This window comes from Molothrus aeneus, chromosome 10, assembly GCF_037042795.1.
Source record: "Molothrus aeneus isolate 106 chromosome 10, BPBGC_Maene_1.0, whole genome shotgun sequence".
In the NCBI taxonomy this organism is placed as follows: Eukaryota; Metazoa; Chordata; class Aves; order Passeriformes; family Icteridae; genus Molothrus; species Molothrus aeneus.
Window position 1 is genome coordinate 4,185,110 of NC_089655.1, and position 108,173 is coordinate 4,293,282.

Genomic DNA, 108,173 nt, shown 5'->3' on the forward strand with positions numbered 1-108,173 from the left:
TATTACTGTTCCTTTTCTTATCTCATTGCTTTTTCCAGTAAATTCTTCTTATAATATTTTGTGTTTCCAGTTCTCCTTCCCATCCTGATGCAGAAAAGAGGGAGAGAGGAAGAGGGAGCAAGTGGTGGGCAGCCTGGTTTGGAGTTTCAGTGAGAGTTTTCAGTTTGGAGTTTCCTAAGCCAGGACAGCCTTAATTCAGCCCCAGTGTGGGGCACAGAGTGAGATAACCACAGATCTGCCCAGAACAGGCTGGAATCAGGTTTGATCCAAGCATTTTCTGTATTGGAGAAGTCACAATATTGCTTGGTCTGTTCAGTGGGTGTGATGCCTAACTCTGTGTATTTTGCCATAGATGCTCCTCATGGGGGGTTTTCAGGGCAGGGAGAGCAATCAGGATTTGATTTTTGCTTTGTTGCTGTACTGTGGGATGCCCCTTTATGACATGATAACTTTGAGGACAATGAGGGTCACTTGATGATCAGTGTTGCCCTGCAGGGAGAACAGGGAAGGATGATTTTCCCCAGCTTTTCACCCCTTTTTCCTCCCTCCAGCCTGTTACAAGAGCTTTTGAGAGTTTTGAATTCCCTTTGTATGTTAAGGAAAGCATGTTCTTGTTGCTAGGTCTGCCAGGTCTACTCAGTGGGCCCCAAACCATGTTGAGAGTCAGGACAGAGATTTCTAGGGAGGTCATTCAGAGATCTGCCCCCAAGGATGAATAGACATGCATAGCATGGGAGAAAATGGGCCAGGATTTGGGGAAATTCTCTGCTCCAGTGGCTTGGAAGTTCACCCCTAAAGAAGTACAGAATACACTGCTAAAGTGACAGAATATTTGCAAGGAGAATGCTGTGGCAACCCCAGAGAGGAGAAACCTCTTGCAGTGTGCTGAGCCCTGGCTTTTATTTCCTGGAGCCTGCTCATCACTAGAGAGCACCTCTGGGGAGAGGGAGGAAAGCAGAGCAGCAGCCACCATGGCTGTCTTTAGACTCTCTCCCTTTCTTTGCTCCTTCCTTTTGGGATCCTGCAAGCTCCCAGCTTTTTCCTTGTATTGCATCCATACTTTTGGGATAGCATTTTGTAGGTTCCACTTGTCCTGGTTAGAGTGATGGTGGCTTGTATGCTCAAATGTTCCCTTTTCTGAGGAGAGTAGTTCAAGTTCACTCCCTAGCCATCATGGCTCTTCAGCAAAGAATGAGGAAAAAGATCATTCAGAGCCTGTGATGTGCCCTTTTCAGGTGGTTTGGAATATTAGGATGGCTGGGCTGGAGATCAAATTCTGACACTGCTTGCTCCCAGGCTTTCCATTAGTGTGACTCCTGTGGATGAATCAGTCACACCCCTGTCTTCATACACACTCTAATGACCTCAGAGTAAGCTGCTGAGGAGAAAGCTCTCCTGTGATGTGAGTGGAAGGGAATGTTTGGCATTCATTAACAAGTGCTACCAATCCCAACTATATTCAGAAGGTATTTAGTAGGAAATCCACTCAGGACTGAAAAAAAATGAAAGTTCAGATTCATGGGTTGTAACTTCAATGTCAGTTGAGTCCTTTGCTGTTTCTGTCTCAATGGACAGCATGGGTGCAGAGAAGTGCCTTTTCCAGGCAGCTCTCCTGCTCCACACTGACAAATACTCCACTTGCCTGGATCTTTCTGACTATTTGGACAGGGCTGAGCACAGCTCCTGTGTCTGTTTTGTTACCTCTCTGCGCTGCTCTTGCTGGTTTATCTGGCTTCTGGGCCTTGGAGAAGGATTTCTATCAGCATTTTGCTAGCTTGTTACACACATTTAGTGGTTACAGAGAAAGAAAGTGAACAAAATATCCATAAATTTGTTTCCTGTCATCTGAGTAAAGAAAAATGAAAAATGTAACTTTTCCTGCCTTTCTCAAGACACTTTGTAGTAGATCCTGAAATGCTGCATGCTTTAGGGAAGTGTCTGAACTAGAGAGGACAAATGAGGTGGTAATTGCTCAGAATGTGCAAGAATATAATCCATAAAGGCTTTGGGAAGAGTTGAAACCATTGCTTGGAAGGACATTGTACTGGAATTCAGTGCAAAGGACTCCATGGAATTATGTGCTCTTCCCTATTTGCTGTTTTCTCTCAATGCTGTGTATGGAATAGAGCTCAAAGAGCTTAACACAGGGCACCTGCTGTCAGAGAAAGCCAGAAAGAAATGCTTAAAGGATTCCTGCAGTGCAAGAAAGCTGTGATTAAAACACTTCATAACTCAGCTTGCCATAGAGATTTTCCCACAGCCCACGATTCCCAAGGGCAATTTCTCAGGAGAGATAACAGTTTGATGAGCAGCTTGTTGTCCTGAAGCCCTGTTCCTGCCATGTCTGCCACCAGAGATGCTGAACAAGGCTCTGGGCTGCTGTTCCTTTGGACAGCCCCAAAGGTATGTGGCTGGCACTGCAGGTCAGTTTACCTGTGAAGCTGGGGTTGTCCCTGTGCTGGAGCAAGCCTTGGTGTGTAGTTGTTTCCTAAAAAATCCCTTCATAATCCAAAAAATGGGAGGTGCTGTCACCTGCTTGTGTGTCCTTTTATATGAAGACTTGAAAGGTGCTGGCCCCAGGCTGTGTCACAGTGCCCATGTGCAGTGAAGTTACATTTGATGTCATTACAGGTCAAGCCCAGAAACTGGGAATGGAGTATGAGGAGGAAAAGCTTTGTCTGAGGAGGGGTGTGATGGCCAGACACCCTGCCAGTGCAGCCCAGACATGATGGGATCACCTGGGCCTGGCTCACAGCCACAGCAGGGTGTGCCCAAGTTTCAGGTGCCTTGTGGAGTTTCTGCAGCATTTAGCAAGGCAAGATCTGATGTAGCTGTGTGTTTGCAAGTTCAGTTTCGGTGCTTGAAATGCAGAAGGCAAATGAATTTCACTCCCACCCACAGGAATGAGAGCCTGTCAGTCCAGCAAGGCAGAGGAGGTGTCCAGCTACCTCAGAGAGAGAACAACACACTTTGGGGGAGCTCCCCTGGTGAGGGCAGCCCCAGCCCTGCAGCCATCCTGCCTGGCTTTATGGAGCAGTCCCACACAGCAAGCAGTGCAGCACTTACTGCTGATCTCCTAGGTAGGAAAAGAATGAGGAGCTCTGCTCTCTCTCTCTCTCTCTCTCTCTCTCAAGCCTGCTTTTGAAGGCTCCCAAGCCTTTGAAACCTGCTGTAAACAGCTCTGTAGAACTGATGGAGCTGGCTGGTTTTGCTCTATCCCAGCCCTCCCTGGCTCTCAGCCTTGCACATCTCATGTGTGGTGATGGAAATGGTGTCAGGTGTAAGGCTTTGTTCCAAGGCTACCTCAGAGAGAGAACAACACACTTGTGGGGAGCTACCCCAAAAGGGTGAGGGCAGCCCCAGCCCTGCAGCCATCCTGCCTGGCTTTATGGAGCAGTCCCACACAGAAAGCAGTGCAGCACTTGGTGCTGTAGGAAACACTGAACTCCCAGGCAGGAAAAGAATGAGGAGCTCTGCTCTCTCCCAAGCCTGGGGCTTATCCTGCTCCCTTTGAAACCTGCAATAAACAGTTCTGTAGAACTGATGGAGCTGGTTGGTTTTGCTCTGTCCCAGCCCTCCCTGGCTCTCAACTTTGCACATCTCATCTGTGGTGAGGGAAATGGTGTCAGGTTTAAGGCTTTGTTCCAAGAGTGATCCACGTTGCCAGATAGAAATTTCTGTTCAGCCCTGTAAGTCACATGCAGGAAGATAGGACAAAAAGTCAGGGAGATCTGAGTTATAAGATGTGCCTTCCATTAGCAGCTTCATCATGTTGAGGCATCATGCTCAAAGTGCTTCAGCCTGGCTATCCCCCTGGTTTTTATTGACAAGCAATTTGAAGCTGGTGGGGCAATGAAGAATTGCCTCATTTTTAAAAGCAGAAGCCAAAAATTCATGGGGAGAAACCCATGTAGGAAGCATAGGAGCTCACAAGTGTCGTGAAGGTAACTCAGTGTATTCTATAAAATAGGTAAATATACACACCCATGAGAGCTAATGCAAAACACTCATTAAACCAGATCCTGTGCTGCCTCAGTAGCATATTTATTAAAAAAAGAAAAAAAAAGGCACTGACAATAAAAGGCTTTGTTCAGTACATGCTCACTCCTGTGCCTTGCAATGTCCAATCCCCCTGTTGTTCTAAAGTTTTTGATTTATTTTTACTTTTAAGAAGCTTTTCCATAAAGTAGAGCCCAAAACCTAGGCTCAGCTCTTCCTGTAGTGGTACTTGCTCTGAGTTCAGAGCTTCTTCCCTGCAGAGAACAAGCAATTGGGCTCTCCAGGAATATTTCAGTCTCTTTGAAAGTTTGCGCCCAGCACAAGAAAACTGGTTTGAATCTTCCTTTCCTGCCAGCAAATAGTCTCAGGCAGCTTTGAAACATGGAAACAGCGTGGAGAGGTGGCTGTCCATGTGTCTGACAGCTGGGCTCAGCTCAGGGGCTGTGTCAGGGCAGCAGTGGGACTGCTGTGCTCTGTGTCCTGGCAAAAACAGCTGGAACAGCCCTTGGCTTGAGGCAGAGTGGGCAATCCACCAGTTTGGGTTGAGGCAGAGTGGGCAATCCACTAGTTTGGGTTGAGGGCAGAGTGGGCAATCCACCAGTTTGTTTTGCCAGCAATCTGTGTTTGGCTGCCTCGTTTCTGAAAGAACTTAATGCAGCAGAGTTGATGTTACTGACAGCCTCAGCTGTGGTTTATCTGGCAGTAAAATAATTGCCAAGCTTATCCATGTCTAGTGTTTGGAGAGCCTAAATTTATCCTTTTATTCAAACTTTCCTGTGCATGAAATAGAACTATTCTTTTTCTCTTTTATATTTAACTGGGCATTTGTGCATTTGTTGATTTGTTGACTAAAGTTGATTGGTATGTGAAGATGAGGTGATCTTTCTTGTCAGAATTTCAGATTGTGAGGGAGCAGTGGTTTCTGTCTGGGGATGTCTTGTTCCCCACTCCCCAAACACACACACAGACATTTTTCATGTAGATCTTTGAGGCATTGTACAAGGCATGACTGACTTGAACCCTTGTGCAACTTCTCTGAGGTAACAAAACCTAGGCTGATTTGATGGGCAGGGAAATGAGATGAACCTCAATGGGATTTTAAAAATAATAAAAAAAAATAAAAGGCAGGGTGAGCTTTTTGGGAGGTGGTGTTCAGGCATTGCTGCTTCATACATGCTTGGTTGCCCTCACTGTGCAGACATTTTTAAGTGTGAGAGAGGAATAAATCAATATAATTGCTGAAAAGACTATTTGATAGCAGCTTAACGTTCAGGCAGTTACAGTCACAGAACTAACATCTATCAAAAAACCTTTGGACTCAATTTAAAGCAAATTTAGAGGAATTCTGGGCCCATTTGTGCTTTTGTGCAGTAAGATTGGTGCACCACGTGGGGGCAATAGGGGATTGTCTGTGTCTCAGCTGTTACCTGTGGATAAGAACACAGCAGACACAGTTGTCAGATTTTTCCCTGGACTTTTATTCCGGTGTTGTGGCTCAGCAGCTCTGTTTTATTGCAGTTTGCAGGTTGTCTGTGCTCTTTATTTTTATGCTGTGGCTTCTGAACTGCTGCTGGCTACAGACTGTACCTTCTGGGCAGGGAGGACGTGCTTGGACAAGTTCACCAGTCAGACTGAGAGAAGCTGCTGAGTGAGTGTGTCTGTGTGTGTGCAGGTAGGAACATATGCTGTGCTTAATTTACTTGTTCTAATTGCCACCTTCACCATGAGAGCCAAGTTAAAATAGAGATATAATTATGAAAGTCAAAGTAGGTGATTGCAAAAAGGGATTGCAGCCTCTTGGGGTTTTTCTGTTAGCAGAAGTTTTTCCTGTACATAACTACCAGGCCTGTTCTAAAGAATTGGTGAATAGTGAGGGTTTAATTCCAGGTCATGGTCTAAGGCTGGTGGACTTTGTGCTTTATAAAGGCCAATGTAATTAAAAGTTGCAGTGTGTATAGAAGGGCTCTTGAAAAATACTCCAAAGGGAGCAATCTGAGAAGCTCAAAGATTTCCTTCTGGGAGAAGTGCTAGATACATGATTGTAGGGGGCAGAATTATTTAGTATTGGAAGTGTAAAATCCCAACCACAGAGTCCACAAGTATCTGTAGCATGGGAATCAGTTGGTTTAGCAAGGCACTGCTGCTGCTGAGTGCCTTTGCCATTCCATCCCTGCCAGTAGAAGGAGGTGCATTCTGACCATTTTTGAAGCATCTTCATTGATTGCTGCTGAACAACAATACCCCCCCTATGCTTTCAGTAAGTTTTAACAGTAAGTGAGCCTGGAGTGAGAGAGTAATTCTGGTTAGTGGCATGTACAGGTATGGCTGTGTTGTTCAATCTCTGTGCTCATTGTGTGGATCATATCTCTGCTTATCCAGCAATTCCTGTTCACCTTGACTTGAGTCTTTTGTCATCTGCTAATGAGAGTTAGTGGATTGGTCAGATTTTATGATTTCACTCTTTTCAGTTTTTCTACCATCTGGGGTACTGGTAGGCTGTTAGTACAGAACACCACTGATTCAAATTGCTGAAATTGGCTTGATTTTGCTATTTAAGAAACAAATTTATGCTCATTGTGACTGTTGGGTAGAGAACTTGTTAATCTGCAATGAGGCAGGTTGAGGAGTGACTTGTTGGTCCTGCAGACTGGTCCCTGCTGAGATGTCTAAGGTGATGTGGGAGGCAATCCAGAGGATGGGTCAGTAAGACAAGGCAAGTGCTCTCTGTCAGGTTCTGCTGCACAGGCCACTACAGGCTGAACCCTTCAGGGCTGAAACACTTCCAGACCAGAGCCATGGCCAGGGTGGTCACTAATTGTCATGACTTTTCATCTAACATGTAAACACAGTTCTGGAAAAGTGAGTTTTTCCCCTGGTGGAGTTCTGAGGTGCTCTACAGGTGGTTCACCATGTCCTCAAAAGTGATTCTCTTGTGGAGAAAGCTCTCAGCCCTTCCAGTTAGTCCTAAGTGACACTTAGGCTTAGGTTAATGATGCCTACAGCAAATTGTTGAATATCTCCAGGTAGTAACAGATGGAAGGATTGTCATACAAGGCTCTGACTTGAACTAAAGCAGGTCATGGCAGTGAACTGTGGCAGTCAAAGGTCTGTGAACTGCCCCAAAAGGGATTCTGGTGCTTTCAGTGACCCACCTGCAGTGAAACCCATATCAATCCATCTTCCTCTCCATCCTGGTGTGCCCATGTGTGTTGTCATTGTAGAGTGCCCAACACAACACACTGGAGAGGTGAACTGGTAACATGTGGCCCAGTTAGTTTGGTGCACATGGTATAAAATGCTAGCTTAAATGGTTGTAAATATTTTTGCTCTCAGCTGTGCCAACTTGCTGCTGTAGACAGCAGGGAAGACACAATGTAAGCATTTGAAACTGCTTGCCTTGTTCTTATGAGATGGAGACCTCTGAGAGACAGAGCTTTGTAGTGTGAATTTGGAAAATATCTGCTGACAAAATCATAATTTTCAGTCTGCAGAGTTTCTCTTTGTCATGGTGAAGGATCTGAACAAAAAGAAGCTTTCCCAGCTATTATCTTGGTTGGATAAGAAGTCTGCTTTGAAGGACTTCCTCAAACCTCATCCAGAAGGTGATTAAAGAAAAAGATGATATTATAGTGTAGTGAAAGGGTAATTCTAATTGTCCTGCTCAGGCCAAGAGGAGAATGTGGTGCAGATTACCTGTTGTATTACTTGAGTGAGAGAGTTACACCTTGTTATCAGTTTTTATCTCAAAAGGAGAAAGCTGTGCTTTGTCCTGACACTGCATCCTTCCAACAGCAACAGCTGGCTTTCATGTGTAATGACATTCTTCTTCTGGTTTTGGTCTCTAAACTTCTTCCTCCTCCTGTAAAGGCTTCAAACACTGCTTGGATGGCTGAAAAGTTTGATTTCATGGCTGTTCCAGAAACTTAAAAGTCTTTGTGGGCAGCTGTGAAGAACATACTGCTGAGTCTGGTAGGGATAACCAATCCACTCCCTCTTTTAGTTTTCAAACTCACCAAACACCACATCTCAAGCATGTTTTTTGTTACAGTTGCTGAGGATTTAATAAATGATTGAGTGTATAGAACAGAAGTTCAAACTGATATGGCCCTTCTTAATTGTACCCTGTGGCTGCTCCATCTCTGGAAGTGTCCAAGGCCAGGTTGGATGGGGCTTGGAGCAACCTGGGATAGTGGAAGGTGTCCCTGCCCATGGCAGCTGAGTTGAAACTGGATGATTTTTAAGGTCCTTTCCATCCCAAACTATTCTGGAATTCTCTGATATGATGGAAATGATTTTGGTTTTGTTTTGTTTGTGTGAGTAGACAGGTCAGAAATGAGCTGCATGTGGAAACAGAGGTGTTCAGGATGAGGACAATTAAACACTGAACCTTTGTGCCTTTTCCTAACTGCATTGTTTCAGTTCAGCCATTTACCTGTGTTTGTGGTAAGCAACAAAGTCAGGACTCTTGAGTGAAGCACAAAGAGCAGCCAGGAGGGTGTTGATGTTTCTAAAGGCTCTGCCACATCTGTAATTTTTACTTCCTCTCCTGAGTGTGGTGGTATGTGGCTTTAGAGTGATCACATCAGATTTGTTCTCTGACTTAGTGGCAGCTGCTTTTTTGGACAAGAAAACTTTAGTGCTCTTTTTAGATGTTAAAGAAAGTGATTGAAATGAAGATGACTCTGAAGTGTCTGCACTTTGAAGGATGTGAAACTGTATTAGCAGTTAAGTTGCAAATAAAAAGCCATGCAAATAAGATACTGAAACAGCCTATCAGTAATGAAAGCACTTCACCTGACTGAAATCACCATTGCTCTTATAAATGGAGTTGTCTAAAATGTTGTGTCCACTTTTACAACTTTCCTATTTATGGTTTTTTTTTTCTGTATCCATGAGATTCTTCAGCTCCACATCACTTTTTAAGGAGAACAAATCATGGGGTGTATTTCTTAAAACCTTGTGTCTTTTGTTCTTTTGAAGAGATGAGAATGCTGTTAGTCAGGAATTACTCACTAAATTTGCAAGCTGCCTTTTCGTGAGTGAGAGTAATGAAGCTGCTTCTGTTTGAAAGTGCTGTTCTGCATAATTTATGTGCTTTTTATTACCAAAACTCATATGCTATGCCAGTATTTTGTTTTTCATATTGCTGTGAAAAGTTCAAGTTCTCAGAAATAAGATGGCTCCTTGCATTTCTCATGCTATTGGCCAAACAATCCATATCTAGAGAAACCCAAGGTTTTCTCTCATGCCTGTTGCTTCTTGTCTTGAAGAGCAGACTGTAGTGAGCTATGGGTGACTCAGGGCTTGTGAAAGGTGGCCCTTTTCAGGAAGAGCTCTTTTCCTGGCTATCCTGTTATCTGCCAGCCTTGGCCTCAGCTTTAGAGCTGATGAAATCCAGACAGTGCAAAGATCTGTTTGTCCTGTGCTGAATTTCCTACAGTGTTTTGTTCTTGTTTGTGTCAGTGAGGGCTTGCTGGTTGGGGAGGGAGGAGGAGGATGCTGATTTTGTGGTCTTCATCTTCTTTGGCCAGCAACACTGCCTGATGCCCCTGTGCAGCACCCACCTTTTCTCCTGTTCTGTAGTGCTGAGTCTGTTTCTATCCCCACTTAAAATTCATATGTAAAAAATTTAACCTAGTCAAGACCTAAAATTTTCACTACTTGGCCTGGGGCTGGTTACTGGCATGGTGTTGTCCCCCAGGGTGGTGTTCCCCTGAGCAAATGAGACCTGTGGGGTGCGCCTGATGGATGTCTGGGGTGGCATTGGGGGATTTCATGTGCCTCTTTTTAGGGTGCAGACCTTGGGCAGCAGTCTGTGAGCTGGCTGTCCTTCAGCTTCGCATGGAAATATTGTTTTAAAGCCTTCCTCGTGCTGCAAAACCCACTTTGGGTTTCGCTTCGGTATAAAACAATCCTCTGATCCCGGTGGGGCGGCGGGAGGGCTCGGTGTGTGTCTGTAGTCTGTATTCCGTATCTCGCTGCAGCTCCGTGCGCGGAGCGAGCCGCGGGCCCTGCCCCGGGCCCCGTTACCCGCCCGCAGGGTGGGGCCGGTCCCGCCCCGGTCCCGCTGCCCACTGCCGGGCGGGGCGGGGCGGGGCAGCTCGGGGCCGGTGTGAGCGCGGGCGGCGGCGGAGCGGGCCCGGCCTGGAGGTGAGCGCGGGGCGGCGGCTCCGGGCCGCGAACCGACCGGACCCGACCCGAACCGGGGCTGGAGCGCGGGGAGCGGGCGCGGGGCGGGAGCTGAGGGGGCCGGGGCTGAGGGGGCCGGAGCGGCGCTGCCGGCGAGCGGCGCCCCAGGCCGGTGGCTCGGCCCCGCCTGCGCGGCCGCGCTTCCGCCGCTGCCGGCGGTGCGGCCCCGGCCCGCGGCGCTCGTGTGGGAGCCGGGCCGGGAAACGGAACGCGGGGTCTGCGGGCCGCGCTCTGCCAGCCCCGGGACGAGCCTCCGGCTCGGGGGCTGCCGGGGCCTGGGGAGCGGCTTCGCAGGGGCTGCCGCAGGTCCGGCCTGGGCGGCTTCGCCCCTGCCCTGCCGGGCTGCGAGTGTGAGGGCAGCCGCGGCCCGGCACGGCCCGTGCCCTGACCGCCTCCGTGCGGGACCCGGGCCGGGAGCGTCCTGCCTGGCCCGGCTGCTCGGTCCCAGAGGCGCTGCTGAAGCGCCGCTCACCTGGCGGGGACCGGCCGCGGACATTCCCCGCTGTCCCCGCCCATGCTGCTCCGTCCCGGCCGGCGTGTGGAGCGGAGAGCCATGGAACCCTTCGGGGCCGTGAGCAGGGACGGGGTCCTAGGGGAGCCTGAGGTGCGGCTCAGGGGGGGACACATCGCTCCTCTCATCATTGAGCACTCGGAATCTTCATCCATCTTCACTGAGATGGGGGATTCCTGGTGCATCATTTGTGTCAGCTCAGTGTAGCAGTGCTAACGGGTGTCGGTGGCTTTAAGAGTTAAGACAGGAAAGTTTGCTCTTTTGTACTTCCTTGCTGCTCCGTGTGTAGCGATGCCTTCCCATGGAAGGCAGGGACCACCCTGCTCACACTTCTGGGAAACTGGCCTCCCTTCAGGTCTGCCTCCTGCATGGATGAGGGATGGAGCATGGACCCTGCCACGGACCAAAAAACACCGGGCTCAGAGGAGCTCCTTGGAAAGCCCTTGGTGTCCCCCAAGTGTGCAAAGCCAGATTGAATGGGACTTGAAGCAAGCTGGTTTAGTGGAAGGTGTCCCTGCCATGGCAAGGGGTGTGAACTTTAAGGTCCCTTTCAACCCAAGCCATTCTATATTTCTGTGACCTTGCATATCCTTAGATATAAGCTGCCTTTCCAGATTTGCTGGTAGCTGAAAACGCTGTCTTGCTTCTGAAAAATTAATTTATTCCATCCAAGTAGAAACTCATTGTGACTTAAAAGGTATTTCAAAAAGTACCTGGTACAAAAAGTAAAAAAAAGAAAAAAAAATATATATGTACCTACTGCTACCTAAATTTTGTTTTGTTTACTCCTTCATTTAGGGCTGAGAGCAACACTCATTCAGTCACTGTGCTTCAGGGAGCAGATTTAGCTTGAGTGCCTGGGTCCCAATTTGTAGGAAATGATCAGGATAAACACTAGGTGCAAGCGAGTTCAGGGAGAGGCAATGCAAGGAAGATTGTTTTTAATCCCAGAACATCAGCATTGTGATAATGTTATATTTTAGTTTTGCAGTGCTGAGACCTTGTTGTGGCTCACCCGTGGCAGGAGGCTCTTGGTGGGTTGTTCTGCTTTGCTCTGCCTGTAGAAATTCTGTTCTTGGAGCTTGCAGCCTGTCTCTAGCTCATTTTCCTCCTCTTTTCATGTAGTCAGCCCCTTGAACTGAAGTGTTTGCTGAGCCATGACACTGTGGTTTTTGTCCAGAAATGTCATATGTAGTCAGAGGACTTAAAACACCATCTGTAACTCTGGTGGTGAAACTGGAGCTAGTGCTTGGCTTGGCTAGCACTCCTCACACACTGGGTGCTGGAGGCAGAGGGAGCAGGCTGGGCTAGCTGGGGATTGTCAGCAGTTGTGGTGGCACCAGTGGGTGCCTTGGAAGGGAGCAGCCTGTGGCACAGGGGGATGCTCCCCCATGCCACTGCTCTTCTGGGCATCATGCTTCTGCACATCGTGTCTCCTGCCCAGTGCTTGTTTGGCCTTTAAAATCTGAGTATTGGAGATATTTTTAGGAACGTGTCATCAGTAGGACATGAGATCAAGCCCCACTGAGTTCACTTTCCCTGTTACCACCTGTGGGAAGGACTTTGGCACGTGCAATTCCTGTTTGATGCGACTTTGGTCTCTCCTGGCTGGTGACCAAAGCTAGAGAGTGCCCAGGAGCTCCTCCTGAGCCTGCCCTTGGGTGGCCTGCCTGCCTTCCTTGGGGAAGCAGCTGCCTCCAGCTGGAGGGGAGGCTGCTGAGGGCTCTGCAGGGCTGTTCCTTCTGCTGCCTCGGCTCTTGCTTGCATTTTTTTCCTTTTGAGTAACTGCAGAGTGTGTCTCTTCCAGGAGCTGTTTATTCAGAAGGGAATGAGTGCTCCTGGAGCACTAATTTTAAGAGTGGCTGGCTAATAAAGAGCCCTGTGAGGAGTGTGACTGATCCTGGGCAGCTCCAGTTGATCACAGGCTCCTGAATGCCAACAGCAAAAATTTACCATGGGATTTCCTGATAAGGGCCACGATATCAAGGGGATACAGATGACCAGATCAAGCTCTGGTTTCTCTTCAGATTAGCAGTTAGCAGAAAGAGATACCCAGTTTACACATCTGAATTTTGTTGTTAGGGTGCTTTTAAAATTTATGACCTAAAAGTTTTTCTCCTTGCCTATGTGGCCGCACAAACCAAGAAGTTCAGCCACAGAATACACACAAAACAGCCCAAGAAAGAAACTTTCTGATTATTTGTCACCCAAAGCTGGGAAGTTGGGCACAGTGCAGTGTGTGCCCACTTTAAGGTTAAGCTCATCCTTCATGCTGGGTTTGGTTTTAGGTTCATGTCCAGAGAAGGGCAGTGGAGCTGGGGAGGGGTCTGGAGAGCAAATCAGGTGAGGCACAGCTGGGAGAGCTCAGCCTGGAGAGCAGGAGGCTCAGGGGGAGCCTTCTTGCTCTCTGTAACTCCCTGACAGGAGGGTGCAGCAAGTGGGGTCAGGCTCTGCCCCCAGGGAACAAGGGGCAGGACGAGAGGAAATGGCCTCAAGCTGTGTCAGAGGACATTTAGATTCAATATCAGGGACAATTTATTCACTGAAATGTTTGTCAGGCATTGGAACAGGCTTCTTATGGCTGTGGTGGAGTCTCCATCCCTGGAAGTGTTCAAACAAGTGTGGATGGGGCACCTGGGGACGTGGTTTAGTGGTGGTGTTGGCAGTGCTGGCTTAGGGGTTGGACTTGATGATGTCAGAGACTTTTTCCAGTCATAATTATTCTGTGATTGTCACACTTTCTTGTTGCATGGGAGGCTGGTGGCTTCTCTGGGTGGTCTCTGCTGTGCTGCTTGGACAGGGCTCTGCAGGGGCTCTGAGGCCACACAAGTCTTGTGGTGGGTGTGATTAGGTGGGGAGGCATCTCTCTGCCCTTCTGGAGTCAGTTTATCTCTACAGAGATCTACAAGTATAAAAATAAAACCCCCAAAATGTTAAAATGCACTGGGCTGCAAGCTAGGATGTCGTTTGACCAGTCTTGATGTGTGTGAGAATGGAAACAAAAACCACCCCCAAGTAATTTGTGAGGACATCTAGGGCTGGCTTCATTCAAATCCTTGGGGTAGGCTGCCTACCTACTCTGAGCACAGAGAGACTAAGGAGTGTTGTCATCAGCTGCTTCTCTTCTTTTCTGACAAAACACGTTTTTTACAAAACAATAACCTGTCACTCCTTTGGAGTGAAGGCTGTCCCACTGCAGTACCCACTCACTCTGGGCTGTTGGCCCACACTGTGGTGTTTGGATAACTCACCCAAAAGGCTCAGGGAGCCTCCCTGTGTGCTTTGCACCTGGCTGCCAAATGTTCAGTGCCAGAGGTGGGCATGGGGCAGGGGCTGTGCTGCATTCTGAGCACACAGGCCTCACCTTCGTGTAGACCCCACTGTGGTTCCCCATGCAAATATCACCACTGCCCTGGTGGCTTGGGAGAGCTGGGGACAGCCTCATGGGGCATTTTCCCCATGTCAAATTAAAGATTGGCTCTGCACAGCTGTCACTAAGCCATGACAGCAAGACTCATGTGTAGGAGTCAGCCTACACTCACCAGTGTCAGTCTCTGTAACTGAGATTTTTGCCCACTGATTTAATCTGGGTATTTGCAAGTGAGGTGAGGAGCTGTTACCTTGTAGCAGTGCCTGATGAAGGCTCTGAGCTGCCAGCAGTTAGGGTTTTGCCTGAGTCATCATTTTGGGGCTGCAGGAAGTTAATAGTTCTTGTTATCATGGTGTGCAGGCAGTGGGATGGTTGGGTACCCATGAGAGGCACCTGCCTCACCCTTCTCTGTCCCCAGTGCTCATGCTGCTGGTGGGAGGAGGCTCATCAGCAGAAAAACCTTGGCAAAAACAAAAATGTTCATGTTGACAGGGCAGAAGGCACAAGTTTGACTATCCCATTTCTTAACCATGCTTCAGAATGGTTTTTCTTCCCAGCTGTTGCATTTTAGTCATTATAGCATGGTTTGGGTTGGAAGGGACCCTAAAGCTCATCTTGTTCCAACCTCTCCCATGGGCAGGGGCACCTTCCCCTAGACCAGGTTGCTCCAAGCCCTGTCCAGAGCTTCATTAACCTCATTACTGATTTTGCTAGTGGGATAAAGAGTGTTAAATAAGGATTTTGTGATAGTGCTTCACTGGGTGGAATTTTCATCCACAATGTCAGTGTAAAATCTTTACGGCTGTAACCCTAAGCCTCTATTTCCTTCCATGTTTCTACAGACTCTGCTTGCTGTTGGAAGATGGGAGAGATAGAAGGAACCTACAGAGTTCTGCAGACGCCTGGCTCTCGTTTGGGTGCCCAGAAGAGCTCAGGAGTGAGTACCTTGGAGCCAGGGCAGAACCTCCTGACTGCCATGGCATCATCGCCCGCCAAGGCGCACGAGCGCGACCTCCCCGTCAAAATCAAGATGTTGGACAACACAGTGGAAGTTCTTGACATTGAGGTAAGAGAGATTTAAACCTGATTTCAAGTACACTGAACCTCTGATAATTTAAAGCTCACAAGGATGTGCCTCTATAGAGAGCTGGGACATTTTGAGCCATTAAGATTCCTGTTGGGATTTACCTGCTTGCAAGTAGTCATAGCAGTTGCATGGCTTGTTTTTTAAAATCTTTCAAGTAGAACAGATGTTTTGTGTTTTTAACAGACTTTAAATACAAGCACATACTGCAAGGAGAGTCTTTATTTGTTGTTTGCTTTGGGGGAGCACCAACTGTGTCCTGCCAAAATGTTCTTGCTTCCTGAGCCACATGCAGCTTTGTCAGTTTGGCAGCTGGGAGAGCAGAAGAGCTGTGTCTTAGTTACTGCTTTATATTAATTATTTTAATGCTTTGTATCCTCTCCAAGTAAACTTGCTCCTATTTGAAAGTTTTTGATTGCTAGCACACTTTAGGAGGGATGCACCAAAGCAGTGTCAGTTCAGTGTTTCTGAAAATGTTTATTTAAAAGTATGCTTGGGGAAATCTGCCATAAGACACAGAAGCAATGCACAGATTAGGGAGATTCTGCTTTGAAACAATTTTTTTTTTCTTCCAATTCTTGTTACATTTTCAGCATTAACCTTCTAGTTTGCCTGAGATCTGCTGTTAGAAAACAAGAGTGTTGTAGTGAAGATACTCAGCTATCAGATATTCTACATTAGTATCAAACTGTAATGAGTAATTTATAATTACCACTTGGAGCCTTAGTTTGTTGCATAGATTCAGAAAGGATTTTCAAATAAAGTGAAAAAGATTTCTGTGGAACTCTGAAGAAATACTGGATCTGGGGATGTGTTCCACAGATTCTGTCCAGCTGTTCAAGTCTCAGATGTGAAATCTGTTTGGTTTTTTTTTTGTTTTTGTTTGGTTTTTTTTTAAGAGTGAGGCTGTGCCTGTATCCTTGCACTTGAGCACAGAGTGTCTGGTACTGCAAACCCACCCATCCCTCATGTACCACATAGAACACAAAAGCCTCTTTTTCCCCTTTACATTATGTTAGAATATTTTTTTAGAAAATCCGCTGACTTTGGTTCTTTTGCTGGATAATTTTATTTATTCTTCCACATTGATGTAGATGGTGCTTTTGTGTTTTGATTCAAAAAAGAAAAAAAAAAAAACTCCAAGCAACACCCTCAGCTCTGTAATTTTGAAAGTCAGTGCAAGGCCAGGTTTATGGGGCTTTCAGCTGTTGTGTTGTATGTGTTAACCATAATTAGAAGCTATCTTAGTTTTCTTTACCTGGAAAGCTCTCTCTGATTATGGCACCCACAGAAACACCCAAATTCAGGCACTAGCATGCTGAGGCCATAATTAATATTGTGCTGCTTTTCTTTATGAGATTAGTTGGAACTGAAAAACTTAGAAACTTCATGCCTGATGCTGTGAGTGATGAGGAAGAGGGGTCAGCCTTGGGTCAGCTTCAGAGCACTGAGCACAAAAAGGTCCAGAGTCAGCAGCTGTGGCATTACAGTCCAGCTAACACTGCCTCCATGGCCTTTCAGTTTTGGCTAAATAAGGTAGCAAATGATAGGAAACAGGCATGAGGTATTAAACTGTGACCATCTGCCTGATTTCTTTGGTGAGCTGTTGGGATAGCAGGAGCTGCTGACTGCTGTTTGTCATGGAAAATGGGAATTTTTCACTTGGGATTGAGGGCAGGAATTAGGAAAAGACATTGCTGAATAGGTGGTGTGTGCTAGCACAGTCATTTTTCAAAAAGCAATGAGAGAAACTGGTGGCCAAGCAGCTGTCCTAGAGATTGCAGGTCCAGATTGCCACTTGCCCACTTCTCTTTGCTTTTGTAATTTTTCTCACTGGCTGTGAAAACAAGATGTGGTGAGGTGGGGTTTGTGTTTGATTCAGGTCAGTGGTGGTTTGTCAGTGCAGTGGCACAGGCCTTTCCCATGGGGTTTTGGCACTGCCTGCTTGGGGCGATGGGGGTCATCCCAAAAGCTGGTTTGGGGCTTTTTTTCCCAAATGATTTTGGGGAAAATAATTTTTCTGTCTGTAAGAGCTATGGCAAGTGACTTTTTATTGGGAAAACTGGTGTGTCAATGGAAGGACAGACAGACTGAGTGTAGGATCAGCTCCTGCAGAGACCCTTCCCTGTGCAGTGTGGTGAGGAACCTGCTGCAGTAGCCCTGTTTGTTGCCTCCCTGCCTAAAATGAGCCACAGTAGCAGCATTTTTAACCATATGGGATGAACAGAGTAACCACAGGAACAAGGGAATCCATGCAGCTTTACCTTGCCATCCCTTCCTTTCTCCAGGATGTGGTTAAAACAGTTGCTTCTCTCCTGGTGGGTTTGGTAACCCACTTGACTTCTTAACTTGCCAAAGAGCAAGGAGAGAGACTGCCAGAGTGATGTAATGGATGGAGAGAGAACAAAATGGGAAAGAGCAGTTTTATTTCTTTGTGTTTTTGGTGTATCTGGAACAGTTTGCTGGAAGTTCCACATAGCTACATCCAACCACCTTTGAAGTCTACTGGCTCTGTCAATTTTCCCCATCTGTTTCATAAGGTTTGATTTCTAAGTAGGAATTTTATTAATTACTAAGAGGGAATTATTCTTTAAAGTATGTTGGGCAGAAACTTTCTCCAGTGAATCTGATTTGAATGTTAGGGGATGGAGAAATACTCAATGTTTTCTGGAGTTTGAAAAACTGAAAATGGGCTATTTATGGGTTCTCCTTTCCCTTCCAAAACAGAAGAGAGAATGAAACACATCCATTCAGAGCTAGGCTGCAATATTCATTATTTCCATGAGTTGTTTTTTTCCCTTTTTACAGCCAGCTTGTTTAGTCAGCTCAAATCTTGCATGTGCCATTTCATGGGTTACCTGGCCTCTTCTCTCCAAACTAAGTCTGTCCAAAGGGTGGTTTTGCACACTATGAGTTGAATGATTGGCAAATTCAATTTAGTTCACACTTCAAAGTAATCGGGGTTTTACAGTAGAAGTTCTGCCAGCTTTCCAGATTTTCTGAAGAGATTAAACTTGGAGGCTTTTGATCAACACAAAAATGTGGCAGACTCTTTAAGTAAAAGGGTCTGGGCTGGGTTGAATTCACTAAAATGATATTTAATGGAATTGCTGCCAGCAGATGCTGTTTAATATTTGGCCTGTGTGATATGTGTCATTTAGGAAATTCTTTTACATGAACTATTCTCTATGCTATGAGGAAGTGCCCCAGAAAAAGTAGTTTATATTATTGTGCTTCAAGTTTACTGAATTGTTGGGGGAGAACTTTGTGCTTCTTCAATGGCATGTACTTCCTCTTCTCCTTCTGCTCGGATGTCAAATGGAATTTGGGAGTCAAAAATATTTGTACATTTTATTATAGGATCTGCCTGCCTGCTCCATTCTAAGGAAGAATTTAAACTGGAATTTTTTTCTTTTGTGCTAATCTTTGTGGGGTTGTTTTGAGAATAGAAGTCTGTTCTTTTCAATTATTTTTAATGCAATGAAGTAATGATGTTCTGCATCCCAGCCATGCTGTCTGAGATGTCCCTTTCCCTCTGACAGGGGTGGACTCCTAGCAGGGAGATGCTCCACTCCACTGCCCTTCTTGGGAACAGCTGCTTAGATAAGATTACATTGTAATTTCCCTTTATTTTCTTGTGAATTAGTGTCCTCTCACTGCTCTTGTCTGCTTTGGTGTTCATTGACATAGCCTGCAAAACTATTAATTACTGCAGAACCAAAGTGGCTTATTCTGTACTAAACTGAACATGTGTACTTGATGATTACTCTGACAGTGATAATGCCTTTGCTGGGCACTTCCTTGGCTTATTGGAATTTATAAATTGCATTAATAAAAGTGCAAAGCTACTCTCAATCCTTGTGTTCAGCATGGAGTAGAATAACTCAGGTTATTCTGGTTTCTGTGCAGTCTGCAGTTATCTGTGATTGAAAAGGTGCCATGAAAGTGGCTTCCCCTGGGATGCCCATTGTTTTTGAGCAACCATTGGAGGCCCTGAAATCGGGAGCTGGGCTGGGGCTGCAGGAAGTTTTTGGGATGGCAGAGGAAGCAATCTGACTGCAATATCCTTCCCATGACTTGGGGAGTGTTTTCCACTCTGCACATGGCAAATGCTGCTCTCAGTAGCAGCTTTTTGGTGGCTGTAGTGTCCCCAAGAACTTGCATGGGGATGGTGCAGAAATGATGCAACTTTTAACTGCTGTTATTGAGTAATTTGAAGTAAGAAATATGTATATGTTAAACACTGGGATGATGCTGTGGGCCCTGAAAAGCACTTGCTGTGTGCCATGGGGAGCCCTGGGCATGCTGCTGGTGGCACAGGCAGCACAGTCCTGGCTCTGGCACTTGTGCCCTCCTGCCTCTGCCTTGCTCTCCCTGTGCCTGCTTAGACCTTCCTTTGCTGAAGCTTTCCCCCTCTGTGCTGTGAAAGTATTAACAGCTTAAATATGTGAGGAGTCAAGGAATAGTCTGCTGCTGAATCCTATTAAGTGCTGTGCTGGAGGAATCGAGGTGCTGTTGGTCAGCTCACAGTGTTTTTCTTCCCTAGCCAGGAAGAAATAGTCAAAATTCCAGAAAGAATCATAGCCAGATGTTTGTCATTGCTTCAGTTTGAGTCTCCTAAATATGGCAAATAAGCTGCCTTAGGACTTATTTTTATCTGACCTCAGAAGAGAAAGTTAGTAATTCACTCTTTTAAATTTGCAATTATTACAGGGTTTAAGAAGAAGGTAACTAAAGCTTTGCATTTTGTGTGCTGTTTGCTTCCTCCATATATTTTTTAGGCCTGTTATTTTGTGTTTGGAAGCTGGACTTTTTTGATGCTATGTAGGAATGTGGTATGGGGTGGGGAAAGGTGAAACCACAGCCATTTTATTGACAGACATTTAGAGTGTGTTTTGTTCATTCAAGTGTTTTTTGATTTTTTGTTTTTTGGGTTTTTTTTGAAAAATATGAACTTGAATTGTATAAGCCAAAATTATTATTTTACAATTCTCTTGACCTTAGGTGTCATATTATATATATATATTATATGTAAAGAAAATTGTGTTGTACTGCAATAAAGAAAAACCAGTCTGAATAGCCCTGTACAAAAAGTTGATTATATGCATGCATCTTAAAACACAGAAACCATTTAGGAAAGTGGTGATCAAGTATTATTACAGTCCTTGAAATAATAATTTTTAATAGTAGTGAATTGAATTCCTAACAGTTTGTGTGGCTAGGCAGGTGTTTGTTTCTGTTTTCATAATCTACTGATGTAGGATAATGAAAATCAGCTGAAGTCAGTCCTATGCCACTCGACCAAAATGGCATAGGAAATGCTGTATTCTACAAAAACCCCAAAAATAAGAAGTCCACTGGAAACCTTTTAAACCTTTTTTGGGTGTGGGTGGCATTCAAGGTGGGGCCCACAGATGGGTAATTCTGTAAAATATAGGGAGCCTGAAAGGGAAGAAAACCCAAGAGCAAACCAAGAATCAGCCCACAGGCAGCTAAACACAGCTACAGAAGTTCACTGTGCTGAGAGGCACATCAGAGAAATTTTAAGTTTGTGATTACTGGAAAAAGGGATTTGGAGCTGAGCAAGGATTGTGTGTCATGGTACCCTAAAGGTTCAGAGCACACAGACTTGGGGATGTGCATTTAGCTAAACACACCTGTGTGTCAGCCCTTTCTCCTTGCAACCAAATTCCTGTTTGGAAAGGGCAGTGCTGCCTGCTTGGGTAAAAGAGAGGCCATATATGTAGAATATTTAAAAAGCTGTGCTATGGTGGCAATGCCTGGCATGAGAGATTTACTGTTCAAGGCTGGAGTGTTGGATATGGGAGGGGGGTGGGCCCCTCTCTCTGACTGAGCAGTCTTTCATTAATAAAAACAAGAATTAGAGAAGGGAAAAAACCCCAAAGCTTTGTAGAGACTCTATTAGAGCTGTCTGACACGTCTTCAACCGAAATCATGAAGGAAAAGTGTTGCTGTGCCCTCAGCCCACTTGTCAGGCAGGCAGCCCGAAGGCAGTGCTGTAGGAAACCCCTGCTGGCAAAGGGGAAGTTAGAAAAGCTTGGCCTTATCTAATCTGGCTTGTAGGTATTTATTAACCCATCACCACCTCTGCTCAAAGTACAGTGGGGAGTGATGTTAGGACAGCTGGTACCATTTCAGTTTTGCACAAAACAAAAGGGAGTTTTGGCCTTTTCTATAAAAATACCCAATTTGTATTTGCCTTTTGTCCAAAGAGTCTGTCATAGCTGTCTTCTAGATGTTTAAATGATTTCCTTTGGGCAGATTTCCTCAAAGAAGTGTCAGCCTGGATTAGCCTTGCAGGGGAAGTACAGTCCCTGGGTGCTGGAACACCTCTCCTAGGAGAGAAGGCTGGGAGAATTGGGATTGTGCAGCCTGGAGAAGGAAAATCTCTGTGGAGACCTTTCTGAGGTCTTTGAGCACCTGTAGGGGCTCCAGGAGAGCTGGAGAGGGGCTTGGGAAAAGGTTCTGGAGTGGCAGGACACAGGGAATGGCTTCCCACTGCAGAGGGCAGGGTAAGAGGGGATATTGGGAAGGAATTGTTCCCTGTGAGGGTGCTGAGGCCCTGGCACAGGGTGCCCAGAGCAGCTGTGGCTGCCCCTGCATCCCTGGCAGTGTCCAAGGCCCGGCTGGACAGGGCTTGGAGCAGCCTGGGACGGTGGAGGGTGACCCTGCCCATGGCAGGAGTTGGAATGAGATGGGCTTTAAGGTCCCTTCCAACCTGAACTATTCTGTAACTGTATGAAAGGCCAGATCAAATCTGGTGAATGTGGGCATGGATGATGGTTTTGAGGCAAAAGCATAATTAATGGAGAAAGACTTGCAATTTTAGTGAGGTGGTGTTTTCTTTCTTTGTTTGTTTGTTTGTTTTTATGAACAGAGGAAAACAGAGTATTTTCTTTGTTTAAAATGATGCAAGGTCCCAGGAGCAGCAGCACTCTGAGTGTGTGGGGTGGCCAGGCCTGAGGGAATGGCTGTAGGAAAGTTCAGGGTTTGTGCAAAGAACAAAGCTCAAGGGGGGAAAATTGAGATCAATCCCTTGACTTCTCATTCCTTCTCTTTGTGAGCTTGTGTGAACAAAGGAGGTGCTCAGACTTTCTGGTATGAGCCTGCATTTGGGATCAGCTACCCCAAAGCTGCTCCTCTCTGTGGTACTGTCACTGCTGTCACCTGGATGTTTAATTTTAACAAGCAGGAGCTCTGGTGCCAAATCATCCAGCAGTATCTGTGAAGCTCTGTCCAAGGATGTGGCCCCTGGTGTTAATTAATGTGACTTTCTTCTTCCCTAAGTAGTCTACAGCAGTTTTATTCCAAGTACTCCAGGTATTTCAGCACAGCACCATTTCTAAAACTCAGGGCCATTTTCTCTATGTGCTCTCTACCTAAGTATACATTTCCCAGTCTCATTCATGTAATTCCCTCCCTTTTGGGAATGTCTTCCCATGTCAACCAGTTGTTGTTTTCCTACTTTCAGGCATCCAGCAAGTCTAACCACTCTGGAAAAGCTTGTTTGTTGGGTAGAGCTGGTTCAGTGCTTTGACATTGCCTTAAATTACCCTTTAAATGATCATAATTTTAAAGCTAGCCTTAATTAAATGAGCCAGAGGCTTCCATTTCTAGAATAATTTGTCTGGCTGTGGATTCTGCTTTTAAAAACCCTGACAAAACCACATCAAAACCAACCACTGACATCCTAGGAGAAAAAAAAAATTGGGAGAGAGTCTTAGAATTTTATTTTTTTTCCTAAACAAAAAAATGCCCAGTATGGAGTGTAATAATGGAACTTAAAATAGCTCCAAGATTTTTATTTGGTTTTTCAGCTTCCATACTTGAGTAAATGATACTTCAGTGTTGTGTAGAAATACTGTAACACAATAATTCTTCTTTCTGTAACATAATATCTTTTTCTGTAACATAATCTTTTATAAAGAAGAACTTTCAAGATGAAAGTGCACTCTGTCTCATTTTGTGATAATGAAGCTGCATCCTGTGCTCTGTAAGCTGTTAAAAGCCCTCCAGAATATTCTTGATGTAGTCTTAGTAAAGTAACCTGCAGCTGGGACCTGTCAGTATAGAAGGGTGGATAAAATAAGTGTATTTAAAATACCCTTTTCTTCACAAAGAGTTAAAAGAAAAATTGAAAGACTTGAAGCTTAAAGTTATTGTTAAATGTTCAGATGATGAAAATAAAATGGTATTTAAGCAATTTGGCTCAGCAGATGAAAACAGTGTTTGACAGACTTGTTACCTGGTGCTTGTTTTTGTGGGGAATCAGGGAGTATTTTCATTGGAGTCACTAGTTCCAATCAGAATTGAGAAAACTTATAAAGTACTGAAAAGGAAGGCAGTTGTTTCTTGCTTTTCCAGTCTGCAGATTGAATATGAGACATGGAGCTGTAAGGTCATCTTGTTTCAGCCATGGAAGCACAAATTGATGGCTGGTACTCCTTGCCACATGAGATTATTTCCTTCTTTCTACTAAAGATTCTGATGTCCATCCTGTATTCAGAAATGCAGTTTTGTTTACATGTGGCATTAATGGTGATTATTAGCAGGGAGTTTTGAGGGTGGTTTTTCTGTCTCACGCTTCATTTGGACAGAGATCTAACAGATTACAGAAGAGTTGGAGATAAACAGAGCTATAAACTCACCAAAATGTTTGCATATTTCTGATTAAGAAAGGAAATAACAAATCTATGTTTAGTTGCAAATTGTCTATTTTTTTTTTTTAATTTGCCATAAAGTGAAAAATCACTTTTTCATTAGGAAAACTTTTAAAATGCCCCAAAGAAGAAAAAACAATAAAAATCCATGTTGAATTGGCCTTTATTTCAATCAGTTTAGTTTGCCTTGGCCATTCACAGGGTGCTCTGTGTTGGCTGCTTGTGAGTGATGATGTCAAGCCTGAACTTGTGCCTCTCATGCACATCCACTGTTACACCAGAGGAATTGGTGTCCTGACAGATGCTGATTTCTGATTTCTGTGACACAAAAATCCAAGGTGTTTGCTGGTGCTAGGGTCCAGTGGCTCTGGTTGCACAAGACTTTCCATTCTATACCTCAGCTTTATAACACTTTTTTTTTCCCAAACTCTTGACTTTTGGACTGATTTTCCCTTCCAGCTTATCTGCTGCCAAAAGTGGATTTCTTTTTTGGAAAGTTGGAACAAGGACAGCTTGCCAGTTTTGGAAGATGAGAGTACTAGTCCTTATGAAAATATGGGGGTTTTTGGTTTTTAAATTAAAATATGTGGAAACAGAAAGTTAAGATGTCTGGAAGACAAGTTTGGGAGGTGGAGAGGAAGCCTGATTTGGAGCTATGATATTGAGCTATGGTCTACTGAAAATCCTAGGCTATGAGTTTGTTTTCTCTCTTCCTAAGCTCAGACTTCATGGCAGAGGGGGAATCTGCCATGTAGCAGTGATATTTGAGAAAATAGCAAATTACACTTGGCTTGATTGTCCCCCTCTGCTCTGCTCTGCTCTGGTGAGACCCCATCAGGAGGACATGGAGCCAGTCTGGAGGAGGCCACAGAGATGCTCCAAGTGCTGGAGCCCCTCTGCTCTGCAGCCAGGCTGGCACAGCTGGGGGTGCTCACCTGGAGAGGAGAAGGCTCCAGGGAGACCTCAGGGCCCTTTCCAGTGCCTAAAGGGGCTCCAGGAGAGCTGGAGAGGGACTGGGGACAAAGCCTGGAGTGACAGGACACAGGGAATGGCTCCCACTGCCAGAGGGCAGGGATGGATGGGATATTGGGAAGGAATTGTTCCCTGGGAGGGTGCTGAGGCCCTGGCACAACTGCCCAGAGAAGCTGTGGCTGCCCCTGGATCCCTGGAAGTGTCCAAGGCCAGGATGGGGACAGGGCTTGGAGCAGCCTGGGAGAGTGGAAAATAGAACATTCCTGCTCTCAGATATTTTAATTTGCATTGTATTGAATTATTCTAATTCTATCACTAATTTGGTTTTAAAATGAAGAAGGGAGATTTAGATGAAATGTTGAGAAGGAATTCTTCCCTGTGAGGGTGCTGAGGCCCTGGCACAGGGTGTCCAGAGCAGCTGTGGCTGTCTCTGGATCCCTGGCAGTGTCCAAGGCCAGGCTGGACAGGGCTTGGAGCAAACTGGGACAGTGGGAGGTGTCCCTGCCCATGGCAAGGGTGGAATGAGATGGGCTTTAAGGTCCCTTCCTACCCAAACCATCCTGTGATTATATTGTTCTATAAAACAAAAATAACTGCTGTTACTACTTTAAAAAAATATTTATATTTTATACCTCTGTCCTAAGCACTCCTAACATTAAATATGTTTATTCTTATAAAGTAAAAAATAAAGATATCTCCTTGAGGCAAGAACCTTCAGCTGGGAATGGCTGCTCCTGTTTGATGCTGTCTTGGCACTGGGAGGGTTTTGGGGTTTGGTTTGGGGTTCCTCTTGCCACACAGGGCTCTCTGTGCCATGACTGGCTGCCAGGGCACCTCCTGGCACTGTGCAGCTCTGAGGGAACTTTTAAAGTTTGATTTCACTATCAAAATCAATTTGAAATAAATCTATTCTACTTATCGGTCTTTTAATGGTGACTCATTAAAACTATCCACAGTACAGTTAGAGCAGGGTCACCAAGGAAAGCTGTTGTTAGCTGCCTATTTAGGTTTTTTTGCCCAATTTTTTCTTCTTTTTTTAATGTGAAATAATTCAGCAATATCAGTAGTCATTGTCTTGGCAGAAAATAAAGAGTAATTGAGAGGTTTGGAATGGAAAGTATGCCGTGTTGTGAATTTGTATTGAAAGCAGGACCTTTATGAAATGCATTCATGCAGCTACTTGCCTTGCTGTCAAAATTACAGTAATTAAGAAATTACGTCAAATATTTTGCTTTGTGCTGCTTTTATGCAAATTAAACAATGACATGGAGCTGCCCACTATGTTACTTTCATTTCTGTCTACTTCAAAATGTTCAGCTCTTTGGAAAGCATGGCTATAAATGCAATAAACAACTTGAGGAATCAAATACTTCTAGGAGGAGTTTTCCCAAAGAATTTGAATCAAAATAATAAAAGACTGTTCTGGCTCAAGCTTTTGAACTCCATTTTTATTCTAAAATAAAATTAATACTGTTCTTTCAAAATGTGACATTTATCCTTTGAAAGATGCAAAACAATACTGAGCTTAAACTGAGGTTTTTCTTAGCTTTTCATTGAAAATGACACCCAAAATTACGGTTGGTAACCCAAGCAAAATTATTTTACACTTTTAACATTTGGATGGCACCTTTATAATTTAATTGGTTGTCAAGTGCTTCCAGCTCCAACCATCTAAATTTCTTCATCTCCAGTTTATCTTGAAGGAGTGTGGACTTGACACAGTGGAAGGGGAGAAGTGCCAGGGATCTGTGCCATAAAGCCTCTTTTTTGGGAGAGGTGAAGGCAGCTGGATTGTCTTCAGGCACAGACCTGGATGGAGCCAGGAGCTGTGGCTGAGTGGGACAGGAAGAAAGCTGTGTATTAAAATCCAGTTGGGATCATTTTAATGCCTGGATGGAAGTAGCCCTGCACACAGATCCCTTGATCAGTGCAGCACAGTTTGGCTGTAAAACTTGTCTGATTGTCAGCAGGCATCTTTCAGGAGTTAATCCAACTGTGTCAGCTCTAACAAAAGGTGATGTTGGAACCAGAACTGGGTTTTGTTTAATGACTGAGAAATCAGAGACCTGGGGCACAGGACATGTCCTGTTCAGAGGCTTCTGAAGGTTTGTACCATGCAAAGGCAAGGTGCACGTCCCATTTTCTGCACATGAGGTTGCTCAGGGTATTGCTGCCTCCCCACAGACATTGCTGCCTGAAAAGTGTTCCCTTCTGTGGGGCCTGGGAAAAGGAGGTGCACAATTACAGATGTGTGGGTATGGACCTTAAAAAACAAGGGTCCTGCTATATTTGAGGATATTTTCTTCTGTTCCTATTTTAGGATTTATGCACAAGTCCATAGCATAGTACATGGAGGAGTGACTGAGGGAACTTGAGGAACAACTGAGGGAGCTGAGGGTGCTCAGCCTGTAGAAAAGGAGACTCAGAGGTGACCCCATCACTCTCTACAACTCCCTGAAAGGTGCCTGTGCTCAGGCTGGGGTTGTTTGTCAGTGTTGCCTTTCTCCAGGCAGCACTGACACAACCAGAGCACACAGCCTCAAGCTGTGCCAAGGGAAATTCAGGTTGGATGTTAGGAAAGAGTTTTTTACAGAAAGGGTGATAAAGTTCTGGAATGGCTGCCCAGGGAGGAGGTGGAGTCCCCATCCCTGGGTGTGTTTAACAAAGCCTGGATGTGGCACTGGGTGCCAGGGTTTAGTTGAGCTGTTGGGGCTGGCTTGGACTCCATGGTCTTTAAGGTCTCTTCCAACCTGCTCATTCTGTGAATAGCAAGAAATGTGTTTCAGTTAAAAAATTTAAAAAACCCCCTTGATTTCCAAAATTCACTTCTCCAGGCATAAATGTCTCTTGTTGCAGAGTCTGTAACCTGCATGGGAAATGTTCAGGAGACAGCAGAGAAATAATGTAATTTACTGGAGATGTGGCTTGCCATTACCTGTATCATTCCTTATTTCATTGTCACCATTTAAAAACCAAAGCCCATACCCACAGAGTCCTCTGGAAGCACAGATTTTGGCTAAAACAGTGCAGCTGTATTCTTACCAAGAAAATGCCTTTTTAGACATCACAGAACCCGTTCAGAAAAAGATATGAGTACTCAAATTCATGTACCGTGTCAGCACTCAGCCTGGCATCTCTGTCCCATCTGCAGTCACTGAGAATTGCATCATTTCTCCTGACTTGCAGTTTTATTTAGGGGTTTCAGCATCAGTGGCCTGAGCCAGTGTGATACCAAGCAACTTTTTGAATGATTTGTGTTTGCACCAGATGAATTCACCTGAGTGAAGCTGTGGTTGCTCTTACAGGTACCATGGCTGCTGAAAGCCTGAGTGAGAGCTACAGACCCACCTTGTGTCCTGCTTCTCTGTTTTTCTCTGAGGCTGGATTCAATGAGCTTTGCTTACACCACTGCAGATGCCAAAGCTATTTCAGATTTGCAGCACTGCAGGCTTTCAGACTTTTTCTCTATGAAATTTTAGGGGTTTTTAAAGAGTCATAGAGGCATTTGCACTGCTCTAAAAACTTTGACAGTTTATATCTTTTTCCTGTAAGAGGTGATTACTTTTGAATTTTTTATGCACCTCAATCATGTGAAACTGTTTTCCCAATGTCACCCCTTGTTTTTTATCTTTTAAACCTAAAATAACACATTCTTGCTTTCAGATATTTTAATTTGCATTGTATTAAATTATTCTAATTCTATCACTAATTTGGCTTTGAAATGAAGAAGGGTAGATTTAGATGAAATGTTGAGAAGAAATTCTTCCCTGTGAAATTCTTTCCTGATGTGAGAGTAGTGAAGTCCTGGCACATGTGGCCCAGAGAAGGCCCTGGATCCCTGGCAGTGTCCAAGGCCAGGCTGGACAGGGCTTGGAGCACCTTGGGACAGTGGAAGGTGTCCCTGCCCATGGCAGGGGTGGAACTGGATGAGTTTAAAGGTCCCTTCCTCCCCAAATCATCCTGTGACTCTGTGATAATTCATTATAATGCCTAATACTTTTAAAGCAGGTACTATTCTGGGTGTGTAGAGTCATTACAGAACTCTGTGCCTGCTTTGATGGGAAAGTCATAGAGTCTTCCATCACTGGGCTTTTCCAAATGAGCAAACCCACAGTGGCATCAAGGCTGTCAGTGCATTCTGCTGGGTAACCCAGTCATCCATCCAGAATGGTGCCACACCCTGTCCCCACAGCTGGGCCACTGCTTTGTGGCCCAAGGTGGAGCTTGGTGGCCACGCTAGGTTTTGTGTGTTGCTGAGATGGGCTGTGACAGCCCTTTGGATTCTTTGCAGAGTGATGCAGATGGGCTGATGTGTGGGCTCACAGATGCTGCTTTTCTCCTGGTGCCTGCTGCAGTGAGAGGTGCTGAGAGCAGACGGGGTGACTGAGCCAGCAGCCCCAAGTGTCACTGCTTTGGGTGTGCTGTGCCATTATCCTGCTCTCTCCTGTAGCTGATTTCTGCTGATGTTTGTGGCTTTGCCCCTAACTTGGCTCTCAGAAAGGGTTTGTGAGTGAGGGAGTTTCTTGAGGGAGAGATTCATTGACGGGATTGCCCAGGCAGCGCGGTGTGAGAGGAGGTTTGGTTGGGTTCCCGCTGTCCGCAGGCATTTCTAGCCTGGGGGTGGCCCTGGGGTCCCTGCCGTGGGAAGGAGTGAGTGAGGGTCTGTGTGGAGCAGGGCTTTGGCAGCTCCTGCTCCAGGCCACAGCACTCAGCTACACAAACAAACGTGTGGGTTTCTTGAGGGAGCTGCAAATAGCCCGCAGCTGCTGTCCTCAGCTCTCTGCTGACCCTGCTGGCAGCAGGAGGCTGGGGGTAGGTGACCTCCAGTGGCCCCTGTCAACTTCAGTTCCTCTGCTTCTGTGAAGGATTTTTGTATGGAGTCTTGTATATCGGCTATTTGTGTGTTACAGTGACAAGAACGCCATGAATGATCTTTGTAGTAATAGTAGCGTCTTCGAGCCAGGTCTCCTTATCGCTTGGAGGTCTAGTACTCACCCAAGATAGCTCAGCTACCTTTGGAGACATGAAATCAGCAGGATGGCTTCTGTTGCAGTGTTGGAAACAAAAAGGTTTAATAAAAGGTAAAATAACAAACAGAGAAAAATCGAGCCAGGTGCAGGAGGTCCTCCTGCCCCTGGTAAAACACCTTACAAAAGTGATTAGTTTCTTTGTTAACTTCTTTTTCTGGTAAATTGTTTAGGCAGGCCTTTTTGGCTTCTGTCCAATTGGCTTTCCTTAAGTTTGAGGTGAAGTCCTCAAAGTCTTATGAGGCAGCTTTTTCACCTAATCGAGGAGAGAAACCTCTGGGCTTCTTTCCTTTTTGAGGGGACAAAGGATAGTTTTGTCACTCCATCAACAAAAGGCACATTCCTATACTTTGTGATGTTTTTCTCCAGTTTATAAAGCTGCCATTTGGTTTTGCTGTAAACTTATTCTTGTTTTTTCTTATTAATCTCACTGTAGCTTTTTTTTTTATTATTTCCTTAGTCAAAATGTTACGGCCAGACATTATTGACAGAAGTTTACAAGCATCTGAATTTGATTGAATCAGACTACTTTGGAATTGAGTTCCAGAATATCCAGTCATATTGGGTGAGTTCAGTTCCCTGACAAATCTGGTATAATAAAAAGGTTGGGTGAATGCAGTTCCTTGAGTGACAAAAATTTCTCAGTCTACTGCAGTTTCCTGTAGTCTCCTGTGGGATTATCTCTTGGATTCTTGTAAATCTGTTCTACTCACCAGAATGACAAGAGCTATTGAGGAAGAAGGGAGGAATCAGATCCTGCTTCTTGTTAAGTCTCAGAAATTGTATAAAGTTAAATAGCTGCTGATGTTCCCACTTGCAGGGACAGAAATAAAATCCTCCTTTCCTCTGAAAGGAGAAACATGAACTCAAAGTGTACTCTGCAGAGCACTTACCAAATCAAATTGTGGTGTGTAATTTTGGTAGTGTTCATATTTATCTTCAGTTAATTCAGTCTTCAATTAATTTTCCTGAAGACCCATTACAAACCTCTTTCTAATCAACAAAAACCTCAGCAGGCACAAAGGCCTGCAAGCTTTTTAAATCATTGATTTAGATCAATGCTGACACCTTTAAGCCTCCTAGTCACTTATCCTGAACCTTGCAAAGAGGACAGTGTGACTTCTAAACTAGAAAATGTTCCCCAAACTTTCCTTTCATTTTGATTTGTTTTGGTTTTTTCAACTTTTTTTTTAATTACTTTTTTTTTAGTTTTAGGTCTCACATGCAGAGAATGTGATTGAGAATATAGGGAGTGCTAAAGGCATTATCCATGCTGCTCTTGAGCTGAGGAAATACACTAAAGCTTGTTTAGTTTCTGTTGCTTGTGCATGGTGTGCAAACTGTTCATGCAGCTAATAATGTTCTTAAAATCCTCAGCTGTCTCACAAACAGAGCAGTAACTAGTAAGGACCAAACATATTTGTCTTGTAACAATTTTTTCTTTGGAAGAGTGGGGAAAATAAAAGGTTGAGCTTGCAGAATATTTTGCATTGCTTTTTTGGATTCTCCTTTTACTAGAACAAAAGTGATTCTTGTAAAACATGCTTGTCAAAAGGGAAAACATGGTGGGAAGTTAATATTGAGTAAAAAGCTTTAAGTAGGTAGGGAAGAGTGACAGAAATAGCACAGAAGGGAAAAAAACCATTGGAGCTTTTCATGTTCTGCAGATTTTCTGTAATTCTGCAGCCTGGCTCCTGTCAGACTGTGGGTTTTGGCATGACTCCTGCCCTCTTGGCACTGGGGCTCTGCTTTTGCTGACCTGGCTCTTCTGTCCAGATGAGCTTTAAGCACAGATCAGTGGCTTTTGTATTGATGCATGAGAAATGTCAATTCAAACAGATAAGTACACTTTTTGTAAAGCAAAGGAATTACTGCATTGAGGAAGAAATGCTACTCATAAATTACTGCTTAATTTGAATTTCCTTTTGATGTTTTCATATTCTGTTAAATAAGAATGTAAGTTTGTATTTTTTTTCTCTTCAATTTCAGATTTGGCTGGAACCTATGAAACCTGTTATTAAACAAGTACGGAGTAAGTAGTTTTAAAAAAGGAAGTTTTCCTTAATTTGCATCTTCTTTATGTGGGTTGCTTTCACAATTATTACTTGATTTACTGGTTATGCTTCCCTGTAAAACACACATGGCAGGGGTGAGAGTGGTTCCTGCTGGGGCATGCTAACCTGACATTTTAATAGGCACAGTGTGGTGGGTGGAATGGAAACTTCCTGCGGGTAGGGTTCTTTCTCTGATAAATATCTGGATAGCTTGGCTCAGCTGCTGCTGTACTGAAGTGAAATATAACACTTGCTGTGTTAGCTTTTGGAAGTTGTGTTGTCATACCGTGGGAAGAAAAAGGAACATTTTGGCTGATTCCCATGGCAGCTCTTTCCACATGCTCAGGAGCAGCTGCCCTGGAGGAGCAGACGTGGGGATGTCCCACCTGGGTGGTGGCTGCAGTGTCAGAGCCTCTGCCTTGGCCCTGAAATATGGTCTTTATACCACCTCAAAAGTGTGAATGTGACAGGCAATTTAAAGGCCCAAAACAGCTGAAGAATGCAGGTTGCTGGTTGGTTCTTCAGATGTTGAAAGATTAGATCCAGCTTTTTGTTTTTTTCTCTGTAGAACACAGTTAAGCAATTTGTTTGTTTTGTGGTTCTGATTGTAGAGGCTTTGTGGAGGAACAAGATCAGGAGGGTGTGGTGGATTCCTACTCCTTTGCAAATCTTGATTGAAATATGTTGAAAATGAGTACTGGGAAGTAGCTTTTAGCTACTCTTCTGTCTAAAATTGATTGCCAGAAAATATGAAATCATCAATTCTAGCTCATTTTCTAACTTTAAGGTCATTATTTTTGACTTTTGTCAACACTATTTTTTAAGCAGAAGAACCAAATAATCTATAAAATAGGGCTCCCTTGGGAGAGTACAGAATATTTTCACTCTATTTTCCCTGCCAAAAAGATGTTGGGAGTGCTGTCTCTTTACATGCTTGTGGCTAGAAGGAATTCTGTCCCAGTCACAAGATCTGATGGATCACAGGTCTGCAGTGCTGCTTGGTTACTCCTTCTGTATCCTCTGCTATATAAATTGTGGAAACTTGACCTTAGACCACAGACAGTGTTCCCTGATGATACAAATACTGTTCTAAAATGGTCTAAAATCATGGGGATGTACTGAGATTTATGGCTACTTTACAGTCTGCCACCCATGTTGTGTTGCCAGTGAAACAGAAAGATTTATTTAATTTTTATTGATTTAATTTTTTTGTTAATATTATTCTGTAAGAGATACCAGTCAGTTGTCTGGCAAATGTTCATGTTCTGAAATCAATTTTAAATTGACTGAAATGTCCTATTTTCTATATACTGGGGGTTTTGTTTGCTTGGATTTTTTTTCCCTTTTTCTGTAGAATGTAATGATTTTGCAGTTAAACTTCTAACATTTAGTCCAGCTGCAGGGGAACACAGACGCTATGGGCTTTAAGGTGATCTTGCTCAAGGTTGTGGTTGATGTTGCTGGTGATTGCTGTGTACCTGCACATAGACACTTCTCTAAAAACACAAGTTCTTGGTTTACTCCCAGGTAGTTTTGGCTTTGTCACACCCATTGAACTTTGTCTTGTGTGATGAGGTTTGGAGTTTTTAAATTAATTTCAAATGAATGCAGTCAGTTTTTCTAGTGAATCACTCCATGTGGGAAGGAGTTTGGATCCAAATTTTCAGCCTCCTGCCAGACACACAGTATCAGGTTGACATTTGGGTACCTTCTCTGTGGTGCTGCTATTTTATATAATACACAGTTGTATTCACCATTCCTGCCTGGGTAATTTTTCCTCACATCCTTTTTGTTTCTTTCTTTTGCTCAGATTTGGCTTCTTAAAATAAATTCTGAATATTGGTTAAGGCTGGGCAAGTGTTTCTTTTCCTGATTTGAGAGGAACTGATTCATAAAGGAAAGGCAAGGGTGGCTAAACAAAAAGAGGAGGGTTGTGCTACAGAAGCTAATATGCAGTATTATGTTTTTAACTTTTTTATATTTATTATCATTTGATGTAATTGATGCTTGAAACACTTCCAAAATTGCTCCCACATTAATACTTCCACTTGATTGGCATCAGGAATGTGCAGGACTGTTCTTAACCTTGTGAAGGTCTTCCAGAGGCTCACAGTATTTTCAGAAATTTGATGTAAAGTTTTGCTCTTTTAACTGGAATCATTAAAACTATTTATTTCCCTCACTTGGTCTATGTCTAGAACTGTAGAATCTTTAGTCTCTGCCAAATGTGGGCTTTCTGTATCATTATAGGGTGTTATTTCCAGCCTCCTTTCATTTCTAGATACTACACTGTAATTAGGATGTGGATTTTAGGGGTTTTTTGTGGGTTTTTGTTGTTGTTGTTGACCAAAGCTTTGGTAATTCTGGAATTGGAGGCTGGGAGCTGCTCTTGTCACAGCTGTGATAGTCTGTGAGCTCTCCCAGCTACTTGTCAAAAAGCAAAGTTTGATATTCTCTCATTAGCAAACAAGAGGATGGGTGAAGGAATGTTTGGCCTGTGGGAATCAGATATTCCAGACAGAAAAAAATCAGTGTATTTTGGGGCTGATGGGGTTAAACTGGACTTTGTTAAGCTTTGAGAGATCCTGGTGCTTAAAATAAATTCAAAAGCAGGCTGCTTGTGCTCCAACAAGTTAGATTTATTTTTAATTTGGCTGAGTTTACTTTGAAACAGCAGCAGCACAGGGAGTCCCTGGGGACACTGCCTGGCCCTGGCCCAGGGGTGCCTGTGCACATCAGGTGGATGCTCAGCAGGCTCCTGGAAGCACAGCCTGCCCAGTGCTTTGCCTGCCTCTGGAATACTTGGCCTCATTTGCTTTCAGGCAGGAAAAACAATAGGAAAATGGTGGTGCCCAGTCCTGGCATGGTGAGAAATTGTTGTACTCTGTAGTAATTCCTTCAGAAATCCGGGTGAAACTGGGATTGTGGCTCCACAGGCTGAGTTGTGGTGCTGGAACTGAAAATTTACAGCATTATGGACTGTTCCCAATAGTGACCAAGGGTTCTCTATAATTTTGAAAATGAAATTAATTTTCTGGAAATGGGAGGAAATGTGTATTACCAGGCATGCTGGGAGCAGGCTGCAAACACCCTTTTATCTGCATCAGTCCTGATGGTGAGGTGGCTGTTGGGAGCCTGTGGGATGTGTCTCCCTTCTGGAACCTTCTCCCTGGGTCACCTCTGAGGGTCTTTGATGCAGCCAGGCAGCTGCTTTGGGGTATTACAGATTTCACAGTGCATGAAACTGTTTTTGTGCATTCACCTTGTCAGTGGTATCCAAGTTCCTCTGGAAACAGCTGCTTTATCTCACTGGACATGAACAATCAACACCAGAGCCTGCTGTGATTAGCTGGGGTTTGAAACTGGCCAGAATTTCTCTCTGTTGTTTCTCTGCCTGTTGGCAAACAAAATATGCAAGTTTTTCTGAAGAGCAGGGGGCGTTTTTGTGAAATGACCAACTTTTCTTCCAGGACCAAAGACTACAATGCTTCGTCTGGCTGTAAAGTTTTTCCCTCCTGACCCTGGTCAGCTGCAAGAGGAATATACTAGGTAAAGTGTTTTTAGAACTATTGGACATGCTTTGTATACTGAATTAATAGAGTAGGAAGGCAGCACAGCTGCTTCCAAGCAAAACTGAGGTGGAAGATGAGTAAAAGAGTACTTACAGTGAATGTTAGAGTTTCAGCAGACATGTGTTGGCAGTTGAATGTTATCAGAAAAAATCCTTTTCAAAACAGAAAACAGCACAGGTTAGGGCTTTCCAGCATCCTGGTGCCAAGGGAGTCAGAGTATGCAGAAAATACTAATGTTTATAAACAGTGTCTATAAAAATAAATATAAAATAACCAGTACATGTTTTAATAAGTGATTTAAACTTCCAAACACACTTTACTGTTCACAGTTTAAACTGTCCTCACCATGGGTTATTTTTGGGGATTGCTGATGGATCTGTGGTCAGTTAAGCAGCCCTGTCCACCTGCTGGCACCTGGGGACCTGGTTTGAAGTCTGCCTCTCACAAGGACATTACCCAGATGTTGGTGTTTAAAGAGCTCATTTTGTGCTTTTCACAGTTTCACTACTTTTAATTGGAATTCCTCTCAGAGGTTGCTTATTATCCTTCAGATATATTTAAGAACAAACCAGCATGACAACTGTTGTGATTGTCTCTTGTAAGGAGAAAAACTATTTAAATATTTCCTTTGCACCAGGTTTTCTTCTATTAACTGCTGCTTCATATAGGGAATTCATTAGGAATACAGCTTTATAGAGCAGGAACTGTATTTTGCCTATTTATTGAGTATTTATGGTCTGCACTTAGAGCATCTGGGTAATTAATGATGCTGTTAATGATACTGTATTCTTTATTATGAGTGTACTGAAGAAACTGAGAGCTCATCAGACATACAGAAAGCAGAGCATACTTTTTGAGAAGCCTTTAATACATTACTTAAAAATTTAAAAAAAACCTATTATTCAAAATGTATAACTTTTAATATATTTTACATCAGGAATAAAATTTTAAAATAAATTCTTCTTTTAAAAAAATCTTATTACCATCTCTTAGGGTATAATTCAGTAAAGAAAAAGAATCAGTCTGTCAGTTTGAAGGTTTATAGCAGTGAGTTGTTGCCTGTTTACTGGAGTCCTTACTGTATCTCCTTCCAAGTAAAAGGAACAGCTTACAAAACTGTTAAACAGAAATTATTGCTCTTTAACAACTGAATGGGAAATATTTTAGTTGAACTAATATAGCAGTATAAGAAAAGTAAATTGAACTTCTTACTGTCTTTGTAGGCTGCTAATATAGTTCTGGAAAATACAACTGCTGAGTAGATTAGTTGAGTGCTAACAGAAAAGCTTATCAGTTTTCCTAACAAAATACTGGAATCAGTGATATTCTTCAACATTTTTTTCTAATAGATAAGATCACTTGAAATGTTCTTTAAGTTTCTTTTCAGCTAAAAATGACAGCTGCTGTTACTGCACAGATGAAACCTGCTTAAAACATGGTTTTCCTCCTGCTTCCTTGTTGCTGTGAGTCTTTCTGTGCTGATAAATTGCACTGGAACAGTCACAGGATATTTTGGTTTGATTTGACACTACTTGGTAGCCAGGCTGTTGTTATTCTTTGGAGAGTGGAAGCATCAGGAGATGCTGCTTTTATAAGCTCCTGCTCAGTGGTTCTGCTGTGTTTTCTCGTGTCAGGATGTAACTCCAGCCCTTGTGCCTCTCCTGCAGGTACCTGTTTGCCTTGCAAATCAAGAGGGACCTGGCAGAGGAGAGGCTGACCTGCAGTGACAACACAGCTGCTCTGCTGGTGTCCCACCTGCTGCAGTGTGAGTATCCCAGCTGGGCTGCACTGCTGATGGTGCCACTGCTAACCCACATTAAATCACATCCAGAAGCTTTTGGTGACTAGGAGAAGTCTCTGTCTCACAGTATTTCCTTCCCCACACACTGTAAAAATGTTGGTTTTCAACCCTGGGAGGGTCATCTGTCGCTATAGGACACGAAAGAACACAAGCACACACTGCTGCTCTCAAGGTGAAGGAAAAAAAGGAAGTTTATTTTCTGACTTTAACATTTATAGTTTTCCAAAAGTGACAGTGGATTGGAGGGTGACAGTGCCACCTCTCCAATGACACTGGACAATCCAACATTCTATCAAATTTCTCTTCTTCCATAAAAGAATGCAAAACAATGAGTTGTTTACAGAAAGTGTGTGAGAAAGTTCACTACAAGAATGTAAACATCAGAAGGCTCAGAAAATCTTAAAAAATCAGGGTGACAGTCATCAGGGGGAGGAACAGCTGGTGCTTATGTATGAGGTAAATCTGCCTTCAGAGGGGTATTACAAAACCAGCCTTGCTGTTTCCCTGGCTCTGCAAGCTCTGCTGCCAGCACTCCACATCTCCCAGACAGCTGTTCCCACCTGTCTAAGTTCTCCCTTGGCTTCAGTTCTCACTTTCCCTGTCCTGGGAAGAGATGGCTGTACAGGAACTGGGCTGAAATGCAGCTGAGAACCATGCTGGAACAGGTTCTGTAGTGGGGCTGTCAGCAGCTTTCCTCCTTGCTGGGACTGAACATGGAAATGGGAAGCAATTTATTTGGAAGTACTCCATGCTGCTGCTGGCTCAGTCTGTACATGCTTAAAAACCTAAAATGTGGCCTTTGAGAGGAGGAGGTTGGAAACCCTGAGTTAGTTCAGACATCAAATTGCTGCAGCTGAAGTGTTCACAGGTCTGCAGCCCAGCCTTGGTGGCTCTTGGCTGGCTGGAAGCAAAAGCTGATCAATGATTCAATGATTCTTCTTCACATGTGCACTGCTGAGTAGTTATTGGTTGTCTAACTCTGCAATGCAATATAATAATACAGTTATAATAGTATTTCTTCTGGTGATTTTATGGGAGGAGCAAATCTGTCTTTGTGTGTGTGCCATCAGTGAGTGACACCACTAAAACCTGCTCGTGGTTTTCCAGCACTGTGGAGCTGATGAGAGAATCTCAGCATCAGGCCTTGCTTAGCCTGATTCTGCTTTTCTGGAAAATGTGAGAAAGAACAGCTTCATTTTCAACAGAAATTATTTTCAAAAATATTCAGTATTTTTTACTCATTCCCTCTTGTGCTGGCTAGATTTTAAATAGGATTTGCTGTGCTCCTTTCTCTGCCATAGCTGATGGCAGATGCCCTCAGACACAGAGCAGCTCTTCCTTTGCTGCATCCATCCCATAATCACTGCACACACAGCACCACAGACTGACTCTGCATCTGTTTGGTTGCCCTGGTATTTATCTAATTTTTGAATTTCCTTATATTTTTGGCATCCTTCCACAGAAATGAGCTTTACAGCTTAGTTTTTGGGAAGTTTTTAGGACAACATATGTACTTTTATCTTTTAAAACCTTTTGGTTTTGAATTAATGTTGCAACTTCATGTTTTTTTATCAGAAAAAATAAATTCTTAAAATTTATTTCAAGAAATTTATTATTCAATTGTAATTTTATGTACATTTGCCACATGTTCTGCCTGCCTTGTGCTTTTGTATTCTGAGCCAAAGACTTCTGATTATTTTGGGTTGTATCAGGTGGAAGCTGTTCTGCACTTTACAATAATGCTTTTTTCTTCTGTAAATCTTCCTAAATTCACAGCATTGCATCTGAAAGACATGGATATGTGAAGGGGAGACCAAAATTCCAGATGTAACTTGCCATCTTCCCAACTAGCCTTGTCCATTACTGGACACTACATATATATAGTAAAAAATACTACTTTTTTACTATATTACATATATATAGTAAAATTACTATTTTGCATATATATATAGCAAAAAATAAATTGAAATATGGTATTTGCTATAAGGTATCTGTAAGGAGGAAATGTTCAGACCTTCTAAAAAGGTCTGAACTTCTAAAAGTTTCACATCTTGCACCCTTAAGAAGTCTAAATTTCCCAGACAATGTTCAAATACTGCTGTAATCCCCAGGAAGTCAGCCTGGGATAAAGGTGATTTTGGTAAAATGAAGCTGGATACAAAACATCATGCACAAATTTGAAGCACTTAAACATCTCTCTAATTCCTTACCAAGTATTTTCTGTCATTGTTCCTCTTCCATTGTTTCTTCTTCCTCTAACATAGTTTTGTTTTCTGTTGTAGCTGAAATAGGAGATTTTGATGAATCAGAAGATCGAGAACACCTTAAAACAAACCAATATTTGCCAAATCAGGAGAAACTTGAAGGAAAGATCCTGGACTTCCACAGGAAGCATGTGTAAGTGAGGATTAATGTGAACCACTAAGGGAACCCCTGGGCAGCAGCTGGGCTTGCCTAGGGGAGGGTGAGCAGCTGCATGGCAGGATGACTTTAAGAGTGTGTAAATTAAACACCATTTACCCTGAGCAAGAAAGTTTGGTAGCAATAGTTACATGGGCAGGATGGAGTTGTTGGGCAGTAGTTTTTCTCAAGTGATTTTTGCAGTGTGCCTTTAATAAGGTCCCAAAAAAAGCTTTCATGTAATAAAACCATCCTGGGATTCTGTGATTCTTCCACTGCTCATTGCTCCTGGAAGATTTCTTGTACAAACCAGGTGCTCAGGAAGAGAAACCCATTTCTGGCAGGATGGCTCACCTCCTCCAGATTGTTTCTGTGGCTCTTTCTTTTTGCCTCTTTTCCTTCTTTTTTTTTTAATTGCTTCACTGTAGCTATTAGAAGTGGGAGAACATCATCACCCTGAGTAAAACAGAACCTGTGTATCCAATCCATTCTGTAAATAGAGAATGTTGTAATTGGAAAGATGGCAATTGAATGCTTATTTTCTATTAAAAATATTTTTCTTTTACATTTGGAAATACTTTTACTTTCATAAAGAATAGGAATATGGTTTCTATACTTTGCAAATGTAGCAATGGTAAGCAAGATGAGTTATATTTTTGGTGTAGCACATTAATTATTGCTTCAGCAAGAGCCTGAATTAACCTATTTTATTTCTATAAAATGGAAATAAATAAAAACCATCTTCTATAGTTTATGAAAAATAAAAGATGTATATTTTGTAGATGGTGTTTTGGTGCTGGTGCAGTTAATTCCTGACACCCAGACACCCAAAATACAATGTTTTCTGCCTTCCTGTGAGTAGTAGAATACTTGCTGCAAGGTGAGTGCAGGATTCAACATGACACATTTGGCCTGTGTTCACATGTCTGTGGTTTCTTTGTCTGTGCATAGTTAAATCAGGAAAGAAGAAAAAGATTTAATAGATTTATATTTACATTTACTGATATCCCTCACGTCCTTTCACAACTTGTTAGCTTAGTTGTCCATGAATTTAAATTCTTTAAATTGCCTGTAAAGTAGAAAAACTCTAACTTGACACTTCATCTTTAAAGCTCTATGTTAATCACTGGGTTTAAATGCTCTGTAAATCACTTAACACTTGAGAGCATTTATTTTGAGTCCTTTGCCATGGGAATATTGTATCACAACCAACATTTGTCTAGCTGGATGCTTGTAAGGAACCTCTACAGCAACACCTATTGCACTGACAGCAGTTTTTGCTGGAAATACTGATATTAGTGTGTCATCCATTGACCTGGGGAAGATTAAGTAGATTTATCTGCTTAATGGCTGAACAAAATTAGAGCAGATTGTTTTGGGGCTGGGCTGTGCAGCTAAGCCTGCAGGCAGCATGTGAGGGCAGTTTCTGGAGCTGCCTCTCTTGGTACCTGTCTGTGGTTCAATCAGAGCTGCCTGGCTCTGCTCCCAGCTCCTCCACACCAGGCTCAGCCTTCTCTCTTGGCTACAAGGCAGCCTGTGTGCAAGTGAACACTCTTAAAATTGCCTGGTATCTTATTTTGATTTTGTTTTCTGAGATGTGCTGTGCTTGAGATCTTATCTAATGGTACATGAAATAATAATCAGTGATTCTTCCTCAGTTACACCAGACTGTTCATGAAGAACTTTTAGTACTGTAGAGCTCCAGTTTTCTAGTTGCCATTTTTTTGTTCTTTTGCCTTCCTTCCCCTCCAACCCTCCTTCCCAACCTCAGCACCCTTTTTAAAAGACAAAGCCCTGCTTTCATTCTTAATGTCGCTGTGTTCAGAAGAATTATAGCAGGAATTAGCGTGGGTGGGAGTTACACACAGAGCTCAGAGTGGAGCTCAGGGAGCCCTGGCCAAAAGCAGGATTTATGATCTACCTCTTTTGTCTTGGGTATATTTAATACATAGGAACCATGGTGCTCCAGGTTTTTTGATGTAGTTGAGGAATCTGTGGTGGAAATGAAACAACAGTTAAAGGCAATGTTAAAAGCACTCACTCCAGTGTTACTCAGCTCAGTGAGGGGAAGAAAAATCTGCTGTACCAGTCTGAGCTCTTAGACATAACTACTCCATGTAGTAGTAACGATGGTGGAAATTACTCTCTCTGTTGTTTGGCATTTCTGTTTCCATTTGAAATCAGGTTTTTGTGCCTCTTAGGTTCTTCCCTTTCTGTTACATGGTCACATAATACTGACATTTGGATAAGGGTGGATTATGGAGAGAGCTTGTAAAGTAAGGAATGTCATTGAATCTCTGCCTTCTGCAGCTGGCAAAATAAATTTGTGATTTCCTGCTGTAGTGTTTTAGATTCTTTGTTTTCCCTCCAGAATGAGCAAGACAGCAGAACACTGCTGAAATGCTGCTGTGTGAATTCAGGTTCACTTTCTCAGGGCATTTTGTGTGTGTGTGTGTTTTACACTAAAGAGAATTTTACTAAGTGTAAAAAAAATCAATGCTTTTTCTAACAACTTCTATTTTTAAAACTGTAGCATATGAAATAAGTTTCATAATTGAATTCTGAATTGTAGATACAGTCCCTACTTGGGGTTAATGTGCATTGTCATCATCACTAGTTTTGTTAATTCAAATGTAATAATTCACTTCAGTATTCTCTATTTGTATTAAAAAAAATCTATATGGAGCTAAACAATTGTTTGATCTAACACATGACTCTAGGTAGGTAGAAGGAGGTATTTTTAGGAGTATGACTAGAAAAGCCAGTCAAGGGACCAGGAGAATTTATTTAGTAGTGATGTTGTGGTTGGCACAGCATAGTACACAAAAATAGGTAATGCTAAAAATAGTTTGTCATCTGTTTTAATAAAATGAACTGCAGATTTATGAAAGGAAGGCCACTTTCTTCTTGGAAAAAAAGGCTTGTAAAATTTGCTTAGTCTGTGTGTGCAGAAATCTAATCTGGTTTCAGCACTGGTTGTTTGTAAATAGAATAATAATTTTTGAGCACCTGTGTCTTCTGTGTATCATTACATTTATCCTAGTGAACTTGCACATGGAAGTAATTTGGTATTTATTATTTCTAATCATTGTCAGTAGTGATGTAGGAGGTCAGTTTATCCAGCTGTGACTGTTGCAGCCTCACTGCTCTGAATCCCCCTGCAGGTCCTGTGCTGCTGGTGTTTCACACAATTCCACAGTGGTTTGGGATGGAAGGCAACTTAAATTCTGATCTGCTGCCATGGGCAGGGACAGCTTCCACCATCCCAGGTTGCTCCAAGCCCTGTCCAAGCTGGCCTTGGACACTGCCAGAGATGGGGCAGCCACAGCTGCTCTGGGCACCCTGTGCCAGGGCCCCACCACCCTCACAGGGAAGAATTTCTCCTAATGTAATTTTAATCTCATCTCTTCTAGTTTAAAACCATTCCCCATCTCCTATTACCTTTTGTCCATAGAAAAAGTCCCTCTGTTTTTAAAAGCCCTTGTTAAGAACTGAAGGGCCACAGTGAAGTCTCCCCAGAGCCTTCTCTTCTCCAAGGGAACACCCCCAGCTCTCCCAGCGTGTCTCAAGAGCAGAGGAGCTCCAGCCCTTGCAGCATTTCTGTGACCTCCTCTGATCTTGCTTCATCTTATGGAGTGGCCACTGAGGCTGGGGACCCCAGATCAGCAGCTCTGCAGTGGGGTTTCCTTGGGGTTAGCACAGGAGAAGCTTCTCCTGCTTCTCCTGAACCATGTTGTGCCTAAAAATGGGTTGTAGCATTTTCTTGCAGGGTGTTTGTAGTTCAGAGACCTACTTGGGTGACATGCTCATGTTTGTGATAAAGGCTTTTTTGCTTTGGGGGCGAAAAAGTCTTTGTTTTGTAACTGGGGCATGATCAGTAGCAATAACTGGACTTGATCATCTTCAATGTCTTTTTCAGCCCTAATGATTTTATGATTCTATGACTCCAAGAAATCCTTCATTTCCACAGCACCATTTGCTCATTCTTGGAGGATCTTTAACTCTTTGTCAGGACTCATGAACTTACAGGGAAATGCTCTTGTCAGTACAAGTACCCACTGAAAATGCACTACAATCTAATGCACTCCCTCTCATGGAAAAAAAACAAGGGGGATTGAGGAAAGAAAGGACTGTTTTCATGTAGGAGAGCAAAATCTTAGTGGTTTGATGTCAGCTAACCTGGGGAGCAGTCAGTGAGGGCTGAAACTGTGCCAGGTTATGAACAGTCTCTGTGTTGGACCTTGTGCACCCTTACAGAGCACTTGCTCCTGTCTATGTACAGCTTCCTCTTGTTTTTAGAGTAATTTTGAAAACAGATGAAGTTTTATTTTAAAGATTCTTCTCTGGATTCCTTGGCAGGGAGGGAATTATCCAGCCAAAGGCACCTGGTAGTAATAGAGTAATAATTTTGTGGTCCCAAAACCTGACCTGCAAAGGGTCATTCTGTTGCAATATTTGCATTGTTTCTGTTTTGCTGGCTGTGCAACTCTGCCAACTCTCACTTCTTATCTTAGTTAATGCTAATGTGTACACAAGCAAGCAAAAGGAGGAGCACTGTGGATTGAATTTGGATTTGTTCAACTTTATGGTTTCTCAACTGGCAAAAGCTCTGAGCTGATTAATATCTCTCTCAGCTTCTGTCTTGGGATGCACTTGACATTGGCCATCAGCTGTGTCATTACAGACCTTTCAATGTGACACATGACATGGAGTGAAACCACCCAACTAGATGAGACAGAAAATTCTCATTTAGTGCCAGAGTTCAGACTTAAATGTGTTGGCAGTGTTGTAGATCAGATTGTTCTTAAAACTTTCTTTTTCTTCCTCATTATAGGGGTCAAACTCCTGCTGAATCTGACTTTCAAGTGCTTGAAATTGCCAGGAAACTGGAGATGTATGGCATCAGATTCCATCTTGCCTCTGACCGTGAGGGCACCAAAATCAACCTGGCAGTCTCACACATGGGTGTGCTGGTGTTCCAGGTATGGCAGGGATGGCAGACTCTGTCCTTTAGCATGTCTTGGAGTAAGTCTCTCATTTGAACATCAGGTGTCTCTGATGCCTTGGAAATTTAATGGGTTCTATGGTCAAGGAGTGTCATTTAAGCCCCCAAAATTCTGTTTGGCGCAGCTTGTTCTTGTGCAGAGAGCAGAACATCAAAGCCAAGTGACAGTGAAGTAGAGGGGCTTTGTTTAAAGTTAGGTGTGTGATGAGAGAAAATCATCAATTAATTCATTTTTGGGACAGCCCTGGGACAGGTCTGTCATCCTGGAATTTTGGTTTGGTTTCTCTTATTTCAATATTCCAGGGGATTTTTGCTGGGTATTGTTGCTCTTATTGTATAGGAATGCTGATTGATTGCAGTAATTGGACCAAATAATGTTACTGTGTTTGTTGTATTAAAGAAGCAACTCAGTGCTCAGAGTCCTGTTATGAATGCAATGCTAGGGTTTTCCTCTCCCCAAAACACAGAGGCAGCTGACTTACTGAAATATTTCTGTTTGGGTACCTGTTCTTTGCTCACTGTGGGGCAGCTTCTTTTGGAGGTGCATCAGTCCTGCAGTCCCTCTCAGACTGCTCAGTGGCCTCTCTTGTTTCAGGGGATATTGTCACCAGAACTAAAAATCCAGCTGGATGTGTCCACATACACACCTATATACCCACAACAGAATTTTGTTTGCTACTCTGCTTTTCTGAAACTTTTGCTAACATTTGATCATTCTCATTTTGATTCAGGGCAACACAAAAATCAATACCTTCAACTGGTCCAAGGTCCGTAAGCTGAGCTTCAAGAGGAAAAGATTCCTTATTAAGCTCCACCCAGAGGTCTGTGTAACTTTTACTGTAGTATAAACTGGGCAGTGTTGAAAAAAATACCTGTGCTTCATTTTATTATGAACATTTCTGGAGCTTGTGATTTTATAAAACAGCCTCAGTGGGCAGGTTTGGCTGCATCATTCAAGTGTCAATCTTTCCTTTCTCACCCCACAATTTAGGATCTTTAGGTTTTGTGTTTCAATCTCAGCTTATCCTTGACACAAGCTTACACATGCATAAATGTAAGACAGAAAAAAATTACCAGACCCAAGTATTTGGTGCAGCCTTTCTCAGTACTTCTCCTTTGGAAAAGTTGCATCCACCTTCTTGATGCAAATAAAAATTATCTGATACACCTCAGGTAGAAATAGGTGACTGAAACTGTATTGTTATAGCTTAAATTTAAGGATGGTGTGATTACTCTTGCTTCATCTTTTCTATACATCTCCATAGCACAAGTGTCATTTTGCATACGTAGATGATTTACAGTAGATTGTTTTTCATTGCAGATGTCATCAAAATTGTTCCTTCCATGCTGGATGACTAGATTGCATTCAGTGTTTAATTTATATTAAAATAGAGGAAAAAGACCAACTTTGGACATAATATAATTTCATGTATCAAGAATACCTGAAACAGGACCCACTGTCTGCTGATGTAGCAATGTGTCTCACAAAGAGACCCTCAGAAATTTCATGTGATAACTGTACTCTGACATATGCAGTATTTTCTGGTTTTGTCTGAATTTCCAGGAGACAAGCATCAGAACTCCTAAAAAAGGAATAGTATTTTAAAATAGCTTCTATTTCACTTAAATATTTAAATTCCTCCGAATTTTCTGAAGGTGGGCTATATTGAGCATATTTCTAAAGTCAAGTGCTTTTAAAATACTTTTACAGTTTCAAGGTAAGCAAATATTTTGGACAGCTATTAAATAATTTTATCTGCATTCAGAATCACTCCCATTGTTTTAAGGCAGATGAGAAGTGACTTAGCAAAATCCTGCATCTTGCTGGAGTTCATCTTTTTTGGTGACACACATTTGTGCCTTCCTTTTCTCCTTACTGTCATTTTAGGTGCTACTGAACTTGTATGTTTTTTTCCCAGGGCCCATATCAAGATACATTGGAGTTTCTTTTGGGAAGTAGGGATGAGTGTAAAAACTTCTGGAAAATCTGTGTTGAGTATCACACATTCTTTAGGCTCTTCGACCAGCCAAAGCCAAAGGCTAAAGCAGTGTTCTTCACCAGAGGCTCATCTTTCAGATACAGGTAGGGAGAAGCACAGCACACTCATTGTGTCTTAGAAAATGAGAGCAGAAGGAAGAAGTATTCTAAAGACATTCCTCTGTAATGCTCATCCCCTGTGTTTGGTAACCTTTGTGCTTCTGTGGGTTCACAGTGGACGAACACAGAAGCAACTAGTGGATTATATTAAGGACAGTGGGATGAAGAGAACCCCATATGAAAGGTAAGATGAAATGGCTTTGTAAGGCAAAACATAGCTGAGACTTTCACAGTGCCCTTCTTGCCTAAATTCCAGTGTTTTAATGCTGCTTGGAGGCAGGCTCATTCTCATTCATTAAGGTAGCTGAACTAAAATGTAAAAAATTTATTATTTTGTGATGATATAAGAGGCTTTGAAAAGTTTTGGTTCCACATTTTTATGTCTATGGATAATGTGGCCTAGCTGTGTGAAATTTCAGCACGTGCTGAAGATTCCATAATGTTACTGAGGACCTGTCTGTGCCACTGTAGCTGTGCAATCAGCCAGTGGCAGAGCACATAACAGAACTTGGGATCTGCAAGTTTGAAACTGTGACCTAAAATACTCAATTGTTTCTAAACATAAATATATAAATTAGGAACATGTGCTTTCATTATAAAACAGTTTTTTCCTTACTTGACTCTAATGCTATCCAGTCTACACGTGGGAAACTCCTCCTACTCCAAATCCAAACTGTGTCTGGGAAATCTTACTCCTAATACAAAAGATTATAGGGGCTTAATAGGAATTTTAAAAAGTTTGCATCCATCTACTATTAATAGGTATTGTTAATGTCTCAGACTCCAGTTGAACTCCTTTTCTGTTTGAAAATTTGATTTTCTACTTAATTATTGACATAGAGTGAATCTCAAGTGTAATGCAGGATATCACTTTTTGGAGTCTAATGTACAAAATTTTATATGGTTGACTGAGTTTACAAAAATTTGTACAATTATTAGCTCATTCTGGTTCTGAGCCATTCTTCTGTAGATGTTTATAATAATGAAAAAGGATGGAGTTAAACTAAAATGTGCTGTTTAGTATTCAGTTAGTATTCAGTCCCAAGTTGTTCTTAAAGTCTCCTTCAGTGGTACCAAGACATCCCCACCAGCCAGGTGGGGTCAGTCTCTTCTCCCAGGTAACAAGTGACAGACAAGAGGAAATGGCTTCAAGTGGTGCCATGAGAAGTTTAGGTCAGATACTGGGAAAAATTGATCAGGCACTGGCACAGGCTGCCCAGGGAAGTGTTGGAGTCACTATCCCTGGAGGTGTTCAGAAAAGGTGGAGATAAAGCACTTGGGGACATGGGTTAGTGCTGGGGGAGCAGCACTAACCCATGGGACTTGATGATCTTAGAGGCCTTTTTCAATCTTAATGATTCTCTGATTCTGTGAATGATCTGGATCTTCCTTTATTCCACTTTTGCACATTTCTTATCTTGCATTATTTAATTTACAACTCTTTTGACCTCTTAAAACCTGAACTAGGTATTGACAAAACACAGATAAAATAGAGCTTGAGATGTTTCTGTTGGCTATTGGCATGGCCATGAGTGATGGGGGAAGGAATGAGGCTGAAGCATGTCTGGGATGCTGACAGGCTGCTCTGTTCCACAGGAGGCACAGCAAGGTCAGAGCGTCCACTCGCACCTCGAACGCAGATGTGCCAAAGCAGGTCAGTTCTGCAGCACTCTCTGAGCTGTGGTTGTGGGCAGGGGCATGGACAGACAGCTCTCTGAGGTGATAGTGAAGGAGTCAAGTCACCAGAACTGCTGCCACTGTTTGCTCTTTGTCTGCTGTACAGTTCTTTTTATTGGTGTTACTGATTTGATAGTTGTAGCCAGTGGAGTGTGAAGTGAGTCATATTTTACTCAAAGTTCCACTGAACTGAGAAGGAAGTGTTGAACTTTCTAGTATGTTGTTATTTCAGAGGATTAGTTATCTCTAGGTACTCTGTGACTGCTCTCTGGCAGTCTTAAAGCTGTTGTAAGATGCCTTCTGCAGGACACAGCAAGAAACAATCATTTCATTGAATGCTCTTTCACTGTCATTTTGTTGTTATTTGTGGATGCTTGTTCAGCTATACAATCTATGTTTTTAACTTTCCATCCAGCTATCAGAATTAAGGAAAAACCTTGCCTTTTTCATGGGCTGCTGGATCAGGTTCAGTGTCTGCTGTAAAGTGAGCTCCTGTGAACCATATATTCCTTCTTCATATGGATGTAACTGGATGTTACATTTGTTTTATGTATTACAAAAACCTTTTTATCTGTTGTGTTTCTGCTTTTCTGTCCCCTTTTAGAGTGCCCCATTCACTGAGGGCTTGAGAACTCCAGGGTCTCCTGCCTCAACAGCTGCCCCCTTCCACTCGGTTCACTCCTTGGCCAGTCCCGCTTCCATCCTGCCCATGTTTGCTGAGCCCAGCCCTTCCTCCTTGGAGCCCCGAGCATCGTACACAAGGATTCCAGACAAAACCACTGCAGCACCAGTGGAGGAAGTGGGGAGGAAGCTGATGCAGCAGCCTGGATCTCCCGTGCTCCAAGGTGTTGGGTTTGGTAGTGTTGCAGGAAACTGTGACCCGTCTTGTCCTGTCCTTGAGAGTGGTTGCGGTGTAGACGTAGATGTAGTGAGAAGTAGTAAGGAGAGCAGGGTTGCTGGTTGTAAAAATGACAATGATGAGGATGACTTTACCACAGGTGTATTCATTGCTGAAAAAGAGCAGCAGCATGGCAGCCGTGGGGCCCCTCTTTTCACACTGGCAAATTCCCAGTTGCAGTTGTCAGAGGAGTTTATTGACGATGACCCGGCAGAAATGTCCTTTTTTGCTGGGGGCTCTGAGGCATTTTCCTATGTGTACAGTGGGTTAGAATTAAAGGGTTCTGAGTTTTCCAAGTGTCTGTCAGAGCCAGCTGGTTTAGCTGCAGATGCCCTCCAGCAAAGCTCAGTCTCTGCTCAGTCGAGCCCTGACAGGTACTCAACCGAGGCCGTGGATATGAATATGGAAGAGGAGTTTGAATTTGAAGAAAGCAGCGATTTCAACGGCAACGAGAGGCCATCGGACACCTCGGAGCTGTTTGAGGTGAAGGCCCAAGCCAGCAGAATGCAAAGCCTGCTGAGCCCCTCTGAAACCAGCTCCCTCATCAACAACCGCTCCGAGAGCAGCTCCCTCAACAACCTGGCCCTGAACGGGAGCTGCTCCCTGCACACCCACGGCTCTGCCAACCACTCCTCTGCCAGCTCCATGCTCAACTTCCCCGCCTGCTCCGTGCGCTCCGAGTCCAGCTCCGCCTTCCAGTTCACGGACATCATTGACCAGCTGGAGCAGCTCAGCTGCCCTCCCACCACCACAGAGGACTCCAGCAGCACAGACACCGACTCCTGGGACTCAGAAACAGCTGCACCTTTGGATGTAAACCTGTTCTTTAGCAACCCCTTTGCTCAAAGCACGGGGGACAACTATGCCTTTGACTTTCAGAATAATTTAAAAAATCTCACTCAAGAAGACTGGACAGAGAAGTCACAGATCAATTGAATGGTCTTGATTTTTGGAATGGATTCCTCAATGCTTTTCAGGCTTGGAAGTCAATAGGGTGTGATATCACTCAATCCAATGGCTGGATTTTAAATCACTTAACATAGTTGATTTTTAATTTTTTTTTTAAATTTGTGTGCCTCTTCGGTGTCCCTCAAAGCATCCAAGTTTTGGTGCTGTGTTTCTGTGCATCACACTACATCAAGAATGGGTTATAATAGGCTACAATGTTGGAAAATACTACATTTAGGAAAAAACACTGATTTCAGAGAATTTTAAGTATCAACTGGCTCATGCAGACATCACAACTTACACTACACTGAAGGATTTCTTCGGCTGTAAACATATCTGTAAGAGTCTCATATAGTATACTGTTCCTCCAAAATCCAAATAAAACAGTCACTTCTGCATTTGCTTGTTAACCAGCAGCTGCATCCAAAAATTGCCTGTTTTCCTGCACTGTAGCAAGATCCTCATTTTGGGTTTGTTTTTGTTTCCATCATCAAAAAAAACCCCTGAAGAATCTTCAAATCATCTCTGAAGGGCAGTTTTAAAATACCAACCTATGCAACGTATCTGTGGTATGCTTTGAAGAATAAATAGACTCTACCTACCTTTGGAAGAGGGAATGTGTATCCAACCAAATGGAAATAGCAGTTTCCAAACTTCTTGTGAAGACAAGCTTATTTGCTGACCTGCAGGTGTCTTCAGCAGTCCAGCAGCAAACGTTTTGCAGCAGTTTGGAGATATACAGAGACTTTAAAAGCACTTAATCCCCATCACATTTCCCTTCTTTCTTATTATTAATCACTCTGCATAAAAATACAGAGAAATTCAGAGAAGTGTCCTGTGTCTGTGGAGGACAGCTAATGGTAAACCTGGTGTTAGCTTTAATTTTTTCTTTAAAATATGGACTGTATTCAGAAAAATACTGTAATTTTTCTGAGAAATTGAGTTGTTAGGAGAGGTAAATATTATAGACAACAGTTAGAGCTTCAGGGCTTTTGTAAATTCTTTTAGACAGGGGACTTTTACATGAGACATGAGCTGTAAGTTAGGAAGTGTAATGGAAAAGACAATTGAATTGTTGCTTAACTGGTCACATTTAATTTAGCAACATTTATTGAGGCAAAACAACAGAAGTTGTGAAATGTCCTTCCCAACTGTTGTGGATTGTGGAGGTGAAATTCTGAGCTTCAGCTTGTGAGGGCATTTTTTAGACCATATGCAAGCAAGAATGGGAAATCCATAACACCTGACCCAAATCTTGTGATGGAAAGCATCATCTCCTTCAGCCACTTGGTTTTGGGGTTCCTTCTGCCCACTTTTCAGTCCTTTGCAGAGAGGGTGCAGCACTATTACAGCTGATGCCTCCAAAATAAGCAGCTTAGTTACAAACATAACTTTATGGTCCATATTATTGCTACCAGTTTAAATATGGTCTTGATATATCATTAAAGACCTGCATTGTTTACTCAAGCATTTAAAAAATACTATTATTTCTCAAAATTCTGATAACCAAAACTTCCATGGAATACTTTTGAACATGAGGCAGAACTCGAGGAGGTAAAACCTCCTTTAGTCACCCATTTCTTCCAGGTTAGTTCTACCAAGGTATTACTATTCTGCACAGTGCTTGCTTTTATCCTGTGTTGAGTGGAATGTGTGTTGTCCCATGAGAAACCTGCCCCCTTTGCCAGCAGCCCAGAAAGACAAAGCACATTGAGAACAAAATATTAGCTCAGATCTCCAGTAACCTACTACAAGGTGCCCTTTTTTTTGCTCTATGTTACTTCCATTTTGTTTCTTTCCTGTTGAATGTGTGTTCTGGCTCTTTGTGGGACTTTATTCAGGCCTGTGGAGATGATGTCATGGGGGTGTGGTGGGACATTTTGAAACAGGGCAGTGGTGTAGAGAGCTGGTGCCTTTAACTAAGTTTTTAGGTGATTTGTCTGATTTCTTCCCAGAATGAACTACACTATGTAACCTAAGGAAGAGAAAGAAAATCAGCAAAGAGACAGAATTCTGTCTGCAGACTCTATAACAGGTGGTGGCAGCAGGGACAAGTATATAGATAAAGATGTAGAGAAAGGCTGTTGATATCTTTGATCTTTTAAAAAGAGGATCAGGATTCAGCTATTACATACAACTGTGCTGCCTCTATTTCATGTCCTGTGCCTCAATCACAGGCATTCATTTAAATGTGTCAGAACAGGGAATAAATCCAACTAAATTCTCTTAGTTTTCAAAAGACCTTGGTAAAAAGCTGCCTGTATTTTCAATGTACAGGCTTGCCCATTTGCTTTCTTGCACCACAGTTAGTTTGAAAAGACATCTTCAATGTTTTTCTTCTTTTATTTTAAACTGTGCAGATCTTTTATTGGCAGTTCTAACTCTCAGGGATTTTCTATTTTTTTTTTAAGAAAGCAATAAGATTCTTAGTGTATTGCCCCTTTTGTCTTCCAAAGGAATGCTGGTGACTAGGATTCCAGTCTTCTATCTTAGGGCAAGTTGTGTGGACCCACAGGAGGTGAGGGGACCTTTGACCCTGGTACAGATGTGTTTAGATGAAGGTTTTAGGTACAGAATGAGAGTTCAGAGCTGCCGCTGTGCCCCTGTTAGTGCTATCTGTGCTCTGGCTGACTGATAGCATAGAGCAAGCCATCGAGGCTTCCTTCTGTGCTTCACTTGGTTTCCAAAGCCATATGGCTTCTGAGGATATCTTTGCATGCTGAGCTGTGTTGTTTTGTTCAAGATTTCCCAGACAGACACAAAAGAGCAGAAAATTTGCTTCATAAGTAGAGTTTTTATTATAGCAAGAAAGCTGTGAGCAAAGGCTCTTCATCATTTCCTTCAGAGACATCAGATTCACTTTCTGGTAGAGATGGAGAGAAAACCAGCTGCCCTGAGGGAATGCAGCAGCTCAGACCTTCCCAGGGAGCTGTGTGGGTTATTTCAGTGCAGTGGAGCTGTCCTCTCCTCCCCTGGCTGGCTCCTGAGGTGGCAGGAGAAGGTGGGACAAGGAAGGTCTGTCCCTGCTCTGTCCCTTTCATTCACTTGTGGGTAGCATGAGGGGAGTGTGCTGTGTCCTGAGTCCTGGTGATGCTGCTTAACTTCCAGCATTGTTCCCTGGGGTTTGTTTTGTTTTCTTCTTACTGTATTGATACTGAAACTTAGTTCCTGGTACTGATTTCTGTTTATTTCCTGAGAACACAAGCCTTCCTTTCATGAAGGTGAGTGGTGAGTTGGCAGTGGGAGAGTCTGGAGCCTTGCAGTGACCTCTGCTGTGGGAACCATGCAGCATGGAAAACAGGGGAAATGACTTAGGAAAAATGACAAGATGGAGAAGATCTTTGCCAAGTATCACATGCAAAAAGGCAGCATTTGAGGAGCTGTGGTAGAGCAGATAAAACCTGGATGTAAACTTTGTGGTCATGCCCCCACCCCTCCCAGTCTGTGCCTCTGCAGGTTCTTGCACATTTGCTCTGTGCCTCCCACCCCGTGGGGAGCTGGGCACACACAGGTGGGAGCATTTCTAGCCAGGGCACAGCTTTTGGTGCTGTGTTTTTCCAGTAGGAGAACCACAGGGGTGTCCAGGTATGTTCTCCTGCTCTGCACAGTGCACCCAGCAGTTGTTTGCAGCTCAGCAAAGGGACTGGGCCAGGGCTCTTTTCCTTCCCTCCACATCTCTCTGTTCTGTTTTAGCAAACACAGGCACCTGTAGGATGCATGCCAATATTGGTGGCTTTTCCCAGTGAGGCTGCCAGGCTTAACTCTGCAGTTCTCACCTGAACCCTGAGAGAAAGCAAAATGGGTGTTGTGAGTGAGCAGTTTAATCCCCACCTGTACTTCCCTGTGTGTACTCCTAACCCTTCTGATGCTTAAAGACATTTATTAAATGTAAAGCACTACATCAGAGCATTTTTGATCATCATCTATGCAGTTAATGAAACTTAATTTGCACAAAACATGGGTCATGGAATATTCTCTGACCTATCCACCACCTGGTTAAGCTTTGTTAAGTTTACTAACCTGTGTTACCTATTGTGTGTAGACTTTGTAATTTTCAAGTATTCATTAGTCAAGTAATACATACTGTATATTCCCAGGACTTGCCATATGTTATCTTAGGGTGGAATAGGGTGATATATCAATCTACCCTCAACTTTCACTTTAATTTCCAGTGAATTTCAGAGTTCCTGAATAATCTGGATAATACCAAGTATTGATCTCCTCTTTCCTGTGCTTATTTGTATTGTGGTCATAGGTGATTTTGTTTAAGGGATTTTTATTTTGGTTTTTTTGGTGGCTTGGTTATGGTTTGATATTGGGTGTTTTTATTTGATTTTTTTTTTTGGTGGTGGTGGTAGATTTTGTCTAGCTGCAAGTCTTGGTAGGGATAAGATTTTGTGAAGATACTAATAAAAGTTGTTATAATTTTATGCTTTTTTTGGTGCAAACCTGTCGGTAAGTCATTCCCATTATTGTCATTTTGAAAAATGTTCTAAGCCATAATGACTCAGTACTGAATGAGTGTAATCACAGGGGTCAATGCAGTCCTTTAGCTGTCATTGGCTGTCATTTTTAGGGACTCTTCCACCTCACTTGTCACAAGGGCTGTGTGTATATGTATGGCTGTACATACACATCCTCTGTCTGAGAATGGGGAGACCTTGCAGTTCCAAACACATCATCAAATCCTCTTCATTAATTACCTGCCCATGGGCTCCCATAGGATCACTCCAGTGGCTGAGCTGGAGGTTTGGAAGTTCAAATTTGGAACATGATGAATTGAACCTGCTCTGTGGGAAGGTTTCCTGTCCATTTTCAAAAATCAAATAATGTTCTGCAGTTGCTGGAATCCCAACATTCCAGTTTATTGGTACGAACAGGGGCACGTGTGCCTTGGTTAGAGGGACTCCCCAGTTCCATAGGTGCTACTCTTGCCAGGAAAAGATTGCATTCAAACAAAGAGAGCTGGAATTTTTTAATTGATCTCTTGAACTTTATCTTTTATATGGGAAATGTTTATTGAATTATATGTTGGGGTTTTTGAGTATCTTTGTGTCTGTTCAGATTGCCAATTATGAACCTACGGATTTGTACTAATTCATAATTTTAATTGTTTATGCAATAAAACAAGGAAAACTTTGATATAAATGACAACATGGGCTTTTTAGCTTTATTTTCATTACCCTTACCTTTGAAATAGAATAAATATTTATTCTCCTAGCCAAGGCATCTTATAGTTTTATTCTCAGCTTTCTCCACACAGTTTTCCTTCCCCCTGTAGCACTTCGTTGGAAATAGAGCACAGTAGGCAAACACTGGTGTGTGGGTTTCAAATTCCTGCTTTGTGCAGATCTTTTGCTTGGAATACAAACGAGACTAGAAGCTCAGATTTCTTTGTAGGAATGATATTTATTGTGGAGACCTTTTCTTTTAAACTGGGTATATCCCTTGAACTCTCTCTTGTATCTGTTTTTATTGGAAGATTGTCCTTTTTTTTTGCAAACACAGCATGTGAAGGTGATTGCATGTTTTCTAGCTGGCAGGTTCTCCTTCAGGTGTCTGTGGCCAGTGTTTAGGTAATTCCTCTTCCCTGCAAACAGGGCTTTTACAAGGTGGAAAGGTGGCAAAAGGAGGGTGATTATTTGGGATTGTTTCAGCTGTTTTATGGGCATCACCATAAAACCAGGGCCAACCTTAGGATTGTGGTATGTGACTTCACTGGGCACATGCCAAGTGCTGTAAATTTGCTTTAATGTTTTACATGACCTGTACCTGTTGAAAGATAAAAACAAAGATATTTGATTTTGAAGTCTCTTGCATCAGTTCTTTGGGCTCTGATAATTTTCAAGTTTCTCTTATCTCCCAACTATTTCTCATCTTTTTCAAGGGAAGATTTGCAGAGGGCAAATCTGCTAGTTGTGATGTTTTGAAATAAGAAAGATAGGGAAAATATCCAGGATTTTACTTGTAGTACATCAGCTTGTTAATGACTTCCCTCTGGAAGTAATACTGTGTATTTCACTCTAGAAATAATCATTTGGTCTGTGCATGTGATGGGTTCAGCAGGGCATGGGGTGGAAGGGAGGCTCAGAGCAGGCTCCCATTGGCCTCTGCTCAGCCTCTGCAGGGCTTTAGCCTGAAAACAATCTCTGCTTTTGGAGCAGTAGTAATAGCAATGATATAATAATAAAGTTGCATCTCTAAAGGTTCTCTGTCACTCCATTTGATAAGGAGCTGTTGTTGACATTTGACTTTCACATAGCTTTTGTCCATCCCATAATGCTCAGTATTATTGGGGTACTATTTTAGTGGTCTGTCTTTGAATTATTTTAAGCATCCATGCATAAAGCTTAGAGAACCTGTATTTTTTGGCCAGCCTGTACACTCAAATCTGGCTTTCTGTGTAGGAATTGAATTTAGATTGAAGAATGGAAATACCTGCTGAAAAAATAACTGAGAAGTGATGCCAAAAGTTTGTTATCTTATTATTCTGCTTGTTATCTCAGTGAAAATCAAATGGAGCCTGCTTCTACATGACCAACATTACACAGTAGCTGTGGAGGATATCCTCAGCATTCTCACCAGATTCTGTAGCTGTGCTCTTGAATACTACAGAGCTTTTATAATGTTTTATTGATTAGTTTTTATTTTTTATTTCTATTAGCTGTATGCTGGGCTTTATGAAACTGTGGGCTTGTTTGCTTAAGGGCACGTTTCTAACTGTGTAGTGTAACTAAGAAGTATGAGCATACTTGAAGATCTTTGAGTATATGGAATATTACACTGAGCTGATGCATTTTTGGATGTTGCCTTAAGTGTGATGCAGAGGCAGAAATTTGTTGTGTACAGGATGCAGCCATGTCTGACTGAGTGGGCTACAACTCTCAATTCCCACATCAATGCATGGAGGGCTGGGCTCCCAGCATTTACAGACAACAATCTGGGATGTTGGTGTGACTTGTAGAGAACAAATTTCCACTTGATGCACAACACTGAAGCACAGAAACTCTGAAAGAGTAATCCCTTTTAATGAAACTGGAGGATGCTGCCTGTGGGGAAGGGAAGACCTCAGAGCACCAAGGTTTGATGTCAGAGGGAATCATTCACATGTTTTGATCTTCACATCAATATTTCCACCTAATTAGGAGTTTTCTACATTGAGCAGCAGTTGAAATGGCTTCTCCCTTTACCATCCTTCTCTGTGAGAATGAGGAATTGCTGTACCTCCTACCTGCTTGCCTGGAGTCCTCTTGTGCTGCTCTGGTGGAGAAGACTTGGGTTATGAGAATGAAAATTTCAGTCCTCACCTGTAATATCATCTGCCATCACACTGAGCTCAAATCAAATATTTAATTAAAGAACTGTTAGCCAAAAAGCTGACTTGAGCTGCTCTGTGACTTCTTACAGCCTCTTCCAGGGAAAATAAAAAAAGGGGAAGTGACAGGACAGGAGGGAATGGCCTTAAGTTGAAGCAGGGACGTTTTAGATGGAGTAAATTCTTCCTTGTGAGGGTGCAGAGGCCCTGGCACAGTTGCCCAGAGCAGCTGTGGCTGCCCCATTCCTGGCAGTGCCCAAGGCCAGGCTGGACAGAGCTTGGAGCACCCTGGGACAGTGGAAGGAGTCCCTGCCCATGGCAGGGGTGGGACTGGGTGAGCTTTAAGGTCCCTTCCCACTCAAACCATTCTAAGATTCTGTGAACGTGCCTCATTTCCATCAGGCACTCTGGCTTTGGGAGCTCTTGCTTTCAGATTCAATGTTTGCAGTTAATTTCCTGGCCATCTTCTGTTGGAGGAGATAAAAGGTAGAAGAACCTGAGTTAAAAAGCAGGGTGGTTTATAACAAGTTATATCCCATTTGTTCCCTCTGTGTCTGAGCTTTCAGGCTGTCTGGAAGCAGTTCAAGTTACAGATTCTGGAATTTGTTGCTACTTCATGTTAAATTCCAAGAACTTAAAGAAGCTCCTTACCCCTGCAAACTCATTTGTTTGGAAGCTGGTTTTTTCAGCATTCCTGGCATGTAAAAGCAAACTTGAATCCTGTGCCTGGATAGATGAAACAAATGTTGCTTCCCTGGGGTGAATGGACAAAACGCTTAGGGAGAAGCAAAAATCTCCTCCAGAAGTGGTGCTGGACTAGTGTACAAATAGTTAACTCAGCAGCCTGGATGATCTGAATCTCTTCCAGGTGACCGAGTGCAGCTCTGTTTAGCTTCCTGCCTTTGTCCATGTGGAGTCACAGGCTGGGGCTGCCTCGCCCTGGGTGTGCTCTCCAAGCCTGAGCAGCTGGGAATCGAAAGCTCCCAGCTCCTCCTGCAGCACCCATGACGGTGTGAGGGGATACTGGATACCTGTGAGGGCTGATTTTTAAACATTTTAAGATTTTGTGATGATTTCTAAGCAGTTTGGGGAATGATGATTTGGCAGTTTGGGGTTGGCTGTTGATTTCCCCGTTTGTCTTCGGGTGGGTGGTTCAGCAGTCGTGACACAACAAATCCTGCTGGGGAGGCTTGGGAGGCTGTTTCAGTTTTCCTGGTTTAAGTGCTGATACCTGTTTGGTTACCTGATCTGAGAAAACTCATTTGTGTATCACAGAGAAGATCAGAAAAATAGTATGTGAGATTAGGAGGAATTCTCTGGGTGTAGTGTGTCTGTCACCTTCCTTTGGTCCAAAAAAGCTGATCTTGAATGGTCGTTTTCACCTCCAAGGGGGGAGATCTGTATGCTGAAAAGAGGAGGCTTAAATTCGCTGTGATGTGTCAGAAATCTCTAAAGGGTCCACAAAATAGTAATAATAATTTTAAAAAAATGTTCAATAACCTTAAGCAAAGTGGTACCTGTTGCTTCTAACATTTAGCTGTGGATTGTGTCCATCCAGTTAATACTGAGTGCTACAAAATTGTTTTCCTTGTGATTATTCTGTTTGTATACTTTAAAAAGCCAGGAATTAATTTTTTTCCATGCTCTCTCATTGCTTAGCAATAGGCTTTCCTTTCCCTTTGGATCAATTTTGGAGATGCCCTCATTTCTGAATGTATTTCTAACATACTTTGTGTTCTGGAGTGGCAAGTCATGGAATAATTAATCCTAGCTTTTCCCTGTGTTGAACAGTAACTCTTATATTAAAAAGCAAAAATTAAAAGCTGTATTCCAGTTGCTGCAGTTTAACCCTGTGTTGTGAACTGTGCTGCTACTCTGTGACAATAAGCAATTTATCCTTCCCTTTACTGTGCTTGTCACTGTGTCTGTCCTTAGTGCACTGCCCTATAACCTCTGGGATGCAGGGAACACTCCCTTTACTTTAAGATACACACTGAAGTCTTTGGATTTATATGCCTTTTTGCTCTTTTACCTTTCTAAAAATAATATGAGATTGCAATGCTGGTTTGCTGTAACAGTGGATAATCACCTTATTTGCACTATCTTTAATATAATTTTCTCTCCTTTTCCACTCCATTTTCTTGTTGTTTTCCCACCCAGGCCTCCCTGTGGACCATGGCCAGCTGTCCTCCCTTGTGCTGAAGAGTCCCCTGGGTTTGAGCCCAGGCTTTCAGGTGACTGCAGCCACCCAGGGCTCGTCCCCTCTGCTCAGCCCTGTGCTCAGCGATGCTGGTGGGGCCAGGATAGAAGAGGATGATGAAATGAAAAGGAAGGTAAGAGCACAGAGCTGGGCAGTGATGGTGCCATGTGGGAGCTGTGCTGGGCACTGCAGGTGCCAGTGAGGAGCTGTGCTTGCTTGCTGAATGCTGTTTTATTCTGTGGTGGCTGGGGCAGTGCTGAAGGTTGGTTGGATGTGTTGTGCTGTTGTGGCAGGAGTCCCCTCTGCCCTCCTGGCATCTTGTGTCTTCTGGGAGCACCTCCCTCTGTTTTAGCAGGAGCAGTGTGTCAAGGAGCTGTGTTCAAGATCCACCTTTTATACCCAAGGAAACGAGTTTGGGTTGGATATTAGGGGAAGGTGGTTCTTAGGTTCTTCACCCCAAGGCTGATCCCTGGAGCAGGTTCCCCAGGGAAGTGATCACAACACCAAGCCTAACAAAGATCAAGGAATATCTGGATGATGCCTCCATTCATATGGTTTATTTTCAGGTGGATCTGCAAGGAGTAGGGAGCTGGACTCAGTGATCCTCAGAGATCCTTATTTGTTAATGTATAAGGAGTTTGTTTCCTGAGTTCCTTCCTTGCCATGCAATCTCATCACAGTCTCATTGCTCCAGCTCACCATACATTGTTCCTCCAGGTCATGCTTTCTGACCTTTAGAGGGGTCCTGTGGTGTTCCCTTTGAGCTGTGGAGGACCTGAGCTCAGTGTGAATTCTCTCACATCCGTTTCATCGTGGGCTTGGTCAGCAGAGCTGGCTGTGTTGTTGAAGTTGTCCTCTCCATGGCTCACCCTTCTGTCTGGAGAGGGGTAGACAGTGCTCTGGCCTTGCAGAAGCTTGAGGCTCACTTTCTGGAAAGAGGGGACAAAAATGCTCCTGACTTTTGCAGGTGGAGTGAGTCTCAAACCAGGAACAGCTTTAGGTCTTCAAGACCTAAAAACATGTGCTTATGTCTGGGTGCTGCTCCATGCCTGGGCTGATTTCTTTCTGCCTACCACTGAGCACTGGTTGCTTTAACCAGGGACTCCCCCACATGATGTGGGGTTTTCCTCACCCCCATGTAGAGCTCAGGATTTGCTGCATTTCTTCCAGAAGGATAAAGAAGTCCACAGTAGAGTTCCATGACCATTTTTCTGGAAGACTCTCTGCTCTCCTTGCCTTGCTTGCAGAGAGGTTTGTTGGCTCTGGTGCTTGAGAAGGATCCAGGACCTTCCATTAGAGTGTAAGGAAGGCTCCACTGTCCAAACTCCATGTGGAGTCTGTGACCACACTGGCATCTGCAGTTTTCCATACACCCACAAAGAAGAAGAAACCACCTTGTGTGGTCTTTACTTCTGCTCTTCTGCTTGCCCCATCCAGTGTTCTGGTTGTCTTACCTCTGTCAGGATCCTCAGGCAAGAAGGCCACAGGCCCTGCTCTTTGGTGTCTTTACCACATTCTTGGGCACCTCCAGGCAGTTTTGTGATGCTGTTGAGAAACACCCATGGTGTGGACGTGGTGTGAGTAGTGCTTGCCAAAAAGAGGAAAGTTTAACCAGTTAAGTGGGAGCTGAGCTGCACACAACCCACTCCACTGGCAGCTTCCCTGTCTCATTTAGACTTTCTGAGGTGGAGTTTATAGCTTTGGCTGATCACTCTACTGTTAGTTTCCATAGTTATTTTAAAAATAACTCCCCTCATTTATCCTTATAGCTTGGAAATAATGAGCAGAGACTGTGTTAGCTGACTTAAATGTGAAGTCCAACCATTTCTGCCACATTCTGCAAGGTCTGGTGTTTTGGCAGCTTGTGTTCTCCTTCAGGCTGAAACTAATTTATGAAAGTGAGACTCCTTAGAAGGGAACCTCTTTTTATTGTATTGATCTTAAGCTTGATCAACTCCTGAATATTCCAAGGCTTTGATATCTATTCAGAGACGTTGTTGTAAGTGAAACAGACACAAGAAGGAACCAGTGTGAAATTGGTTACCTTTCACAGGAGCTTTACAGCTTTGTTGTACAAAGAAAATGTAATCTTGCAATATCTCACTGACCAGAGCTCTGATTTGAAGGTGATACTGTTGTAGTTCTACCTGGTTAATCAGGGCAGGTTCTGCAAACTCTCCAGCCCTCACAATGTGTGCTGAATGCTCTTTGCTGCCATGGTGCTGCTGGTCCAGTACTGATACCTTGAGAAAGATGAGGGGTTTTTTTTTCTTTTAAAATCACTGTGCTTTTCTTCCATCTCACTGGTAGATTTCTCCCTGCTCCTTTTCTAAAGGAGGTTGGTTGTAGCAACTCACTTAAAAAGGGACATTGAAACTGGGCTTTTTGGGGGAGTTCCCCCACTCAGAGTTATTTTTAACATTTCTGAAGCCTGATGTTTGAAGTGAAAAGTTAAACATTTTTGGCCATTACAAGTTCAGAGTAGAGCTCTTCCCTCCCCACAAGCTGGGGCTGCTGTATCTGGTGAGTGCTGAAGGTTTCCAGGTGGGATTGTTTGTACATTATATGGTGAAACATCAGTTTTTCCAAGTAAGGATCTTTGCCTGGATGCCTGCTGTGGTTGTAGAAACATTTTCTTTGGACTCCAGAAGGAGACTGCCACCTCAGAGAGCTCTTGTGTTTGGCTTTTGAGGCATGAGCTGATTTTCTTTCCCCTTGCAGAGCCTGAGCAGTGGTGAAGGTGTTTGGCAGGGCCCCTGTGCACTGTGACTGCCTTTCCACTCCTCTGGTGCAGGGTCTGCCCAGCAGCTGCTGCCAGCACTCAGCACAAGGGATGCACTTAGGACTCCTGCAAAACTGAAAGGAAAGCAAGTTAAGGGCACTGAATTCCACCAGGGAGCAATTTGGAAAGAGCAGGAACTTCTGAGAATAAACAGAAAGGGCTGATGTGCTGCAGGGAGAGAAAGGAAGAGAAGGTGCCTGGGAAAAATAAAAGCCCTCTTGTGCCCCAGGTGAGCACAGAGTCAGCTGGAGAATGAAGCAGAAACCTGCAGAAGTGTTCAGAGGTGGAGAAAAACATGATCCATGCAGGCTGTGAGAAGTGACAGGTTATGACCATGGTGTGGTTTTAGTTTTTAAAGAAGTTCCCCCATCACTACCTGCCTGTGTAGAAGTCATGCTCCCATTTCACACACCTGCAGGCTCTGTAAGATTTGTAAGAAGTGCAGTAAGATCCTGTACATAGTCCAGAAGGGGATGTACCCAGAGCTGTGTGAAAACATCCCTGACAGCAGAAACTCTCCTGTCTGTAAGGAACTGAGACTGAGAAGTGAGATGGTGAAACTGTGCCACCTGAGGCCAGGAAAATGATGATGTTTCCTTTGGGAAGAGGCTGCTTATGGAGGATGCCCACTGAGGTTCCACAGCAAATGAGGCTGCAGTCAGGTAAATAGGCCAGGGAAAAAATCCAGGATTAGGTAGGACTTTGCCTGACAGCATGAGACAGGTAGATTGATGGGAATGGTTGTATAGTGAGTAGGATTATGTCCTCTGCTTCCTCCAGGGAGGGGGCAGACATGTGGAACTACAATAACTAGAATAAAATAACCTGAAAAGAGACTAGACAGTGTCTAAAAATTAATTATTTGAGGAGACACTCCTCTAGGGATTCTGTGGACTGAATGCAGAGGTTACTGAGCAAGCAGGAGAATGTCTCCTCCATGGGTAACACTGAGCTGGAGGATTGGGAAACACTCAGTGGCTGTGCTGACAGCACTGGAGGCATCTCAAAGTGACTCTATAAAGAGAATTTTTAATTAGCTGAGAACATACAAGGAAACAGAAGAAAGAATTTTCAAAGCAGTTTTTCCCTCAGGAGAGGCAGAGATGGAGGAGACCAAGTTTTGACATAACTCAGTGGCATTTGGCACAGAACAGCACAGCATAGTGAGCTAAGGAGTCAAAGCACTCCCTTGCCTTAAAGAGTGACTAATTCCTTAATATTCCATGATTTTTAGTAGTACATGTTTTCAGGCTAACTGATTTTGTGTTGTAACTGCACAGCATCTCTTGCCACCATTTCATTCCTTTGTTTTTCCATATCCATTCTGTCTTCTCTTTAAAGAGCAACCCAGAGCAATCATGCAGCCAACAACTGCTGTGGTTTGATTTTCTTTTTTTCTTAGCTAATTAATGTGGTCTTCAAAGGAGTAGTTTGAGTAAAAGCTGTAAGTGGAAATAAACAGTTTTGGAAAAGGACTGCTTGCAAATCTGTTGGGCTGTGTTTGGTGGTTAGAGAAGTGTTTAAAATCTTGGTATCTTAGATTAAGTGTTTCCATATTTTTGTAAAGTGCTCCCTTGATTTGAGATGGAAGTTCCTGTAATGGAAATGTCCAAGGCCAGGTTGGACAGGGCTTGGAGCACCCTGGTGTAGTGGAAGGTGTCCCTGCCCATGGCAGGGACTGGAATGATATCAGCTTGAAGGTCCCATCTAATCTCAACCATCTATGATTCTAAGATAATTGACATATAATTGGCATTATTTTTTAATACTCTAACAATAGAAAGAATATTTTATAGTAAAGTCAGCATTTGGGAGTATGATACTGAACAAAGAGATGTCCTGTTAGTAACGAGCTGCTCCATTTGCACACAGCAAAGGGAAGTGGATGTGAGGTTGGAGCTGATGCCCAGGAGGAAATGGAGGTTTGTGTTGCAGTACTCACTGGTGTCTGTGTGTCCTTCCAGCGCTGCCCCACTGACAAGGCATACTTCATAGCAAAGGAGATCCTCGCCACAGAACGCACCTATTTAAAGGACCTGGAGGTCATTACAGTGGTAAGTGCCTTCTACTTTATTTCTTTTCCCTTTTTATGACAGATTGGTGGTTGTTAGGTTGGAAAAACTTGGAATTTCTTCTTGTAATGTAGCATAAACCATGATCCAAGTAGCTGTCCCCTTCCTTGTTGCATAGCTCCTTTTGTGGGGGAGCAGATACCTTCCCTGGACTTCCAGCAGCTGCATCCTGTGCCATCCTGATGACCTAGGCAAACTTTTGCTCTGAAAACTGTGAACAAGGAAAGCCTAAAAACATTTTGCAGGAGTCCCTTACCTTGTTCATATTACATGATTTTTAGTAATCTGTGTTTTCAGGCTAACTCTGATTTTGTGTTGCAACTGCACAACATTCTGTTTCAGTGATATCTGCCAGCTCTGCTTATAACCTGGCTGTCTTCTCTGTGGTTTTCCTTGGGAAGCTTTTAGCCTTGAAAAGCTTTTAGCCTTGTGCCTTTGGATCTGTGAGCAGATGGCAGTTGCAAAGGGCATTGAACCCATGGGGGTTTGAAGAGTTTCTTCTTGTTTTGTTGCTTCTGTTTCTTCCTCCTCCTTTCACCCAGAATAGACAAGTGAGTCCCAGTTTGGAGGGCAGCATGAATTTCTAGTTCATGTGCTTCTAAAAGAGCTTTTTTTGTTCATGAGCTCCATGTCTGAGCACTGTGACTGTTGCCTTTCTATAAGCTGTTGTTTTAATTTCATTTAAGAAAAGCTTGAGTCCCTCAATGCTGCGTGGCCTCAGTGGAGGTGTTCTCTGCAAGCTCATTGAGCACCATCTCACTCCAATTCCTCCTACAGGCTTCCCAGCACTTCTCCTAAAAGAAGGGGGAAAAATCTCAGAGGATTTTTGTAATGTCCCCATCCCTGCCAGAAGCACTAAAGCTGTGGAATGTGACCTCAACGAGATGTCTTCAGCTGAGTGACTGGCACAGGCTCCAGGCCTATGAGAGCAGTTTTATCTGCGTGGAAGTGGCAGCAGCTGGGGCAGCCCCTGGGTAACTGACTGTCACTCAGCTGTCCCCAACCATCCCATCATTGCATTCAGAAACCAGCTTGTGCCCACAGCCAGCCATGGGCCTCATCTTCCTCATATTTGGCAAGGAAAAAAAAAAAATCCCATCTTTTCATTTTTCACAAATTACATCTTCCCTAAGTATTACTTCTTCCTTCCTGCTTTTTCCCTGTGCATACCCTCTCCTCCCCCATCACTGTAGGAGCAGGAACTTTCATGCTAACCATGAATTTCTGAAGCAGAGACATTGATGAGACTTTGTGGCTTTCTGGCAGTGGTTCCGCAGTGCTGTGATCAAGGAGAACGCCATGCCCGAGGGCCTGATGACCCTGCTCTTCTCCAACATAGACCCCATCTATGAGTTCCACAGAGGCTTTCTGAAGGAGATTGAACAGAGGCTCTCCCTCTGGTAAGTGACCAGGGGGACCTTTTTATACATCCTCACATCAAAACCACACTGCAGTTGGTATTTCCGCATCAATAGAAGCAAGGAGAAATCTTTTATGAAATTAAAGCTGTGAAAAAAGTATGGGCCTTGTTGCACAAAGGCCATTTTCCAATCTTTGCTTTGTATATAATATCTTGTAGCTGTATGACTTGTGCACCAGACTGAGGGTTTTGTAATTACAGAATCATTTAGCTTGGAAAACACGTTTAAGATCATCAATTGTTGATATAACCTGATAGTGCTTATTAAGCCTTAGAAAAAAGAAGGAGCACAAGATCAAAAAGATGATGCATGTGTTTTTTCCCCACCTTTAATGAAATCTCCAGGTGAAAATCTAGGAAACATTTTTGTGATTAAAGTGGGAGTTTGGTTCTTGCAATGCAGTTTATTTCATAGATGATGTTTTTAGTCTTTTAAACTTTATATTATTTTCTCCTGACCTGCCATGTTATATATTACAATATAACTCCCTTTCAAAAGGAGGTGATCAACATAAACAAAGTATGAGCAGAAATAAATTCACAAAATCAGGTGGGGTTGTGTTATGACATTTATGAAACATAAAGCTTTCAAATAGACTTTCACTCCAGTTCCTTTCTAGTCCTTTCTCAGTTTTTTAAGCATGTTTTTGTGATTGCTGTTTTGTGCAGCATCCATATTTAACGTACTAAGTTTTCAATCTGAACATTGAAATCAGAATATCAAATGCCTAAAGATTTTTGTGAATTACAAGGGAAGATGGAGGGAGAAAACAGAAATTTCTTGATTCCCCATGCATGTTGCCTTTTTCTTTGCTCCTCATGTGTGTTCCAGGGAAGGCAGAAGCAATGCCCACGTGAAGGGGGATTTCCAGCGCATCGGGGATGTCATGCTCAGGAACATGCACGCTCTCAAGGTAACACAGGATGCAAGACCTGGAATTTGGGGATTATTGAGATGTTCTGTTTTGTTTTGTTTTGTCAAGGATCAGAGCTCAAGGTTAATATTTCCATTCATCACAGAATCCCAGGAGGGTTTGGGTTAGAAGTGGCCTTAAAGCCCATTTCATTCCACCCCCACCCAAGGCAGGGACACCTTCCCCTATCCCAGGCTGCTCCAAGCCCTGTCCAGCCTGGCCTGGGACACTTCCAGGGATCCAGGGGCAGGCACAGCTTCTCTGGGCACCCTGTGCCAGGGCCTCACCACCTGTTATGGTCTGGTTCTTAAAATTATTAGAACTGCAAAAAAAAATGCAAATGAGACCATATGCCAAAGTCAATACTATGGGCTTTATTTAATAGTAAATATCAGAGAGAGAGGGAAGAGAAAGAAATAGAAAAGAGGAGGGGGAACAGAAAGACAGGGACAGAGACAGATTAAAGGAAATATCACCACTCTACATCCCACCAGTGTCCTGATGATCCTGTCCAGCTGGTCTTCTTGGTGGTGAGGGTCCCCCACAAAACATAGAATCCAAGGGATTAAAATGTGCTCAGGCCAGGTGGAATGCTCAGGTACCTCCCCTGGAGGGGGGCCAGTCTTACACAGTCTGTTGCAGCAGACTGAATCCTGTGCAGTCCTGTGCAGTCCTGTGGTGCAAGGCCACAGGAGTGAGTCTGGGGAGCACTTTGGGGGGGTCTTTGATGGATTATGACCCCCCCTCAGCTGCCTCCCACGTGCATGTCCCATGGATGTGGCCATCCTGGGGTTGGGGGGTTTTACAACTGATCCAGTTGGTCTGGGGGAAGATGGGTGTTCACTGCCTCTGACCAGAGGTTTTGCTAAGCACCCAAAACTCTCCTCCTCTCCCCTTTTTTTGGGGGTTCTGTGCAAACCTGGCCTCTTGGGCTATGGCCTCTCCCACCCAAACCAGACTGGAATGATTTTCTGCTGGGTTTGGCTTTCTTGAGCATGTATTTTTTTCTCTCTGCCTTGTTTATTCTCCCTAGGCCCGTGATTATTGAATAATAGTGTTCCCTTTATCTTATCAAGACATCTTAACTCTCAGTCCAAAGTTCCAGTCAGGCATCTTCAGGGAGGGCTGGGCTTCTGTGACTGTAGCTTCTTTACACACCAGGAAAAATGTTCCTAACAAAGTTTTAGCCATGAACTATCAGATTCTAGTATCTGACACCACCCTCACAGGGAAGAATTTCTTTCCAATATCTCATCTAAACCTTTTCTTTTTCAGTCAATCTTGAATAACTTGCAAACAGTTACTGTTGAGAAACAATTTTAAAAAAAGCATGGTAAAATAATTGCAGGAAGGTTTTGTATCACTGTTGCTTATTTAGCCACCTACATTTACCTTGAGAAAAGGTGTTTGTTGGTTATTGAGCAGAAAACAAAGAAAAATTATTTATTTAGCTCCCCTACTGAGACCTTGATTCACAAGGCAGAATAATTTCTTCTGAAATGAAATCAGCTTTATTTGGTGCAGAGTGCCTATGTGGGACAGTTACATTAGTGCTGCAGTAATGGAGTCATTATTTAATTAAAACCAGTGGCTTGAATGGGAGTGCAGGAGTGTGGGACTGCTATTTCCACCAGCATTTGGTATTCCCAGCAGGCACAGGTACAATGCCATACAAACACCTATTTTGACCTTGACTGGGAGCTGCCTGCCACTTCCTTTAATGATGAAAGGCTGTTTTCCTTTGATCCAAGTCACTTTTTGTCCATTTCCACAGGAGTTCACCGGTTACCTGCAGAAACATGACGAGGTCCTGACGGAACTGGAGAAAGCAACCAAACGCCTCAAGAAGCTGGAGATGGTTTATAAGGAGTTTGAGCTGCAGAAGGTTTGCTACCTGCCCCTCAACACCTTTCTGCTCAAACCCATCCAGAGACTGATGCACTACAAGCTGATCCTGGGGAGGCTGTGCAAGCACTACACAGCAGAGCACCGGGACTTCGCCGACTGCCGCAGTGAGTGAGCGCCCAGTGTGGGCAAGATGAAACAGGAGAGCCTTACAAATATGATTGGCTGGCAAAAGATTTTGAGAATATGGAAACTATAAGTGAGATTGAAATGAAAGCAAGCTTTGAGATACCTTAGTTACTGAACAACTGGAAAACAATGGCATGGCTGGCTGAAGGTAATCCCCTTTTGATGGAACAACACCCTCTGCTTGCAGACAGGCCCAAGGGTCAGAGCAGACCCTGCCAGCTTGGCAGAAGGGGCCCAAAGAGGAGTTTTTAGGGTTTAAAATGTAACACAGTATGGTAATGTAGTGATTCTTATAGGCTGTATGGAAATGCTATAGGATTTATATATTGTGCTAGATTGGTTAGTGAGAATCAGAATATTCAGCGCAGAAGATTTATTGTATTCTAATGGGAACCTCACTCTCTTACCCTTTTATGCTCTTATCCTTTTACTCTCTCACCCTCTCATCCTCTCTCCCCCTCTCTTCTCTCAGTCCTGCTCTGAGCTGTGCCTGGCAGCTCCCAGCAGGGCCCTGCACCTTTGCAATGAACCCCAAGTTCCTGCCCTGGCTGCAGAGATCTCTGCTCTCCGACCATCCCACCCCCCTGGCTCCTACAGCCCAGCCCTGTCCTGCTGGCAGCACCCTCCCCATGGACACCCTAAACCCTGCCTGTGCCCTGGGAACACAAGAATTACACACTCATAGAATCTCAGAATGGTTTGGGTTGAAAGGGAGCTTAAAAGTCAGCTCATTCCCTTTCCACTATGGACAGGGATAATTTTGCTAGATCAGGATGCTCAGAGCCCGGTCCAGCCTGGCCTTGAACACTTGGTTCACTTATTTTCAGTTATGTCCACAAATTCAATGTAAGTGCCTCTTTTTCCTGGCATTCCAGGAAGTTGTTTTCTCATGATGGATCCCAAAGCTGGAAAATTAGTCCTTTACTTGTCTTCTAGCAGGAAAAAAAAGAGAAGGTTTTTTTACAACCTTTTTGTCATTTAGATGTAAAAATGTGACCAAAAAATGCTTGTTTTGCAGCATCAGAAGTGTGTGTAGTAAAGTCCATTCATGACAAAGTAATCTTTGGCAGAAATAGTTTGGTTTGATTTTTTCATTTACTTTCAGCTACATAGTGAATATTTTTTGTTTAAGCAAAATCTCAGATACACAATGATCTACAGAAGCATGGGAAATGCCGTGAAGTTGCTTGCTCTTTTTACTCTTCTCTAAAATACACTTAAATTGGCATTTGGACTGGGTGGTCATTGTAGGTCCCTTCCATATGAACCATTCTGTTCCAGAATTGGCTGTAAATTTCAGTTCTTAATTTCAGATTCAGTTTCCCAGGGGTGAGATGGGTGGCCTGGGTTGCTCTGCTCTGGTCCCATTGGTGCTGTTCTCCACACAGATGCCCTGAAGGAAGTCACAGAAATGACCTCACAGCTGCAGCACAGCCTCATCCGCCTGGAAAACTTCCAGAAGCTTACAGAGTTGCAGCATGACCTCATTGGGGTAGACAATCTCACAGCACCTGGCAGGGTAAGTGCCTCTGCTTAGTTTTTAGAGCCTTTGCTGGTTTTATCTCCAAGGAAGTGCCTTTGAAGAGTGCCATCACTGCCCCTCTGGTCTGTGTCACTTCATGTAACTGTCCCTTAGTGAATGCCATGGATGATGGGATCATCACCTTGCTGATATTCTGAGGAATAGATCAGAAAGATTCTGCTTAGACTCTGGCTCAGTTTTGTGTTCCCAGTACAGATATTGGGTGTGCTGGGGTGTGTCCTACTGGAAATGCACTCCCAGCTCTGCTTGTGTCTGCCTGGTGCAAACTCAAGAGAGCACAGGGGTGGTGAGAGCACAGCACTGGGCTGAACTGGTCTGGGTGCCTCTGTATTACAGGAGTTTGTGCAGTTCCTGCCTGGTTTTTTTGTTTCTTTGTTTTTGATATAAATACAGGAGCATTGCATGGGCTTTGGGGATGCTCTGGCAGTCACTGCAGTGGGATGTAAGTGTGATAGGTGAACTGCTGGTGTCCAACAGGAATTCTGCTCCTTTCCCCTCTCTTCCTTCACTGATTTAAATGCTGCCTGCAGCAAGGAGCTGATTCATGTCACAAAAAAGGAAGGAAGGTGTCATTGACTCCAAGAAATCTGTTAGTGGTCATTGCTGGGCATCAATCAACAGCTGTGTACTCTGGGATGAAAATAAAATTCCCTCAAGTCAGGAAAGATCGAATATGGTTTAACTTTTCCTTTTCCACTGCAGGAGTTTATCCGGGAAGGTTGCTTGTACAAGCTCACTAAGAAGGGTTTACAGCAGAGGATGTTCTTTCTGGTGGGTGTTGCTCCTGACTTTTATAAACCCAAAGTCTTCAAGATAAAGTTGTTGGGGAAGTGTGTTTTTATGTACTTGTGCTTAAAATCAGCACCTGAGACTGAAAACTCATGCTAAGCAATGTTTTTAGAGGGTGTGGTTGTGGTACTACTCTCTGGTCCTTGGTTCCTTAATGGCACAGAGTTTTAACTGAATTAAAAAAATTAATTTCCTCTTTTATGAGTAAACAAAAGAGAGGTTGGAAGGGTAGTTGGCCAAACTGGCAGAGAAATGGCATTTTTCATGCATCTACAGTGGCCTTTAAACAACAGATTTTCAAGGAGATGTCAAAAAAGATTTTCAAGGAGATGTCCTTGACCCTGCCTGCTGCTTTCAGAGCACTGATTGTTCTCTTCCTGCCTTTCCAGTTCTCAGATATGTTACTGTACACAAGCAAAGGGGTCACAGGGACAAATCAGTTCAAAATCCACGGACACCTCTCTCTGCATGGCATGTTGGTAAGTGGTTCCATGTTGCACCACAGGGTTAAGGAAGTGGCTTTGCCTAAGGCAGGCTGAGGAAATCCTTCAGGGCACGAGGACCAAAGCCACAAACTGCTCCAAGGCAGGTCTCAGCAGCAACTGGACCCTGATATGTGTCAAACAGAGCTTTCTTTATCTGCAGGTGATCAGTCTGTTCCTTCCACATTAGCCAAACAGCTGGAGCACACTCTTTTGCCCATTCATTTTCACACTGCTGTGAGAGGCTGATCTGGAAATAGGGATTTATTTACTCTGGTGTTTTGTCCCCCTGCACACACCTGGGCATGTAATCAATGCTCCTGCCTCCCCACACCTTTTCTAACAGGATTGTTCTTTCTGTCTTTGGTTTGCAGCTGATAGTGCTTGACCCCCCGGTGAGTAATGAGCCAAATCTGCTCCAACCCTTCCTTTCCCTGCCCTGCTGGAAGTGCTGCTGTGCCCCTGCAGTAGAAACACACCATAGATTTCCATAGAGAGCCAAAATAGACTTGAAAGTAGCTGGTATTCATCAGAGAGTTGCTGTTCTGCACTCCTGCAGCCAGGCTGGAATCCTGTTTGACTCCAGTCCCAGCCAGCACAGGACAGTTTTAGTGTTTATTGGTGACTGAGCACTGATGAGAAAAATCTTTTCTTTTCCTGCAGGTGGAGGAGAGTGAGAATGAATGGTCTGTCCCACACTGCTTCACAATCTATTCTGCACAGAAAACCATAGTGGTGGCAGCCAGGTAATCCTGCTTTTCCTGTGGCTTTGATGCATTCCTTCTCCAGAAAGTTACTGCTCAAGTGGTGCACAGCCAGAGGGGTGTTTCATGCACCCTCTGGACTTCAAAATAAGCCCAGGACTCTTCACAGCACCTTTTTCAGTGTTGGATTTTGAGAAGCAGCAGTTAGTTTATCCTGGGCTGATCCCAGGGTGGGCAGCAGGAAAGGGATTGGGATTGTGCCCCTCTGCCCTGCTGAGGTGACACCCCACCTGCAGAGCTGCCCCAGCCCTGGGGCCCAGCACAGGAAGGGCCTGGAGCTGCTGGAGAGAGTCCAGAGGAGGCACCAGGGTGAGCAGAGGGATGGAGCAGCTCTGCTGGGAGGAAAGGCTGGCACAGCTGGGCTTGTTCTCCTCTCCTTCTCCTGGAGAGGAGAAGCTCTGGGGTGACCAAATTGTGGCCTTGCAGTGCCTGAAGGAGCTGACAAGGAAGATGGAAAAAGGCTTTGGACAGGGGCCTGTAGGGACAGGACAAGGGGGAATGGCTCCCCACTGCCAGAGGGAAGGGTTAGATGGGATATTGGTGAGAAATCCTTCCCTGTGAGGGTGCTGAGGCCCTGGCACAGGGTGCCCAGAGCAGCTGTGGCTGCCCCTGGATCCCTTGGAGTGCCCAAGGCCAGGCTGGATGGGGCTTGGAGCAGCCTGGGATAGTGGGAGGTGTCCCTGCCCATGGCAGGGGGTGGGATGAGATGGGCTTGAAGGTCCCTTCCCACCCAAACCATCCTGTGATTCTGTGATTCTGTGTTTCTGTCTGACCCAAAACACAAACAGCAGCAATAAGTTTGCCATTGTGTTTGTTTATTTGGGAATTGCCAGTGTCATCCTTCAAACCACTTCAGAAAACAAAAATCTAAACATACAAATGTTTTAGAGATCCAAAGAATGACAATTCAGAACATATGAATTGCTGTGAGGAGGGGACAGTTCCTGCAGAATCTCATGGAGGAAGCTGGGGAAAAATTAAAGGCTGACTTGGAAATGAAAACAATCCTTTTTCAGCCTCAATTATCCCTGTGCAGTGAATTTGGTGCCTTTTTGTAATTAGGGTGGCTCCTACACCTGGTGTCAGGATCAGCTTTAGGAGTTTTTGTCTCTCTGCAAGTCTGCTGTGAAAACCCAGCTGGAATCAGGAATGCCAACAATGCAGGGTGGGAGCACTAAATCTCAACCTTAAATCACAGGGGTTTTACTGCTTGCTGACCTGTTCTTGACAAATAACCACTACACTATATTTATAAATCAGGTGTGTAGTGGCACAGGAGCCAATATGTTTGGTATGCAGATATATTTTTTTAAATTCCAACCTAACACCTGAGAATGGAATTTATTATTTTTTTTAAGATCAACCATTTCTCAGCAGCTGTGAGTGCTTGAAAGATTCCTAAATTTAGAAAAATAAATAGAATTTTTACCTTGTCATGACTTTAAAATAGCTCAAAGGTTACCTATCAAAAATAAAAATTGCTGCTAGGCTTAGACCACGTGTGGAATTTTCAGTCTAAATTAAAAACTTTCAGAAAAAAGGGGTGGTTACCAAAAAAAAGAAATGTTGTAGCTGTGTCTAAAGCCAAACCTGCCACTGTTGCATCCCTGTGGATACAGATACACCTTGAAGGGCTGGGAAGGTCTCACATTGTAGGATCCTGGGAAGGGGGAAGGAGGTTTCCTCTTCCTGCACTCTGGGTTTTACTTGCTTGAGATGTCAGGTGCTCTTTAAAAGATGGGCTGTGCTTCAGGCTGCCATTTATCCTTCAAAAAAATCATGGCTCATATCCCCCAGAATGTTCCAGAATTCCTCTCCTGACCCCTGCCAGCTGTCTGTTCGTTTTATTTGCTGTAGAGTCCAGGTGTTTAATTGTTAATTTAATCTTGTTTCAAGGCTTGACTATAGAGGTGGAGGCTGTATGAGGTCCGTTTCCCCTCTGGAAAGCTCCTGCTTTGGAGGAATTCTAATTTTGGTTTTATTTACCTAGTGGAATGATTCTGTGCCTTGTTTTGGGCAGTGACCTGTGCCTTCAGCCCTGGGCACAGCCCTGGGCTGGCAGATGCCCATTGCCCCTGCTTCCCTTGCAGCACCCGCCTGGAGATGGGCAAGTGGATGGAAGATCTGAATGTGGCCATTGAGATGGCCAAGAAATCCACAGAGAAATCTGAGATGCTTCTGGAAAATTCCGTCTGCAACCGCTCCAACAGTGAGTGCTGTTCCCTGCCCCCCTGAAAGCAGCAGATGTCCTGTCCTTTCTGCTTTGCCTTCTGTGAGTCTGATGACATAAATGACATATTTTTATAGTTCATATGATGATGGAGAATTAATTGGGCTTTGGTTTTAATCAAAAGAGATATCCCTGTCTTCCTAGACTGATGTTCAAGATAGCTTTAAATGCAGCAGAGATGCTCCCATTGCAGAGTTGTTAATTTTATAATGTCCCTTATAAAGGGATTTTATAGAATCCTAAAAGCCCTCACATAGATTTTTCTCACTTTAACTAAGTGCTGAGTTTTTTTGTCCAAAATGTAGAGTCTCTGGAGGTCAGCATTTACAGCCCAGTATTCCTGTGCCTGTCTGGTGGTGTTATGGCTGTACTGAAACATGGAGTATTTTTTCTTGGAGACCTCTGTTCTGTTCCTTGACTCAAGGAGCAGAACTGTCACAGCACTGACTCAAACCACTCTGTGATTTTATTCTAGTGGAAGGTGTCCCTGCCCGTGGCAGGGGGTTGGAATGATGAGCTTTAAGGTCCCTTCCAACCCAGACCATCCTTTGATCCTGTGAGCCAGCTGGCCCAGGCAGAACTGAGTAATGAAACCCAGACTGACGTGCTCAGAGTGGTGCAGGAGCTGTGTAACCAGTTCAGTGTGACATTCTTAAACATGGCCATGGCAAGAGAAAACCTCCTTTCTCAGGCATCCCAGCTTCTCTTCCTTTTCTATTGCACAGTTCACTTAAAGCACTACCCCGTTCTCGTCCCCCAGGATCCTCTGATGAGGTGTCAGTAGAGCAGGAGTCAGAAGATGACATTCACTCCTCCCGTAGCTCCCTGGACAGGCAGAGCCAGCCCCGTGCCAACACCACGGTGCACGTGTGCTGGTACCGCAGCACCAGCGTCTCCATGGCCGACCACAGCGCGGCCGTCGAGGTACCCGGGCCAGCCCTGGCCCCTCCTGCCCCCTCTCAGCCTGGCACAGCTGCTGTGCCCAGAGAGAGCATGGCCACCCACCCCCTCTGCATGCTGTCCCCTGTCTGGCTGTCTGTGTGTCTGCTCTCCGTGCAGCAGGGCTTTGCTTGGGCAGCAGGAACAAAGCGGGGAAGGGTTAAAGGAAAGCCAGGATATGCTGGGGCTGAATTCTCCTTTGGGTGTCGCCCTGCTTTGCTGGAGGACTGGGCACTGGCACTGCTGCTGCACTGCTGGGCACTGGCACTGCTGCTGCACTGCTGGGCACTGCTGGTGCACCTCAAATCCAGGGGTTTTGGGACCCTCATGACAAGAAGGACTTTGATGGGCTGGAGCATGTCCAGAGAATGACAGTGGAGCTGGGGGAGGGTCTGGAGCACCAGGAGCAGCTGGAGGGGCTCAACATGGAGAAAAGGAGGCTCAGGGGGTGTTTTTTGTGGGTTTTTTTGGTTTTATTTTTGGGGTTTTTTTTAGAAAAGGCAAAGAAGGCTTTATTCAAAAGAACTGCGTGGTTTTTATAGAGTGGTACGATAGATTCTGTTCTATTGGCTGACTAACAGAAACATCTTTCTCATCCACTGTCTTTGAGAGGAACAGAAAAATAAAGTAGAAAAACACTACTTGCAAATTGTTTATAGTCAACAAGTTATCACATCTTTCTAGCTCCCTAAAACTTTCCACAAGCTGCTGTGAGAAATGCTTGCTGTTTCTCTCTCTCTCTGTCCCATGGCATCTCCAGGGGGGACCTTCTGGCTTTCCACAACTCCGTGACAGGAGGGGGCAGCCAGGTGGGAGTTGGGCTCTGCTCCCAGGGAACAAGGACAGGACAAGAGGGAAATGGCCTCAAGCTGCACAGTGGAGGCTCAAGTTGGGAATCAGGAGGAATTTTTTAGCAAAAAGAGTGGTTAGCATTGGAACAGGCTGCCCAGGGCAGTGGTGGGGTCACTATCCCCAGAAATGTTCAGAGAATGTGTGGATGTGGCCCTTTGCTAAATTGTTATGTGGGATTAGGTCAAAGGTTGGACTTGATGATTTTGGAGGTCTTTTCCAGCCTTAGTGGTTCTATGATTATAATGGTCCCCTCTCCATGATATTTTCCTTTAGAGACTGACTGCTGTACTGAGCTCTGCTTAGCTGCTGTACTGCACCCAGAATTAAGGAGAGTTCAGTTGGAATTCTCTGCCCTTCCCTTCCTGGCAGGACTGAGCAGCCAAGTGTCTTTTCATGGCAGCATCATTTCATGCTGAGCAGAGATGTTCATTATGGAGGTGTTCAAGGCCAGGTTGGATGGGAGTCTGAGCAACCTGGTCTGGAGGAAGGGGTCCCTGCCCATGGCAGGGGTTGAAACCAGATGAGCTCTAAGGTCCCTTCCAACCCAAACCTTTTTGGGTTCTGTGAGCCACTGGTTCCTGCAGTCTTGCTGTTCCCCACAGTGCAAGGCAGCACTGGTGGCACATTTGGGCACTGAATCCTGCAGGTTTCGAGGCTGATCAGCTCAGCACTCCTTACACTGCTTGCAGCAACTCTGGTTTTACTTTAGGCAGCAGTTTGGCAGGGCAGGACACCTGCCTGGAGGCTGGGAAGACTTCCAGAAATGGGAAGGACCCTAAATAACATGGACAGAAAAAGGAGGTCACTAACCTGACAAAAGCAATGGGGCAGGGGACTGCAGCTGTGTCTGTGCCTGCCTGTCCTGCTCTGCTCTTGAGGCACTTGTTTAAGGGGGGTTAAACTTTTGGGCACTGGAGCTCCTGTGTTTTTCTGGTCGAGACTGTGTGCATCAGCTTGGTAAGGAAGTGCTGTAGATGTGACCTGGGCTCAAGGTACAGACACTGGGCACTTGAGCTGTTGTGGTTTCTGTTGGAGGGGCCAGGCCTTTCCCTGCTGACAGCTGGGCAAAGACACCAGCTGACAGTTCTGTGCATGGATAACAAGCCCACCCTGCTGCAGGCTCTGGGATGGAACGTGTGGGTTCCTGCACTCGCTCTCACTCTGATCTGTTCCATGTTCTAACACCGTCACTTTTTTCACAATCCATTTTCCTTTGACAGCCACCTTTCTTGCATCACTCCTTTCACCCTAACATTCTGTTTTTCTCTTTCTCTCCTCCTTTCTCTGCTCAGTTTTCTGCTCTCTTGCTGTTTCTCCAGAGCTTCCTCCTCGCTATTTGCTGGGCCAGGCCCAACGGCCCAACACAATCACCCATGTTTGTTGGTACCGGAACCAGAGCCTTTCCCTGTCTGATTACTTGTGCATGATCCAGGTAAAGATGCCTCTCACATGTTGTGCTGGTGGGGAGGAGCCATGGGATGTCCAGGAAAATGTCCTGCTTCCTAACTGCTCACGTGAGGATCGTCATCCTCAGAGGCAGACGTGTACCACTGCCTTGTTAAGACAGGTTCTCCTGTTTATGCCTCAAAAAAATGGTTCTCTCTGTAAATCTGCCACAAATCCTGTCTTTTTCTCAAATTACAAAATTCCTATGCTGCCATTCCATGCCAGAGGCTTCCCTGTGCTGCTGGCTGACTCCAAGGCAGTGGTGTTCCCCTCCCTGCAGCCCCTTCCACGCCAGCTTTGCTTGGTGTAGCTGCCAGGTGTTGTTATCTCCCAGCTCTGCAATCCTCTGTGTCCTCTCCTGCTTTATTTCCCTTCTCACACAGTGTGTTCCACGTGGCTTTTCTGCATGTCAGAAAGGGTGGCTGGAAGGGAGGGACCCTGGTGGCTGTCACCATGCCTGGTGAAGGGACAGGAGCAGCGTTGGGCTGCAGCAGGATGGCAGCCTGTGATTTCAGAGAATTCTCTTTTCCTTCTGTGCCAGAACCAGCTCTCTGGGTATTTGCTGAGGAAGTTCAAGAACAGCAATGGCTGGCAGAAACTGTGGGTCGTCTTCACCAACTTCTGCTTGTTCTTCTACAAGACACACCAGGTGAGGGGGTGAAGGGCAGGGTCCTGGGGGCACCTGGGGATCCTGGGCTTTCAATCTCTGCTGTTTGAGGGAGAGCCCAAGGGGAAGAGGAGGCAATTCATAATGAAGCTGGTCTCTGAAATGCTGTGGGCATTTCTGTAGGGGGATAGAATATAACAAAATAAAGATAGTGTAGAAAGTAATCTTACCCCTAAGGAGTTGCAGCTGGGCCAATTATAAAGATTAGGAACAGGCCTGACTTTAACAGGCCACAGCTGTAAGCAATGAGAAGAAGAGTGCTATAAAAGGGTGGGGTGGCTGGTTGGGAAGGGAACTGGAGTCAGTGGCTGCTTTGTGAAGAAGAGAGAGTCAGAGCCTTGAGGAGCTGCCTATGAGAAACACCAGAAGGTATTAAACTTTTGAGGTAAAGAGACAACAGTATGGAACCCCTGTGATAAGATGACAACACATTTCCTGTGGAACTTAATCAGAATTTCCAGTTCTGATGGTGCTGAACTTGTGTGGGTGAGGGGGAAATGTCACCTCATGCAGTGACTGAGGGATGTGAGGGACACAGCAGCCTTTGGGCCTTCTTTGCCCACTTCTCTCTGTGCTGGGCTTCAGCTCAGCCTGACAGGCTCCAGGGATTTTTCTGCCCATGGTGCATTCAGTGCCTGCTTGATAATGAACCATGGTGCAGGGCAATTTTTTCATCTTATTAACCAAATAAGTTGTGATGACCCAGTAATTGGGTTATTCTGGCTTCTTGAAGAAGAAGGAAGAGGGAGCCCAGGAGGCGGCATTGGGCAGAGGAGCAGAAACAAATAACCATTAAAAAATGAAAAGAGTTGGGGGAAGGTTTAATTATAAACTGTTGGTGGCCTTGCAGAAGAGTTCTGCTGTTGTCTCCTGAGCAAGAGTGCACAGCCCTGCCCTGGGGCACACAGGGTGCCTGGCACTCAGGGCTGGGCTCTTGGGCTCTTGCAGGATGATTATCCCCTGGCCAGCCTCCCCCTGCTGGGCTACACGGTCAGCAGCCCTGTGGAGGCAGATGGCATTCACAAGGATTATGTCTTCAAGCTGCAGTTCAAGTCCCACGTCTATTTCTTCAGGGCTGAGAGCAAATACACCTTTGAGAGGTAATTTTCTGTTTTCTCTGTCTTGGTTTATAACCTGCTCTTAAATCAGTGGTTGATCATTCCATCCTCTTTTATAGTAATCAGGGAATGTAGGGAGTGATTGGCATGTGACTCCATTGATTCAGAATGCTGAACAATTGCTTTATCAAAACTATATTACATTATACTATATTAAAGAGATGCTATACTATACTAAATTACATACTAAAGAAAACTCCTGACTGTCTCCTGACAGTCAGGACACAGCTTTGAGTGATTGGGTAATTAATATTAACCAATTAATATTAACCAGGGAATGACTGGCATGTGACTCCATTGATTCAGAATGCTGAACAATTGCTTTATCAAAACTATATTATATTACATTATACTATACTATATTAAAGAGATACTATACTAAATTACCATACTAAAGAAAATACTAAATTAATTACAATTATTTTTATTGTAAATAAATTAAGACAATAATTACTAAATTCAATACAATAGCTAGTAATTACAATACTAAAGAAAACTCAGGGCTGTCTCCCAACAGTCAGGACACAGCTTTGAGTGATTGGTTAATTAATATAAACAACCGTCACCAGAATCCAATTACCAAATCCCTTCAGGTAAACAATCTTCCTAACACATTCCACATGTGCAAAAACAAGAAGAGCAGCAAGTAGAGATAAGAATTGTTTTCTCTTCTCTCTGTGCTTCTCCAGGAAAAATCCTGTGAGAGAATTATCTCTCTCTCTGTTCATAGAATGTGAATGCCACACTTTCTTTCCTCCTAGTCTGAGTGATCTTCCAGCTCATTCTCAGGAAGAGCATTCCCTTCTTTTTCCCACCAATGATATTTGGAGATCCCTCCTCTGACAGAACCTTCCTGTGTGTGGGGGAGCTGGGGATACACCTGGAGCTGAGAGCTCTGCTTTGTGCCAGGAGTCTGGGGCTTCCCTGGAGCCAATGTGGGAGGGGAAGGGCTGTGGGCTCTCAGCTCCTCCAGCTCTTGGGAGTCAGATTTCCAGGTTCTGGAAAGAGTTTTTTGGTTTTTATCTTCCATCTCTGAGAGCAGAAGTTACAACACAAGGCTGAGAGCAACAAGTGCAGGGCTCCCTTTCACTTGTCTGCTTTCTCTGTAATCACATTTTATTATTACCCTCTGTAATTACAATTAATTGCTCTTAGGGGCTTCCACAGAGTCCAAACTCTGTGAAATGCACCACAAAACTTTGCTGCTGTGTTGAGAACCCCTGCCCTGGGTCCTGCCATGCAGGGTTGGAGTGGTAGTTTTGGAATGTGGTTTTACTGAGGTGTCACACACTTGTGAACAGCTGAGGTATCAGCTACCTCAGCCATAAGTTGTGCTCTTTAATGCACTGGGCTCATGGTAAGGATTTCAGGGCAAAAATGTCCAATTCACAGTGGGTTTGTCTTGCTTTTTTCACTGTTGCTTTGCTTTCTTCCACAGAAGCAAGGCTGTTACCTATTTAGTAATTTATTGTTAAGAAAAGCAGTAATTATTATCAGCTTGTCACCCTTGATAACACTGAGGAGAGAGCACAGTGAGCTCTCATGAGAGTTCTCTGGAGCTCAGAGCACTGAGGACTCGTTACTTGGACAGGCAGCCACATTCTGCAGGGTATTTGCCACATCTCAAGGTGTCCCTTTGAAGAGTTAATTCTCCAGAAGACTTGTAAAAGCAAGAAAATGGCTGTTTTGGAAAGGGGTACAGCTCATAACAAAGCATGAGGTTCCCTGTGAGTGAGGGTTAAACATTTCTCATGTCTTTTCTTGGCAGGTGGATGGAGGTGATCAAAAGAGCCACCAGCTCTCCAGCCAGGTCGAGCCTGCTGCTGCCCAAGGAGAAGGACACTCACACAGAGTGATGCAGGGCAGAGCTGGATCTCTGCTGGCAACACCAACAAACAGGCAGGAACAGGAGGCTCTGGAGCTGGCAAAGCAAAGAGCCAGGAGGCTCCTTCCCCCCAGAATGGCAGGTGGGGCTGCAGCCAGGGATCACATCCATTCCCAAAGGTGTGGGAGAGGGTCAGTCTGTTCCAGCTGGACCTGCTCAGAGAGCCCAACAAGAGCAGTGCTGGCTGCACTATCATGGAGGGGTTCTTGTTCCATGGTACCTGTACAGTGACACCTTCACCTGCCCTGAAGGCCGGTCCCACCTCCTTTTACATCTTGACTGGATGATCAGCACCAATGGGGGAAACCCAGCAGCCTCCAGGGGTGCAGCTGGCTGGCAGCAGTGGGTGCCAGGGCTCCCTGCCCTGCTGCTGGTGGGGCTGGCAGCACAGCCTGTCCTGCTGCTGCTGCTGTAACATCAGCCTGCTGGCACAGCTGCCTCAGACAAACAGGGACACGCCACGTGCTGCCTCACTCCCAGCTCATTCTGAGCAGCCACTGCAGCTCTCCCAGCACAGCTCTGCTCCTCAGGAGCTGTCAAGGCAGCAGCTTTCCAGGCAAGCTGAGTCTCTGTGGAGGTGTTGGTGGATTGTGGATCGGTGCAGGGGGGTGCATGGTTTGTCCTCTGAACTCAATCACTGTTCTCATATCACAGCTCCAGTTCCTTTATCCCTTAGTAGGAGTTAAGTAAGGCATGGGATGGCAAACACTCTCCACTCTGGTGTGGGTGTTTTCAAGGCATTTAAGCACTGTAGGAGAACAAGCCTCTGAAAGTCAGTGTTGCTTGTGCTTTTGTCATGCAAAGACTTGTGAAAATCCCTAATCTTCTAGTTCAGCTCGGGGTGGGATCCATCTTCTGTTTCTCATGAAGGTGTAAAAGTCACTGGATTCCAGATGGAGCGTTAGTGTCTGTGGACTCTATTAAATTTCTGTATTAAATCTGAAATGCTTGCAGCTTGTTCTCTTTTGTACAGCTGTCACCTTTGGCTGCCTCCACAGAAGGACTGACATTTGCTAAGTGCCACAAGGTGCTGTTGGATGTGGCTTTGATGGCTGTGAGGACTCTGGTTTGTGTTAGATAGAAAAGTGTTTGTGTAGGAATGGAAGGAACAAGGCAGTGAAGCAGTGAAAGCAAGAGGAAAGTGTTGCATGCTGTGGGGATGGAGGAATGCGGAGATGCCATGGGACAGTGGGATGGACAGAGGCCAGCAGGAGTGTTCAGGTCTGGTCTCAAGCATTTGTGGGATGAGGACTGAGGGGAGGGGGAATCCAGAGGGATTTTCTTGCTTGGCATTTGCATCCTAGAGGAGTGACTGCAGACCCAGCCTTTGCCACTGCTGTTACAAAGACCATTGTCCCATCTAAGTTAAATGTACTTAATTTATTAGTGTCTTCATTTATTATTTTTTTAATTACCTGTTGTAGGTGTATCCATGTGGATTGATTAGACATGTTATACTGTGGCTGAATATGACTGTTCAAAGTAAATAGCATCTTGGTATAAAACTCTCTCAGCCTTTTATTCCTGTGCTCACCATCCCCATTCCTGGGCCCACCATCCAGGTTCAAGTTACTCAGTAGTTTTCCACATCTCTGGCTCTCAGCTCATCCTGTACCAAGTGCTCTCCATCCAAACTGGGGCTCCCACAGTGAGCAGGAATCTTCCCTTAAGGTCTCTGGGCTGGTGAGTGATTGATCCTTTTGTTGCTGCTGTGCTGAACCCACAGCTCAGCATCTCCCTTGAAGATGCAGTGGCTGAGTGGGGTCTCTAAACCAGGAGCCTCTGGGAGGACAGCAGGCACCTCAAGTCCCTTCTTGGTTTGACAATGCTGAGCTCAAATGTCTGTGCATTTAACGTGCAGGAGCACAAGCCAGGAAAGCCAAAAACGTTGGTGTTCCTGGCAAAACTGCAAGCACCTCACCTCAGTGAACTTTACCAATGGTGCAGTGGGTTATCCCCCAAGATGGAGACTCCACCACCTCCCCGGGCACCCCTGCCCCACCTGGGCCCAAGAGGAAGGCAGAGATCCCTGGTGCCAGTCTCACCTGAGTCTAAAGACTGCAGGTAATGAACAAACTCCAGCACAGCCCTGCAGTGCAGTGTGCTCAGTGCACAGCTCTACCTCTGCCAACAGTGGAGTGCCAGCAGCAAGGACTGATGTGCCTGCAGCTGCTGTCCTTGCACACTCAGCACTTGGCTCTGGGGTCTCTGTTACAGATGCATGAGGAAGATGCGGGGGAGGACCAAGAAGAATGCAGAGAAAAGCAGCTGGAAGCAATCCTTTTCCCCCAATAACACAGTTACACCAGCCTCATTGCTTTTGTTACTTTATTGAAAGTGGCAGATCCCTTTCAATGTTTTTGAAAACGAAACTCATTGTTTTTGAATACTGGGCAAAGGGGTGGGGATTGTTTCCTTTAGAAAGTTTCCTCGTTACACTGCAGAGCATGTGAGGAACAACACGGGTACCTTATCAACACCTTTGCTACTGCTGTGAACAGCAACTTGAAAAGCAGCAGGGGCCCTTGTGCTGGCCTGCAGCCTCTGCCTTCCCCCTCTCCAAGCCTCCTGTCTGTACATTACCTTCTCCTCCTGAGGGAAAAGTGGGTTTGTTCTGTTCTTCCTAACTGCAAGCTCTGAGCACAGAACACTGCCCTGCAGCAGAGAGCCAACAGCAGCACCTCTTCTCTACTGTACAAGTTCATAGTGTTGCTGAGCCTGGCTTTATCCATCAGGATAAATAAATGACAGTCATAAGGTAAAGAACACCCTAGACCAGGAGCAGGGAACGTGTGGTCCCCCTGAGCTACTTGCAGCCCAGCACTTCAAATCTGCAGGTCTGAGTCTAAGTACCAAAAACCAAGCCTTGTTTCTAACCAAGTGCCTGTCATTAAAAAATGCTGAACAGCTCCAGCCTTTGTTCTCAGTGGCTCTGGGGTGAGCCAGCCCATCCACACACAAACACCCAGACAGAAAGAGCTGGGTAACTGAGTTCCTGCTGACTTCATGGCAGTCTCTTCTCAGTTAGAGAGCAGCTCTCTAAGCAATCTCACAGCTATCAGGGGTTATTCTCCTAAGTCTATTTTTCTAGACCTTTAAAATGTAGATTTAAGATCCATGTGCTTACCTGAATTAAAGATTTATAAACCAGTATGATACAGAAAGCAAAGCTCCTGGAGATGCTCTGCTGGGATACCTTCAGCAGCCAACACAGCAGTGCATGCTGTAATTTCTCTGCTACCAAACACCAGCCCAGCCTGTCAGCTGGAGCAGAGCCCTGACTGCAGTGAGTCTGAGGAGCCACAAGGGAAGGCTGAGAAGGAGAGGGAGGCCTAGAGCAGCTTTTGGGAACTCCCAGCCCTACCCCACTGCTGTGAGCCATCCAGCTTATGTCTTCCTGTAGAGCACAGGTTTTTACACCAAAAACTGCTATTTAGGGTCCCTCTGCCCTGTGAACCAAAGCCCTGCACTGTTGTGTTCCCCCACTCCCCTTTTTTACCCTTCTGCCCCCTGTGGGCCTGCCCAGCTCAGCCCAGCACTGCCAGGAGCACCAGGAACTGCACAGCTCCCACAGCAAAGACTCCACACCCGCTTTGCCTCCTGCTCCCTGCAGACCCAAGGCAAGTTCTGCTGTTGCCTGAAGTAGATGAACTAAGGCCTAACACAAAATGATGTCCCAGAGCCAAAAAAAGAACAATCAGCAAACCCTCCTATGAAATGACAGGCTGGGAAAGAGCAACCGTGTATCAATCAGCTCAGCTGCTGCAGCACTGGGCAGTGTTGTTCCTTCTGTGTGAAGGGCTTCAAGTGATCCTCCAGAACAACTGGAGAGCTGCTCTGACTCTCCCAGAGGCCCTAAGTGCCTGGAGAGCTTCCCAACATCCCTGCACTCACACAAGACTGCTCACAAACACTTCTTTAGGAAGGGTAGGAGACTAAACCCATCAGACTTGCCTGTGAAACATCCATCAATGGAACAGAATCTCCCTTTTTCCAGCAGCCAGGCATTTACCAGAAACAAGCTGTGAATCAAACCAAGCCAAAATGGACACATCCATTGTAGGAAAACAATTAAAAACTGCATTGATTACATTGTAAAAACAATTAGACCACCCATCTCGGGTTCTGCAAAAGGTCTAAATTGTACTTGCATTGCAAACCCACCCTGGGTTATCATGGAAACACGGCTAACATGAAGGCTCTGAAATGTCCTGGGGTCCATCACAATGTCACATCCAACAGATGGTGGTCTGGATTAGAGATGTAGTTCTTATGAAGCTGGAAAAAATCCTTCCCCCCTGGCAGCAGCAGCAGGGAAGGTGAGTGTCAGCGGGCAGAGCTCAGGTGGTTCCGACTGTGTGAAAACCTGCAAGGAAGAGGGGACAAGGGACACTGGGCAGGGCTGCCTGGCTCTGTCCCCACTGCCACTGCCAGGTTCTGCAGTCCTGACAGACAAAACCAGCACTTTTAGCAAAGAGCCAGGGTGGTTTGGCGCTTCCTCAGGCTTTTAAGATTCAGTTTCAACCTAATAAGAAGTTTTCAGCACTGATGTTTTATGGTAAGAAAGCAAGCAGGTCCTTGAGGCTTTGCAAGCCCCTCAAAAAAACAACTATCTTGTGTTTCTGCCCTGTGCAGCAGTGTCATTTCTGGGCTGACAGAAGTGAATGATGCTGGAAGCTGTCTGCAGTCACCCACACACATCTACCTGCACCTCCTGCTCACTGTGCCTGACACAGTGGGGATCAGTGAAAGGCTGGATTCAACCTTGGACACCTTTTCCAACCTTAATGATTCTCCTCTATTCAATAGGAACTTGGATTACAGCACAAACATTAACCCACCAGAAAGAAATGCTTGGAAAGCCTGGGTTCCAGGGTGTAAAGACTGTAGAGTTTGGGTTGTGTTTATAGGGGCAGCCAGAGCACAGAACAGCTTCCTTTCCTATGGTAAAACACTCCCAGCCTGCTAACCAGGGAGGAGCCAAATGTTAAATTTCTCTCATGGTAAGGAAAGGGCAAGATTTAGGATAGCCTGCTGTGAAAGGGAGAAAAGCCAAATTCATGTTAAATAAAGCTTGGTAAATCTGTGACCAGGTTAGCTGTGCTGGTACCTGCAACACATGGATGTGACTGGACTTGGTGCCAGCAATGGAGCCAAGTTTAACCCAGCAAAGAATTAAATTCTACCAGACTACATTCCTTCACTGGTTTAATAAGTAATTCTTGTAGGAAAAGTAGACTTTTGTGTACACCTAAAGGTGGGCAAGCAGTGACTAGCTGCACGTAGTGCTTTAAAGCACATTCCCTGCAATGAAACAGGTATTTATTAACAGAAACTTTATATCCCAGAAGCAATCCCAGTGAGATTTTACACAGTCCCTGCTGCCCGGGTAGTGAGACCAGCAGGACACCATGGGTACACAGATACATGTGCAAACTGAAATGAGCAGCAGCATCTTTCTGTGCCCTACAACATCCACCCACACTACAGAAACCTGTCCAGCATGAGGAAAAGCTTCTGAGGCAAAGGACCTGTTGCCATTAAATGCAAGCAGTTAGAAGAAGTGCCACAGGAGCTGGGAAGGCACTTCTGTCTGTGTGGACTTTGCCCAGCTGTCAGTGGCAGCTCCACCCCAGGGCATGCTCACCTTTGGACCCGCTCCACCATGTGTGCTATCAGTTTGTCAGAGATGCCTGGGCAGGACTCCTCGGCCAAGCTGAAGGCATTCTCCAGCTCCTCCATGGCTCCCACGTTGCCTCCAGTCTGCTTGTGCTTATCTTTGAGCTGCAACCCAGAAACAGAGCATTGGGTCCTCATTTTGTTGCAGAAAGCACTGGACAAGAAGTGCAGCACTCACAGTAAGAACCTTTCCCACCCCACCAGGGTGGAGAAGGGCACCCAAACTCCACTTAAATCAAAAAGAGCTCATTTGTAGGTCAGCAAGGTAGAAGTCCAATGTCTGGGCTTCAACTTTGTCTCCAGGTACTAATGGCAATCAAAGCCCTTAGCTATCAGGATGCATTCTTAAACTGACTAAATGTTGTAAGGAATGGACCAACAGCCCTGAAAACTCATCACAGCACAAAGAACTCCAGGTGTATCTGAGGCAGTACAATCACCTCTGCTGCTAATGACAGCCCAGCACCCAGACACACACACAGGCTCACAGGCAGGTTGGGCAGAATATACCCAGTGCCAGGAGTCAGTTACCACCTCTTTTAACAACCACAAAAAAGTCTTGAGTTGCTTCTAGTGACTGAGAGGCCAAGGCAGAAAACTGCCACAGCAGGGATCCTGAGCCCCTTGGCCTCCAACACTCCTCTCTAAGAGAGCTTTACCCAGGGGGCAGGGGAACAAAGTCCACACACCAAGACCTCCACACACAGCACCTACAGCAGTTCACATCTCTCATGGCCTCTACTTGCACAAGTTTCCAGTTGTTAACTCGAAATAGCCACAGCTCTGTCGAGAGGGAACCTGACAGGTCTCTGGTGCTGAGCCTGAAGGAGGCTGCTGTTGGAAATCCTACACTTCCACCCCCAGCAGCAGCTCCCCACCCTCTTCCCACAAGCTGCTGATCTGACAGCCCCTTCCCCAGGGCACCAGCACACAAGGAGCTGAACAACAATCAAGAATCCTGCTGAACAAGCAATATCTGGTCCATTTCAATGAAGCTCTCATTAGGCCCTGCTGATTAAAGGGCTTTACATAAGCCTTGCAGTTCTTTCCCTCAATTCTAGGATCAGCTTCCCTGTTGTTGGAGCTCACCTTTTCTCAGAAAGCAGAGCAGTGTGAATGCTAATTCCCAGCTGCAGGCATTCCTGTGCACCAAGTCCCTCCTGGGAACAAACAGTTCCCAGCCAAAAAGAGCCACTGCCTCCTCAGAGGGGCACTGTTCCCTGCCACAAAGCTGTGAGAACAACCCACACACACCTCTGCTCAGTCAAGAGTGGCAGGGGCATGGAGGGCAACTCAGTTACTCATCAAGGACACTGATTTCTTAGGCCAAAAATAGCTGTGATGCTAGAGGAAGGATTTGATGTGTACCTACCAAAGGCTGCCTGCCTCACAATAAGCACAGGGTCTGTCTGTCCTGGAGGTAAGGAGTCAGTTTGTCATCAGCCTTGGATGCCAAGCCCCTGAACTTCAGCTTGCCCAGCAGCCTGTGATGGGAGCAGAGTGTGCTGGGCTGTCTCCTCCCATTGCAGAGGAGCTCTCTGGAGGCTTGCAGGAGTTAAGAGCACTGCACTGAGCTCAACCTTACCAGGTTTAAAAAGTCATTTTACCTCCCTGCTTCCAGATTTGCAGCTGCCCACACCTGTTAATGGCTCCTCATGAGCTGTTCTCAATGTTAACATCCAATAACTCACATGCAGGAAAGGCAGATGAAAGATTACAAACAACATCTCAGTCAGATTTCCATTCACAAAGCCCAGCTTCAGCCCCTTTAGGGAATGAGGGGATCAAGCCTAGCTGGTTTAAGATGCAATCATACAACAGTGAGGAGGACCAAGTTTTCTCTACCAATAGCAAAGAATAACATACAACCAGCAGAGAAGCAGATTTCCAACCTGGAAAAGTTTTCTTTCAAGCCCCCTCTACTGCACACAAAAGCCAGGTTATTTCTGAGACTGCCCAGAACCTTCCTGCTCCTCATTTTGCTCAGTGAGATTTTCACAGCCAGCAAAAGTCTAATCAAAGGAAAGGGGGATCAAAAAAATGGGGCAAGGGAATCAAACCAGCAAAAATGAAATGTCTGAGAAGCCACTTCCTGCCTGGAACTGGTGCAGCAAGGTGAGTTAGGAAAAGCACAAACTGCATTTACAGTCACAGCCCTGAGCACTCTGCCCCAGGAGGCTCCTGAACTGAACAGGGACCCAGACATCAGTGACTGTGCTGCACAAACAAACTGCATCACAAACCAGCACGGTTTGAATGTGGCTTCATCTCATAGCTCTGGGCCTGCAAGAGCCAGGTCAGTGCCCATGGAGCACAGAGAGGCTGGTTGGATACACTCCCAATTTCCAAAGCAGAGCAGTCTCAAGAGTCTGCTGTTCAGAATGACCTCTGGTGCCTGCCATGCAGCAAACCCTCCTTCCACAGAGCAGCAGACCTGAGAAAAGAGAGTTAAGAAACTATTCCTGGGAAAAGCACAGCTCTCTGCTGGGCCATGCCATCAGGATCCAGAAGTGGAACTCCTCAGGACCAGGAAAGGGTGTCTGTCAGCAGCAGCTCAAGAGCAGAACCCTGACATGCAGCATCTAATTGATTTCTTCCAAAGCATAACCTCCTTTCCTGCCATTCTGCTGGAAAGAGCAACCAGAGCTCATAGCCAGCAGCCACCTTATGATTCTCCTCCTCTTCCCTGACAGCATCAGCCAGCTGGGAAGGTGATGCTGATACAGACACCATCCTGTCAGTAATGGCAGCTCTTACTCCAACTCCACATCCCCATCCAGAGCACAAGGCAGGGGAACTTGGGTCAGTTTTCTAAACAGATTTTCTCTGCCTGTCTTAGAGAAGCTGGGTGGCAGGGAACTCCTTGGTCTTGGCATTCTACCAACAGCAGTCTGTAGAGATCAAGAAATGGTCTAGTAACCAGCAAAGCCCATTCCTGCTTCCCACTCACCTTCCCCTCAGGAACTCTGCCATGGACATGCACAGTGACAAACAGATCAAGTCTGCTCTAACAAGGGCTGACTTCAGCCACAGAGTCTGGAGCTGCCCAGGCATCAGCAAGCCTAAGGTGCACTTAAGAGACAAATACTCCTCTATCAGCTCCTCACCAGAACACAGATTGCCAGAAGGGTAATGCCTTTCTTCCAATACAAGTGTTTTCAGGAGGACACACCAGGGACATACTCACTTTCCTCACATATGGTCAAGCCCTCTGAACTGGTTCAAATGCTTCAGAGTCCCTTAACCCTACTAGACACCTCTCCACACCTCCCTTCTGCAAATCCTTCCCATTTATCTATGTCAGGTATCTCTTCATCTCCAATCAGCAGAGACACCAAGAAGGTTCTACTCACCTCCCCAAAAACTGGGTGAACAAGTGTGGAGAGACACTGTGACCGTGGCTGCCTCTTGATGGGCTCAGTAGGCTGGAAAGCAACAAGAAGAAGTTACAAGCACAGGGAAAAGCTGTGCAAGGGCACACGAGGTACTCAGCCTTTGTGAATTCACAGCACCTCCACAGCAATCCCATCACCAGCTCTTGGCAAAGCCACAAGTCACAGTACCCTGATGATGTGGAAGAGGCAGCTCCAGCACCAGCCCTGGTGCCAGACTGAAGTCAATTACAGACAGAGGATGAGGGCCTGGTGGCTTCCCCAAGACACCCAGTCCACTTCAGAAAGACCAGACAGCACACAGACCTTCTGGGAACCATGAAGAGCCATTCCTTTGTGCAGCTTGCTCAAGGAATTGGGGCGAATGGTTGGTGGGAATGTCCAGATTGGACCCTGGTCTCCATCCTCTGCATCTCCATCACTGCAAATGAAAAGGGCAAAGTCAAGACAAAGCCTCAGCTCCATACACTGGGGGTTTGCCCACACTTTCCCAGAATCACAAGTTCTCCCCACCTGACTGCCATATTGCTGCAGGCCTTCAGGCTTTTCCCTATCTCAGAAAATATTCTGAAGAGAAACCACTTCAGTCTCTACTACACCTATACAGCATCAAAGAGATCTGAGCTAAGTACTACATCACGTTTCCAAATCACCACATCACCTCTCTGATCCAGCCAGCTTGAAGAAGTTTCTAGTGCTAGTTAAATTTAGGAGAATTTCAAGACAACCCAAGCTCACAATGTAAGGGGGCCAGACGTAGATGTCATAAGCCAATTTCTCTGAGTGCTTGGTCACTTGAGTGCTGCCACAGGTGAAGAACAGCTCTGTGACACCACTCTGGCAATGAAGTGCCCTTTCCCCACCCAAGGCCCATAACCTGACTGTCCTGCATGGCAGTGCAAAGATTTCCCCTGAGTACACATACACACCAACACAGCCTTTGCCACAGTTCCTAAAGCCTGGAGCTCTTGTAGTTAATGAAGGGTGCATAAAATACAGGCCACAAGAGCCCTGTTCTACTGGTTACAGGCAAACTAAATGTTTTGTGTCACTACTCTGATTCCTTACACTCAGCAAAGAGACTCCACAGGTTAAGACCAGAACAGAGTCCCACTGAACAGGAGGTACCAGCACTCACTTGCTCCCACAAACAAAAGCTTCAAGGTTAAGATCTCAGGTGGGAAAAGGAGCTGAGCTGTTTGCAGTAGGCCACCTGGGGCAAGCAGGGGCAGCAGGGCATCCCTCCATGCAAAAGATGCACGTACATATCAGAGTCACCAGAACTGGAATCCTCTCCGTGGCCCTCTGACTTCCAGCGCTTGAAGCGATCGATGAGCTCCATCAGGAACGAGGTTTTCTTGGTGTAGCGTGTGATGAATTTGTGCTTCAGCAATTCTTTAGCTGTTGGCCTCTGGAGCAGACAAGGAAAGCATGTCACATCTAACCATCCCTGCACACTGAACACGCACTCACTGACTCCTACTGGAGTCACACAATATCCTGAGCTGGAAGGGATGCACAAGGATCATCAAACCCAACTCCTGGCCCTGCTCAGGACAGCCTCAACAATGCTACCAATCCCCAACAGAGTCCCTGAGAGTGTTATCCAAATACTCCTTGAATTCTTGGCAGCCTTGAGGCCATGACCACTGCCCTTAGGAGCTTGTTCCAGTGCCCAACCAGCCTGTGGGGGAAAAGCCTTTTCTTAATATCCAACCTAAACCTGCCCTGACACAGCCTCATGCCATTCCCTTAGGTCCCACTGAGGTCATCAGAGAGAACTGATCAGTGCTTGTCCCTCCATGTCCCCTCATGAGGAGTCCTGCCAGGCTCACATGTCCATCCTGTAAGCTCAGCAATTCTCTCTCTGCAATTCTGGAACCTTCCTGTTGAAGGCATTTTTGGCCTCTGCTGGCCTTTACCCAAATTCACAGTGGGCAGCAATACTCACAAATCTAGGATCCTTGTTGAGGCAGGCTTCCACAAACTCCTTGAAGGGCTTGCTGTGGTGACCCTCAAGTGTTGGAGGGTTGTTTTTGGGGATCAAGAAGAGAACCCTCATAGGATGCAAGTCAGAATTTGGAGGCTCTCCCTTTGCTAGTTCAATGGCTGTAATCCCAAGGGACCAGATGTCTGCCTGGAAAAGAGAAGAAGAAGAACACAGAACAGCAAGGAACAATTCTACAACATGAAAGCACAGTTTTAGGACAGATAATCACATAAATCAGATGGGGCATTTCATGTCTAATACACAAACTTCTCCAGCAGACTCTGCATCATAGCAGAAAGGAATAATTCCTGCAGTAAGCAGCACTTCCAATCCCTGCTTCTGTGCTAGCACCACCTCATGTATGGCAGCCCCAAGCAGCAATCCTGCTCCCAGCTCACCTTGAAGTCATAAGCAGACTGTTTGATGACCTCTGGTGCCATCCAGAATGGAGTCCCCACAAAGGTGTTTCTCTTGATCTGGGTATCTGTCAGCTGTCCAGCCACCCCAAAGTCAGCCAGTTTCACATCTCCTTGTTCTGAGAGCAGCACATTGGCAGCTGTATGCACAAATAAGAAATTAAGCCTGCTGGCTTCTGAATCACCTCCAGCCCACACAGAACTGAATACTGAGCAGAGCCCTCCTGTGGGATCCTCCTTCACCCCAGTGATAACCCTCAGCCTGGATTTCCAGCCTCAGATCCATTCTCATGCTTTGAACTCCACTGGGTAACATGGAACAAGCTCAGGCACTTTGTTGGATCAGAAGGGGAATATTGGTAAGGTAGGAGCAGGAAATAGGTGTGAAGGGCCACACCATCAATTAGATGCTGGCCATACAGAGAAGGGAGGGTGTTGGAATATGATCCCAATATTACCAGGTGGAATGTGCCTGGGCTTGTCTGGCCCTTGCTGCTTGACCAGAGGTTGGCAGCTGTGGTGTTTCACCCCAGAGACACCTTTGGCTGGCTGGATGCTGCAGCTGGCACTTGGAACAAGTCCAGGCAAGCAGGAACTCAGGTTTACCTCTGGTGGAAAGGCTTTAGGCAATGGTGAAGGAGAAAATGAGATGGATTCTGCTGTAGGGTTTGATCCAGAGTTTTATTCCAGGGTCACAGATCTCTGAATCTTGGTAACAGCTCCCACAGAATCGTGACCACGTGGTCCCAGTGTCCTTTCAAGCTCGGGGGCAGGGGGAGGGAAGGGACAGGTGAGCCACCAACCAGGTGGGAGGGGGCAGTCTCAGGGGACAATGACACTTGGCTAGGCCAATGACCCCAGGGCTGAGAAGCATCTTTTGAACTTCACCAACCAGACTATGCCCTTGCTGGAATGTTAAGCCTGGCCCTTGCTGGAATGTTAAGCCTGGCCCTTGCTGGAATGTTAAGCTTGAGGAACAGCACTTAGCAGGAGGCAAGGGGAGGGAAGGGAGAAGGTATTGCCACACCTGGGAAAGGACTGGGATAGCCAAAACAGGACATTGCTTCACACTGCAACAGGAGGGTAACACAGCCTCTAATGCTCTTGATTTTTTTCCCAGAGTAGCATTCAGCACAGGTTAAACAGCAGATCCTTCTAAAGAGCTCAGGGCCCACTCTTGTACTGGTTCCCACTCACCCATAAGACTGTAACATTGTGCAAGTTTAGGAATGAGGGTTTCATCCTGAGACCCTACCTGACAACTTTCAGCATTTCCCCACCACTGGCAGCCAACACCCCTACACATCTTGCAGTGCTAGAAACATGCAGTCTCACATACACAACAAAATCTTTTCTCCCAATCTCCCTGCCTGAGGTTTCTGTGCCCTGACTGCTCACACCCCCTCCTGCAGTGGGTCAGAGCAGTGAGCATCTGGCACTGGCCCAGCTCCACAGCTCTGTCCCTCCATCCTCCTGCAGAGCTTCGATGCCCTGGGCTTGCTGGCACACTGCTCTTTGAGAGGCAGATGCCAGCTCTGTACACCACACGTGGCCAGGGACTATAAAAAACAGCAACAGGATAAGCTGACACAAGCTGCCCTGATTTTCTAGGGCTGTGAACCCTGCGTGAGGACAGCTCACTGCTGCTGTGAGCTACAAGCACAATAACCAGCACACACCCCCTGGGGTCCAGCAGAAAAGCAAACGTCCAGACACAAGTCAGCTAATATGTGAGCATGCCTTTCACTGACTCCTTCACTTCACTCCCTGACTTGTCCAAGCTCCAAGTGCCAGAGGAGAGCTACAGATCCTCACTGTTACTCTAAACCCTAAAGACATGAAAAGCATGAGCTGTAACACAGTGATAAGCATCAGATTCACAAAACAGCAACCCAACAAGAAAAGCAACACTGAGAAAGTCTTTGAAACCTTGCAGATTATGGTGAATAAAATACCTCTGAGTATTATGTTACTAACATCCATTACAAGAAAGGGAGCTGAGCTCTTCAATCTTACCTTTGATGTCTCTGTGGATCTTCCTCTCTGAATGTAAATAATCCAAACCCTTTAGGATTTCTCTCAGGATAGTAGCTATGTAAGTCTCCTCCAGTGGTCCTGGCTTCAGCTAACAGAAGGCAGAAAGATGACTTAAAAGAGGGTGACTGATGCCTTGGGTTTTCCAGGCTCTCAGTTTGTTACTTGGGAACCTTGGCCAAGCAGGAAGCACCTTCTTGCACACCTGATTTAGGTGCTACAAGCAGAATGCTGGAGTTTGCACCTGGCAGCATTCAATGGCAAAACTTTGGGGGATTTTCTGCTAGCCTATCAGTCTTCTAAAGGTTTCCCAAACAAACAGCAGTTTATCTCTCACTTTGGCCTGGAAATACACTGGCTAACAGAACATTTTAACAGTTTCTCTTGTTCAGGTCTCTCTGCCAGCATGCAAGTACTGAATTTCAGCCTCTGAGACATCAGCCCTCAGGCTGTGGAGTACTGTATCAAAGCTCTTCTCCTTTCCATCAGTTCTCCTCTAACCAAATCCTGCCTTCTCAGTGCAACAACTGAGGTTCTGACACTCAGATAACTTCTGCTGATGACAACACCCCCCTACACCTTCCTCCAAGGCACTGTAGGCTCAGCAGTTTTCCCTACATCATTAGTTATCTCTCTGGAAAAATGGGCATTATTGTCCTAAAGAGAAGAGAAAAGTGCTGTGACAGAATACAGTGCAGTGGACCTTTGCCTATGGGTAAATTCTGCATTTGTATTCTGTCAAAATTTGGGGTAACTTAATCACAGACCATGTCCTTACTGAGCTATGCAAGCACTGAGCAATACCATGACTCTGACTAGGTGAAGTACAGATTTGCACTGCTCAAAACCAACTGGCTGTGCTCACTTTTCACTTCACTGGCTCTTTCCATCATACAGCAGCACAGCATGCTGGACAACAGTGCTGAGACAGCTGAGCTCCATGAAAACATTCCCTCAGTCCTGGGATAAGCATGACCAACATGTATGTCCTACACTGCTTACCCTTGGGCACAGGGCTGCCTAAATGATGGAATGTGGCAAGTGAGTGTCTGGCTTGTGGGCATTTCACAAACCAAGTCTTCAGTCAGTATTTTTCATAGTCCAGAACTTGCCACTTACTCACCAAGTCCAGGGCTGAGCCTCCTCCCAGGTACTCCATGATTATCCACAGCTTAGTGCCCTGCAAGCAAGAGCACAAATCAAGAGCAAAGGCAGCAATAAAAGCAGACAGAAAAGTGAGACATCCATGAGGCAGCAAGACACAAGAGTAGTCCTGTACACAATCCAAGAGATGCTGCACACTGCAGCTCTCAGGGGCTTAAGGAAGGAACCCCAAGCTCCCTCTTTTCTGCTGACACAGCATTACCTGCCTCCAGCACATTTCTAACTCTCAGTCTGCAGTTTTACGTGGGCAAGTGCCCCTACAGGCACCAGACTGCCCAGCCCATAGATAAGCTTATTCCTAGGCTGGAGCCCTTTAACATCTCTGCAACAGCTCAGCCAGCATAAATCCTTCTTGGCAGTGGCAGGGGAGCATTGCAGCTTTTGATCTCATTAAGAGAGCTGCCAGCATGAAGGGCACAATCAGCAAGACACTCTTATTCCTCAGAGAACAGATTCCATGCTGAGGTTCCAGGGTCTCAACAGAAGATAAGCAGCAGGTCCATGAAACTACAGCAGAAGGCTGAGAAAATACATTATGGCCTTTGAAAAATAAAGGAGGAATATTCAGGACCCAAAGAGTTCAGGAACTGTTTGCTGCACTGTTACATTCACCTCCAGCAGCCAGCATGCATAGGCCACTTCTGATCAACACTTCCATACGGATTCCTAAACCTGCTCTCAGTGGAAGCAGTATTAGTACTCCTACATAGACTCAGTTTCTATTCTTTTCACCATTTCTGATGGCGTAGTTTCAACCCCCTCTTTTTTTCAGAGGCATACAGCCCTCAGTGGTACTGCCTTAACACTGTGCTATTCTGGAAAAGTATTCCATCAACTTCCTTTCCAGAACTGTCAGACCAGGGAAAGTTCAGTCTTCAACAAGTAACTTGCTCTTCAGTGAAGTGCCCTGCTCTTGGTACCACAAAGGACAGAGCACCTCATTTCCATGTGCTTAGCAAGTGCCTTCAAGCCCAGTCTGCTCTCAAGTGCACATCAATGCAGTGAGCAGAGGCACCACTGTTCCTGTGCCATGCTGCCACTCACACATCCCTTTGCAGTGCCACATGCCACCACCCACTGCAGCATCCACAGAGCAGCCCTCCCTGTCACCATCACATCTTCTGAAAAATCCTCTTTGCCCAGGATTCTTCTCCTGGGAAGCTGAGAAGCCTCAGAGAAAAAGGAAAACAATATTATCTCATTTGTTTCTCCTGTGTTTTGCTGCTTTGGAATGTGGTTTGGAGATTGTTTATCCAACAGGTGATTGTTTGATTGGTTTCATGTGAATTGTTTTTACTTAATGACCAATCACCATCAAGCTGTGTCAGACTCTTGACACATGAGCTTTCATTATTATCTTCTAGCCTTCTGTAAGTATCCATTAGTGTAGTTTAGTATACCATTCTTTAATATAATATAGATCATAAAATAATAAATTAATCTTCTAAGAACATGGAGTCAGATTCATCTTTCCTCCCCATGATGGGGCACTCAGAAAATACCCCACCTCCCCATTCCCAAAGCACTGGCAAGGAACCAGCCTGGTTTGCTGTACCTTCAAGTAGGAGCCATAGTACCGGGTGATGTAGGGGCTGTCACACTGGCTGAGCACGGTGATCTCCTGCTGAATGTCCTCAATCTCATCCTCAGCCTCCTCCAGATCAATGATCTTGATAGCCACCACCTCCTTGGTGCGGTTGTCGATGCCTTTGTACACTTCCCCAAAGGATCCCTTGCCAATCCTCTCCAGCTTGGTGAACAGCTCCTCAGGATCCACCCTGGAGTGCTAAACCATGACATGGGAGAATTCCATCAAGTTCCCAGGCTGCAGAGCACCACACACACACATACAGCTCATCTCCATATCTGTGCAAATTGATAAATTCACCTGAAACTCACCTATCTTAAACAGTCTTAGAAACTTAGCACAGAATATCTCCAAGATTACAAGTGAAGAAACCTTTTCCACAGGCTTTCCAACCCTGCAGACCACAGTGGGGGAGGAAAAGGAGGGAAGCCCAGCATGAGAATGTCAGCAAATGGAAAGTGTCAGCTCCATTGGGACAGGGCTGCTCAACTGCAGGCACCAACTGGTGCCTAAGCAGCTCCATGAGCAAGCATCTGTTCACACTTCAATACAGACCAGCAAGGGCTACCAGAACCAGATTTCTCCTGGAGATCTGATGAGAAAATGAGCACAAGCAAGAAGCCATAAAAATGTTTCCCTAGTTAGACTTCCTGCACTCAAAGACTGAAATGATTAGAAAGATCTGCACCCTTCCCTACTTGTCTGGAAGGTGAAATATTGCAGTAATATGAATTCACATTTACTGTCTCCTCTGCTGCAGCCTGATTTCCAGGCAGCTCCCAGCCCAGCTCTCCTCAGATGTTTGCAGATGGAGCCTCACATCTTTTGGAAGGTCAGCAGCAAGGAGGAGGCAGGAGAGCAGAATGGACACTCCATCTTCCTGAGCTGCTTTTCTATACCAGCCTCTTCTCTAGCTGGCACCCTCAGATGCAAAGGCAAATAGCATCTCCCTCATTAGATAAGCACATCAACTAGGTAGTTACTAACAGAGAAATACTGATTTTTAACAGCAGCTGCACAGTTAATTCTTCACTAAGGTATGGGTAAGAAAGGGAATAAATCACAGTCACTTCCTCATGCTATTTCATTCAGTCCACCTGCACACCAGGAGGTTCTTCATGCCACTACTAGTTTCATGCTACTAAAATGCTCTTTGTGATTAGCTTTTCTGCCTTTTTCTTTAATAGTTTGAAAAAAAAAAAACCCTGGAAAATATGGCCTGACCTTAGGAAGCAGCCAAGCCATTAGAAGGAATTTTCCACACCCAGAACTTCTCAGTCTCACCTCCAACACGTCACCCAGTGCGAGTGCTCTCTCACAAGGGCCTTGAGTTGGCAGATTTTATCAGAGAACACAGAGGCTGCATTTTTCCATCTCACACCACGTTCTAGCAGCAAGCCATCACTGAGCAGCCCAAGGTGTTGCTTAATGATTAAGCCAGTCTGTCATCACAGGCTGTTTGCCTTCTGTGCATTGCTGGAAGCCAGGCCCAGGTGAGTTTTACAGGCAGCTCACTCAACAGGATTTCCACACAAACTCCAGCCCAAGATATAGAAGGATAACTAAATACCCTTTTGCATCCTAGCAACACCCAAACAGGCTGTGCTTTGAACAAATGCACTGGAAACAGACTAGAAAGGATGTTCAGAGATAAGAACTGGAGATACATAGCAGAGACTGGAGAGAGGGAGGTGGGGGGAAGAGGATCTGAGCTTGAGAAATGTGAGGGGACAACATGAGAATGATGACCACTGGCAGGGAGAACAGTCTGACTAGTCCAGGCTCACTACAGACCAGGAACACCTGTTGACCAACTTGGAGGATGGGGCAAGAAAGTGCCCCAAACATTATTGTGCACAGTGACCTACTGCACCCTAAAAATGCCTACAACACATCAGCCACTCCCACACATCAGGGAGAAGGGAGAGAAAGAAATCATCTCCTAGAAGCACCTGCTCAGCTCAGAAAAGAAACACTACCCACGTGAATACTGCAGGGAAGCAAATCTTCATGAAAACATTCCTCCCCTCCCATGTAACTTTTCCATGAGGTAAGAAACAGCAAAGTGGAAGTAACTGCTCCCCCCTCAGCTTGGTAGGACACATCAGAGAGTCAGGACTGATTTCTCCAGATCAAGACATCAAACATTGGCTGTGGCAGGCAGCTTTAGGGACAGCCACTACTTTATGTGGCGGGCTCTGTAATCATGGACAGCTTTGTAAACAACCCTCCAGACTTGGATGTTGGTTTATCCTGTTTTCTGTAGAACAAAGAAGTTCAGGTATGTGTGGTGAAGGAGACAAAGCCTCTGACAAGCACACAGAAATTTTGCCCAAGAGACTCAGGAAAACAATGTAACTGATGGGCAGGTGAGACAGGCCCACCCCCATTAGGGTGGAAATATTAGGACATTTGATTTACCTTCCCAATACTGACCTGGAAATGCTTTAGAGCACACAGGTGACAGGGTAAGGGTCTGACTCTGCAGAGAGCCTGAGGATCAACATCCCTCGATGCACTGGCCAAAACTGCAGAAATCAGACCCAGCAACAGAAAGAACCCAGAGCCAGCACAGGGCCAAGGGGTACAGAGTCATTCCAGCCACAGGTACCCTGTGACACACCAGACACTGCTGGAGGAGCACAGTTTGCTGATGAATTTCTTCCCTTTCTGTAAGAGGGAGGAGGAAACAGGACCATGCCCAATTCAAGCAGGTCAATGTCTGCTGAAGAGCACACCTTGTGAATTACCACTGTGGACACCACAGAAGAAACTGCCAGGTGGCATTTTCAGCAACTCCGAACTTCCACAACAAACTAAGATGCGCTGTCTGCAGGACATTGGTCAAAAGCCCTTGTCCATTAAAAAAAATCCAGTTTGAGACACCACATGGTGACCTGTGCTGACAAAAGAAATGCTCAGATCTGTGGGCATAAAAGCCTCAGCACTCATGAGAGAGCAGCACAAATGCAGTTCCAGCAGGAATGCTGAGCTATGGAACTGCACTGCTCTGTCAGGAGAGAGAGGGATGCACTCCATGAACCTCCTGACTCTCCCCTTCCCCAGCACACCTGCAGCATGGTGAGAGGTGTAACAAGCACCAGCCCTCCTTCTCCTAAATATAACTTATCTCAGTACCAGTTATCTTGTCACAGAACCACCCTGGCTGGAAATCTTCTGGAATTGCAGTGCTACAAACACACCTGGAAAACTTCATTAGTAGGAAGCAACAGAATCCAGATGAAATGATTTATACCTGCTTAAATGAGCACAGATAACCCAAAGCAGCTTATTAGGACCTGCCACCTTTGCAACTGCTCACCAGCTTGGGTTTTTCCCATTTTTCTTCCACATTCACAGAACCCATCAGAGCTGAAAAACAGAGCTCCAGGTCAGCAGCAGCTGCTCCTTGTTCTACATGTAAAGCTGTTAAGGGATGATCTCTACATTGTAACTTTTTCCTTGGCTGACTGCTTGTTACACAGCAGTTCTGAAGCAAAAAGCCTCCTGCTGTTCCTGTCCACTGAGAGCAGTCAGGCTCTGGAGATGGCTCAGGCAGGCCTGGGCAGGCTTTGCTTGGGAGGGAGGGCACACAATGCACCAGCTCAGTTGCAAGGGCAGGAAGGGAGTAAGTATGAGAGGGATGATGACAATTTCCTGGTAATGTGCTCCACTTCTGCCCTCTGGGATCCAATCTCACAGCACAGGAAAGAAGGATGCTCTGTCCTGACAGGTGTGGGAGTGTTTGCCATCCTGACTGATGATAGCATGTTTTAAAACAGACCAACTCGCTGCAGCCATCAGGAATTGCAGTGTGTTATGAGACAGGCCTGGCAGTAACACCAGCTGCTTCATGGGGAAAGAATGGTTTTGGCAGCTCTGGCACCTCCAGCTGCTGAGACATGATAGCCACAGTCTTTGAGAAGAAGTGGGTAAGTACTAGAGAAGAAGGGTAACTATCTGCCCTCATTTCAAAGCTACTGCCTGAAAAGATAAGCTGCATATGGGGAACAGAAGCAAACACCATTTGAAGCAGCTGCAGATCTTCTCTCTGTGCTGTGTCCAGCTGGATTTTACTCTCAAAATATTCAAGAGCAAGGATCATGCCTGCATTTGTTGCAAAAAACCACTGAGGGGTACTTAAACTCTTCTGGAAATGAGAACTCCTTAATCTGGTGGAGGTTGGAATTGGAATCACTGTTCTGTATGGGAGAGCTCTGCAACAGAAGATTGCCAAGGCCACAATAGTTTATGAGCTGAAGCTGACCAGGAATGTAGCAACTTCAAAGGGTTTGTGTGGAACTGCAGCCACATTTAGAGTTATTTCTGACTGCAGCACTCTCCAACCAGCCAAACAAACAAACAAACATAATTCTGCTCTGCCAAACACAGTGGAAGAAGGAAGTTGGTTTTAACAGAACTCATCTGCTCTTGTTTTTCCCTCATTGCCTCCTCTGCTCCCTAACTTCCCACCCAGCATGATGAACACTCACCTCTGAGCTACCAACAGTCTCTGGTGAAACCAGCTTTGTATCTGGAACCACTGAAAGCTTCCCTGTCTATATGAAATCTGTGCATAGCTCTCTGCAACTGCCAGAACCTGGGACAGTTTTGAATTTCTGGAGTACAGAAAAGAGGGAAGTTTGTGTTCAACACTTTGAAACACTGTTTGTCTGAAACTCCCAGCTCTCTTCACAGATAGTATTCTTTTGCTTCAGGAGATGAAGCATTATGTAGCCAAAAAAAAATCCTAAATGGCTTCTCCAAGGCCAGGTAAGGAACAACAAATCTAGAAACAGAGCTCAAATCAGAGCTTTAAACATAGTAACTAACACAAATGCATCCCCTGGCAGGTAGAGCTTCAGAGCAAGACCAGAGGCCTGCAGCGCTGTTTGTTCACAGCACAAGGGAGGCAGGGAAAGAGAGGAGAACCAGCTGAGGCAGGGAAATGGCAGCACAGAGGCAGAGCAGCCTGGGCAGTGGCCTAAGGTGACTCTGCCCATCAGCACCAGGGCTGAGAATCAAAGACAAGCCCAGCCTCTGACAGCCCAATGCAAGTCTTAGTCTCTTGGTTTCACAGCACCTCTCGCTGCTCCCTAAATCCCAGGGAAGAAAACTTCAGGGCAGTTCCCACTGCCCTCCCAGCAAGCCTCAGTTACACCAGGGATTCCTGAAAAGACTGGAGGAATGGACAACACAGATTGGTTCTCTATTCCAGGCCCAGACAGTCATGGGATGACAGGGTCTGAGAATGCCTAACATTTCCATAATAAATTCAGAGCTGAAACCACCAGAATGCTGATAAGCTTCAAGAGTGAATGCTGTGTGCAAAAAAAAAGCTTCAGAGCAACCTCCTCTACAGCTCCAGAACTGTTTTCAGCCCTAATCAGACAGTATCCTTCCCTTTCTCTCCCTCTACAGTGACTCAGCCAGGCATTATATTTACATTTAATTCCACACACACTTTGGGGAAACAGTTGATGTGAAAGACAGCAGGTAAACTGAGGTGCATTGCAAATCAATTTTAAAGTAAAGGTTCAGAGAAAGCACTAGCTCAAACCACTAAAGCTTTTAGTAATTCTACACCTAGGAGCAGAACAGAATAATGCCCCAAAACATGGTATAAGAAGGCCTGTGCTCAGTATTGACATCTGCCAATAATCAAACACACCTCACAACCAAATTCAGAGGGAAGAAGATGCAAGGCAATACTATTAATGTGGATTAGCTTTTAGTCCCAAATCCTGGCATCATCTTTCCACACTCATTTTGTGAAAATGTCATCACAACAGCAGCATTTAACCACATCCACGGAGGCTGAGATCTCTTGGAAGAGTTATGACCCAGTATCAAATATCACTGCCTCGTATGCAGCAAGGTTACAGGCACCGTTTTTCTGAGACTAATGCCATGAGCACTTTAGAAAGGTATGTAGGGCCAGCACACACAGTTTCCTACTCCCATTTCTAGACTTCCCCTTCCAAAAATGCTCAGAAAGCCAATGACTCCTGTCTCCCTAAAAAGAACACACTTAATCCCAGAGAAAGGCTCGACAGTGGGTGAAGAATTCACTTTCTGTATGGCTGGCAACACATCACTATCAGCCCAACACCAGGTACAGAGTCAGGCACAGGTCAATCAGCTAACAGGAGTAAGCTGAGACCTGTGCAACAGAGATAAAGAGTGGCAAAAAGTGATTTTCTGGTTATTTGTTTGAAACCCTTGTAATCAAGAGCAAACACCATTGTGTAAACCCTCGAAGAGGGTTTTAAAACAAACTTTTAATCACCACTTACCTGGCTAGCAAATTCTCTCAGGTGAGCCATGCCTACACGATGGGGTTTTTTGCAAAATCAGGGAGGATTAGGATGTTGCAGCACAGCGCGAAAGTGATGATTTCTCCACTGGTCAACTGTGACAAGCAAGAACACAGAGCTCTGAAGTGAGGTTCTTGGAAGCTGGCTCATTCCCCTGAAGAGTTATCTGCATCTTTTTTCTCTCCTTCATCTGAAGTGCTCCTTGAACCTGCCAGCACATTCTAAGGATGCCGGGCCCTCCTTGCACACCACATTTCTCAATTCTTTGCAGAAATGCCTTCCAGATGTGTCAAGGAACCTCACTCTAATGTTACACACTGACCAAGTCCCGGGCTCCATTTTCCCTGCCATCACCTCAGCACGGTCCCCAGTATTATAGGTAACCCCACAGTTCTATTGCCTCACCACCACTCCCAGCATCATCCTCACACAGCCCTTTTCTCCTGCTCCTCCTCAGCAATCCCCTCACTGGGAGCGCTCCTCTGCTCCCACTGTCCCTGCTACAGCCACTGGCAAAGCTCAGCTGCTCAGCACACACCTTCCTCTCCAGGGAGCACTAACCCTGCACCTCACACCTTCCTCTCCAGGGAGCACTAACCCTGCACCTCACACCTTCCTCTCCAGGGAGCACTAACCCTTCACCTCACACCTTCCTCTCCAGGGAACCCCAACCCTGCACCTCACACCTTCCTCTCCAGGGAGCACTAACCCTGCACCTCACACCTTCCTCTCCAGGGAACCCCAACCCTGCACCTCACACCTTCCTCTCCAGGGAGCACTAACCCTGCACCTCACACCTTCCTCTTTAGGGAACCCCAACCTTGCACCTCACACCTTCCTCTCCAGGGAACCCCAACCCTGCACCTCACACCTTCCTCTTCAGGGAGCACTAACCCTGCACCTCACACCTTCCTCTCCAGGGAACCCCAACCCTGCACCTCACACCTTCCTCTCCAGGGAGCACTAACCCTGCACCTCACACCTTCCTCTTTAGGGAACCCCAACCTTGCACCTCACACCTTCCTCTCCAGGGAACCCCAACCCTGCACCTCACACCTTCCTCTTCAGGGAACCCCAGCTCTGCATCTCACACCTTCCTCTTCAGGGAACCCCAGCTCTGCATCTCACACCTTCCTCTTCAGGGAACCCCAGCTCTGCATCTCACACCTTTCCCTTCATGGAGCCCCAGCCCTGCACCTCCCCGGCCGCTCCCCAGTTCTTCTCAGCGGCCCTTCCCTCCCTGCACCCCAGCCACAGCTGAGCCCCAACCCAGCCCGGTCCCTCGGCCCAGCCCTCTGCAGGCCCCCCGAGCCCAGCATCCCCCGTCACGGTGCGGCCCCACAGCTGCCCTCCACCCCCACTGCCGTCACGGACACCTCGTCCCGCCTCACACCTCAGAGATCTCCCCCCTCCCGCGTTCCCCTCGCCATCATGGGCTACTCAGCGCGCCCCGCCCGGCACCCTCACAGTCCCTCTGTGGCTCATCGCCGCGGGCCCGCCCGGCCCTGGGCGCCGCCGCACCTACGGGCAGCGCGGCGCGACCGTCGGGAGCGCCATGCCGGGCCCTGGCGCACGGAGCCGCCGCCGCCCCGGGCTGCCCCGCGACACCAGGCGCGGCTGGGGGAGAGCGCCGGGCCGGGCGCAACAACACGGCGCGGCGGCGGGGGAGGCCGCGCCGCGCGGCACGCCGGGAGATGTAGTTTCCACGCCGGGCCGCCCGGCAGTGAAACCGAGTTTCTGGACTGCAATACCCAGAGTGCCGCGCGCGCAGCGGCAGGGCGGAGCCGCAGGGCGGGGCGGTGGCGCGGGGGCGGCTGGGGCGGGGAGTCCTGAGGCGCGGGGGGCGGGCGCTGCCCGGCCCGGCGCCTCCGCAGCCCCCGCGCTCTGGCGGGGAGGAGGTAACGGGATAGCCGCTCTTGTGCTCCCAGCCTGGCCTCACGGGGCTGTCCTCTCGCCAGCCTTTATGGGACTGTGCCCGGGGGCTCCCCGGGTGATGCCAGGCAGGCCCGTCCTCAGCCGTTGTGCCCGCTGCTCGTCGTGAGGGTGAGGAGCTGTCCCCTGCCGCTGCCCCGGTATGCCAGGACCCCGGCAGGGCGGGAGGAGGAGAGCCAAGGGGACCGGCGCTCCCTCATGGCCTCGTTCTCTGCGGGGTTGGGTTTTCCTTCACGTGCTGTAATGTCAGTGACTGATTCACGTTTTTCAAAGGAAGAAAAAAAAACTAACCCATTTTTTTTTAGCCTTTTACCAGGCAGCTTTAACGCTGGTCCTGCGCTGAACAAACCAGGCACAGGTTTTCCCGTGGTGCTGACACACAAAGCCTTTATCACAACCGGCTGCTTCTAATGGGGAGCTGGTGCTGCTCTGAAGCACAGGTGAGCTGTAGCAAGAGGAGCAACCCTGGTGTGAAAAATGTGTATTTTATAATTGGCGTTTTGCAAACATTAAAATGAATGTTATATGTGTTATGTTAGAAAGTTATGCTGTATTGATTTTCTTAAGTAGTGTGTTAAATATAGTTTTAGGTTATAACATAATGTTAAAATAGAAACTATGCTATGTGGGATACTTTTTTAAAAGAGAGGAATGAGGTACTCCCACTGAGATAGCAGCCACAGGACACCTAAATCTTGCAGAGAAAAAGAATTTATTGTTCACTTATCAGAAGAAACGAACTTCTTCCCACCTTGCTCAGCCCTGAAGGCGCTGTCAGGATTCAGAGGAAGAAGCTGACACTGATGGGACAGAATCCTGTGTTTGAATGGCATTTATGCATCATGTAGGAGGTGTATAAATATGCAACAGGTTATTGCTTTTAAGAGTTAATCCTCTGTTAATATGTGTCCTTTTTTGGGCTTATTTTGCCCAGAAAGAGGTACCTGGACTGTCTGTAACTATTTGTTTCTATTGTCTCCTGTTGTCCTAATTCAAATTGTTCAAATTTTTATTACTCTAATTATATTACTATTTTTATAGCCATTTATTACTATTAAACTTTTAAAATTCTAAAAACTTGTGATTGACATTTTTCACACCTGGAACTGTTGCTGCATGGACAGATGGGTCTGGCAGCAGCCAGCAGCTCCCCCACATTCCTCTTATTCCCTCCTGCATTTCCTCCCCCATCCATCTCCCTTCTCTTTCTCTGCCCCTGATCAAATCAACCAGCACTTTGAGGTACCTGAGTGAAAACATCAAATGGAGAGAGTACAGCTATCAAAAACTCCTGCAGTGAGATTCTGGCTTTGTACTTAAATCAGCTGTGCCTCACTGGAAGGTTTGCACAAAGTTCTTGCCTGTTGGATCCTAGGGTTTCTGGAGCTGTGAGTTGATACCTGCAGGTCCAGCCTTCTAGCCCCACAAAATCTGACCATCTTTTCTCATAAACAGGTGAGACATGATATTCCAACCTGACATCTTCACTATTCCAACATGGCACCTTTACTTAGGAGATCTATGAACAGACAGAAACCAAAGCTTCATGTGAAGAGGAAAGCACGAAGAGTGAAGTTCTGCTCTGATTCTACTGCAGCAAGGACCAAGGGGTGAACTGTTCTCTGTCTGAGTCCCTGGGTCTGTTACTTAATTTGACCCCAGTGCCTCAGCTCTCCACCTCTTGTCACATTAATTTCAGTCATTAATTCAGCCACTGTTGGCATGAGGCCAAAGGGCAGAAGTCTTATGTTAATTAATGTGTTATTAAGTCTGAACATACACACAGGAGCAGCAATTAATTTATTTTGTCAGTTCAGGATAAGTCTTTCCTAAGGGTGATTGTCACGTGGGGTTAGCATGGCAATTCCTTCTGAAATTGCTGAAGCTGCCTCAGGAGCACAGGACACAGAGGGGCTCAAACGT

General features: G+C 45.2%; 2 protein-coding genes and 1 long non-coding RNA gene across 5 annotated transcripts; 2 read left to right on the forward strand and 1 right to left on the reverse strand.

Annotated features, from left to right (window-relative positions):
* Positions 1-10,099: 10,099 nt before the first annotated feature.
* On the forward strand, positions 10,100-83,243 carry FARP2 (FERM, ARH/RhoGEF and pleckstrin domain protein 2). The gene is made up of 27 exons (XM_066556574.1): positions 10,100-10,149; positions 14,912-15,135; positions 30,294-30,398; positions 31,823-31,865; positions 35,358-35,436; positions 37,127-37,224; positions 39,543-39,657; positions 44,495-44,642; positions 45,397-45,486; positions 46,585-46,748; positions 46,879-46,947; positions 48,360-48,417; positions 49,045-49,285; positions 59,762-59,934; positions 64,548-64,637; positions 65,922-66,055; positions 66,908-66,989; positions 68,764-69,001; positions 70,412-70,542; positions 71,269-71,337; positions 71,745-71,834; positions 72,501-72,583; positions 74,692-74,810; positions 75,592-75,755; positions 78,610-78,717; positions 79,684-79,835; positions 81,622-83,243. Exons 2-27 carry the CDS (start codon positions 14,932-14,934, stop codon positions 81,707-81,709), a joined length of 3,135 nt encoding a protein of 1,044 aa, XP_066412671.1. The 5' UTR covers positions 10,100-10,149; positions 14,912-14,931; the 3' UTR covers positions 81,710-83,243.
* Positions 83,244-84,052: 809 nt separating this feature from the next.
* Positions 84,053-105,951, reverse strand: STK25 (serine/threonine kinase 25). 3 transcript variants are annotated; one of them, XM_066556575.1, is made up of 12 exons: positions 105,840-105,951; positions 104,298-104,413; positions 97,969-98,199; positions 96,373-96,429; positions 95,232-95,340; positions 93,198-93,355; positions 92,761-92,946; positions 92,075-92,220; positions 91,116-91,230; positions 90,771-90,842; positions 87,386-87,522; positions 84,053-86,104 (listed from the first exon to the last, which is right to left on the reverse strand). In XM_066556575.1, exons 2-12 carry the CDS (start codon positions 104,325-104,327, stop codon positions 86,065-86,067), a joined length of 1,281 nt encoding a protein of 426 aa, XP_066412672.1. In that variant the 5' UTR covers positions 104,328-104,413; positions 105,840-105,951; the 3' UTR covers positions 84,053-86,064. The 3 variants fall into 3 exon arrangements, with proteins under 3 accessions (XP_066412672.1, XP_066412675.1, XP_066412674.1); XM_066556578.1 differs by having other exon boundaries at positions 105,844-105,944; XM_066556577.1 differs by having other exon boundaries at positions 105,786-105,877.
* A 223-nt stretch (positions 105,952-106,174) lies between these two features.
* LOC136560630 (uncharacterized) lies at positions 106,175-107,321 on the forward strand. The gene is made up of 3 exons (XR_010784183.1): positions 106,175-106,390; positions 106,556-106,690; positions 106,952-107,321. It is a non-coding gene; the product is annotated as an uncharacterized lncRNA (long non-coding RNA).
* Positions 107,322-108,173: the final 852 nt, after the last annotated feature.

Bases quoted from the DNA above. Each gene is read 5' to 3' on its own strand.
- FARP2 (XM_066556574.1), top strand. From the start codon at position 14,932: ATGGGAGAGATAGAAGGAACCTACAGAGTTCTGCAGACGCCTGGCTCT. The intron at 46,948-48,359 runs GTAAGATGAAAT...TCTGTTCCACAG, and splicing joins AAGAGAACCCCATATGAAAG to GAGGCACAGCAAGGTCAGAG. The intron at 69,002-70,411 runs GTGAGTGAGCGC...TTCTCCACACAG, and splicing joins GGACTTCGCCGACTGCCGCA to ATGCCCTGAAGGAAGTCACA.
- STK25 (XM_066556575.1), bottom strand. From the start codon at position 104,327: ATGGCTCACCTGAGAGAATTTGCTAGCCAG. The intron at 92,947-93,197 runs GTGAGCTGGGAG...TCTCTTTTCCAG, and splicing joins AGTCTGCTTATGACTTCAAG to GCAGACATCTGGTCCCTTGG. The intron at 86,105-87,385 runs GTGAGCATGCCC...TCTTCCTTGCAG, and splicing joins ATGGTGGAGCGGGTCCAAAG to GTTTTCACACAGTCGGAACC.